At 34.4% G+C, this 121896-nt stretch overlaps 1 protein-coding gene across 6 annotated transcripts; it reads left to right on the top strand.

The window, feature by feature from the left end:
• The first annotated feature begins 3294 nt into the window (after window positions 1–3294).
• Window positions 3295–104501, top strand: LOC6049842 (unconventional myosin-IXAb). Of its 6 annotated transcripts, XM_038252091.1 has the most exons (9): window positions 3295–3505; window positions 9337–9995; window positions 20170–20804; window positions 49934–50135; window positions 81436–81619; window positions 82533–82595; window positions 88515–88825; window positions 93635–93848; window positions 103407–104501. In XM_038252091.1, exons 3-9 carry the CDS (start codon window positions 20368–20370, stop codon window positions 104000–104002), a joined length of 2007 nt encoding a protein of 668 aa, XP_038108019.1. In that variant the 5' UTR covers window positions 3295–3505; window positions 9337–9995; window positions 20170–20367; the 3' UTR covers window positions 104003–104501. The 6 variants fall into 6 exon arrangements, with proteins under 6 accessions (XP_038108019.1, XP_038108020.1, XP_038108015.1 ...); XM_038252092.1 differs by lacking the exon at window positions 93635–93848 and having other exon boundaries at window positions 103407–103560; XM_038252087.1 differs by lacking the exon at window positions 103407–104501 and having other exon boundaries at window positions 93635–94909.
• The last annotated feature ends 17395 nt before the right edge of the window (window positions 104502–121896 follow it).

Raw genomic sequence — 121896 nt, 5'->3', positions numbered from 1 at the left:
TTTGAATTTTGAATTTTGAATTTTGAATTTTGAATTTTGAATTTTTGAATTTTTGAATTTTGAATTTTGAATTTTGAATTTTTGAATTTTTGAATTTTAGAATTTTGAATTTTTGAATTTTTTTTGAATTTTGAATTTTTGAATTTTTGAATTTTGAATTTTAGAATTTTAGAATTTTAGAATTTTAAATTTTAGAATTTTAGAATTTTAAATTTTAGAATTTTAAATTTTAGAATTTTAGAATTTTAAATTTTAAATTTTAAATTTTAGAATTTTAGAATTTTAGAATTTTAAATTTTAAATTTTAGAATTTTAGAATTTTAAATTTTAGAATTTTAAATTTTAAATTTTAAATTTTAAATTTTAAATTTTAGAATTTTAGAATTTTAGAATTTTAAATTTTAAATTTTAGAATTTTAGAATTTTAGAATTTTAGAATTTTAGAATTTTAAATTTTAGAATTTTAAATTTTAGAATTTTAGAATTTTAAATTTTAAATTTTAGAATTTTAGAATTTTAGAATTTTAGAATTTTAGAATTTTAGAATTTTAGAATTTTAGAATTTTAGAATTTTAGAATTTTAGAATTTTAGAATAATTTTAGAATTTTAGAATTTTAGAATTTTAGATTTTTAGAATTTTAGAATTTTGAAGATTATAAGATTTATTTCAGATTTTAATTTTTTTAGAATTTCAATTGTTTGTGACTCAAGAATTTTTTTTTTTGAATTTTCGAACTTTGTGGCTTTATGTTTTAAAAATATAGTACTTATGTATAAAGTTTTAATTTCTTGAATTTTTAAATTTCAGAATTGAGCTGTTCTCTAGAGTTTTGCAAAGTGCCTGCCAGTTATTAAGTTATAATTCTGGAGTTTTTTTTAAAAGGTCCAATAAACTAAATTTTCAGTTTTTGCTTTTTGGCGGTTTCAAAAACACCCAAAAAGCAAAAAAAAAACCCAAATAAAAAAAAACTCTTTCTATAATTTCTATAACTCAAAAACGGTGCATATTATCAAAATTTTACTTTTCGATTTTAAACTAAATTTTATAATTGAAATTATTTTTTTGAATTGTTTGTGTGCATTTCTGATAAAAAATAAAATAACTTGGCAACAACAAAACTTAAAAAATTGTCGCTTTTTGTCTTCTTAACAAATAAAAAAATGAAAAAAAACGAAGGGGGTAAAGTTTCATAAAATCGAGTTTTTGAATAAAAAATGGGTTTAAAAGTGTAACTACAATTTTGCCCAAGACACCAAATCGATCAGAAAATCCCTTCTCGAGATTCAGATTTTCGAATGCTACAGCACTTTCTTTCGACAGCCCCAAATTTGTATAGAGACTTGTATGAAGAAACTAGTGGATAATGTTTCATGCCGAGCTCCCGTGGCCGTGAGGTTGCGGGTTTCGCCTTTAAAGCGGAAGGTGATGGGTTCGATTCCTGGCTGGCTCGGCAAAGTCAGATCCCTCAAAAAAGTAAATCTGGTCACTGGGAATACTTACCGGGTTTCGATTAGCGGCGTGCTGAGTTTCCAATCCAGAGGTCGTGAGTTCGATTCTCGTACCAGGATGATGAAGTTTAGTTACTATTAATTCAATTCCTTCAGAAATAAACGCAATTTTAAAATTAATAGCAAGATTTAAGTTCGGATGCCATTCAATTACCCGAATGTATAGTTTTGATTTGAAATCTTGACAAAGAGACCACAAAGAACTATGGTTTTCAAGGGCATCTTCTCGTTTTCAGTTTTTTGAGCGAATATGGCTGTTACAAATATGTTTTCAAAGTTTATGTCACCCCTTCAAAATCGGTCCGAAAAATCAGGGGGCAAAACAATATTTTTTTTTTCAAAAAACTTCCAAATTTTAATGGAAATTAAAATTAAAAAGCATTTTGGGATCGATCAAAAATATTTGGAATTTTTGTGAAATTCCGTTGCACAGTAATGCAAATAGTTTTTTTGTTGGCTTTAAAATTTTTTATCAATACTTCGATATTTTGAAAACTAACAGCCAAAATCGGTGTTGGGGATTCTCGTCGGTAAATATCGGAATTCCACATGTAAAATGCATTTTAAAACTCTTTTTTCATTAAAATGTTTATACCAAGGCTTGTTATTTTTTTGAATTTTTTTTCGACTTTGGCCAGAGTTGAGGGACATAAACTGCCGTTCTACGCATAATTGTCCCATGTTCAAAAAAGTACAACTGAGAAAAACGCGATTGAAATTTTGCGACCGTTTTTTGTGTTTCTACGCATAATTGTCCCGTGGGTTCACCTATTCACCCCATAAGTTCCTAATCACCCCAGTAAGCAGTTTATCACCTTTATTTGTAATCCTCTTGCTGAACAATAGGTAAACAAGACATAATATTCTGTTGAACTAGTGATTTAACGAAAAAAAAATACTTGGTGGGACAATTATGCGTAGAAGTACAACGATGGGACAAACAGGCTTGGTGTTGTTTTCAAGGTTTTTCCGAACAAAGTACTAGATTTTATTTGTTTTTCGAAAAGTAAACGTCAAACTAAACCTAAAAATGACAAAAAGTCAGAATCGACTAAAAATGACATGGGACAATTATGCGTAGAACGGCAGTAAACTTCGAAAAATATTTGGTACGGCCTTATTTATAAAAGTCCAATGTGAAATAACTTATAAAATCACACGACTCTTAAAAAACCCCTTTTCATCCAAATTTTGAAAAAAAAAAAAAATGCGAAGGAGCCGTTCAAAAGAGCGACTCTTTTTAAAGAGCGAACGAAAATGAGCGGCTTCTAATAAAGAGCGGGTTTGCTCACCTCTAGGTTATGTCACTAAAAAATCATGGTAAACAAACTGTTTTTTGTAATCGCAAAAAAAATAAATAAAAATATAAGAAGCTTTTCAAATCTAAATTTGTGTAGCATTCAACGATTTACCCAACTCTGCAAGCATCGTTGGATAAAATTTATGTAAAATGGAAAATAAATACAACGCGTGTGAAAAATAATAATTTGGTTAGCATTTCAATACATTTAAGTTATGACTATCAAATTATCAATATTACTGTATGTAGATATAATAAAATAAATTGTTTAATAATTATAATATAATGTTATTATTAATTGATTTATACATATTTTTAAATTTTATCCATTTTTATCCATCCAAACACATTTCGCCTAGCATTCAGCACATTCGGCAGCACTCTTTTCTCTCATTTGTACTCTCTTTCTCTCATCGCCGCGTCCATTCATGCGTCTGGCTCACTCGCTCGTTGATTTCCTTCTTCGGGGCCGTTCAGTCTCTCGCTAGCACCAGCCCGAGCTGGTTGGAAGTTTCTCGTCTTGTCGTGGTCGTGTTGGCGCGTGGTACTGTGTGCTTTATGTATGTGTGTGTGTGTGGTGGCATGGCATACTGCACCGTGTAGTCGTCGCGGGTGATGTGATGTTTGAAGGAAGAGGAGAATAAAAGTTTGTGTACCGGAATCGAAAAACGGATAAAATTCTAACGTGTTGAAAGGTTGGTCTACTACGATTACCGTTAGTTTTAAGGTTAGAAAAACGGTACTGCACCAGAACAATAGAAAGGCGGTTCTGAGTCGGGCGTGTGAGTAGGTGTGCTTGCGTACGTGTGTGTATGTGTGTTGATGTGTGCGAGTTGTGTTTTGATCTGGCAAAAGAATCTGTCTAGAAGAAAAAGAAGCCAAATTTTCACGCACTTTTCCCCGCTTCAAACCGGATGTGGACGCGTTGAATGATTCGCCCTGGTGTCGGAAAATTGGGTGGAAAATTTGGTGTCGGAATTTTCATTCTTCTACAGCTAGCAGCAGCAGTGTGTGAAAGCAGCAGGGAGGATGTCCAGATTTTCCTTCGCGAACGCACAAACCGACGACGGTCGAATCAAGAGAACGAAAGCGAGAAAGAGAACGTTGTTTGCTTGTGTGCGTGTGTGTATGAGAGACGAGTAGAACCGTTCGTGGATGAGAATTTGGATTGAAGCCGTCTATAATTTTCAAAGGAAATTTATCATCATTCTAGAATCTCGACTTTTTTAAATTAGGACCTATAAGGCCATTTAAACCATTCAAAAAAAGGACTGTCGCTCTTCCTTAAAAAAGCATAATTTTCTAAGAATATTGATTGGACCGTTTTGGCCTCCGCTACAGTGTGGGACTCACCTGTAATGCTATGCTATGCTATGTTCCTCTCCCTTCAAGAATATCTCAAAAATCAAAAAGTTGTTCAAACCAAAGCAAGTTGACTTTGATGCATCCAAAATGAAACCAAATTAAACCTAATCCTGGTGCAGTCCATCTTTTTGAATAAACCAGGGGTGACCAAAGTATGGCCCGCGGGCCAAATGTGGCCCGCGAGGTGATATTTTGTGGCCCGCGGACCCATTTTGAATGATCATTTAAAATGGCCCGTAGACCACTTGTAAAGTGATTTTATACTTTTTCAAAAATAAGATTTATTTTAAACTTATATTATTTATATTGTGATCCCCACTTTAGGATACAAATAATTTGTTCAAAAAATTTTATAATTAAAACAATTTCACACGTTTCAATGTACGTGGAACTAGTAAATATCGTCAAAATGTTCATCAAACATTTTTGGAAATATTTAAAAAAACGTTCAAGTTTGACTTAGAATTCTGTAATGGTTGCAAAAATATAAGTTTTCTTTATTAATTTGCAAACCATAATGACCCTTTTATGAACTGACCCTCAAATTTACATTGCACTTCAGGATTCGAACGTAGATAACGAATCTGATTCACTACCAACTGATTCAGGCAGACAAACGGACGATCAAGTTTGTTGCAAATATTTTACAAAGCTTTCGGAGCAAAAATATTTTCAAAAATTTTAAAAATTAAACTTAAATGCAATCAGCTGAAATTTATTAAATATGCATTCCTTTGCATTCGAGCATGTTGGGGTTTACTAAAAATAATTTGAATTTTAGTGAATTTTCGATAAAATAAATAAATGTTTTTCGCTAGATTGGTTTATTTTGTCGAATCTTATTTTTTTTAAATGATTGCAGTTTAACTATACGGAAGCTAAAATCATTTTCTTACAATTTTTTTCATTGAAATGTTGAAATTCTGTCTCTCAAAGATTTTTCATTAGCCACACTTTACTTATAGATATAATTACGCCGTTAGAAGAATTGTTCAACATGTAATGTAACCATTTTCGATACATAAAAAGAAAACTTTTTTTTTGAAAATTTCGGCTAAAAACTTTTTTTTCAAATACCTGAAACAATAAAATAAACAATACCGATAGAAAACCGTTATTTTGTGGTTTCTTTTATTTTGAATTGACTTTTTTTAAATAACAGAAATTAAATCTTTTGAATTAAAATAGCGCAATTTATTTTTTTTAAACCTTTTTTGAAAATTTGGCCCGCAAGCTCATTTCAGCTTCAAATTTGGCCCGGCCTCCAAAAACTTTGAGCACCCCTGGAATAAACATAACTCTATTCCATGGCCAGACCTACAGCGTAAAGTTAACCGCACATATGATTTCTTGATTTGGATTATATTTTTTTCAGTATTAAATATTACATTCCCTAGAACGATTGGTTTATCTTTTCGATTTATACATTAAAATAAGAAATTTATTTGAATGTTTTCACAATTTAAATTGATTTTTTTTGCGATCCAGTGTACTTTCGTCTTGTTCAGTGAATGCATTCCAAGCAGTCAACACTCGGAGGGCGTTAAAACCATTGATGGTCAGTATGCAATAAAGCAGGAGTCATACTACAATAAAACAAATTCAGTCCTTAAAAAGGTGAATAATAGCTTTCCGCTTTTTTGTGTTTTTTGCCAGTCCGTTTTGTTCTATGTTCGATATTCTTTAGTTCTCTCTAGCTAAAATCGGTGGCTATAAGGCAAAAGCGGAAACGGTTGGAAAGATATTTTTCGTCCTGCTAAGAAAAAGCTGTCGTTTATTAATGTTTTAAAATTATAATGTTTAACTCGTGTTTTTCTAATCTAAATATCAAATTCATTAAAGTGTTTTCTTAAATTTGCGTTAACGGTCGAATCCCTAAATTGAATAGAATGTTGATTGTGTTTCATTTGTATTTCCTGTAATATTGAGAAACGTCATCATGCCACTTTTGCTGAATTGTTCAAACAAATGTTTTGATTGCGAACGAATGCATATTGTTGGCCTCACAAGTCGCGATCAAAACTATCGGGTTCGCCGCGATAACAGGAGACCAGGAAGAGTGAAAGTTGTAAACAGTTTATTAGTGGCGGTTAGTCCAAACCGCCGATACCACCGATTCTCGACGGGCTTGTTGATGTCTACGAGATGTCGCGTTGGCAAATCTAAAGTAGCCAAAAGTGATTTAAATCTAAGGGAAACTTAAAGAAAAAAATACTATTAACAAAAATTTTCACCAGACGACATTCAAGTCAAGCAGTCGGGAAAGTTGGTAATTCGCCAAAATCAGTATTTTGACTGGGGTGGGTAAAAGACGAGAATTTGTGATGTTTTGAAAATTCGGGTATCCCGAACATAGTTGTTGTTTGAAAAATATTGTCTAACTCTTGAATAATTTTAATTTTTTAGTTTATTCAAATTAATTGCACTCAAATCGTTTATAAAATTTCAGGGTAATTTTATTTTTCAAATCTAAGATTGCGAAGGCTATTTGAAGCCTAACACTTCAAAAGGGCACAAATCTTTTGTAAACAACTTTTTTTCATAAAATTATTTTTATTAGATTTTTTTTCGGTAGAGGGACCTGGTTAGGACCGAGTCGGCTTTTGTAATTACATTGTTCTTAAAGCTAAGAGTAATTACAGAGCATCTTGTGTGTGAATGTTAGTGGGAGGGGAGCCGATTACCCGCGGCCTACTCGTGCCCGGATTATTGTTACAGAAATTTTAGTATCTTAAAAACTACAGGAACTATCGATATAATTTTATATTCATCCCTAAGGCTACCAACTGTACGGATTTTAAGGAGGTATGGATATGGACTACACTGAAAAAATGATAGACGGTTAAAATTTTTTTGGTAGTTTTTAATTTCACTTTTTGTCACTAAAACTTGACTTGCACACAATTTTTTTATTTTCTGATATGTTTTAGGGGACATAATATGCCAACTTTTCAGAAATTTCCAGAATGGGCAAAAAATCTTTTACCGAGTTATAAATTTTTGAATCAATACATTTTTTTCAAAAAATCGAAATATTGGTCGCGTTTTAACTTCATTTCGACGTTAAATAAAATTTGCAATCAAAAAGTACATTAGTGAAATTTTGATAATGTGCACCGTTTTCAAGTTATAGTCACTTTTAGGTAACTTTTTTCAAAATAGTAGCAGTTATTTTTTTTTTTTTTTAATCAGTGACCATTAGTGACCAACCCACCATTTTCTTATGTCGATATCTCAGCAACTAATGGTTCGATTTACAGGGTTAAAATATGAAACATTCGTGAAATTTTCCGATCTTTTCGAAAACAATATTTTCAAAAATTTCAAATCAGGACTAACATTTCAAAAGGGCGTAATATTGAATGTTGAAACAATTGCACTAATTTTTAAAAATGAATAACTTCAACTATTTTGATAAAAGTTACCAAAAAGTGGTTATGACTTGCAAACAGTGCACTTTATCAGAATTTCACTAAAGTACTTTTTGATTGCAAATTTGATTTTACATTGAAAAATGAAGTTGAAAAATTTTTGCGACCAATATTTCGATTTTTTTGAAAAAATCTGCATTGATTAAAAAATCATGATTCGGTCAAAGATTTTTCCCATTCTGGAAATTTCTGAAAAGTTGGCATTTGATGTCCTCTAAATCATATAAAAAAATAGTTTTTTTTTTTGCAAATCAAGGTTTAGTGACAAAAAGTGAAATTAAAAATCACCATTTTGTTTTACCGTGTATCATTTTTTTTTAGTGTAGCCCATATCCATACCTACAACTTTGCCGAAGACACCAAATCGATCAAAAATTCCTTCAAAAGATACAGATTTTTGAATTTTCACACATCATTTTTGTATGGACAGCTGCCAAATTTGTATGGAAAATTATATGAACGAACTAATGATGCAAAATGGCTTCTTTGGGCATACCAAAGGCACATAAAAAGTTTTAGCCGGATTTAAAAAATACAAAAAAAAAAAATCGAATGACCGAAATCTCAGAGTATTGCTCTATTATCAAAAGTTATTTAAAAACTGATATAATAGCAAGACATTTACGAAATTATCTTGGAAATAACCGTTTGGTACGGTATGTCCACGCATCCTACCTCTCTGTTGATCCGTTCACATAATCGTCTCTGCGGTAAACACAACGTAGTAGGACTGGCCGCTTAAATCTTCGGGGAATTTCGGATGTAAGAATGAAAATTCAGAAATTAGGATCTCCTGTACATAACTTTATACAAATCTGATTTGTATCTTTTGTTTGACCATTAGGGTGGTCCGAGTCCGAGATAAATTTGTGTGTGTGGTTCAATTAACCAAAGACTGGACTACCCTAAGAAGACTTCGGATAATGAAGTCTATTTATATTTTATTTATTTTTGAATAACTTTGCTTAGTTTCTGTTTTGTAGTTTTTCATCAGGGTGTCAACTCTACCTCAAATTAAAATCCAACAAGAGAAGTAACAAGTTGTGATCCCACTTTTAATTTTCTCTTTCGCGGGAGACTCCTCTCGCGCTCGTGCGAGAGAATCCTCTAATGTTTTGGGAGGAAAACCCCGTCTGTCGCTCACTCATTTCCCGCTTGCTGCGTTCAAGACCTCATCCACACCACACATATTCTAAATTAGGAAGAATGTAGGTGAAATATTTGAGATTTTCGGCTGCGGCCCCATGCCACGGCTCCCTCCTCCCTCTTTACATCATCCAATGAATTTCAGCTGTGCGTGTATGCGTGCGCCTTCTCCGACTCTCGGGCGCGTTTGCGTTCAACTCCTGAACTCCGGCCCCGACGACGACTGCTGTGTGTGGCGGCTGAGTGTAGTGTGTGGTATTTTTCGGTCAAGAGCTCAAGAGTCCTCGTCGGTTCGTGTGGCAGATTCCATGCCCCGCTGGTTCTGGGATTTCCCGTGGAAGCTTCTTGGTTCGGAGTAGATTCTAGCGCGAGGTGTTGTTCGATTTCGCGGAGTGGTGCCTCCTCAATATGGGACCGATTCGGGGACTTTGAAGCAGGTCATTCCGGGACTGGGATGACCCCCGCCCTAGCCTGAAGAGAGAGAAAAAGTGTGTGTTGTGGAAAATCTTGTGGAAAATTGTGCGTTTTTTTCAGAGTTTGTCAAGGAAAATCTTCTAAAGTATCTTAATTTTCTCAACTTTCAGGTTGTCCAGCGATCCCAGGACTTGACCGGACCTCGGAACAAGTGCCACGGATGATGGAAGAACCTGCCACAAAAGCAGCAACAGCAACAACAACAACAACTCGGTCAGCCCCAGCAGTCGGTCGTTGGCTGGGTGGAGGACGATTTTCCAAAGTGGGAAAATCGACAAGATTGTAGCGACGACGACGGCGACCAGAAATTCGAGAGCGCGAGAAGGCCGGAGCAATCCGGGAGAACGAATCCGCCGAAATTAATGCGATCGAGCGAGTGAAACTGAGGGGCAAAGAGAGCAAGTGTCGATTTGTTTCAGTGTGTGAGAGTGAGCGAGTGTGGGAATAAGAACGGGTGGAAACAAAAGAGGAAAAAGAGTCAACACAAAAATTAGCAGGGTGTGTGTCGAGTGAGGAAATATTTAGAGGAAAACGAAAATCGCCGAAAGAGCAAAAAGAAAGAAAGAAGGATTACAGAAAAGGAAGAAACGAAGATAGAAGAAGGAAAAAAAATCAGCAACAAAACAAGTGCAAAATCGACCGAAAAGGTCAGATTTTTGTGGATTACTTTTCGTGTTTTTCTTTTCAAATCTTCACACTGGTTGGTGTTGTGTTGGTAGATTCCACCGATTACGTACGGGATGCTGCTGGAACGCGAGGTGTAACCGAGGTAAGAACCACTCGCTTTTCGGTGTATTTGTGCGAATTGTTGTTACCCGATTTGTGCAACAAGTCGAACGAAATGAAGCAAAAAAAAAAGTAGTAGGTAATGAAACATCTGCTTCACACACGATTACGACCACGACGACGACGACGGCGAGATTCTTTTCGGAAAAAAGTTTTGCCCTGGTCTGGGCCTGGCTGTCTGGTTTGCATGATTTATGGGTTTGGATGGATGGATGGAATGAGCGAGAGTAGCAGCAATTTTCTGCACAGATGAAAGAATATCGAAATGAGTGTGTTTTTTTTTCTGCTGCTTCAGCGATGCGTGTATGTTTGGAGATTAATCGTAAGTTGGGTCAACAAACAGTCCCCCTGCCCCTCGAGTTATGGTAGTTTAATCACACCGTCGCTTGCAACAAAGAATCGAGATGGAGGAGTCGATGGTTGTTTAGTCTAGTTGGGGGATGGAAAATATATCTAATGGATTGGGTAGGACAAATAAGCTGGACATGTGATAGCTTGCGATCTTCATATCGTGATCGGCAGGCCAGCAACGAATTTATGGATAGTTATTTATTATAAAAAAACGTCACTTAATCCACCTTTAGGTGATTGGTGCCTTCCTCACATTCATAAAGTAAAGACACTACACATTCTCAAAAAAGTGTATAAATAACACTTGTTTTTTTATCAAATTATCTGAGATCCGGCCTCAAAAAAGTGCATCAAAAACACTAATGTACTCATAACTTTTGATAGGGTTGTCAGATCTTCAATCTTTTGGGCTTGTTGGAAAGGTCTTTTGATTACCTATCCAACAATGGGTCGCATGATAGAACCGGACAACTCATCAAAATATTTGAGATCCGGCCAAAAAAAGTATATAAATAACAAGTGCTAATAACTTTTGATGGGGTTGTCAGATTTTCAATCCTTTGAACGCATTGGAAAGGTCTTTCAAATACCTTTTTATCAATATATATCATGACGGGTTTTCTTACAAAAACCACCCTTTTTACAATCTTCCGAAGTTTAGCTAAAATCGTTTTTTTAGCATAACTTTTGAAGTACTTTTCTAAACTTCATAATATTAACTAGGGTCTTGTAGGACCCCAAGACGGATCGAATGAGACCAAAACGGTCCAAATCGGTTCAGCCAGTCTGGAGATAATCGAGTGCATATTTTTCGATGCACGGACTCACATCCAGACACACGCACAGACATTTGTTCAGAATTTGATTCTGAGTCGATAGGTATACGTAAAGGTGGGTCTACGAGGTCAAATAAAGAAGTTCATTTTTTGAGTGATTTTATAGCCTTTCCTCATTGAGGTGAGGAAGGCAAAAATACAATTTGACTAATTTAAAACCCAAAAATGCACACCTTCAGGGTATTTTTCATGGCCAGGTAAAAAAACCCTGACATAAATCTACGACGTATAACTCAAAAATCGTTTATCCAAAACTGAATGAGCATTAAGCAGAAATGTTTTGAAAATTGCATTTTTTTGACATGAGTAAATATGCCTAATTTAGTCAGTCTACTATCTTCGACCAACGGCTAGTTTGTTGTTCTCTTAAAGCTCAAAAAATGGTTTGGTTATCAATTTACCAAAATTTTATAGTTAAGTATAAAACAGTAATTAGAAAAAAAAAATCTATTTTTTTAGCTTTCAAAATTTAACCCTCTATTGACATTTTTTTCGAAAATGGTTATTTTTCCTATGTTCAGGAGGTCATTTTGCGCAACTTTACTCCTCTTGTTTTATGTTTTTCTTGTTTCATTTATAATATTTTAATTTTCATTTATATTATTTAGTTTATGTTTGTTTTTGGTAGTATTTGGCCTATTCTATTACCTATAATTACATTTTGCCTTTCTTGATTTTTCATCTTCTAACTGTCACTTTTTCAAATTTTTGCTTGTTTTCAAGTTTTCTGCTATAGAATGGCATCATTATCATTTAAATTGTAAAAAAAATGTGTAGAAGCATAGTCTGGGACACTACAAAAATTTTGTATACTTTTTAAGTAAAATTTAGCAAATGCTAGTAAAAAACACAGCCAAAGTCGACCCCTAAAAATAAATGTTAAATTTAAATATTTTGAAATATTTTTTAGAGAATTAATCTTTAACATTGAAAATCGGACCAATAGTTTCCGAGATAACGTCAGTTAAAAATTACAGGCTATACTGTAGTTGTTCGGTAACTGGGCTGAGAACGTAGTCACTGAATGTTGTTCGTTAACTGGACTGAACAAAAAATAACGAGGGGACCATCGATGTATAATATTTTCCAGATGAAATATTAATTAAAAGTTACTCAAGTTTATTAACTATGCTTACTTTTCATATTTTTTAATTGTAACTTGAAATTGAACAAAAGTTTGAAAAAAGTTTTTTTTTATTTATTAAATATGATTTTTGCATCCATTAACCCCTCGGTCATTTTGGTTTGTTTTGATTTTTTGACGTTTGTCTGCTTTTTAACTGGGCTAGGGCCCAGTTATCGAGCGCCCAGTTAAAAAGCAGCCCAGTTAAACAATGCCCAGTTACCGAACAACTAGTCAAACCATCCCCATTAACGACCCCCGGGTCTTTTGTGGTCTCTATTGCAAGTTTCTGCTCGAACCTAGGAGTCCGAAGGCTTGAATGGGGAGAACACCCAAACCTCTTTTTACTCCAAGGAACCTTCCACCCCAGTGTTTGAACTGACGACCTTTGGATTGAGAGTCCAACCGCCGCCAGCGATTCCACCGGAGTAGGCTTGGTTTGGTGTGCTGTTTGTACTTATGGCATGGAGACAACTCCTACACCTGGAATGACTTGACGGCCTAACAACCAAGGCCGGGACCGACATTTTACTTCCTCATCCGATGGGAGGTTGCAGCAGATGGGAATCGAACCCAGAATCATCCGCTTACAAAGCGGACAGCGTAACCATTCGGCCACGCACTGCCACTTGTAATTAGAAAACACTTCGAAAAACTCATTTACATCGATTTGAATTGTAGCTGTATTTCAGAAATTGATTGCCCGATTTTCAAAGTTCTACAAAGAAAATCATAAGAAATTTTCTTAGCTTTTAATTTTTTTCCGGATGGGCTTTTCTTTCAAGAAGTAGGTATTGAAAAAAAAACAACAGAAATAAATCGAAAATAAACATCCAAAAGCTTACATCTTAAAAACGATACATTTTACCAAAAATAAAACAAATTATATAAAATTAGAGCGCTTTTCGATTGCAAATTTGATTTTTCTTTCAAAAACGTACTTAATCCACCTTAAGGTGCTTGGTGCCTTCCTCTCATTTAAAGAGTGATTCTAGCCCTCCTAAAGTAGTGTCCACATGATTTACCTTTTTAAGTATTTATTTCACTCCAGTTTCAAAAAATTGTTCAAATCGGTGACTTTTTTTAAGTAAATCAAAAAAGTGGTGTGAGAAAGTATTTTTAAATCCTACGGTAAAATCACATCAAAAACATGCCCATCATCGTTGTCAGAAAAGTAACTAAATATGACACACTAAATGTAAAGTTTTCCTACATACAAAATAAAAAAAAGTTGCAACCTGCGGGAATCAAACCCACCATCAGCAGAGAAAGCTGGCGCCTTAGCCCGCTCGGCTATCAGACCGATGGAGCGGTCTTTTATACGCCGCTGGATTAGGGGAAAGTGGGGCAAATGTAACAAGCTAAGGAAATGCTCATTATAACCTATTAAAAACGTTAAAAAATCTGTCGGATTTTTCAAAATCATCTTATTCCAGGTCTTGACTGAGACTTTGATAAAACAAGTTTTTTTTAAAATCTTGTTTTTTTAATGTAAATAAAAATTTAAATGTAAAAAAATTAAATTTATTTTTTTTTTATTTTCCGTACGTTCTACTCAACTAGTAGGGCAAGACGAACAACCCGTTGGGAGAGGAACAATGCACAGTGGGCGAAATGGAACCCAAAATCGGACTTAATTGAACGCGGCTGATTCCCTGGTATGAAAAATAGTGTTTCTTATGTAAAAAATCCGGGGAATCGATTGGTGATAGTTTCATCCACCGCACAAAACGGCAAAGGGTTCATTTTGCCCAAATACCCCATTTTCTAACATTTTTTTTGAAAATCGGTCTGTATTTAGAGCGGAGGCTTAATGCGGCCATTCAAAGTGCACTTAACTTTTTTGAAAATGACCCAGGAATCCAGTAAAAATAACCGCTTGATCCGCAAAAATCATGTATGGTCCATTTAACCCCAATTTCGCAATAAAGGAATTTTTGGCCATTTACAAATGTTAGGTCAGATTTAAAAAATCTGAAAATATTTTTATCGTAAAGATCAGACAATTTTACATAAGAATGACGATTTGCGCTTGATTGTTTGACACATTTATGTTGATATAGAAATTAAACTAAATAAAAAGATTGAAGAATCAGTTTTGGGCCAATTTTCTCAAACGCAGAATAAACTGCCTTTTACATAATTTTTATTTTGATCAACATAAATATGTTAAACTATGAAGTGCAAATCGTCATTCTTATGTAAAATTGTCTGATCTTTACGATAAAAATATTTTCAGATTTTTTAAATCTGAGCTAACATTTGAAAATGGCCTAAAATGCTTGTATAGCGAAATTGAGGTTAAGTGGACCATAGATGATTTTTGTGGAGCAAGTGGTTATTTTTACTGGATTCCTGGGACATTTTCACATAAGTTAAGTGCATTTTGGATGGCCGCATAAAGCTTCCGCTCTAAATACAGACCGATTTTTAAGAAAAAATGTAAAAAATGTAATTTCGTGCGGTGGATGAAACCATCACCAATCGATTCCCCGGATTTTTTTACATAAGAAACACTATTTTTCATACCAGGGAATCAGCCGCGTTCAATTAAGTCCGATTTTGGGTTCCATTTCGCCCACTGTGCAATGCATGAAACAACATGTTAATTGCTAACAATTGAACTGTTATCACTTAGATACATCATATTTGAATGAAACGTTTCAATTCTTTAATTTTTAGATAAAAAATAATATTTTACCAAAAATTTGATCCTTTCTACGATTTTTTTTTCTTGGATGATGAATAGTAAATTTTCATGATATCACTATATTTTGTATGGACAATTTTTTTTAACATTTGTTTATCAGTTTTTAAGTACTTTCATGTATTTATTTCCCAATAAAATATGTTGTTGCAGCAATTCGTAATTTTTTCCATACTAAAAATCCATATGGTACACTTGCCCCACCTGAACAAGATTTTTTAAAAGCTCTCAACAAAAATAACCAAAAGTTAAATCATACTCTCTAATAGGTGCAATTCATTGGTTGGAACACTACTGATCTAGGAAAAATAGCATTTTGATAAAATGAGTCTTATAACGAACCCTAAGCCTTATTTTGTACTTTCCAAATATTATAAGAAAACAAAGGTTTTGAAAAAACTTCAATAAATCTTATGCCCCGTGGCGTTTACGTCGTTTTGGCGGTTATGTGGTAGTAGATTCAGCTAATTGCATGGCTAGCAACAATTCCTCATACTGGAAATAATCAAAATTGTAAAAATTACGACCGTACGAGCGATTGTTCCTCTTGCCCCGTATGGTCGTCTTGCCCCACCTTCCCCTAGTAAACTTTCATGATATCACTATATTTTGTATGGACATTTTTTGTTAACAATTGTTTATCAGTTTTTAAATTCTTTTAAGTATTTATTTCACAATAAAACATGTTGTTGCAGCAATTCGTAATTTTTTCCATACTAAAAATCCATATGGTACACTTAATTGCCCCACCTGAACATGATTTTTTTAAAGTTCTCAACAAAAATAACCAAAAGTTAAATCATGCTTTATAATAGGTGCAAATCATTAGTAGGGACACTTCTGATCTAGGAAAAATACCAGTTTGATAAAATGAGCCTTAAAACGAACCCAAAGCCTTATGCTGTACATTCCAAATATTATAAGAAAACAAAGGATTTGAAAAAAACTTCATTAAATCTTATGCCCAGTGCCGTATACGTCGTTTTGAAAGTTGTGTGGTAGTAGAATCAGCTAATTGCATTGCTAGCAACAACTCCTCATACTGGAAATAATCAAAACTGTAAAAATTATGGTTGTACGAGCGATTGTTCCTCTTGCCCCATATGGTCGTCTTGCCCCACCCTCCCCTACTACTTTTTTTTTGCTGTACGGTTTGTTCACGCATCCTTCATCCCTTGTAGATTCTGTGAAATGTGATCCGTTTACAGAATCCTCTCTACGGTTAATGCAACGCAGTATGCCTGACCGCATAAATGACGGCAATTCCAGCTCAAATCAGGATTTTTTCTGGTACTTTTGTACCCGACCCTCTCCGATTTCAATGAAACTTTGTAGACATGTTATCCTAGGCCTATATAAGCCATTTTTGTGTATATGGAGCCAACAGTACTCGAAAACAACATTTGAGAAGGGCGTAAGGTATTTAAATATTTTTGTATTTTGTAATTTAAAAATTACTGTATCTCGAAGCCGTTGCGTCGTATCAAAAAGTGGTCAAAGACAAACTTGTACGAAATAGAACGGGCTTTCTGAAAAAAATACACTGGAACAAAAATACACGCCACATTTATGAGATTTTTTGATTTTTAAGTCTAAAACTCAAATTTAAAGGTGATGTCACGATTTTTTTTCGTTCAAAATTTTTGAGGAAGTAGACTAAAATGTTACCAAAAGACTGACGAAACATGCAGGATGGTATGTCTCTCCTAAAAAAAAAAAAAAAAAATCATTTACTAAAACTATTTTTTTGAAAAGTGGTCTGAACGTCAAACATTTTAAAAACCGGTAGAAGGAATCGATTCTCCAGACAATTTTACATAAAAGTCTCTATATTGACCATTGTCCTATGTCCAATCCTTGGGAAGATACAGCGGTTTTAAAAATAAAAATGCTGAAAAAACGGGTTTTTTGGTGGTTTTTGGCAATTTCTATATGACAGACTTGGTTTTTCAGTCTCGTAGATATTTTTACCGGAAAGCTCGTCCAATTTTCCATAAGTTTGCCTTTGACAGCTTTTAGATTTATGTCGTTTTTATATTTACGTAATCAAATTAACTATCCTGGTTTCTACCACACTGAAAAAAATATTCTATTTTCAGTTATAAGCAATGTAATTAGGCTTATATTTGTAAGCCCTTACATCCAATTGAAATGCTGTCAAAGGCAAACTTATGGGAAATTGGACGGGCTTTTCGGTAAAAATATTTACGAGACTGAAACACCAAGTCTGTCATATAGAAATTGCCAAAAACCACCAAAAAATCCGCTTTTTTAACATTTTCATTTTTAAAACCGCTGTATCTTTCCAAGGATTGGACATAGGACAATGCTCAAGATGGAGATTTTATGTAAAATTGTCTGGAAAATCGATTCCTACTACCGGTTTTTAAAAATGTTGACGTTTAGACCACTTTTCAAATAAACAGTTTTGATTTTTGTATTTTATTAGGAGAGACATACCATCCTGCATTTTTTGTCAGTCTTTTGGTTATATTTTAGTCTATTTCCTCAAAAAAAAAATTAACGAAAAAAATCGTGACATCACCTTGAAATTTAACTTTTAGACTTAAAAATCAAAAAAATTCATAGATGTGGCGTGTATTTTTGTTTCAGTGTATTTTTTTCAGAAAGCCTGTCCAATTTCCTACAAGTTTGTCTTTGACCACTTTTTGATACGACGCAACGGCTTCGAGATACAGTAATTTTTAAGTTGCAAAATACAAAAATATTTAAATACCTTACGCCCTTCTCAAATGTTATTTTCGAGTACTATTGGCTCCATATACATAAAAATGGCTTATATAGGCCTAAGATAACATGTCTACAAAGTTTCATTGAAATCGGAGAGGGTCGGGTATAAAAGTACCAGAAAAATTACCGATTTGAGCTGGAATTGCTCTATAACGTCTTGGAGATACTCGAATGTACTACAATAATTAGTGCAGTCCAGAATCGATTATCCGAAGCCTCGATTTTTCCGAAGTTTGATTAGCCGTTTGTTAGAACATTCGAATAGTTGAATCATGAAAAAATGTTTTTTATTTTCTTACTTCTAACATCAAATTCCACCCCGTTTAAGTCAAAATTGATTCGTTTATTTTTCTGAACGTTTAATTACCGAATTAATTTGGTCGCGTCTTAGATTTAAAATTTCCAAATTACTTTAGAGCATTTTCAAGATCATCTTTGAGTTGAACGACTTTTGACAGTTAAGATGTAGAGCTTTGGCAACAAAGTTGTAGAGCAGCAACATTTCCAGCACTTTTCCCAAAGACTCGAAAACACTATCTCTTCATTGAACTGCCGTTTTTAGACCATTACCATATACAGGAGAATTTTCCCTGGGCTTTGTCATAATGAGTGTCATAGGTTTGATGCTTGTTTGGCAAAGAGTATGATTTGATTCGATGTGGAATTAAAATCGAAGTGTTCAGTATATTGCTGAAGCTTCCATTTTTACACATGGACACCACTTCATGCTGCGAGAACCCACTTTGGCGTAGTCTCAGGGCTTAATCGATGGCCGGTAAGCTGTCATCGAGACAAGGAGGTTCTCTGATAGTGGAAATATCACATTTGTACAATGAACCGCTACATATGTGATTTTTCCCTATCTCAATGTGGGTGTCACGTTAGGATGCGGGTTTAAAAAAATAGTGTTTGTAGAATTTAGGATTTTAACTATAAATATCAACTTTTTGTACTTTGCCTTTAGTTATTTAGGGACAAAATTAGTAACAGGGAATTTAGTAATTCTATCAGAATCGGTGATTTTCATTCAAGTAGCATAAAAACCATTCTGATTTGTCAAAAATTCCATAGAGTCTCGATCAATCAATAGTGAAATGATATCGGACTAAATTCGTTGATCTGTTGAACTAACGGTTGTCGGATTATGATTGTATCGACCATTGTTGCGAATCGAGGATCTACTGGAATTCTGACGAACAAATGGTCGTCTCTTTTTCAATTCACGACTTGTAAAATATCAACTGTTATTATTTTTAAAGAAGCCAGACAGGTTTTAAAAGAAACGTTTTTTGGCTATTAATTAAAATGTCGGGGATTTGAGATAAGAGTAGCTTTCGGATAGGTTGCTTTAAATCTTGTATTCAATTCAAGTTAGGTAGTTATCCGCAAATGAATATTTGGACTTATATGAATAATTGAACATTTTGGACTTATGAATAACACACAACTGTGCATTTATTCTAGAGTCAGATCCATACAGCGTCAGTGTTTATTTGGTCGAAGTGTACTAATTCATTGGCAGATCTGATTCTAGTTGTAATGTACGACAAGACTACTGACGGACGTGACAGGACGAGGGCCCAGTTTAGAGGTTTCAACATCAACGATGTGCGGCTGGATCACCCTCCCAAAAAAAAAAAAAAAAAAAAATTACCATATACAGGAGAATTTTCAATAATAACAAAACATTGAACTTTGTCGAAGACACCAAAGCCATTGGAGCTCTTTTGAGGAGAGTTATAGCTAGATTTTCTGATATTTTAGCTTATTTTTGGACAAAACTCTGTTTAACAGGCTTCAAGTATTCTTTTAATATAGTTATGTTTTTGAAACTACTTTTGAGCAAATTAGCTTTTTTTGCGGGTTTTCTTGAAATAATTGATTTGTGTGTAGCCGGAGGGATTGATTTTTTTAAATTTATTGTTTTCATTTAATCACATCATCAAACGTAATAATTATTGCTGGACTTGTCTGCATAAACATGTATAAATTTCTTTGAAGTAAAGATAACCAGAATGTCCGCAACTGAACAGTTGCTTAACCTTAAGTTCCTAGGATATCAAACCGCTCATTCAAAATGTGGTAAGCCAACTCTTCAGCGGGGGACTTTCACTGCACACATTTTATTTCGTAACGCCAATCCATACACGTGGGGTCAAACATATTTAATACGCGGCAGTTCATTGTTCGTAACGCGAATTAAACTCAATGAAATGTTTGCAATCCAAACAGGGCGCTTCAACCCCCCTCCTCACCACCAATAAAAAAATAACATGTCTATTTATTAATACGCTTGTTTCTATTTGTCTTGTCTGTAACCGGAGAAAGCACCACCTTTTAGCTGATTACAATTGAATAAAGCAAATATTTTCGTTTCCTCTATTTGCAGGCCAAACAAAACAAAAGGCAACAGCTGCGCTGCGCGCTGCGGACAACCACACAGAAACAATTGAAACACCTTCCCCAATGAGGTGTTGCTGTCGCAGAAGACGACGAAGAAGAAACTAGACCCGCGCGCGTGGATAACGCGCCCATCGCGATTGAATTAGAATAGTAACGCACACACACGCACACACTCACGCAGAAGATGTCCAGCTGGGCGCAACGGATGCACCGGCGGGCGGCGACCCTCGGCAGCGTGGTCACGTCGTGTGGCCACCCGGGCTCGCCGTACCCGCACCGGCTCGAGAAGGTCAAGTTTGGCGTGCCGCTGGACGAGGTGTGCAAGAACGACATTCCGGGCCCGCTGTTGGTGCTGATCCTGAAGCTCAACAAGGAGGCCCCCTTCCGGAAGGACGTGTTCCGGGCGCCGGGCCACCAGGGCGCCATGAAGAAGCTGATCCACTTTCTGCAGCAGGGCCGGCTCGTCAACGTGGACAACTACTCGGTGTACACGATCGCGTCGGTGCTGAAAAAGTTCCTGCGGAAGATCCCGGGCGGGGTGTTTGGCCGGGACGGCGAGACGGAGCTGTTCCAGATCGTGGACATTGGCGAGGAGGAGGTGCAGCAGGAGAAGATGCACAAGTGAGTAGCTTAAGCTGTACCTCATTGAGAGATAAGCCGAGTCGAGCTTTTATGAATGGGTACGGCGCGTGAAACGTGACGGGACTTACGGCGAGGTTTTTTTTTGGTTGAATTCTGATAATGGCTCGTGCTTTTCGGGAGGGGGCCTGCACGCAAGCAACTGATTAGGTGACCTGAATTTTCGTAACGTTAGTCGTTACGACGGCTACTAAGTGTCTAGCCGTGGCTGCGCTTTCCGCGTAGTAGAACGCGATGTTGTAACACAAACAGAGGACACCTCCTCAAGTTACACAATCAACAGTCGCTTACAAGCAAACTGGTTGTGTTGCTTGTTTGTGCTGCGTCGATGGAGGGAACTTCCCACGTGCACGACGTCCCGACGCGGTCACTTCCGATAATTATCGGAGGTGAAACTAGTTTTTGGGTTACCTTTGACGAGTGTTCCCCCCTCGATTGATGGAACTCTACGCTAGTATCAACACTTAACCCCGTTTTGTTACGAGTGCAGCAGGGGGCTTGCGTGATGGGATGGATGAGTTTTGACGTGAGACATGCAAGCCCGTATGCAGAGGCAACCGTTTTGTTGTTTTTTGATGGAGTGATTTGGTTGATCTTTCTGGGCTGGGTTGTGGTACGAAATCCGAAATTTTCTGAGCTAATACAAATTTAATTTTAGCAGCTCAGGTTTGTCACTAACAAAACACAAACACAAAAGTTACGTTTTTTTGTTTAATGTTCTGGGTCATTCGACAAACTCTCCAAAACCGCTGTGACAATACGATTCTACCAACTTCGATATTATGGTTCATATTCAGTAATGTCCTTGGGACACATCACTATCAATCTTTTGGTACCATTTTTGGGATATTTTAGGTCATCCTAAGTATTCTGGAATAAAGATCATGGAGTCCGATCATCAAAATTATTCTCACTGAGCCATGTCATCATAAGCCAGAGCGTTCGGTTCGGTGTGTCCACGCATTCTTCCTTCCTTGTAGATTCTGTGAAATTTTACCCGTTTGCAGAGTCCTCCTTGCCCCGATAACCTGATTCACAAACGAACGAACGCAACACAAAGTCACTCACACAGTCATTTGGCTCGCACGTTTGACATTCCAGAGCAATTATCTGAGATTTCGGTCATTCGATTTTTTTTTGTATTTTTTAATCCGGCTGAAACTTGTTTGGTGACTTCGGTATGCCCAAAGAAGCCATTTTGCATCAATACAAAAATGATATGTAAAAATTCAAAAATCTGTATCTTTTGAAGGAATTTTTTTATCGATTTGTTGTCTCGGGCAAAGTTGTAGGTATGAATATGGACTACACTGAAAAAAAAAATGATACACGGTAAATTTTTTTTGGTTATTTTTAATTTCACTTTTTGTCACTAACACTTGTTTTGCAAAAAAAATACCATTTTTTTAATTTTTGATTTAGAGGACATCAAATTCCAATTTTTCAGAAATTTCCAGAGTGGGCAAAAAATCTTTGACCGAATTATGATATTTTGAATCCATACAGATTTTTTCAAAAAATTGTGTTTGATCAGATTAGATCAGATTAGATACAGATTAAAAAAAAAATCGAAATATTGGTCGCAAATTTTTTTTCCAATATCTCAGCAACTAAGGGTCGTATCAACAAAGTCCGAATAAGCAAAATATAGATAATTTTCTCAGCTTTTCAAAAATATTTTTGTCAAAAGTGGGCAAACATGGGCACTACTTTTAAAAAATCAATAACCTCATGTTTTAGTGACAAAAAGTGAAATAAAAAATCAAAATTTTTTTTACTGTGTATCATTTTTTTCAGTGTAGTCCATATCCATACCTACAACTTTGGCGATCTGAAAATTCCTTCAAAAGATGCAGAATTTTGGATTTTCATATATCGTTTTTGTATGGCTGCCAAGTTTGTATGGAAAATTATATGAACGAACTAATGATGCAAAATTGCTTCTTTGGGCATACCAAAGGCACCAAAAAAGTTTCAGCAGGATAAAAAAATACAAAAATTAATATTAATGAATAAAATCCATTGAAATTAAAAAATAAAATTATTGAAACAAAAATTCCAGATATACGATTTTTTGCGAAAATCGTTAAAAAACACATTTTTTGGAAAACCAAAAATTTTTCGGATACGACTACCCTAGTTTTCGAACAAAAAAAAAATACAGGTCTTGTATTTTTTGCTAAGGAACTTCCATGGTAAGTTTGAGTCAAATCGAACCACTTTTGATCTAGGCTGGTTTGACGTGGAAACGCTATATTATAAAAATGATTTTTTTTAACAATAAATAAATAAATTGAAGCCGTATTTTGATTTTTTTATTTTTAAAAGGCTTAAAAGGGAAATTTTGAATCACAAAGGAGTTTGGACAATATACACTTTTAAAAACCAGTATTTAATAAAAATATGATTTGATTTTTTTAAGGTCAATTAAAGTTATAATCAAACAGTGTAAACATTTATTTGATTGCAATTCACCATTTGATATACAATATTATTAATTTTTTGAAGCTAAACAAAAGTTTTAATCAAAAAGTTTAATTTTTTATTTGATTTCAATTCACCATTTCAACTTAACGGTGCACATCAACCAGAGCTTTTTCACCAAGATTTTTGTTACAGATATTTTAGTATTTTCTAAGCTATGGGAACTATCGATATAATTTTTTATTCATCCCCTAACGTATTACAACAAAATTTGCCTATTTTTACAACCAGATTGTTGCAGGATTGGGTCCGTAAGTTTGTCAATTTTGGGATAAGAAGACAACAGCTTCCTTGGTTGCTGTGCACCCTCAAAGCCGTTTGAAAGTTTTTTTTGTTAAAATGTATATTTTTGATTTTGTTCATTTCTAAAATATATATATTTTTTCAAACATGTGAGAGTTTTTCTACAATTTTAATTTTTGGAATCATTTAAATAGTTACTAAGAATTGTAAACGAGGAAAATGACATTTTATAAGTGCTGTTTACCAAAAAGCCAATTTTTTCCAACTGACTGACTTTAAAATGAAAGGTTGAATATTACCTCTTTTATGATGTAACTTTACCTCAAATTAGACTGAAAAAGTGACATTACACAAGAAAAGTGGCAAAATAACAAAATTTTAATGGTAAAATTACACATTTTTCTGATGTACCTCTTCTCAGATATAATGTTACCATGATTTTTTTTTACTGTGTAGCTACAATAATTGTGTGCAGACTTGAATGGCCTAACAAATGATGCAGCATGCTTTTTTGTTCATTAGGAAGACCTCGGTTATCGGTTTCTATCGGTCTCAAAAGTTTTGATATTTTTGGTGGATAAACAGTAAAAATACCATGGTAATATTACATCTGGGAAGAGCTACATCTTTTATGTCAGAAAAAATGTAATCTTACCTCTAAAAATCTGCAATATTACCACTTTTCTGGTGTAAAGTAAATTTTTCAGCCTAAATTGAGGTAAAATTACATCACAAAAGAAGTGATATTCAACCTTCTAAAATTACACCTTCCAAATTTTCACCTTTTTTCCGGTGTACCAGACCTATTTCTTATAAGAATACAGAAAAAATCTGCACTAAAGTTGCATGCAAAAACATGTACAAAATCACGTAACTATAATTGAAACAGTTATTATAAAATGTGTATTGAATTTTTATGTTAGTTTCAAACCGTGGGAAAGATTGACATTTCGGGTTAGTAGACTTCACTCATTGATATGGGCTACATATTCATACATGTAAAATTACATGAAAAAGTGCTGAATTTATTCAACATTCAGTATTTTGCACGCAGCTTCATGACTATTTTGTTTACTTTGTATTTACAATCAGTTCCAAAATTTTGCAACAAGTGTACTAGATTTCATGTTTTATGAAAGTCTGTTTTCAAATTACTTTTTCAAAACAAAGAACCTTTTGGAAAAAGTAAACGAGAATTCTTGAAAGTTCTTGCTCCAAATTCAAGAAGTCTGTGTTTATGCTAAAGAGATCATTACCATAATAACACGATCAACAATTTATCAACTCTGCTTTTATCTTGAACCCGTTGAGACTGACTTTCAGTTTAGCTTTCAACAATAGCTCCAACAAAGCGCAGCTGAACGTGCTTTTTCAGCTCCCCAAAACTGAGTTCTGACAAAAGACATACAACCTTTTTCCCACCAACAGCCAACCGAACTCTAGAGTTGTTGTTCTAGGTCAACCAAATCCATCACGTCGCCGTCGTCGACGACGACGTTTGGAGGTCGCGTCTTCGGAAGCTTGAAAGAGAACAATCAACCGTCAACCGTTTCAGACCCCCCGAATCTAACGGTCGTCTAAACACCAACTGTCGACGGCATTCTTGTTCCACGCCGTCGATTAAAAATGCAAATGCGACTCCGTCGTCTTCGTCGTCGGTAACAGTACTGGAAATGGTCGGGGCACACGATCGGAACCTTTTCGTAAGACCGACGGCTTGTAAGGGGAAGAAGACACATGAAAACGGGGTCGTCGATCGCGCTGCAACACGGAGCAAACACAAACACAACAACAACCTACGAAGGGTCTCTCGACTGACTTTGCGCCATAAGTCAAGAACGGACCGACACGGACAGCGAGAGCACGGTGGTGTGAAGAAGCACTCGATCGAATCGACTCCGGGCCTCTGTGGGAAACGGGGTAACTGGGTCGAGGAGGGAGTGGGAACTTTATGGTTGCTCAAGGTATGCGAGACTAAGGGAAGGCTGGTCTCCCCTAAGGGAGGTTCTTTATGTAAACCGTATGAAGAAGACTCGACTGCAATCGCGTAATGCACCCAAGGGATTAGTGGAAGAACTGCCGATGATGGCCCTGCGTAATCAACTGGGCGATGTGCACGAAGAATGTTATGAAGTTACAAACTAATTGAGGTAGACGGTGTGAATTCTTATTTGAAATAACTGTTTTGAATTTTGTACTTTTTATTTGCTTTAATTACGACAATTCGAGAATCCTTCCAGAGTCAATTCAGAGAAGTGATCGCACGTACTCCACACTGTTGCACTGTCTGCTTCCATTCACAATCGCCGTCCCACTCATCCAGTGGCGCAGCAGTAGCAGAAACCTAGAAAAAGTGAAACTTGATCGTTACTCAAGCAGGGGGGCGTTCTCCGACGAGGGGTCTGCCACTGCTAGAGAGTTGCAACTGTGTTTTTCAAGTGAACGAGCGCGCGATACACTCTGGCTACTGCTAGCTATATACGATGGTAGTAGATTCTGAGCCAGCTACATGACTTTCACCTAGCCTCGACGACGTCGATTACGTCGCTTCCGCGCACTGGGTTTAGAAGCGTGTGTTTGTTGGCAGAGAGTTGCTCTCGCTCCAGCTAGGGTAGTTGGGGCTTTATGTAACCTTGAAAAACTGGATTTTTACCGTTTTTTAGTTTACGAGTTGAACATTTGTTAAATTAGGTTTAAAGATTTGAAAACAAAAAACGCGTTCCAACTCTTGTTTTCAGAAAGGATAACTCAAGCGTTTGAAGAAAAAACGAGCTGCAAATTTGCAATTTCATAAAGTAATTATTTAGGAAAGATCGACCGATTTCGACCATTTTAATTTTTTGTATTTTTTGATTTGGCTCAAACTTTGTGGGGGCCTTCCTCATACAATTTAGGCTGTCCATACAAAAATGGTAAGTAAATATTCAAACAGCTGTAACTTTTGAGTGAATTTTTTGACCCATTTTTTTGTCTTCTGCAAAATTGTAGGTATTGCTGAGGACTATTGAGAAAAAATAGGTACACGAACATTTTTTTGCAGATTTTTTAATCAACTTTTTTCACAAAAACTCAATTTCCCAAAATGCGTATTTTTTTTATTTTTGAGATTTTTTGATATGTTTTAGGGGACCCGCAACTTTTGAGCCACAGATGTCAAAAAAATCTATGGACATTTTTAACGTCATAGCATTAGAAAACATCAACCAACCCACCAAAATTATGTTTAAGGATTTCGTAAAAATTACATGCTTTATAGCAGGTCTTCCCAGCCTCCCAAGATTCGGCCCACGACGGCTTTTAAAAATAGTGTGATGTCTGGCCCTTTAGGCTATTCATGATATATTAGAGATCAAGAGACGTTTTTTTTTTTAGAGATCAAAATTTCCCATTTTATAAAAAATGTTGATTAAAAACATTCATTTAATTTTAAAGTTGTGGCAATAACATTTTGCTTATTGAACGTGATTTTTGAATTTTCGTTCCAAATTCATCTACAACATTCTTTCCGTTTGTTTAATCACTTCTCCTTAACCAAGACAACTAACTAACATATATTTTTCAGCATCAATTATAAAATAAAATATTTTTTTAAAATGCATAAAAAACTAAATTATTTCGTTAAAGGAGCAATTCTCTACGAAATCGGTCTTTTTTCTTAAATTTTAATTTTTGTATTTATTAATCCGACTGAAACTTTTTTGGTGCCTTCGGTATGCCCAAAAAAGCCATTTTGCATCATTAGTTTGTCCATATAATTTTCCATACAAATTTGGCAGCTGTCCATACAAAAATGATGTATGAAAATTCAAAAATCTGTATCTTTTGAAGGAATTTTTTGATCGATTTGGTGTCTTCGGCAAAATTGTAGGTATGGATATGGACTACACTGAAAAAAAATGATACACGGTAAAAAAATTTTGGTGATTTTTTATTTGACTTTTTGTCACTAATACTTGATTTGCAAAAAAACACTATTTTAATTTTTTTTATATGTTTTAGAGGACATCAAATGCCAACTTTTTAGAAATTTCCAGGTTGTGCAAAAAATCTTTGAGCTTGTTATGAATTTTTGAAACAATACTTTCAGGAATATTTTCAGGAATATTCCTATCAAAAGGGCCAAACATTCAATATTTCGCTCTTTTAAAATGTTAGTCTTGGTTTAAAAATTTTGAAAATATTTTTTTCGAAAAGATCGGAAAATTTCACGAATGTTTCATATGTTAACATTGAAAATCGGACCATTAGTTGCTGAGATATCGACATTAGAAAATGGTGTGTTGTTTGGGTGCGACTTAGAAAACATCAATTTTCCTGTTTTTAAACCTTTGCATGGCAATATCTCAGCAACTAAGGGTCGTATCAACAAAGTTCAAAAGGGCAAAATATAGAGAATTTTCTCAGCTTTTCAAAAATATTTTTTTTCAAAAGTGGGCAAACATGTGCACTAATTTAAAAAAAAAAGAAAAACTGCGACCATTTTCAAAAAAGTCACCTAAAAATTGATTTAACTTGAAAACGGTGCACTTTATCAAAATTTCACTAATGTATTTTTTGATTACAAATTTGATTTTTCATCGAAAAATAAAGTTGAAAAATTTGTGCGACCAATTTTTCGATTTTTTGAAAAAAATCAGTATTGATTCAAAAATTCATAACTCGCTCAAAGATTTTTTGCACAACCTGGAAATTTCTGAAAAGTTGGCATTTGATGTCCTCTAAAACATATAAAAAAAATTATTTTTTTTTTTTTGCAAATCAAGTTTTAGTGACAAAAATTTAAATAAGAAATCACCAATTTTTTTTTACCGTGTATCATTTTTTTAAGTGTGGTCCATATCCATACCTACAACTTTGCCGAAGACACCAAATCGATGGCAGGCTACCAAATTTGTATGGAAAAAATAATATGGACAAACTAAAGTTGTAAAATGGCTTCTTTGAGCATACCGAAGGCACTAAAAAAGTTTCAGTCAGATTAAAAAATGCAAAAAAAAATCGAATGACCGAAATCTGAGAGAACTGCTCAAAGGTGAATTATAAGAAGAAAAAAAATTGATTGTTGGCTACAAATGTACAGAAAAAAACTGAGCTTTAATTTCAAATAGATTTTTCTGCGTTTACCTCAAATTGCAGTTTATCTTTTTTTTAGAATTTGAATAATGTTGTTATTTGACAAAAAATACGAAATCACGGAGTACTTGTTCGGTAATTGGGCTGTTAACGTAGCTCAGTCACCGAATGCTTCTCGCTGGGCTGAACGAAAAATAATGACGAGACCGATGCATTATATTTTCCTGATGAAATTTAACAATAGTTACTAAAATTTATTTACAATGCTTTCTTTTCATATTTCTTTAATTGTTACTTGATATTAAACAATAGTTTCTTAAAAGTGTCCATGTGGTTTATGGATGGTCTCATTAAAAAAATTCTATGATTAAAATATAACGATTTTGAGCAATTTTATTATTTTGAATAAAAGTTTCTTCAATGATCAAATGTTCAATATAGAGCAATAAAAAAATCGAAAAGCTCAGAAAATTGAAAAAAAAGGAATTTGAAAGGCTGTTTAGATGAGACTTTCAATTTTCTTGCTTTTTTTTCTTTTATTCGCTGTATTTCAACCTCTCTTCAGGCAATTGCCCTTGGCAAATTTATTGGAAATTTTCATCTTTTCATTAAACATATTTTCAGGAATATTCCTATATTCTAGGAATTGGACACTATTATAAAAAATCGAAAAAGTGGCAATTTTTAAGTTATAATTAAACTAGTTTGACTAAAATTTAAACTATTTTTTTTTACAAACAATCATTATTCGGTGGCAAAATTTTTGGCTAAAAAGTTGCGGGGTTTTTTCCTCTCAAATTTACAAATATCAAAAAAATAAAAAAAACGGACTTTTGGAAATTGTATTTTTATGAAAAATAGTTAACTAAAAAATCTGCAAAAAATATTTATACGCATTCCCATTTTTTCTGAATAATCCTCATTAGAGCGTCCAATTTCCCGTCCCGGTAAAAAAAATCCCGGGAATTCCCGGGATTTCCCGGAAATAAATATTTTCCCGGGAAATTTGTGAATTTCCCGGGAATTCCCGAAATTCAAGCGGAAGTATACATTTTCATAACATCTTGACACATTTTTCTTTTCAATTCCCGGGATTTCGCGGAAAAAAATATTTCCCGTTTCCCGGGAAATTTGTAAATTTTCCGGGAATTCCCGAAATTCAAGCGGAAGTATACATTTTCCTAACATCTTTGGCCCCCTTTTTTTTATTCACCAAAAAAATGATAATGAAAAAACTCAATTTTATTTTATTCAGTTCAATTTACTGTTCTTATAACTTATCAGTTCGTCTGAAAATTTCATATCAAGGTATATTTCAGATAATATTAGTTTCTGAAGCTTTCACAACTGGGATCTTGTTTATTCGTAAAGCAACAAAAATTACGATGTTTTGGAATGAAAATTAACTTTTATAATTCTTGGTAGTTTTTTAAACGAAAATTGTTGTTAAATCATCTGAAAATAAGGTACCTCTTTTTGCAAAGATCAAAATTAAGTTTTTTCACGATTATGTTTACCATGGCCAAATTGGATGAAAATAAAAAAAATCCTTTGATGTCTCAAAGAGCAAGAAGAACTCGGTTAATTTGTTTAAGAGCGAGTCCACGAGCAAAGCATACCCATCTCGCATCGACCTCACCAATCTACCTGAAATTTTCAGGGGTTGTTTGTACATATAAAACTAGCATCTGGCCAAAATATGAGCACTCTAGGTCAACGGGAAGTGGGGCAAATCGGGACACAATGTTTGAAGGTTCAAAAACGTAACAAATCTTAAAAAAGCTATAACTTAGGCAAAATTCAATTTAATTTCAAATTTCAAAATGCATCTTAAAGGGCTTCAAAAATGCAACAAAATGCAGGGTAGAGCATCCCAATTGGTTAATTCTAAAGGGAGTTATTGGCATTTTAGTGAAAAAATAGCATAATTTTCAAACTGAAATAAAAAAGTGTTTCATCCAGATATCAACTCGGTTCGACCTGCAGCTTGTAGGAGACATCTGCACGGAGTTTTTTCGGTTTTTGTTGAATATCTCAGGATTGAAATCGAATTTTGGGGATCTGTGAAGGTCAAAAGGTGAGGCATTGTGAGCTGCACAAAATGGCGTTCCTAACTCAATTTGGCCCAAAATGCACGTACGACAAGTTAGCACGATGGCGACGATATCTTACTTCTGCTACTCTTACCCTAGAGCTCCAGTTTCAATCTCTCTCGACCTTATTATATACGTAAACGTGTAATGTTGAACTCTGCCATATTGTTCTCTACCCCCAACAATACTCACAAGCCTACATTTGGAACAACTCCGTAAAGATCATCCAATCGATCGGCAGATCGGCATAAATCGCAAAGCGACGGCTGCTGCTGCTCAAAAGATCGCTTGCCGAAAGGTCATAATTCAACGTGAATCCGAGCGCGCCGCGCTGTTGAGATCCAATCGATGACTGCGGAGCTCGTGAAACCAGGTCAAGCCGCGTGTTGGCCAGAGTTTTCCAGCAGCAGAGATGGCGCCAGGGCCAAGGAGTCCGCTCTCTACATTTCGTTGGTGTTGTGCTGGCTTGTCAGAAAAGTCCTATGAAAATCAAGTGTTGAGATGGAATTTTGTCACACGTCATACAAATTTTTTTGAACCTTTCTCAAAATCTTTGAAATATCCCTAAGCAATAAGAGAGAACGATCCCGGCTGACCACAAACCATGAAAGTGAATAATTTTCCGGTTTTCCGGTCGTCGGTGTTTGCGGTTGATGTCGTCGTCGTCGGAGAGTTCATGTTTACACCACCGTTTATGCTCGCTTTGCATACTTGGAGGCACGCCGTGAAAGGTGGACTGTCGCCCTTTTTGGCACTTACAAAAAGTTTTAAAATAATTTGTTAATTTAAAGTTTAAATTGACTTAGAAAAAATAACAATTAAACTGTTTTTGCTAATATTATTTTTTTTTGTGAAAAACCCAAAATTTTCACTGTTACCCAACGTCAAGCGAGAGATTGTGGCCTGGCGATGCGCCACATGGTGACATTCGACGCTGAAATTGATACCTTTCCCAGCTTCGGTAAAGGGGCATGCAGATTCAGAGTCAGTGAGCATGGCGATCTTCTCCGCCGTTTTGTGAATGCATTCGAAAGTGTCGTCCGCCGCCGATCATTGCCATGTTCTGGTAAACGAATCTCAATGTTAAAAGTTTGAGAAAGTGATCGTCGGGCGGTAAATTGACATTCTCTTTTTTGAATGAAATAAATGTTGTTCGATTGAACTCCATTCCGAGTGTACAATCGTAACCACAAACCTTGTTCTGATTTGAAAGATCATTTCTAACGATTCTCAAATTGAATTAGGAGGTAAAAAATGATTCCAATCTAACCATCATCATCACCGTGCCAACCTCGTCCAATTCGTCCAGTCCGTGCGCAGTCAAGTCGACATAATTTTAATAGCTCTAACTGACCCTCCTCCCCGCGTAGAACCAACGAGCATATAATTGCCAATGCTCGACAGCAAAATTGCTATCCAGACCTCTTCTCGTACGTACTGCTGAAGTAGTTACTACTGTAGCGCGAGCAGATCAGTCCCAGTTAACACCTCCAATTGTGGACTGCTTGTAGTTTGCTACTGTTTGGTAGCTGCGTCGATTCTGACCAACCTCCCCAATAACTAGGCCAAAACCGTACACAAAGTGGTGTAACCCGCGCGCGCTTCTAAACTATGTTATTGCTTGCACAGTGCTTCACGATGATCATCCTCACCACCCACCGCACCGCTTCATAGTGCTTCTTCATGCAGTGTGTAGTAGATACTCAGTGCACTGACCTCCTAAACTTATACTCCGCTATGGCGCGCGCGAAATGTGGCCCCGCTCGGGCTGGTTGAAGTTCTCGGACTCACATCTGATGTCTATGCTCTGCTCAAGAAGGACGGTACTGCTGTTGTGTATAATGCAATAACAAAATTGTATACACCGTGCAACAGTGGCAGGGTGACGGCTTATTTATATTTTTTTCACACTGAAAAGTGAGAAAAAGATTTTTCTCTGTAACTTCAAGTGACAGACTGATTTTGCAGTAAAGTTCAGTGGTTCTTTACTAGACGAATTCACCTGTTGTCGTGCCTTCCTGACGCTATGAACAGGTATTTTTTTGATCGCAAATATTCGGCATACCTTCCAAGCAGAGATGCTATAAAAAGGACGAACAGGCAAGATTCGCCAGTTATGTCTCTGGTGAGTTTTGAATAAGACTTAAAACAAACTAAAAAATGGCTTGACAAACTTCGTAGAAACTTGTCAAATTCAAAAGAGAAAAGAAAAGAAAAAAAAACATACTTGAGCAATCTCCACCAAAACCGGAAATGGGTTTTATTTATATTTTTTTATTTGGTCCTTCTCTATGAACAAAGAAGCCATTTTGTGTCATTAGTTCACCCATACAAGACTCCATACAATTTTGGCAGCTGTCCATGCTAAAATGGTATTAAAAAAATCTGTAACATTTTAAGGAAATATCTGATCAATTCGATGTCTTTGGCATAGTTGTAGGCAGGGTTACCAGGTCTGAACAGAAAAAATCTGGCAAATAATCTGGAAAAAATCTGGCAAGCCACTTTTCTCAAATTAATAAGCAATTTTGTGTTCAAAAACAGTGTGTTTTCACTCTTTATACATTATAGATTCACAAAATAAACAAAATACATCAACAAAACAATGTATGGAAGAAATAGAAAATTTATTTTTTTCAAATTGGCACTCAAAAAATCTGGCAATGCCAGATTTATCTGGCAACCTGGCACCCCTGGTTGTAGGTATTGATGAAGATTATTTAGAAAAAATAGGTGCAGGGGTTTTTTTGCGATTTTTAAAATAATTTCTTTTCACAAAAAATCTATTTCCCAAAATCCTTATTTTTTTAAATTTCAGATTTTTTTTATATGTTTTAGGGGACAAAAATCAACTTTTGAGCCATAAAAGTATGGACATAAATTTTGGGCCAAGATTTTTTTGAAAAAAAAAGTGTTTTTTTTTTAAATATTAATTTCATAAAAAATCAATTGATTTTGGAATCAAGACTAACATTTAAAAAAAAACCGGCTCTGTGGCTTAATGGTTACGGCTTCTGTCTCCCAAGCAGAAGGTTCAGGGATCAATTCCCGGTCGGTACCTTTGAAATTTGGAATCAGGAATTTGAATATGAATAAAAACTAGAATGAATCAGGTGGGATTCGAATTCACACCTTTGGATTGATGGTCTGAGACGCTAAGCAGTCGGCTATCAGAAGGTTTACACTCTAGCAGTGAATTGATCCGTAGTGTTGAAACATGTTATCTCTTCTTCTCATATTATTAAATACGCGCTGATCCCTGATTTGCCTGAGGGGATTGGAAGTCTAAATATAGATCGTGTTTCCTTCAGATGCTTGCTTCTATGTTTAGGCGGGGCCGAACAATGCCCAGCGACCTCGGAATTGGACCGCAAGGAGCTCTGTCATTCTGAAATGGGTCGTTGGAAGCAGCGCGAGGGCTATCACCACCTAATACCCGGGACTGAGATAAGCTGTATCAGCATTCGGCATGTACACAGTCTGATACAAATTATACTTTCTCATAATTTCGCTACCGGTTAGCGGGTATTGGATTGGACCACACACACACACACAAGACTAACATTTTAAAAAGGCCTGACATTCAATATTACGCCCATTTGATATGTTAACCTTGATTCAAAAAATCCAAAATATTGTTTTCGAGAAGATACTAAAATGTTTAAATGTTTGTTTTAAATGTTTCTACGATAATGACATTAGAAAATATGGTGAGACTTAAAAACTTTAATTTTATTATTTATTTTATTCGCTGTTTCTCTAAGGCAATTTTATTGGAATTTTTTTTATACTTTTCGAAAAAAATATTTTCAGGAATAGAATAGAATGGAATTACGGTGCACTCCATCTAATAATCTGTGAAGTACTTTTCCATTGAGCAATTCTCTCAGATTTCGGTCATTCGTTTTTTTTTGTATTTTTTAATCCGACTGAAACTTTTTTGGTGCCTTTGGTATGCCTAAAGAAGCCATTTCACATCATTAGTTTGTCCATATAATTTTCCATACAAATTTGGCAGCTGGCCATACAAAAATGATGTATGAAAATTATAAAATCTGTATCTTTTGAAGCAATTTTTTGATCGATTTGGTGTCTTCGGTAAAGTTGTAGGTATGGATATGGACCACATTGAAAAAAAATGATGCACGGTAAAAAAAAATAGGTGATTTTTTATTTAACTTTTTGTCACTAAAACTTGATTTGCAAAAAAACACTATTTTTAATTTTTTTTTATTTTTTGATATGTTTTAGAGGACATCAAATGCTAACTTTTCAGAAATTTCCAGGTTGTGCAAAAAATCTTTAAGCGAGTTATGAATTTTTAAATCAATACTATTTTTTTCAAAAAATCGAAAAAATTGTCGCAAAAATTTTTTAACTTCATTTTTCGATGTAAAATCAAATTAGCAAACAAAAAGTACTTTAGTAAAATTTTGATAAATTGCACCGTTTTAAAGTTAAACCCATTATAAGGTAACTTTTTTGAAAATAGTCGCAGTTTTTAATTTTTTTTTAAAAAGTGTACATGTTTGCCCACTTTTGAAAAAAATATTTTTGAAAAGCTGAAAAAATTCTCTTTATTTTGCATTTATGAATTTTGTTGATATGATCCTTACTTGCTGAGATATTGCCATGCAAATGTTTAAAAACAGAAAAATTGATGTTTTCTAAGTCCCACTCAAACAACACACCATTTTCTAATGTCGATATCTCAGCAACTAATGGTCCGATTTTCAATGTTAAAATATGAAACAGTCGTGAAATTTTCCGATCTTTTCGAAAAAAATATTTTCAAAATTTTTAAACCAAGACTAACATTTCAAAAGGACCAAATATTCAATATTACGAAAATCGGACCATTAGTTGCTGAGATATCGACATTGGAAAATGGTGTGTTGTTTGGATGGGACTTAGAAAACATCAATTTTTCTGTTTTTAAACCTTTGCATGGCAATATCTCAGCAACTAAGGGTCGTATCAACAAAGTTCAAAAATGCAAAATATAGAGAATTTTCTCATCTTTTCAAAAATATTATTTTTCAAAAGTGTTGCCGCACTAATTTAAAAAAAATGAAAAACTGCGACTATTTTCAAAAAAGTCATCAAAAAATGGAATTAACTTTAAAACGGTTTACTTTATCAAAATTTTACTAGAGTACTTTTTGATTGCAAATTTGATTTTACATCGAAAAATGAGGTTGACAAATTTTTGCGACAAATTTTTCGATTTTTTGAAAAAAATCAGTATTGGTTCAAAAATTCTTAACTCGCTCAAAGATTTTTTGCACAACCTGGAAATTTCTGAAAAGTTGTCATTTGATGTCCTCTAAAACATATATATAAAAAAAAATAGTGTTTTTTTTGCAAATAAAGTTTTAGTGACAAAAAGTTAAATAAAAAAACACCAAATTTTTTTTTACCGTGCGTCATTTTTTTCAGTGTAGTTCATATCCATACCTACAACTTTGCCGAAGACACCAAATCGATAAAAAAATCCTTCAAAAGATACAGATTTTTGAATTTTCACACATCATTTTTGTATGGCCAGCTGCCAAATTTGTATGGAAAATTATATGGACAAACTAATGATGCAAAATGGCTTCTTTGGGCATACCGAAGGCACCAAAAAAGTTTCAGTCGGATTAAAAAATACAAAAATTAAAATTTAAGAAAAAAGACCGATTTCGTAGAGAATTGCTCCATTGCAAAATTGATTTTACATTATAATCTAAAATTTAAAAAAAAATACTGAAATTTCCATTTAGAAAAACACTTTTTTGTTCCCTGAAACATATAAAAAAATGTCAAAAATTATACGGAATACAGATTTGAGGAATTTGATTTTTTGTGAAAAAGGTCAATTTAAAAATCGGCAAAATATGTTTTCTGTGTACCTACTTTTTTTTCTAAATGCTACTCATTCTTATCAATAATCATCAACAACTCTGCCAAATTGGTGTTTTTGATTGATCAGAAAATTCCTCCAAAAGTTACAAATTCTTCGAATAAGTACGTAGCATTTTTGTATGAACAGATTTTTTAAATTTTATGGAGACTTGTATTTGTATGGGTGAAGCAATAACACCAAATGTGGGATGCCCCCCCACAAAGTTTGAGCCTAAGCAAAATACACAAAAATAAAGATGGTCGAAATCGGTCGATTTCGTTGAGAAGTGTTCACACGGAAAAATTAAATACCTGAAATCGTGAATCGTGTTCATGAATTTCGCGAACCACGAAGTAATATATTCACGTTTATAGTGCAAATGCACCATACTAATGAATAGATTATTTCGTGGTTCTTAGATTCATGAACACAATTCACGATTTCGGGAATTTAATTTTTTTATGCACTTGACTTACCACCTTAGGAAAATATTGAATCACAGTTCCATCATGTGTATTATTCATGTTCCTTGCAACTTTATTTTATTCTCTTTAATTTTGATTCATAAAATAAACAGTGTCTGGTTTTTGGTTTTACGTTAACAATTAAAAAAAAATTAAGTGGGTATCAAACGACGGGAATTGTTGTATAGATATTAGGTACAATCAAGTTTTTGGTGAAAACTACTTAAAAATCCCCAAAATCATTAAAGTTTTTAATAAGTTTTTTTCTTAATACTAAAATTAACACAAAATGCTTTTTTCGAAAATACTGAAATAATCATAATTTGCAATATGGGTATCAAATGACGCAATTTTTTTTAGACTTTCACTACATTAATTTTTTTTTTGTGTAAAATACTCAAATTTTCACAAAGTATCGTATTTTTTTAAATACTCCAATTTACATAATTTTCAATACAGGTATCAAACGACGCAAAATTTTGTATCTCGGTTTATTCCAAAATTATAGAAAATATGAGAAAAAACCACGGGGCAGGGAGTTTGCAAATTCCAAATTGAAGGCGTCCACGTGGTTTATGTACGATCTTTTACAGTCCAGATTTGATTAACCAAAGTTTCGATTATCAGGAGTTCGGTTTACTTAATTTCGATGTTTTTTTCTCGTTCCCAATAAGGGACCATCAATAAACCACGTGGACATTTTTCTGGAAATCCCAACACCCTCTTTACTCCCCCCCTCGTAGACAACACAACAAAAATATGTTTTTTATGGATCGTGGGCATTCGCCAAACCCCCTCTCCCCCCTAAAGTGTCCACGTGGTTTATGGATGACCCCTACGTAAATTTGACCGATTAATCCTCTAACAATACTAAGGGGCCATCCATAAAACATGCGGTCACTTTTTTTTAATTCGAAAATACCACGAACGCTTAAGCGGCCAGGCCCACTGCTTTTAGTTTACGGCAGAGATGATTCGTTGAAATGAACAGTTTTGAATCTACAGAGGTGGAAGATGTGCTCCCAGGATTGCTTTTGGGCAGTTATTTGTTGTGTTAGATTGACAATTTGACATTCTTAAAAAATGGGAATTAAAGGATTACAAAGTTTGGCTAGTTTTCAACTAAATTTTCAAACCGAGTAGCTACCCTGTTGCTCTCTTTCCAAGAGTCTAGAAATGTGTGCTCTGTTTAAGACAATGTTTGTAGACATTCTGCTTGTGTATGTGAACGGGCGTGGGGTACCATATGACCATATCAAGAGCGAGAGTGGAAACGTGGAATTAATTTATGGGCCAAACCATCCCAAGCCAGTAGAACAACAACAACGCGAGACCAGGGTTCTGCTGAATACACACCGTAAGCGACGATCTCTGGACAGGTCAGAGGGGAGCGCGACGTTGCACCGTTGAAAATTGAATTATGTGCATTCCTCTTGAGAGTGAATTGAAGGAGGTTTGCCAGAGGGAGGTTGAGAGGGAACTGCAGCTGATGATCTGCTAAACTGGTTATCCACTGATGGGGTCTAACTTCTTTAATTCTTTTTTTTTTATTGAAGAAGAAGTTTAGGAAATCACACATCAATTTAAATTCCGCAAAGGCACGTGACATTTGAGAGACTTTCACACGCGCAGCAATTACGTCACTCCGTCATTATTACAGGTAGCGACTGACCATTATTAATTTAATCGATGAAACATTTCGAAAGTGAACAACCCGAAAACGAATCCGTTTTCCAATCGAAAGTGGAATGATACAGAAGGCGCCAGCCGCCACCACCAAACTACTCGGCCAAGCCAACCAAATGGCGTAAATGAATTTCTTGCAAACAAAGTTTAATGAAGAAAGAAAAAAACTCCTCCAACTCCAACATTGCTGCTGCTGCTGCAGGTGTTCACGGTGTGTTTGCTACAATTATTAAATTTTTCATCTTCATTATTATTTCGCTACACACACATCAGGTTCATGCAACTGACATTTTTCCCGAAATTCCGTCCATTTCTTCACGTCCAACAAACCCACGAAAGATCCATCAGCATCGAAAAAAACTCAACGAGGTATGGCCGCAAGAGCAGCAGCAGCGCCGTATGTTGCGGTAATTTAATAAACCAATCATATCAAAGTCGAGCACCCCTCGGCAGAGGCAGCTGGGCCAGCTCGCGAGACTTGAGCGAAGGATGATTAATTGAATCAACACACCACTGGCTGACCGGCATCGGCGCCATTGGCTTTGGGGCTTCCAATGGCCAAACTATGGCTTGGAGAAGAATTTACGAAATGTTCGAGCTTGACAATTGCGTGTAATCAGCAGATTTTTTTCTTCAAACGTCGACATGCCTTTCGAGCAACGATGGTGTGTAGTGAACTTTATTGCACAAAAATTTGAAAAAGTCATTTGTCAAAACTCAACGCTAACAACCGGTATCCAGTTCCATCTAGTTTACTAGGTGGATATTCACCGTATACAAGACAACTCAAGATCATCGTGAAACCGAGATTGCAACGCATTGCCAACCGAGCAGCACGCCGACGTCCGAAGAGACTTGAAAGCAGCAACTTTTTATCAAAGTTACAGATATTCCGCAATAATGACCTCGAGACGACGTCGACGTTCATCACCGCCGTAATCTTGCCAACTGATTGCAGTCGCGAGATATCTCTCCCCCGGTCATCGCATGAAATGATTCACGGCCGGAGATGGGCCAAAAACCGCCGCCGCCGGAATTCCTTCACGAATATCTCTATGGCGCGAGCCGCTCTGACGCATGCCTTAATCGATTGTCAAGTCCTTACCGGCGGCGGCGTTGCCATATATGAGAGGCGGGGGCAGTTATGGACCGCAAAAGCCACCACACTGATAGAATAATTTGTTGTTGGAATGCCGGAGACGACCGACCGGCGACGACGAAGGCGATTGGGGCGACATTCCATCCCATTACTTTACAGAGCGCAAGATTGCCAAACACGTCAAGTGAACAAATTTGTTCTAAATTGGTTTAGCGCAGCCACGTTTGTAGTTGGCGTGGTGCTCTCTAAAGTGGGACCTCTGCGAGGTCATCGATGGAAGAATTGTGTCATATCTGGGCAGTTGGGAAGAGGACACAGTAAAAAGAATGGTCTGGAAAATATGTAATATTACATCAACAAATGTGTAAATTTACATACTTTTTTATGAAATTGCATTTTCGCAATAAATTGCGGTTAAATCACACCACACTTTTAAAAATCAATTTTTATAAGTGGGTTCTAAGAACGTAGATTTACAAAAAATCAAAAATACAAAAATACAAGAACACAAAAATACAAAAATACAAAAATACCAGCGACTCCACCAGGACAGGACCCAGGGAGACGACTCCTTCACCTGGACTGAGCTAACGACCTAACCGTTTTAGGTTAGTCCGGGGCCAACATTTACTTCCCCGTCCGACGGAAGGCGTGATCAGACAAATCTCGTCTCAAAATTTGCCACCGGGACCTTCTGGGATCGAACCCAGGCCGACTGGGTGAGAGGCAATCACGCTTACCCCTTTTTTTTTTTTTTTTGTTGCCCAATGGGCATTGGGTTAAGTTCACTGCGACCACCTGAGAAGGCTATCTTTTGTGATGTACCCTGGTTACTGTCCATACTACAAATTACTCGTATCCATTGGATCGGAAGACGAGGGGTTATTTTGCAGACATGGTTTATCCCAATCCGGCGCAATACAGTCGATGAACTGTATGACCTTCTTGGGATGGGTGTGGTGCCATACATCGTACGGCGTAAGAAGGTGCGATCCAAAGAACCGCAGCCTTCGAGACACAAGTGCTCCGCAGAAGCAGAGTAAATGTGCCGAGCTTTCCAGCTCAGTTAAACAAAAACGACAGAGGTTGTTAGGCCACCTGCCGATTTTGTGCAGGTGATATCTGGCAGGACAATGTCCTGTTAGAAGCCCTGCGAGTATTCGTAGTTCCCTACGGTTTAAGCCAAGAAGTTTCCTGGCAATTGAAGGACTTGGAGTGATAAAAGTTTTAGCTTGTCTCAATCCTCGCATCTCGCCCCAGATTGAAGCGATTTGCGATTGTCCCCAATTAGTTATTTCTTGCTTCACGGCACTTTTGAGATTCCAAGGAACGGCTCGGGACCCACGAAGATGTTTGATGAGCCTTGTCTGGCAAGTTCATCAGCCATTTCGTTGCCTTCAATGCCGCAGTGCCCTGGGACCCAAAACAGCATCACTCTGTTATGCCGAGAAGCAAGTTCCCTTAGGGAAGCGACGCACTCCCAAACAAGTTTGGATTCGCATTTAGAGGATTTTAATGCCAATAGTGCAGCTTGGCTATCCGAGAAAATACCGATTTTTGCGTGTCTATAATTTCTCATAATACACGTCCTCGCACAGATGTGTATGGCATACACTTCTGCTTGAAAAACGGTAGGCCACTTTTCCATAGATATGGTTTCCCTGGTTCGAGGACCGAAGACTCCAGCTCCAGTAGAAGTGCCCATTTTTGAACCATCCGTAAAGAAACGAATAGTTCCTTCTGGAAGTGTAGGTCCTCCATTACTCCACATTTGGCGATTTGTTTCAATCACCTCATATGGAATGTCCATGTTGGGCCTCACCTCCATGCAGTCCGAGACTGAAGTTGCAAGGGGGGAAATGTCAAAAGCCTTCACGATCCGCGAGTGACCCGTTCCATCTCCTTCCACCCAGTTGTTACACCGTTGTAGTCGTAGAGCGCCAAGCGCTGCCTCCTGCTTCACATGTAAATGTAAAGGCAGAATGCATAGCATGGCTTCCATGGCCGCGGTAGGGGTTGTTTTCATTGCACTCGTTACAGAGAGACATGCCAGTCGTTGGAGCTTGGTCAGCTTCGACTGACATGTCTTCTGTTCAGTCTTTGGCCACCAAACGGTCGACGCATAGGTTACCCTAGGTCGAGCGATGGTGGTGTAAGACCAGAATGCAAGTTTCGGTTTAAGGCCCCAGGTTTTGCCGAGCATTTTGTTGCACGCCCAGATAGCAGTAGTTGCCTTCTTTATCGCATAGTCCAGATGTGCATTCCAGTTCAGCTTTTTGTCAAGGATTACTCCTAAATATTTGACCTCAGAACTGAAGGTCATTTGGGTTCCTTTCAAGGTAGGCGGCCTAAGGTCGTGTTTCCTCCTGTTAGTAAACGGGATTATCACGGTTTTGTTGGGGTTTATTGTCAGCCCTTCCTGCTCACACCACGACATGGTGCAGTTTAGAGCTGACTGTAGACGGTCCGATAACGTTCCGTCGTACTTCCCCCGGATGATTAAGACTACGTCGTCAGCATATCCAATGACTTCGTAGCCGAGTAGTGTAAGTTTTCTTAGAAGACTATCTACCACCAGCAGCCAAAGCAAAGGAGAGTACTCCCCTTGCGGACAGCCTTTGGCTGCTGTTATTGTGATAGATGTGTCTCCTAGCGATGCTGAAATCTCTCTGCTCGTAAGCATAGCATGAATCCAGCTCGCAGTTGTTCCATCGACGTTCCTCGACCGGAGCGCTTCATTGATGGCTGTGTACGAAGTGTTATCGAAGGCACCCTGAATATCAAGAAAAGCACAAAGTGCAGATTCTTTATATTTCAGTGCGTTCTCGATACGTGACACTAGCGTGTGTAGGGCAGTTTCGGTCGATTTGCCCGCTTGGTATGCATATTGGTGTTTATGCAAAGGGAAGTCCTTCAAGAACTCCGCCCGGATGTGGTTATCCGTGATTTTCTCCATAAGCTTGAGCAGCGTCACTGTCAGACTTATGGGTCTGAAGGCTTTGGCATCGTGGGGTCACTTCTGCCGGCCTTAGGTATGAAGATCACCTTAACTTTACGCCAGCTTCGAGGATGTAACCCAGGGTGAAGCTGGCTCGAAGTAAGTTGATCAACTCAGCCATTATGGTGTCGGCTGCTTTTGGAGAAAGATTGGAAGGATGCCGTCGGGTCCTGCAGCCTTCAGTGGTTCAAATGTGCCGAGGGCCCATCTGATTGAAGACTGGTTGAACATTCGACGGGCTAGGTGGACTGACTCTCTTGATGGTCGACACCATACGCCATCTGCAGTCTGGGTACTAGCTGCATCCTCCTCTCTTTCAGTTGATTCTGGAAAGTGCGTACTCATGAGTACTTGCAGTGTTTCCTTGTTTGTGACAGTGAGAGTGCCTTGCTCGTCTCTCACCTGTCCTAGACCGTTGGAATGGTCTTTTGACAACGCCTTTGGAGTCGGGTTGCTTCAGACATCGAGCTTATGTCCTCACAGAAATTAGCCAGGCTAGTTTTTGGCTCTCCTCAACTCCGCGTTATACTTCGTTAGGGCTGCTTTGTAGGCATCCCATTCGGAAGTGAGCTTAGCTCTGTTGAAAAGCCTTCTAGCCTCCTTGCGGAGACTGCTCAGGCTTTCGCTCCACCACGGTACGTCCCGACAGATTTCCCTCACCTTCATAGGGCAGCTTGCCTGGTAGGCTGCCGTGATCCTGCGTTGAAGAGTATTCGCTGCAGTATCCAATTCTTCGGGGGTTCGTATTCGTGAAGGAGCGTCTTGTTTGGACCGGCAAAGGTGACCTCGAAAGGCGTTCCAGTCCGTGTCATTTGGGTCACGAAACGTTTCCCTTTTCAGTTGACTGGCTTCAATGTCAAAGACAATCTGTCTGTGATCAGATAGACTAGCTTTTTCAGAGACATGCCAGTTTTTTATTTTGTCTGCAAAAGCAGCACTACACAGAGTGAGGTCCAAGACCTCCTGTCTTGCGACAGTAACAAAAGTAGGTTCATTGCCCTTATTGCATACATTGACGTTGTTAGACGTCAAGTATTCAAGAAGGCGCTCACCTCTATCGTTAACATCCGTGCTTCCCCATATTGTATGGTGGGCGTTCGCGTCACAACCGATGAGGAACGGTTTATTGACAGCCCTACAGTATCGCACAAGTGCGGCCACTTCTGGCGGTGGAACATCGTCCTGGTCACCAGGAAAGTAAGCAGATGCAACAACCATCTCCTGCTTTCCCTTGGTGGTCGGGACGATCACCATTGCTGCAACGATGTCTCGTTGGACGAATTCCGTGATTGGAGTACACTTGATGTTTCCGCTCAGCAGAATCGCCGTTCTTGGTGTTGCCTGCGTATTGCTGTAGATCAATCTACTGCTTTGACAGGACGCTTACCCCTACACCACGGTCCCAAAAAATACAAAAATACAAAAATGACCAAAATGACTAAAATGACCAAAATGACCAAAATTACCAAAATTACCAAAATGACCAAAATGACCAAAATGATCAAAATGACCAAAATGATCAAAATGACCAAAATGACCAAAATAACCAAACTGACCAAAATGATCAAAATGGCCAAAATGACCGAAATGACCGAAATGGTCCAAATGACCAAAATGACCAAAATGATAAAAAATGACCAAAATGACCAAAATGACCAAAATGACCAAAATGACCAAAATGATCAAAATGACCAAAATGACCAAAATGATCAAAATTACCAAAATTACCAAAATGACCAAAATGACCAAAATGACCAAAATGACCAAAATGACCAAAATTACCAAAATTACCAAAATTACCAAAGTTACAAAAATGACCAAAATGACCAAAATGACCAAAATGACCCAAATGACCAAAATTACCAAAATGACCAAAATTACCAAAATTACCAAAATGACCCAAATGACCAAAATTACCAAAATTACCAAAATTACTAAAATTACCAAAATTACCAAAATTACCAAAATTACCAAAATGACCAAAATGATTTATCATGAATTTGCCGTCGACGTGCCTTGCAAGTTACGGTGCTATGGAGAGGGGCGATTTGATACAACATTACGTAGAACAAGAGAAAAAAATATCAACATCTATTTTTGTTGAAGTTTTGATAAAGTCAATCCACAGCTTCAGCTCAAACACAGCTGATGAGGCAAAATCACACATTCGCAGTAAAGTAATCAAGCAGCAGAGTACATAGCAAAGGGTTGCCAATGTCGTACTCATCGTCCCCAACAAATATTGACCCCATAAAATGAGAGGGGCCGCTTTTACATGACACAATTGGACGTCGTAATACGAGGGAGAAAATCGAGGGGACACTTTATGTGATACACTATATCCAACAAGCCTCGTACAAGTTCAAACATGTAGTAAAGTTAAACTTAATTAAGAGGTTAAATGCGTCTGTTACACGAGAAACTATGAGTCGGAGAGTTCCCCACAATTTGTCCAAAATCCGGAAATCACTTCCACACCTTTCAGATCCTCCTATCGGCGCACCACACGCCGGCGGGGTGCCAACCAAGTGACGAAGTCCGGATTCTTCGACGGTTCACTTGGCAGCATCTTGGCGCACTCACTATTAGCGAACACATATTCTGTTACATGTCATCGTCGACGTCGTCATCACCGCACCGGTATCATCACCAACCGGGCCATGTGTACTTTGTCAAACCCCCAAGAGTCGCGGAATACCAGGGGGAAGAAATTTTGCGGACCTGCCCGGCGGGCGCGGTTCTGTTGATTGACAGCTGCTGACATCTATCCCGCACATCTACTCGAGAATTGGCCGGTTCGGCTGAGACTGGGGCACCGGGCCAGAAGACAAACCAAACCGAACCGGCCGACGGTCGTGTCAACGCGTTGTGACGCCGCACATGGGCGGAAGAGATATTACTTGTTAACCCTTGCCGCCGGCCGTTGTACGACGAAACTTTTGACTAATAGCTTGAACAGTGCTGGCGCTGCTGCCGCGTTTGACGACTTGATGCCGGTGTTGAGATATTTATTTCACGTTGGTCTTTTGCAAGAGACGGTGCGCGACGATTAGTCAAATTGATAGGTAATTTGTGCCAATGAAGCGGAGAAGTTCGGGCAGAGAGAGAGAGAGATGACTGAGACCTTTTATTTGTTTTTATAATGATGAGATATGAATCGAGGATCTAGAACATTTTGACATTTTTTTACAAATGACGAAGCATAGTAAAACATCAGCATGAAATGGAATTCCATCTAAAATTATACAATTCAACTTAGATGGTAGCTGATTTTTGGGTTGCATCGGTTAATGTTTTAGTTCTAGCAGATCCGGATTGCTAATTTTTAACAAAGTTCAAATTAATTCATGGTTTGAAAATGCAAGTTTTTAAAATTTGTTTTTTTTTTTACTTTTATAGCGTTTCTTGAGTTTTAAATATTTGTTATCTAAAAAAATGTCTAACATAAATAAATCGAACCAATAGTTTCCGAGATATCGCTAGGTAAAAATAATGCTTCACAGAAAAAAATCAATTCTCGTAATCGTGAATTAGGTTTACGAATGTGAGAACCACGAAGGAATTTATTCATGAGTATGGTGCATTTGCACTATAAACGTAAATATTCCTTCGTGGTTCTCGCATTCGTGAATTTAATTCACGATTTCGAAAATAGATTTTTTTCCTTGTAATTATGCCGTTGCAAATATTTTTCAAAGTTTATGGCGCCCCCCCTTCAAAATTGGTCTGAAAAATCATGGAGCAAAAAAAAATATTTTTACAAAAACTTCAAAATTTTGATGAAAAAAAAAATGTCTAATCAACTGAAAACAATCTAAAATGCGTTATTAGATAATCATATTTTGCATGTTTTGGCTTGTTTAAAAATGTTTTGAATTTTTAGGAAATTCCGAAAAAGACAATTTTATAAAATTGTCTCAGCTTTTCGAAGGTAGTTTTTGAAGGGTTCCTTTCCTTCATAAATTACTTTTTAGTTGCAAAAAGCTATTTTTTTTCGAAAAATTACACCTTAAGCTTAAGGAGGCATTAGACTATGACAAACAAACTAACAAACTCGCTATTTTGCCAGTTTGACAGTTTCTCTACTTTGTTTGTTTGCAGATACGTCTGGTAGCTTGTTTGGACACTTTTTTGGAAATCTAAAACCCCCCCCCCCTCCACCCTTCGTTGAAAATTTCCATATAAATAAAATCTTTTTTGCATGGAGCGTGGACAATCGACCCTCTCCCTCCCCTAAGGTGTTGGTGTTTTGCGAGTTTGGCAAACTGTCAAACTGACAAATTGTTGTTTGTCATAGTCTAATACCTGCTTTATAATTTGAAAACTAAATCGAAATCTTTGCAAAGTAATTTATAATTGCAAATTTCATTTTACATGTTAAAATTATATTTACATTTTTTGACAATATTTTTGATTTTTACCATAAATTACTTTTCCCAAAGATCATGTGCCAGATTTAGCTCCAAAACTAGCGCAAAAAGGTGTTTTTAGTCCCCTTAATCATTGTATTAATCTACAATTTTTCCTGAGCCTTGCAAAATAAACTCAAATATAGTTTAGATTAAGAATAAACCATTAGCTTTGTCAAAATTGTCAAAATTCAAAATATAATTGTCAAAATTGTCAAAATATCGTAAAAATAATTAAAAGTTCTTTCAAAAATCTAATTAAACATTGCAAAATAAGTTATTTTTTTGTAAAGTGCAACGATTTGTTTTTTTACTCGTGTGTAGTTCTGTAAATAAGGAAAATTTGTAGCTTTTTGTAAAAACTACACTGAATGAAAAATACACACAATCTCTATAAGATTGTTGTCTTCCTCACTGAGGTAAGGCTATAATCCTGCTCTAAAAATGAACTTTGTATAAAAACGTCGTAGACCCACCTTCATGTATACATATCGACTCAGAATCGAAAACTGAGCAAATGTCGGTGTGTATGTGTGTGTGTATGTATGTATGTGACCAACGAACTAGCTCATGTTTCTCGACATGAACCGATTTGACCCAAACCTGTTGCATTCGACTTGGTTTAGGGTCCCATAGATCGAGTTTTATACAGATTGATGTTTCGATAAGTAGTTCAAAAGTTATGTATAAAAATGTGTTTTCGCATATATCCGGATCTCACTTAAATGTATGTAAACTATGTCCGGATCCACCATCCGACCGATCGTTGGTTAGATTTTCAAAAGACCTTTCCAACGAGTCCAAAACATTGAAGATCTGGCAACCCTGTCTCGAGGTATGGCCACTTAAGTGATATTTATGTACTTTTTTATTCCGGATCTAAACAATATATGAAATGTTTGTACAATTTCATCATATCAGCCATTGTTGGTAATAAGTGAGGAAGGCTCCACATAGGTGGATTAAGTTAGTTTTTGTTAAAAAAATTAATGTCGGCAAAATACTTTTGACAAGTTGTCTAGATAGAACTTATCGTCTTACAATAAAGTTTTTGCAATTTTATTTATCTTAAAAATTTTTTTTTTTTAGATTTAACATTGATTGTGAGTATTTTTTGAAGTTTGATAATTAATGCAGCATTTTTTGGATATTTTCGACACCCTTCTTCCTTTGTAGCATTTTCCCATACAAAATCAAACGGTTTTTTTTATGAATCGTCCAGCCTTCTCCTAAAATGCTACGTCATTCGTGGATGGTGCCTAAAGGAACTAGGCATATCATTCCATCGAGCTAATGTTGGCATAAGTGATGTCTTTGATGTTCTATTATAGCTTCTAAAAGTGTTTTTTTTTCAATAGGGAATGAGCGAATAAGTTTTTGTTTGTACTAAGAATTTTGTAAAATAATTTGTTTAAATTGTGAGAAACGGCAAATCGGATGGATTTCAGATCGAAACCTTAACCTACCAAACTTTTGAGAATTTTCCTCCCTGTTCTGGATCAAGTTTGATTTTGAATGAACAGTACTTTTCTAATAATCTCAACAAAACCGCACTTTACCTTTTTGAATACCAAACAACCCATATCCTAACTGCTTGAGCAAAGGTAGTAAATATCATGAATCACCCACTGTCCCTGTTGTTGTTCACTTGTTCAACGTGAACTGGGGACGAGCACCTAAATCATTCAGCCTGAGGTGCATGAATCATGGCCATTCCAGCCAACAAGTTGCTGCTATTCCTAGGATCGCAGTTTGTCCAGTGATTCGTCCGGTAGCCCGGTAGTTGATGCCCAAAAACAGGTTGAGCTTATGAAATTCAAGAATGATTCGCTCGTGGCACAAAACTTTACGTTTTGTTTTGGTTTTGCTCCAAGAGTGCCAATCGAGCAACGCTGTTTTTGTATCTCCACGTTGTAATCTTATCAGTTTCTAGAGATATCTCTTCTTTTTAACGATTCTTTGATGACGACTTGAAGTACACCATAAAAGTCAGACATTTAATTTTAAAACATCAAGACAAAAACGAGCGCGCGCGCTCGTTCACGTTTGACGGAATCACGTTTCTCCGGACACCTTCGCGTGACACTTGAACGTTTGTGTCTGCTTCAGGGGGTTGTGGAAGAAGAAAAGCTCTTGTTTACATTACGATGCACTATTTGTGCATCATTTCGTTTTGTTTTATGCATCATGGGCGAGGGTGGGTGAAAGAGAGGAGAGCAGTTTTTGTTGTGAGTTGCCATTTCCGTGTGTGCAGCAGTTTGTGATGTTTTGTTTACACTAAGCTCATTTAGCACCTCTCGAAAGTTGGCGTCAGACCGGTGATGCCTTCCCCAATTAACTTTGACATCGTGCTTGCTTAGAACACATTAAAATCTAGTTTTTTCACATACTTAAAAAAATGGTGAATGTTTAAGAATTTCAAGTGATGATTTTTCACAGTGTTTTTCGAAAAATGATTTTAATTTTTTATGTTCTTATCACTTTGTTTATTGTTCTCTTGAAAGATTTTTAATTTTGTTCTAGATTTTCTAAATGTATTTTCGTGGATAAATTGCAAGAATTTCTTTTGACTATTTTTCTCAGTGTATTGATCAAACATAACATTTATTTCTTTAAATTTTTCAACCAGTTTTTCAAAATATTTTCTAACTTTTTCTTTGTTTCCTCTCTTGCAGACTACTGATGTCACTGCCAGGCCACACGCAGCGCCTTCTGGTGCTGCTGTTTGGCACCTTCCGGGTGATCGCGAGCAACTCGGAGCGAGCCGCGACCGGGATGACCAGCGAGGCGCTGGGCGTGTCGGTGGCGCCCAGCTTCTTCCAGTCGTGCGTCAGCGATGGCAAGACGGCCCGGATGGAAGACGTGCTGCGGTTTAAGGTAGGTTTTTGAGGGGCGGAAATTTTCTCTTTTTATTTTTGGGAATTATAAAAATACACGCCACTTCTATGACATTTTTGACTTTTAAGTTTAAAAGTAAAATTTTAAGGTTATGTCACGATTTTTTTTCGTTCAAAATTTTTGAGGAAATAGGTTAAGGCTGGTACAAATATTTTTAAAAGTTTTTGTCACCCCCCCCTTCAAAATTGGCCCGAAAAATCAGGGGGCAAAAAAAAATTTTTACAATAAACTTCAAAATTTCAACGAAAATTCAAGTGCAACCAGCTGAAATTAAATTAAAATACATTCTTCTGCGTTTGAAATCATTTTTAGCATGTTTGGGTTTATTAAAAAATCTTAAGATTTTTTGAAAATTTTCGATGCAAAATCTTTTTTTTCGATACAATTTTTGTTTTTGTCAGATCTTAGATTTTTTGAAAACTAATGATTGCAAAACAACTGAACTAGTGTAAAATGCATTTTAAAACACTTTTTTCATTTAAATGTGAAGACTATGGCTTGTTATTTAAATTTTTATATTTTTTTATTTTTTTTGCCCCCCCCCTTGACCTCGGCCAGTGCCGAGGGACAAAAACTTTTTTAAATATTTGCATCGGCCTAAGATGTTACAAAAAGACTGACGAAAAATGCAGCGTGGTATGTCTCTCCTAAACAAATATAAAAAATCATTTACATTTACTACTTCCAATCCTTGGGAAGATACAATGGTTTAAAAAAAATTAAATGTCAAAAATTAGGTTTTTTGGTGGTTTTTGGCAATTTCTATATGACAGACTTGATTTTTACCGGAAAGCTTGTCCAATTTCCCATGAGTTTGCCTCTGACAGATTTTCAATTGGATGTATGGGCAAACAGATATAAGCTTAAATACATTGCTCATAACTGAAAAAATATTTTTTTTTTCAGTGTGAAACCTGATTAGTAAATAAGCTTACGCAAATATTAAAACGCGTCAAATTAAAAAGCTGTCAAAGGCAAACTTATAGGAAGTTGGACGAGCTTTCCGGTAAAAATATTCTTGAGACTGAAAAATCAAGTCTGTCATATAGAAATTGAGATTCTTATTGAAAATTTAATGCTCTACAACTTTGTAGAACATATCAAAGCTATAAAACTTGATCCTGAAAAGTTATTAGCGATTTAAAAAAGTCATTTTTGTATGAAAAATCTTTTTTTCTCCAACTTTAAGCTCGGGTATCAATGGCTTAACCTCATCCAAATCCGCTCAAAATTTACACAGGTGCTTATAATAGCCCAATAAACCGTTTTCAGCTTGTGGAGCAGGGGATCATTTTTTCTGGGCACCCTAATGTGGAACAATAGCAGTTACTCATCAAAAATATAAATTCACACATTTTCGTGGAAATATTTGAATATTTTTTTACCCAAAAGCTGTCTACATTTCTACTGGAATTGATGAAACCATGATTACTTTTACTGCGTACTGAGAAGATATCTTTTTCAAATAAATATCTTGGAAAAGTACATCAGTTATACGAAATCTAAAATTTTCTACAAATTATCTTTAGAAACTACCTAAACCCGCTGAAAAGAAAAAAACATATATTGAATGGTTAAAAATTTGATGGTTGTGAAATTACATTTTTTGATGTTATTTTATCTCGTTTTTTGTAAAGCTTGTAACATTACACATGAAAATATATAAATTTAAGAGGGTTTTACGTAAACTATAGTAATCTTTATGTAAAAATCCTAAAAATTGATTCGTGACAATCTGAACCACTGGAAACCTCGGGAAATATTTTAAATATTTTTGTGTGTAATTTAATAAGTTTTACAAAAAAAAAATACATAGAACATTATCGAAAATGGCAATTTTACATCAATTTCATAGAATTAGCACTCAGTCAAAAAAATCATGTTGTTAGCAGATTTTGTGTGAGAAAAAATATTTACATATTTTTTGTGTAAGTTTACATGTTTCTCACAAATATAGATAAAATTACATAGAAAACAATGTAATTTTGCATCCATCGAATGTTTAACCACCCAACATTATCCTTTTTTACTGTGCAACGAGTTGAGTCCCATCTTCGAAATTTAGTACTGTAAAATTTATTCAAACAAAATGGATTTTACTGAGTTGATTGAATGATTTTGGTTGAGATTACATTAACAAGGCATTTGAAATTAAACTTTTATTCGCACTCTGATTTTAAAAAACCAGAATTGGGCATTATATTTCGAATTTCCGTTCATTCTTTGAATAGCATGTTTAACTTGAAAATTTGGAGTTTTTTTTTTTTGAAAAGGTCCAATAAACCAAATTTCGAGTTTTTGCTTTTTGGGTGTTTTTGAATCCGCCTTGAGCCAGGAGTATAAAAAAAAATTTGGTTTATTGGACCTTTTCAAAAAAACTTCAGAAATATTGTTTCCGTTCTGTTTTAGTTTTAAATGTTTTGATTTACAAAAAAATAAAAAAACCAGGTGAAAAAATACAATATTTTATGTTCGTAAGTTGAACGTTTGGTGACTCTTGCAATTTTTTATGACAAAAAGAGCCTTGGAGGCGATAGACGTTTTATTTGTTATCGTAATCAAACGGGAACTTTTAAAACAATAACAAAGACCACAACTGCAATGCAATATATAATAATGCAATTCGCCGACCGTCAACCGCGCTGACAGCTGATGTGTTACCACTCAAGACTTAACTCGCTCCGAGCAGCAGCTGAATTCGGTCACGCTTTTGCTTTCAATCGCGTGCACTTATCTGTGATTTGTACGTGTGTGTGTACGTCTGCATTTTTTATGTCTATGTGTGATTAATATCTGTACGCTGATGTGCCCCCAAAAACTGCAACAAAAAAAGAGAGAGAGAAGAGAAATAAAATCAGTGCGACCCCGAAAACTTTCGATTTCGTTTCGCCACAGTTAGCATAATTTTGTGTTTGATGATGATTTTTATCAAATCACACACACACACACGCACACACGCACACTTTCGGATTGGTTTTGTTTTCGCTTGTTGTTGTTTTGGTTTGCGGCGCGATCGCTGTCTGTCAGGGGCAATTTTGCTTCTTATTTTCTTTCTTTTTTTACCGATTCGATGTGGTTTAATTTTGGTGAGATTTTTGTTTGCCACGGTCACTCGAAAGTAGAGTGACCTCCCCCTTGATATGTTGGAAATTTAATGATTATGATGATTGTTTTTTTTTCAAATTTAATAAATAATAGTAAATTAAACAAATAAAAACTCAACTTAAATACACATAAAAATTGCACCTGGGCATCATTCCGGTCATTTGAAGTGTGCCGAAGCGAATCCTACTTGATTTCCATGTATTTTTCATCGAAAAAATAGGAAAAATCAGGTGTTCAAAATGAGTTAACCTCTTTTACCCCAACAGTAAAAAAAAGTTCAAATTAAACCAACAACCGATAGTTGCCAATCGGTTTCTGAAGTTGTGCTCGCTGCTCAAATGTGCATAAATTTTCTGCAATTATCGCTTGGAGCTGCTGCTGATAGCTACCCTGTAATTGATAGCCGCGTGCTACACCCCACCCACAGAGAGGAGAGGGAGGTTACTTGTCTAATCAGCTTAAAAAAAAAAACGGAAAGCCAGCAGGTGTGAAATTGGGGGGAATGGTTAAATTTTAATTTTTATGCTGCATTTAGTTCGAGCGATGATAACAATTGCCCATCACTCACTGTTGCCGGGAAATTGCGGAAAATTAACCTGGAAATATGAATTTGATGAAGCTGTGATGGAGTGCGATTTCGTAAACCGCTGACGATTTGTTTCGCTTCAAACGAACTGCGCGCTCGACTCGCAATCCGGAGGTCACCGGTTCGAATTTCGAGGCGGACGCAAAAAAAGTGTAATTATAGGTTGGGTGCCCTCCCATAAGGTCGAATGGACAAAAGGTCGAATGGACAAAAGGTCGAAAGGACAAAAAGTGACTTTTTATTGATATTCTTTAAAAACAACATATTCTTAATCGTCCTAAAAATATTGTGCGATATTCTATTCTTTCAAACATGAAAAGTTCTTTTTTTTTAAGCCATGCATCTAAAATATTGTGAATGATTTTTTTCTTTAAACAACCTGTTCATGACTGTCATAATATTTTTTATTATTATTTTAAAAATAACAGTTCTTAAATAAATCGGACTTCTAAAATATTTTGTGAGTTTTTACAGCCTAAATATCAGCACTTTTGAATACAATAACAGCCCCCTTTCTCCTTTGTTTTGGAGAGTTGGTAAAAAAAAATTTGAAAAATACTGTTCTGGTAAAAACAATAATTGAGCAGTTCTCTGCGAAATCGATCTTTTTTTTGAATTTTAATTTTGGTATTTTTTAATCCGGCTGAAACTTTTTTGGTGCCTTCGGTATGCCCAAAGAAGCCATTTTGCATCATTAGTTTGTCCATATAATTTTCCATACAAATTTGGCAGCTGTCCATACAAAAATGATATATGAAAATTCAAAAATCTGTATCTTTTGAAAGAATTTTTTGATCGATTTGGTGTCTTCGGCAAAAATGTAGGTATGAATAAGGACTACACTGAAAAAAATGATACAAGACAAAAAAAAAATTGTGATTTTTAATTTAACTTTTTGTCACTAAAACTTGATTTGCAAAAAAACTCTATTTTTTTTATATGTTTTAGGGGACATAAAATGCCAACTTTTCAGAAATTTCCAGGTTGTGCAAAAAATCTTTGAACGAGTTATAAATTTTCGAATCATCACTATTTTTTCAAAAAAATCGAAATATTGGTCGCAAAATTTTTTCAACTTCATTTTTCGATGTTAAATCAAATTTGCAATCAAAAAGTACTTCAGGTGAAATTTTCATAAAGTGCACTGTTTTCATGATATAGCCATTTTTAAGATTTAGAAAAAAAAATAGTCGCAGTTTTTCATTTTTTTTAATCAGTGCTCATGTTTGCCCACTTTTGAAAAAAAATATTTTTAAAAAGCTGAAAAAATTCTCTATATTTTGCTTTTTTGAACTTTGTTGATACGACCTATAGTTGCTGAGATATTGCCATGTAAAGGTTTAACAAGCAGGAAAATTTAAGTTTTCTAAGTCTCACCCAAACAACCCACCATTTTCTAACGTCGATATCTCAGCAATTAATGGTCCGATTTTCAATGTTAAAATATGAAACATTCGTGAAATTTTCCGATCTTTCCGAAAACAATACTTTTAAAATTTTCAAATCAAGACTAACATTTCGAAAGGGCCAAACATTCAATATTACGCCTTTTTGAAATGTTAATCTTGATTAAAAAAAAAACAAATGAAAATATTTTTTTCGGAAAGATCGGAAAATTTCACGAATGTTTCATATTTTAACATAGAAAATCGGAAAATTAGTTGCTGAGATATCAACGTTAGAAAATGGTGGGTTGTTTGTGTGAGACTTAGAAAACATAAATTTTCCTGCTTTTTAAGCCTTTGCATGGCAATATCTCAGCAACTAAAGGTCGTATCAACAAAGTTGAGAAAAACAAAATATAGAGAATTTTCTCAGCTTTTCAAAAATATTTTTTTTCAAAAGTGGGCAAACATGTGCACTAATAAAAAAAAAATGGAAAACTGCGACTATTTTCCAAAAAGTTACCTAAAAATGGCTATATTTTGAAAACGGTGCACATTATGAAAATTTCACTGAAGTACTTTTTGATTGCAAATTTGATTTTACATCGAAAAATGAAGTTGAAAAATTTTTGCGACCGATATTTCGATTTTTTTTTTTAATTCAGTATTGATTCAAAAATTCATAACTCGGTCAAAGATTTTGTGCACAACCTGGAAATTTCTGAAAAGTTGGCATTTTATGTCCTCTAAAACATATCAAAATATAAAAAAAAATAAAAATAGTGTTTTTTTTCTGCAAATCAAGTTTTAGTGACAAAAAGTTAAATAAAAAAACACCAAATTTATTTTACCGTGTATCATTTTTTTTTAGTGTTGTCCAAATCCATACCTACAACTTCGCCGAAGACACCAAATCGATCAAAAAGTTCCTTTCACATACAGATACAGATTTTTGAATTTTCATATATCATTTTTGTATGGACGGCTGCCAAATTTGTAAGGAAAATTATATGGACAAACTAATGATGCAAAATGGCTTCTTTGGGCATACCGAAGGCACCAAAAAAGTTTCAGCCGGATTAAAAAAATACAAAAAAAATCGAATGACCGAAATCTCTGAGAATTGCTCTATTGTAAATAAATTAAATGAAAAAAATAATAATTAAAAAAAAATTAAAAAAAACTCTTAAACTAATTTGTAAATACAACCTAAAATACAACATGAATGTGAGGAAGGCACCAACCACCTTAAGGTGGAATAAAAAACGTTTTTATTTTTATTTTTTAAATAAGTGTTTTTTTTTCGAAAAGTTCAACGGGTAAAAGAAAAACAAACAGTAAAATAGAAGTTTTCAAAGTAACACCTTCTAAGCTCCCCAACTTCTAATGTCAATGTCTCAGCATCTAGGTTCCACTTTTGCAATGTTAGAAATGAATATCCTCGAAAAAAATATTTAGAAATGTTGGAATCAAGACTTATGTTTCAAAAGGGCGTAATATTGATTATTTGGACCTTTTGAAATGTTGATCTTCACTCCAAAATATTTAGAATATCTGTTTAAAAAAAAAAACAGGTTATTTCACAAATGTTTCATTTTTAACGCTGAAAATTAGAACACTGACTTGTTGAGATATTGAGAATCGAAATAGGAAGCTATTTGGGTGAGACTTTGATAATTTTTCTGTATTTTTTATCTCAGCAATCTGAAGTCCAATCTTCAAAGTTTTTTATACGGAATGGTAAGAACCAATTATGATTTTTTTTTCACAAACTAACTTATGGACACCATTTAAAAAAATAAACAAAGGAATAAGTTTTGAGTTAAGCCCAAAACAATATTAAAAAGTATTAGTTTTCGATACAAGTGATGAAAAGTTTAACTTTTCAGCACCTATTTGAGTGTTGAAAAGTAGAACATTTCAACCCTTGTAGTATTATTTTTCGATTCTGTTCTTGTTTTTAGTAGAGAAGAGTAGGCCGTTTAATTTATTTTATTATATATAGGGGCCATCCATAAACTACGTAGACACACGTGCCAACTTTTTGACTTCCACAGATTCTTCTAATTTTATGTTCATCCTGAGGTATAAGCTAAAACCCTAAAAAATTGATAAAGAAAATATTACATGCATAACTTTGCAGTTGTAAATTTCACAAATACGATCTTTAAAAATAAAAAAGTTGCCATTTTATCAATTATCTTCACTTGGTAGTCCTTCAATCGTGTTACACGATTAACGCGCTTCCGGAATCGGTTTACCGTGAAGGTCTCGCACGTGCGATTCCTCTGCAGTGTTTTTGCCAATTGTTTGCTTTGGTTTACAATTTGCCAAGTTAACAACTGCAACGCTGTGTGCTTACCAGGATATGCTTGTTTTCATTAATTGAATTGTGTTAATTTGTTTATCTTTTGGTCATACTGAATAAATTATGCAACAATCTCAATTTTCAACCCAAAATCGCCAACCACAACGAGAGGGTGGTTCCCCAAATCTGGTCCATCAGATCAAATCTTCGAATTGTGTGTCTGTAGTGCCACGGCGGCTGCGCTGTGGACCTCCAAAAAACAAACCACCAACAAGTGGCACCGCTCGAACAAGGGTAATAACACGCCATCGTCGCAACCGCACCACAAATCTGTGTGAAATTAGCCATGATTAACCACTTCCGACCACCCCATTAAGTGGATTAATAGCAGTGTGTGTGCGATTGAGTTTTTGTATTGAGAAAATTACCATTGTTGATGCCCATGGCAACTTTTGAGTGTTGATTTGGTAAATTATTTCGTAGGGTTATTGCCACTCGTACTTGACCGGCTGCAAGTCGGCAATGTGAGGTAATACTTGGGCTTATTACGGCGTAATTTTATGCAAATTGTAGATTTCTGGCTGAAGAAGGGGGCCGCCCACAACTGGCCAATTTCCCCTATGGAAACTTGGCAACGGCGCTCAAGGATTGCGCAATGCATTCGAAGCGGACGTTCTTCATGCTCGGTTGAAGACTGCGTTTTTTTAAGTCTTTGCGATACTCCTTGCACAAAGGTTAATAAATTGTTCGTGGCAGCAGCAAATAAAGTGATAAGTTAAGTCAAGACAAGCCAAGGATCAGATATGCAACCCCATCTGGCAAATAAAAATGTAAACAATCCTTTCACTTTTGCACAAACCTAACTAACAAAAAATAATAAAGGAAAATAAAAAAATCAGCGAAAGTAGTCTACGGTATAAATTTTCTTATTACAAAACAGCCCCCGCGCGCAAAACCACATAAATCATAGAGCGCGAAATTTAAACATGGTGCCGGCTCTAAGGGTCCCAGTAAAAACTGTTTATCAAAAGTGCAGTTTGCTTCGGGCTTGTGCATATATTTATGGCCGTGGTAAATAGCAGCCAATAGAAGTCGCGTCGCGTCGTGACTTCCTTCCTTGCTGGGTGCGACCAATGCTTTTTTTGCTGCAACTTTTAGGACAAGCCACTCATGCGCGGCCTAATTTAGTGTCTGGGCGATAAGTGAAAGTTGGGTGAACTGTGGTAAGGTTGTTTTTTTTTTTTTTTTTTTAGTAACGGGTTTGTTACGTTTAACGTGTAGGTCTGATTTAGTGCATTTTCTGCACAATTTCTTATGTAACAGGATGATAATGATCTTGTGTCAAACTTCACATTTTTAACAAAAAAAAAAAAAAAAATAAAAAAATCATAAAATAATAAAAACAGAATTGCAGTTATCCTTCTATGAAAACTCAAACTTGTTGAGGGCCTTCTCTACGACCAAAGAGGCCATTTTGTGTCATTGGTTCACCCATAAAATTTTGGCAGCTGTCCATACAACAATTGTACGTGAATATTCGAAAATCTTTTGAAGAAGTTTTCTGATCGGTTTAGTGTCTTCGGCAATTTTGTAGATGAGGACTATTCAGCAAAAAAATTATACTAGAAAAAAAATGATTTCCTAATTAAGAGCGAGTTTTTCACCAGTGCGAGCAATTTTAAGATTTTTCGGATTTTTCATGTTTTTGGACCTCAAACTTCAATGCCCGTTTTACCCCACTTCCCTTTGTCGTAGAGGGCTCATATTTGGCATGAGTTCATCTCATGTATATACAAACAAACGCCGAAAGTTTCATCCAAATCGAAGCACCTCGATACGACCTCTAGAACAAACCGAGCAAAATCTACAAATACTGCCTCTTAAGTTTTTTTTATACTATATTTTTTATCATTGAATTTTTTTCAAATGTTTTAGGAAACAAAAAACCACAACTTTTGAGACAAAAATTTTGCCGCTGAGTGATGATGTTTTGAAAAAAAGTGTTTTCTGGAAAAAAAATATACTTCAGTTTTTAGTTAAGATCAAGTTTTAATCGAAAAGTACTTAAAATTTTGTTGAATAAGGTGCACTGTTTTCGAGATGAAGCCAATTGAATAATTTTTCGAAAAGTTCAGAAAATTTCCAATAAAATTGCATATAACACATAAGAGAATAAAAAAAAAATGAAAATTTTGCAATCAGGACTAACGTTCAAAAAGGGCCAAACATTCAAATGTTAGTTTTGATACCAAAATTTGAATCGATCACAAAACTTCATAAATGTATTGGCTTTAGAAAATGTGAGAATATTTGGATGTAACTTAAAAAGCTTAAATTTTCTTGTTTATTTTCTTCTATTCGCTTTATTTCAAAAACTAGAGGTCCAATGTCGATTCAGGTCTTTTAGGCAATTTAATTTCTAAATAGCGCGTCCATCCCGGGAAATCCCGGGATTTTTCCAAAACCGGGGATTCCCGAATCCCGGTATTTTGTCCTGGGAATTTCCGAAATTGGAAAAAATATCAAATTTTGGTCTGGAAATTCAAGTTTTGTTTTGGAAATAGATGAACAACGATAACAAAAATTAAGCACATATCTAGGGGTTTTTTTTATAAGGTCCATTAAGTTTTTGTGTTTTTCATATGTTTATAGGACCTATTCAAAAAAATTCTAGACATAAGCATTAATTTGACTTTTGTGAAGAAATTACCGATCCGTAAATTACCTAGAGCTTCAAATATTTTCTATTTCCATTTAAATATTTATGAAAAGACATTGTTTATGTATGATTTTAAATTTTAAAAAATAATACCATTTTAAATATTTTTTTATGAAACATCTTTGGCAAATCAAGACGGATTTATCGAATTAAGACAGCTATTTAAGTCATTTTTTGTATAATCTTTTGATTTTTTGATTGTACACCGATGTCCAATTTAATTGTCTCAAATCTCCTGTAACTATTTAGACTGTAGTTCCGATTTTTCCCAGTAAGCGTTTTTATATAAAACATGAATTTCTAAACTTATTCAAAATGTGAAATTGGCTAGTATATTTTTATTTTCTATCTTTTTATTTGATATTTCAGACATTTACAATGTTTTTTTTAGGCTTTTTTATTCATGTCATATAAAAAATAAAAATATTTGCTTATAAGAGACTTATTTAATTTGAATCACATTGGAATTGAATTAGAAACCAAAGCACAACAAAGAACAACAAAAAAAATCTTTCAAGCTATTTAAAATCTGCTATCCTTGTTCAGATTAAAGCGTAAATTATCACCAATGAATAGTATTGAGCTAATTCTATGATTTCAAGCTTGAAAAACATGACAAATATAATGAAAACATAGATTTTTTTCCAGCTTTAAAAATTTCCCGGGATTCCAGGAATTCCCGGGATTTCAAATATCTTTTTCTCGTTTCCCGAGAAATTCAAAACCCGGGAAAATTTTACGCCCTATTTCTAAACTTTTCTGAAAAAAAAAATATTTTTGAGATGGACTATCGAGGATATTGTTTAAAATTCGAAAAACTGGAATTTTTCAATTAAAATTGACTTTAACTTGACTAAAATGTATTTTTTTTTTGCAAAACATTTCTGGAGTTTTTTTTAAAAGTCCAACAAACCAAATTTCCAGTTTTTTGTTTTTTGGGTGTTTTTGAAACCGCCTTGAGTCAGTGGTATTAAAAATACCAAAAAAGCAAAAACTAAAATTTTGGTTTATTGGACCTTTTTTTAAAAAAAAATCCGGATTTGACCATACCTCTCTATGGCTCAAAAGTTGTGGCTTTTTGCCCCCTGAAACATATAAAAAAAATCAAAAATTAAAAATATGTATTTTGTGAAATTGATTTTTTGTGAAATAAAAAATAATTTAAAAATCGACAAAAATAAATCCCTGTACCTATTTTTATCTGAATAGTCCTCGTAAAAACCTACAACTTTGCCGAAGACAACAAATTGATAGGAAAGTTCCTACAAAAGGTACAGATTTTCGAATATGTATGTTCCATTTTTTATGAACAGCTGCCAAAATTGTATGGGGACTTCTTTGGTGAAGTGAAATGGTCGAAATCGGCCGATTTCGTAGAGAATTGCTCAATTGTAATATATTCTGGTGAAAATGTAGCACGAAAATTAAAGCGGCCAGCCCCACTGCGTTATGTTTAACAAAGAGAGTATTCTATGAACGGTTAGTTTTTTACCGAAACTACACAGGAGGAAGGGTGCAAGGACGTACCTGCAAAATTCTTATTTTAAAAATCTCATCACTCTGTAAATATAAATCAATTTTCTGAATTTTCTGGAATTATTTGAAAATTTCTCCAAAAGACTTCAAATTGTCGATAACAATTCACGATAAAATTGCCCAGCCAATACACTCTATCGCCGAAAGTGGACCAATTTCAGAAAGTAAAAGTGCTAGTTTCGCTGCGCTGCAAAAAACGTCGAACGAGCGAGCATAAATAACCCACATCTGCCCAAATCAGCCTCCCCCTCCCGCTGCGTTACTGCCTCGTGGCCAGCATCAGAGCGCATATTACCTAACCATAAACAACACAATAGCACAGTTTTAATGCACACGCTTGGGTTGGCCTGCATCAGCTAGCTAAGAAACACAGCTAGTATCACCAACCAGTAGATCGAATAAGATATAGAGGAAGACTAGTTTTAACCTTCAGCTGTTAATTTGTTTTATTAAAAGTTTTGTTTTTTTGAGTTGTTACTCACATTTAAATTTGCGATTTTGAATTTTAGGTTTAAATTTTTTGGTTTGGATGAAACTTTGTCTATGGATTCCTCATGTCCAAAAAAGTCTCGACAGCAGCATCGGATTGCTTGCTGCTTGCTTCAAAACCTTATACCATCCCGAAAAACGGTTCAACTCCAAGTGAAACTTACTTGGGGATACCGTGGAGATTTTCCCTTATCCCCTTAAAAAAGTGAAAATCAACTCTTCTCAAATATCTTTCCTTGGAGTGGCTGGCATTTGATGGCTGTCAATGTGGTTCAGGTGGAATTGGTTCCATTTCCAATTATCATTTTCTAGGCAATTTGGGCTTTGACAATGATCACATTACATGACGAAATCCAGTCTACATTCCGCTAAAATCCATTATGTATCTATTTTCAGGAAATTTTTTGCATTTTTTCAATTTCTATTCTTGAACATCTCTGAAAATCGTACCTTTAGAATTTAAATATCACGTCTAACATTTCACAAGGGCTTATTTCGCTTTGGAAATGATATCTTGAGAACAGGTTTCTGACTGGTTTGAATCAAATGGTTTGATGTCTTCGGCCAAGTCGAGAATAATTACATTCTTAAAAAATATCCACTCTTTCATTACACTTTTTCACTCAAAAAATTGAAAAGCCCAAAAAATAATTTTTGTGATTTTTTATTTAAAAAAATGATCAAAAAAAAAAAGAAAAAAAGCTTTGCCTAGTTGGTCCAAAATAAGGACATCTACCCTAGTTTTTTTTTCGATATTTTGTAAAAAATCAATCATCTCACTAAATAAAATCGTCGAGGGTTAACCCCAGCTTGAGTTTGGCATGTTGGCGTTTCAAGCGCACATAAACATATAACTGCGAAAGCTGAACAAATCGCGCTCGCGCGCGCATCTATGCGCTTTAGTTTTAATTATCACCCAACCCAACCCAGTCAGTAGTCGGTGCTGGTACCATAAAGTGAGGCTAATTAGCATAATTTTAGTCGTTTTTGTTTTCCTCTTCACCCGCAGCGTGCAGCTTCTGTTTTGTTTTGCTTTGTTTTGCTCCGAGATTTTGTAACCGGCGAGAAAACGCGGTCAACGCGCGCACGGTATTGTCGATTGCGTTCGCAAGTTTGAGCTGAAGCTGCAACGATTTTTTCGAAAAACCGCAACGGGCGATTTGGTTCGACGATTGACAGAATTGTCCAGTGGAGTGCATCGACATTGACGAACGCTATCGAGTGACACCACTTGGGTTGAATTCTACCTCTTCGAAGAATCAGAACTCGCTTCGCTGACGATTGATGAAGAGTTGGCAATCGAGACAAGTCACGCGCGCGCTGAGCCACGTTGAATGTCCAAAGACCGACCCCTTCTCGCGGCGTATGCACTTATAGGGAAAAGAGCAGCAGATTACATAAGGTCAGGGTGTGACTTTGGCGCTGTGGAGGAGTTCTGTCAGCTGTGACGGGGAATGTTATTGATTTCGCGACGACGAATTAATCCCCGGGCACTGAAGTGTGTGTTTCTGTGTGTGCAACTACTGCACTGAGAATTGACTGACAACATTGAGAGTTGAGTGAGGAACCTTGCGGAATTGTTAATGTTTAAGAGTGCGGAGTTCATGGAATGTCAACGAGGGTACATTTTTACCTTCAAGAAGGAGAAATCGTGAGAGTCTCTACTGTTATCTTGAAGTTCAATTTAAACGTGGAAGGAAGTATTTTAAATTTTTCAGAAATTATATAATCATCGCCACCGGCAAAAAAAATCTTAAGAAGCATTTGTCAAGAATAAAAACATCTTTTGATCAAAACGATACTACACCCAGAACTGGGCATCGGCATACGAGAGGATAAAGAGCACGGTTCGGTAGAAAAATGGTACTGTGTGTGGACGGTGAGGATAAATCACAAAATTACCGAGAGCACTTTACTCATGGGTTCATTTTCCAAAAAAAAGTTCATTTATAAAAAAAAGTACCGGCACCGTGACTCGAACCTAAGACCTTCGGCTTATTGAACCGTGCCTTTGCTGTATGAGCCACGCGAGAAGTCTTTACTCTCGCAAAATAGTACCTTCCTCACGATTTTTTTCGGGAGGACTATCCCCTCGGTTTTTAACTTTGGGTGTAGGGTCGTTCAACAATTTCTAATATTTTCAAAAACTTTCTTGACTCCCAGATGAGATAATGGTTTACTATCTTCAGTATTATTATAATTCAAACCATTAAAACAACTTTGCACAACACACCAAATCTCCTTCTTGTAATCTGTTCATTCTACAACATAAAAAAAAACTAGGGTGCCCATAACATAGTGTTTTTATTGCGTATCTTTTTTGTATTATTTTTTGGCAATTTTGGTTTTTTCGGGAAATATTAAGAACGTAAAAAGCACGATTTTTGCAACGTGGATGAAGTTACAACGTTGTTTTAAAAAGCCTTTTTAAAATGTTTTAGCGGTGCATTTGAGAACTTAAAACTTCTGCTTTAATGTAACTATAAAATTTCAATACACAAGTTTAAACCCAAGTTATAGCTGAGCAATTCTCTACGAAATCGTTTTTTTTTTTAGAATTTTAATTTTTGTATTTTTCAATCCGACTGAAACTTTTTTGGTGCCTTCGATATGCCCAAAGAAGCCGTTTTGCATCATTAGTTTGTCCATATAATTTACCATACAAATTTGGTAGCTGTCCATACAAAAATGATATATGAAAATTCAAAAATCTATATCTTTTGAAGGAATTTTTTGATCGATTTGGTGTCTTCGGCGAAGTTGTAGTTATGGATAAGGACTACATTGAAAAAAAATGATACACGGTAAAAAATGGTGTTTTTTATTTAACTTTTTGTCACTATAACTTGATTTGCAAAAACACACTATTTTTATTTTTTTTTATATTTTGGTATGTTTTAGAGGACATGAAATGTCAACTTTTCAGAAATTTCCAGGTTGTGCAAAAAATCTTTGACCGAGTTATGAATTTTTGAATCAAAACTGATTTTTTTCAAAAAATCGAAATATCGGTCGCAAAAATTTTTCAACTTCATTTTTCGATGTAAAATCAAATTTGCAATCAAGAAGTACTCTAGTGAAATTTTGATTAAGTGCACCGTTTTCAAGTTAAATCAATTTTTAGGTGACTTTTTTGAAAATAGTCGAAGTTTTTCATTTTTTAAATGAGTGCACATGTTTGCCCACTTTTGAAAAGAATATTTTTGAGGAGCTGAGAAAATTCTCTATATTTTGCGATTTTGAACTTTGTTGATACGACCCTTAGTTGCTGAGATTTTGCCATGCAAAGGTTTAAAAACAGGAAAATTGATGTTTTCCAAGTCCCACTCAAACAACACACCATTTTCCATTGTCGATATCTCAGCAACCAATGGTCCGATTTACAATGTCAAAACATGAAACTTGCGTGAAATTTTCCGATCTTTTCGAAAAAAATATTTTCAAAAATTTAAAATCAAGAATAACATTTAAAACGGGCTAAACATTCAACATTACGTCCTTTTGAAATGTTAGTCTTGATTTTAAATATTTAAAAATATTTTTTACGAAAGGATCGGAAAATTTCATGAATGATTCATTGTTTTACATTGTAAATCGGACCATAAGTTGCTGAGAGATATCGACATTAGCAAAAAGTGGGTCGTTTGTGTGAAACTTATAAAACATAAATTTTCCTGTTTTTTAACCTTTGCATTGCAATATCTCAGCAACTAAAGGTCCTGTCAACAAAGTTCGAAAAGCAAAATATAGAGATTTTTTTCAGCTTTTCAAAAATATTTTTTTAGAGGTGGGCAAACATGTGCACTGATTTAAAAAAATGAAAAACTGCGACTATTTTCAGAAAAGTTACCTAAAATGGCCTTAACTTGAAAACGGTGCACTTTATCAAAATTTCACTTAAGTACTTTTTGATTGCAAATTTGATTTTACATTGAAAAAAAAGTTGAAAAATATTTCGATTTTTTACCAATATTTCGATTTTTTTTAAAAATCAATATTGATTCAAAAAATCATAACTCGGTCAAAGATTTTTTGCACAACCTGGAAATTTCTGAAAAGTTGGCATTTTATGTCCTCTAAAACATATCAAAAAATTAAAAAAAATTAAAAATGATGTTTTTTGCAAATCAAGTTTTAGTGACAAAAAGTTAAATAAAAAATCACCAATTTTTTTTACCGTGTATCTTTTTTTTTCAGTGTAGTCCATATCCATACCTAAAACTTCGCCGAAGACACCAAATCGATCAAAAAATTCCTGCCAAATTTGTATGGAAACTTAAATGGACAAACTAATGATGCAAAATGGCTACTTTGGGCATACAGAAGGCACCAAAAAAGTATCAGTCGGATTAAAAATACAAAAAAATCGAATGACCGAAATCTGAGAAAACTGCTCAGCTATGAAAAAATGGTAATTTTTTTTTCTATCAGAAAATTTATGTTAATGTCGTATTAATCAGAATCAACATTTCCCAATTGAGCGAGCGTAAATGTGAACCCGTTTTAATTTATATGGCAACTGAGGTGGTCTTAGCTAAGCTAGGGTGGTTACAATCTTAATTAAAAAATGTATTTTTAATTGTCCTAAAAATCATTTTGAGCAAAATTTAAATATGTTTTGAATGCAATTTGAAATTGGCTTTATATTTTTTGTTTCTTTTTTCGGCGAATAAAAACATGCTTTTTCTTGTGCCTTTTTTTATAGTATGATGTTAAAGAAGCTTTTAAAAACCCTATTCGTATCGTTTGTTTTTAGTTATTGAATGATTGAAAATTTTGCACCCTGTTGTGATATTTCAAAAATAAAAAATACACATTATTACAGCGATTCCACGTCAAAAGTGCTCCGAGTTGGCTCAAATGCGGAATGTAAGTTCCTTGGCCAAAATAATTAGACCATTATTTTTGGTTTGGTGATTATATTTCATATCTTCGGCACAAATACAAATATTAGCTTTTTATTTTTAAGTATACAAATTTTAACTCGCCACTTTTCAAAAGCAAGGTAATTTATTCGAGCAAATTTGCCGCGCTCGCCTCCGTGGATTTTTGGAAGATTTTTTCTTTGCATGCGCAAAAAAAAGTTAGACCAGTTAGTTAGTTTTTGATCGCAAAAATTACAGATTTGATCAAATCGAGTTCTGCAAAGTTCTAAGATCATCTAGATATCCTTACAATTTACTAAAAATAATAATGAATTGTTCCGATTGGTTGAGTTATGCCCGAGAACTAGCGAGCTGAAAATAGTTATTTAAGATGTCGAGAATTGGAATATTAATTATAAAAAAATAAACATAAAATTTGACATTTTAGTTGCTTTTTCTTTGCTAAAAGTTGTCCAAACGGCTTCCTGAATTGAATATGAAAAGAATAAAAACTTTTTTTGTATCTATTTTTTTGTACCTGAATGTTTTGTTTTTTACTGCCTTTTTAATTTTTGTTATCATTTTTTTTTTGTTTTTAGGCCGTTGCAAATATTTTTCAAAGTTTGTGTCACGCATTTTTTTTTCAAAAAACATTTAAATTTAAATGAAAATAGAAATCTAATCAACTGAGAACAATCTAAAATGCCAATCATATTCAGCATGTTTTGGCTCGTTTAAGAATATTTAGGACTTTTTTGAAATTACAATTCTCGCAAAAATATTTTTTTGCAATTCCTCCTTGAAACTGTTTACTCTTCCTGTCATTCTAAAACGACCCTAGTAACATTTTTAAACTTACAGGTTTTATCATGGTTCTGAAAACCCTCATACGGCCTAAACAGGCTTTTATGGCCTACTTAAACCCTAAAATGTTACAAGGGGACGAAACAGCCTACTTTTCTCTTCCAAAAATAACAGATTCGAATAGAAACACTTTTCAAATAAATGCTTTTCAGCACTCAAACGGATGCTGAAAAGTTGAACTTTTCAGCACTTGTTTCGAAAAGTAAAACTTTTCAACATTGTTTTGATTTAAACAGTGGATTGACTAAACACATGGACATTTGACCTACAATTCCATTCAAAGGGTGTTTTTCAGAATCGCAAAAAAAATGTTGTATGGAACTCGTTGCAAAACTTGATTTTTTTCAGCACGCGTCGTGTTTATCCAACTCGGTAAACCGCGTTGAATAAATGTACGCTTTGTGCTGAAAAAATCTTCTTTTTGCAACTTGTTGCATAATAGTAGTTTATGCAAAAAGATGATTTTTTCAGCACGAGTCGTACATTTATCCAACGAGGTTCACCGAGTTGAATAAACACGACGAGTGCTGAAAGTGAAATTTTATGTCAAATTTTCATGTATTTTGTCAATAAATCGTTTAAATCAAAAAAATGTTGAAAAGTGTTACTTTTCGAAACAAGTGCTAAAAAGTTAAACTTTTCAGCACCCATTTGAGTGCTGAAAAGTAGAACTTTTCAGCATTTATTTTGAAAAGTGTTGCTATTCGATTCTGTTAATTTTGGTACAGAAAAGTAGGCTATTTCATCGTTCAAGAATGACAGGAAAAGTAAGTAGTTTCACGACGGAATTGCAAAAACTTCCATTTCGTCATTTACTTAGAAATTTTGGGAATTAATGGTTGCAAAACAACTGGACAGAGACATAAACTTCAAAAAATATTTGCAACGAATTTATTGTTATTTCTATTAATATTATTTTAATTCTCTCCTTAATTATTGTATGTTTTATCATTTTATATTTTGAATGTTTGGTCTGCTTTTATTCGAAGCTTTTGGTTAAATTTGTTGTAGTTTTTCCTTGTATTGTTTGTTTTTGTTTAACTTGTGAGCAATACATTTTTTTAAACAATTATTAATTATTATTTTATTGTTAACTTTTTCTTAAGTAAAAACAATAAGTTTTTGAATGTATTTTTGTTCAATTGCATAGAAAAATAATTGATTTTTAAGGTTTAAAATTTGATTAGTTCTACATTTTACCGAAAAAAAATGTAAAAATATGTACCGTAAAACGGGGTGACTTTGATAGGTTTGCGATTTTTCCGCAAAATGAAGAGTACAATTAAAATACGTAAGGAATGGTTCAGAAACATACTGACCGTGGTAGAGAAGTGTTCAAAGTACCTCATGAAGAACTTTTCATAAATTTTTGAAAAGTTTATAAAGTTAGTTAACTATAGTTAAGAAAATGTTGATGGAAGTCATTGTTTTAAACTTCTCAAAGTGTCATGATTTTATCAATGAACATGATTTTTAATCGGAAAACGGAATGCATTTTCGGATTCTTTGGACAATTTTCCACTAGGAGAAGGTTAAATAAGTTTGTAAATAATAAATAATATGTGTTCTTGAAACACAATTTAAAAAAATCTCCAAATTTATAGACAAATTCAGTTGAACAAATTTCATGTAAAATGTGAAAACTTGTGTTTCGTGCTTCGAATTCAGTATAAAATGCAATATAAATCGATAATTTTATAAACAAAACTATTTTTAACAAATTTCAGGCAAAATTCCGACTTTTTAACAATTTCACCTAAAATTTAAATGTATTTTGTTAAAAAGCTTATAAACTTAGTTAACTTAATATAAACATTGATTTTTTTTCTTACAAACTATATCAGCTACTTTAGTGATGGTACATTTAACGTACAAATAAAGTTTGAACATCTTAAATATGATTTTAACAAGAAAAACTATGACTATCAAAGTCACCCCGGAATTAAAACCAAGATTTTTTAACGTAACTATTTTTCTAAACACTATTGAAAAAACTTTTTTTCCAAAATAGTGCATGGACTTTGTGTGGCCTACACAGAAAAAAAAAATCGGGTAAATTTACATCATTAATGATGTACCAAAAGTGCACGTCATTAATGATGTGAATTTACATCAATTTCATTGTAAATTTAAATGCCATCCAATGTAAGTGTGTAGAACAAAAAAATCTTCCAAAACGTGTAAATTTCCGATGAATTCGACGTAAATTTACCGAACTGAAATTTTTTTTTACCCCGTTGAATCTAGAATTCGATGTAATTTTCAAAAGCATTGTGATTTGTGTTGGTACGCATGCATGATTACATTTCTAAGTGCTTTGATACAACACAAATTGAAGCTTATGAGAATTGCATTGAAATTCTAAATTCAACGAGGTTTGAACTGATTTAATGTTTTTGTTGTTTATGCAATTATCTTTTTTTTGAGCTTATTTGAATTGAATTTAATTTTTTTAAATCATTTACATAAAACCAAGGGGTGCAAAAAAAACTTATTTATTTACTTACGATTTCATTTATAAAGTCATCGGTTGACCAAAGTTGAACTTATTAGGACGACCGTGAAGTTTGTGCCACCGACTTGTGTGCAAAAATGTTGATAGTTTTTATTTGGGTCTTTGGCTAACCGTTCGCGAAAGCTGACCGCATCGTTTTGTAGATCGAACGATGGAGTCGGTGATGGTTCATCCGTCCAGGTTGGACACGTTCCTACCGGCGTAGGTAGCCAAAACTCCTTGATTAGACGGCACTTTTGTGGCCAAATTCATGCCAGCGCCGTGAAATCTCACTGTCCACGATGAACAACGCAACGCAGCAACTTCGTTAAAAACGGGGATGGCCATGGGGATCAATAATCGGCAACGGGACGGTCACTCTTCTTCACTGTTGTTGCTGTTGTTCATGAACCCGCTACGTTCAAGATGTCGAGCACAACGGGATATTCCAAGTGAAGGTCGCTGGGTGCTGGTCAAGGTCGACGATGTTCGGCGGTTTGATGAAGATGTTCAGCTCTTGCGTGGTTGAGGATTCGTCTACGTCCATGAGCTGTTGAAAGGAGGAATGTTTAAAATGTCTGTGTAACGTTTTGTCCAAATCGGCTTACGTAGGATTTTCATTTGACACCGCACTGCTCGACCAACGGCAGAACCCAAAAATACCGGTTTGCTCTATTGGTTTGCGACCGGAACGTTCCAGCATTCGGGGCATTGTCGGAAGACGAGCTCAACATTGCTCGTGTCTGGTGTGCTGAGCATAGCCTTGTTGAACAGCTCAAGCCAAAAGGACCAGAAATCTTGACCACCAAAACTCCCTCACTCACGCAGTTATCATCCGATACGCCACACACAAATGATGCGACAATCGCAGAATGTACACCGAATGAGGTTCCTTGATCAAGACGCTCACGTGCTAAAGAAAAATAAAAATAAATGTTTGCAAATCTTAAATTAGTCACCTCTAGTAATCGGCTTAGAACTCTTCGAATGAAATAAAAAAACGAAAGAAAAATAACACTGACCAGTAAATTCAACCCATTTTTTATCAAGGATTAAAATTCTGCTTTTCCAAAACCCAAAATTTTATCAACGCAAACTTCAAACCAAAAGATTCATGACGTTTATGACCCTGTGGCTGAGCTTGTTATCAGTACAGTGAATTCGAGATCAAGGTACAGCATTGTAAGTGGTTTGAGTCATGGATGGAAATTAGGCCGTTTCTACACTGTAACGGAAATTTACACCTCGGACGAACTGACACTTTTTTGGAATTCTTTAATCATCATAAAAAAATAGAAAAAGTTGTTTACGCAATGTAGTATTTACCATAATCAAGCAACCAAAAAAATTCGGCTCAGATAAAAAAAGGAAAGTGTCAAATGTTAATTCTTGTATCTAAAACATTGTTATCAGGCCAATGTGGATTTGTAAACAATTAGTCTATCCTCCTCATGATGAATTAAACAAAACGATGTAAATGGGCCAAAGTAAGTTTGAAAACAGAGAATGTACCCTACTCACTCCTTAGGGGTTGTTCAAATATTACGTCCAGAGATTTTCGGGGTTTTTACATGGTATCACAACCCCCAGACCCTTCCCTCCCCCTATTCAAGGACATAATTTTTTGAATAAACCCTTATCACATCCACTGACACTCAATGTTTTAAAACTCTCATTGGCCCAATTATACTGCTTTGCTAGAAATTTAAAACTAGTCTGTTAACAAATTCACATTGACCCAATTACGTTGTTTTGCTTGAACTATCAAAGCTATTATATCAAAGAATTCAATTATTTCCCCATACCTCACATTCGTCAAAATTTTCATGTAAGAAAATTCCAGTATACTGGAATCAATCAATCAAAGTTAAATGTTTTGTTAAAACGACAGGTCGAACTAAAAAAATATATGGAAAAGTGAGAAATATGTTTTAATCAACTAAATTTTTGTTTCGAATGCAATTCACAATTCTCTTTGAGCGACCTATTTTTGAATACTTTTCTTGCAGTGTACTTTAAATTGTTTATTCCGAATTTCGCGTGTAAAGTGAGTTAAAAATGGAAAATATTTTCAGCCGAAGGGGTTCGTTCCTGATAGCGAAGGTAAACATGTCAAATAGGCCAAATGCTGCGAAGATAGGAGATTTTTTAATCGGTTTCTAAAAAATACAAATTAGGATGCTGAAGAAATGTGGACAAACAAGGGACTCACCTTGGGCAGCGGCAGCGGAATGAATAATCTTGGCGTATGGAGTCGTGATGTTGCAGAATACCCGCAGCCTAGCTCGCAGCAGCCCCAGCCAGTGACGGATTTGGGTAAACAACCCTAGAGCAGTATCGTTTAGAGTCACGGTTTAACGTATCAGACGGCCAGCTTCCGGACAAAACATGGGTCAACCCGGTGTGAATCGGTGAACAGAAACTTCACAGCAGAACTTCTACACAAGCGCTGGTTTGCAGATCCGGCTCCGGAATCGACACTGATTGGTCTTCAGGCAGGAATATCTCCCGAATCCTTTTTTGAAGAAGGATTCTTTCTCGTGCAGTGTCCAGCCCGTAGATTCTTCCGCGGACAACAAGGATCGACGGAATGTTTACATTAGAATACTGAATGCTACCTTGCGCCGTCCGGTAATGACGTATTTTAGGAGATTTTAGGTATGCGAAACTGGTTCTCTTTCTGCTTCTGTTTTGCGGATCACTAGATGATTTGTTCTCAGACGTTTACAAGAACACCAATCAGAAAGTCTTTCAGACAATTCACCATACGAATAGTAAGGCAATTACGATCTGCAAAGAGCTAACACCTTAAACAATTAGATTTGATAATAATTTTAGTTAGTTTGTACTTACCTCTCTTGTTGCGAACAATTAAGATGTCATTCCCAGTAAGCATCCCACTAAGACATCAGATTTTGAACAATAACAACAAAATTGAGCGTCAAACTCTTGCTTGACTTGCCCCCAAACACGAGCAAACTTGTTTGATTGTTTTGGTTTCAGCTGTCATCCGCAGTTCCAACCTCACGATTGAAATTTACAAGAATTTTAACGTTTTGTTTACGCAAAATTACATTAGATTCATATTTACATGCTTTTCCAGCATTCATTTTTTCCACAAATTGGCGAACAAATTTGCGTTTACATATGATTTGTTCATTACGTGTGTTTAGAATTTACATTATGGTCCTTTAAATGACATTTAACCGTTTACAATGGATTTCAATTTTAAATCAGGCATATTTACGTACGAAACACGGTTTACATGACCGGTAAAATTACACTTTTTTTCTGTGTACCCCAGTACATGTTTTAAAAATAATAATCTTGAGAAAAACCTTACCTGTTGGAAAATATTCTAAAAACAAATTGAAATCCTATTAAAGTCACCCCGGTTTACGGTACCTGATGAAAATGTACCAGAAACGGATGAATATCATCATCATTTTTTTCTGTGTAGTTTAAATTGTTTTGTTTGTATTTGTATTTCCTTATGATTTTAATGTTGTTCTGTCCCCTTAAAAACATTACACCAAGATAAGCTACCATTAATTTTGCCCGCGTTTTCATCGCTCCTGTCACCATGACGGGCTTAAACCTAGTTGCAAACTAGTTGCCATTGTTTGCAAAATCACTTTTTTTTCCTTCCCTGCTACCTTCTCGTTTCGTGGCTACCGTGGTTTTTTTTTCAGCGTCGTCACAATTCTACAAATTAACCTTAATGCCTAAGCAGCTTAGCGCATGACAGATTCGGCTCGTAATCCTGGGCTTTGGTAAAGCGCGGAGGCAAAAACTAAACTAGCCGCGAACATGATCGCTCAGACAGAAAGAACAATGAGTATGAAGAGGAAAAAAAGATGAAAGTGAAGGAAATTTGCGCTGTTTAACCTTCATCGTAACAAGGGATTTTTCGAAAAATGCTCTAAATTGTTGAAACAAAATTAGGTGAAAGTGCCATTCAAGGGTTAAGTGGTCGCCGAAAGCAACAAAAGTTTAATAGTTTGGCAAATGTTTTCCTCACGTCAATGCTTGTGTGTGGCCACGACGTCATCGAACCTTCTTGGTCAAAACTAAACTTAACTCTACATTGTAGTAGTTAGTACACAGCAAATGGGATGCAATTTCGAACCGACACCGCCGCAGCAAACATGACGACGATTAATAATTTCACACTTCATTTGGGAGGAAATTTTCGCCGAGCCGACTTCAACTTTTCCATCAATATCTCGGGCGTTGCGGAAGTTTGCCTTTTGTGTGTTGATGATTAAAAATAGGGAAATTGCAATTTGAGGCGCGATGTTTTCGAGAAGGAAGGTTTATGCCAGTTTCCGAGATTGGTTTTCACTTTCCACGTGTGTGTGTTGGCTTATTTTGTTATGGTTTATAAGCGAGCAATTTGCCGGCAATTTTCATAACATTTATTTTTATTTATTTCTTTTTTTTCATATGCACCCAACTCACTTATCTGCGCGACTAATGCAAAATCCGGCTTCATCGACACCGTCATCACCATCGATTCGGCCGACTTGTGCAAACAAAAATAACCCAACTAAAATTAATCACGCAATCGATACTAACACTACACACTAACAACAAATCGAAACATAAATCCACTGACCCAAAACCATCAGGCGGAAGTAACTGTAAGTTTTGTTTTCTTATTTAACCTCACTCCTAACCTGACATTTAGATTGGAAAATATGCCAACAAAAAAATGGTAACTTCTCGTTCCTTCTGGTCTCCCTCTTTTCCTGTGAACTCAGAATTTTTTATCTCTGCCCTCTCAGTATTTGTCATGTCTATCCACAGTAGATAATTACACAAATTGGAATGATTAGTTTTGTTCAGCATGCATGCCAAAAATGATACAGAAATCATATGGAAAATTGTTGTCAAAAAATCTATTTTAGCCTCTTGTTTTAACTATAGCTTGTTCTTATGTTTTTTTGTTTACTTTATATCTTTTATTTTTTTCTTATTTTTTTATTTCTTTTAATTTTAAAGCATTTCAAACAGTTTAAATACTATTTGAAGTTTGTTGATTTTTTTTAAACATGTAAAGCTAATCTACTAAACTCGATCTAGTAATTAACAATTTCACCGTGAGCTTAGGAGTTCAACTGTACGAAAATTTAAAAACATCCAATAATTAAAATGCATTGAAATAGACAAGATTTTCAAAAATAAATAAAAACGATTTAATATCACCGGAGGTGAAATAGAGCCTTTCTTACAAAATGATGAAACTCCGAGAAATATATTGGTGTAATTAATTTTTCAGAAAAATAATGATACCACTCAGTGAGAATTTTGCCTAAAGCTTCGAATCTTTTTAGGCTAAACCTCAAATGCCATTTTTTTTATTTCTGAGGTACATTATTTGTCGCAAAATATTTAAATTTAATTTAGAAAAACATATTGGATTGAAATTATAAGAAAAAAAAAATAAAGGGTACTCAGTCTTTATTGTTAGTCTATGATTAACTTAAAAAATATGTATCGCTATTGCACTTTGTCGATCTATTATGAGAAGCCAGAAAGAACACTTTCACGCGCAGCGTAAAACGCGCAAGCGTTGAAGTTTCGACTTAACGACTTGTCGAGCTTTCGAGCAAGAACGAGTCGGGACTTCGAATTTGATGTTCAGTATATGATTTTGTATAAATCCAAAAATTTTATAGGAAAAAAAAGGGTTAAAAATAAGACGAAAAACACTAAAATGGCTATATCTCTGGAAATACATTTTGGAAAAGCTTAAAATTTTGGGCCTGCGCTGTTTATGGCGCATGTTTTCGAATGGCTTTTTGTTTGAAACTGAATTCTTTTAATTTGATAGTGTTATCTGTAAAATAGTCCAAAAAATACCTCTAAAAATGGCTTTGACCACATTTGCTGGTCGAAAATTGTGAATCGAAAAAATGTTCGTCTCCGACTCCACGGCTACAGATCTGACTAATAAAATTGGTGGGTTTTACGAGCGGTTTTCCAGTGATGGAAGACACAAATTTTTAAGAGCGGATACAGACATCGCTCATGTATTTCAGAAAAAGAGCTCTCAAAAATCAGACTTTGAGTTCCGGGTTTCGGGCCAAAATTCAATCGAAAGTGCGCATTTAAACCTTCAATTTAGTAATAGGATTTTTTCCTGGGACGAATCCTCGCCGTGCACATTTTTTTTAAAATTTCTGAGAAAGCGTTTTTCCAAAAGCAAACCTTAAAACTTTCTTTTGTAAGAAAGGCAAAACCTTTGGTTTCGTCAAAGATCTCGTCACCTTTTGGCACAAAGTTGAATTGTGATAAAACAGTCCGAATTCGACTATTCGCAGTAGGGGAGTGTGGGGTAATTTGGACACCCTAAGGAAATTGCTCTGCCACGGGCTGTATGGATATTTTAAAGGAATGTGGATGACACCAGAGGATTATAGAGACCATATTCAGAGGTAAAGTGTAATTTATTTCGATAAATTTTGATGAAAACCCCATTTTTATCGCAAAAATTAAAAGGTGTCCAAAATACCCCCACATTTTTGTGTGGGGGTAATATGAACACCCCTATGGGGTAATTTGGACATACCTTGTGGGGTAATATGGACACCTTTTGTGGGGTAATTTGGATACATGTTGAAGAATAAGTTTAACATTTGATTTTTTGAGCATGTTTTTTATACTTCAACCTGGTTTTGTAATTGCTTTATATTTTGTAGTGTTTGTTTTGCTCACAATATTTCATCAAAGGTTTAAATAATGATTTTGTGATAGAACTATAATACAATAGGAAGAATTCTGAAATGATTTAAACATTGATTCTGGATTAGGCACAAGTATATTTTTTAGTGGTTAAGGTATTGTTTAGGTTTATATAAATCAATCTTTATATAGAACTAATTAACCTGAATCTATCCATTTTTTATTTTACGTTCTGTAGCCCTTCACATTTAAATATTATTGTTAACCAGCATAGAAATTAGAAATGTCAAAGAAATTCATTAAAAGCAATCAACATTAGAGTCTAATTCAACGCCAAATGTGCAGTTATCAGATTTTCATCCATTCGAATATTGGAATAAATTTATCTAAATTAAAAAATAGGGGTTTTGTGAAATGGCCTGGCCGTGTGGATCAATCGGACCGCGCACTGGACTCACAATCCAGAGGTCACCGGTTCGAATCCCGCGGCGGGCGCTCTAAAATTCTTTGTGTAAATATGGGTATTCGGCGCCGTCGCTCTGTGCCATACTTTCATACACTTAGGAGCCCAGGGCGGCGAAGTCCTTGTAGTTAAAAGGAAGACACTAGTGGTTGGTACTAGCAATGGTGGCCGACAGCTATAAAGTCAACTTCGTTTTTTTCGGTTTTGTGAAAGTTCTCATTGCTCACATTCCATTTTGAGTGTTTTGACATATAAAATCCCTCTAAATTTATCTAAGTCCCTTTAAAAACTCAACCAACCATGAAAGTTACTTTTTTCTGCCTGACAGGTAGACTTTCAGGTATGTCCAAATTACCCCACAAGCCATGTCCAAATTACCCCCATAGCATGTTCTATCATAAATTGCAATATTTTATGATAAAAATGGATAAAATGCACAATATTTATACGTAAACATCTCAGGCATAGTCCAAGCAACCCCCTTAAACAAGAATTGTCCACTTTTTTGCCATATAACCCCTGCAAAGCCTTATTTCCCAACCCTCAAATATTAGAACTTAAGGCAGTGCCTACCGGCCTTTGGAAACTTTTACATATTATACCAAAACTACTTAACCTATTCCAACTTTTTTGGTTTGTCCATACTCCTAGGCCATTACTAGTACTAGCCTTATCACTTAAATTGCTGTTTTCACTTTATATCCGAAGAAAACGTGATTTTTAAAGGGGTGTTCAAATTACCCCCACTGTCCATATTACCCCAAACTCCCCTATTGGTTTTCCAATGTTTGATTATGTGAAGTTTTCTCAAGAACTTCGGATAATCGAATTATGGCCATTTTTTGTTTAAACTTCATCCTCCCGATACGAGAATCAAACTAACGACCTCTGGATTAGAAACCCAGTACGCCGCAAATCGAAACTCATCCCCTACCGGTCAGTATTCCCAGTGAGCAGATTTACTCTTTGAAGGGACCTGACTTTGCCGAGCCAGACAGGAATTGGAACCCATCACCTTCCGCTCACAAGGCGTAACCCGTAACCTCACGGCCGCGGTAGCTCGGAATTTTTATATATTTTTTCTCGGTTTTAACATCTAATTTGAGTTTTGCGCCCCTAACTGATTTTTTTCATATTTCATTCCCGCCATTTTGGCCACCATCTTGGATTTATTACTTCCGATGTTTTTGATTGCAAGAATTACAGATTTTATCAAATAGAGTTCTGCAAAATCTAGACATCTAAATCATAAAATCATAAAATCATAAAATCATAAAATCATAAAATCATAAAATCATAAAATCATAAAATCATAAAATCATAAAATCATAAAATCATAAAATCATAAAATTATAAAATCATAAAATCATAAAATCATAAAATCATAAAATCATAAAATCATAAAATCATAAAATCATAAAATCATAAAATCATAAAATCATAAAAGCATAAAATCATAAAATCATAAAATCATAAAATCATAAAATCATAAAATCATAAAATTATAAAATCATAAAATCATAAAATCATAAAATCATAAAATCATTAAATCATAAAATCATAAAATCATAAAATCATAAAATCATAAAATCATAAAATCATAAAATCATAAAATCATAAAATCATAAAATCATAAAATCATAAAATCATAAAATCATAAAATCATAAAATCATAAAATCATAAAATCATAAAATCATAAAATCATAAAATCATAAAATCATAAAATCATAAAATCATAAAATCATAAAATCATAAAATCATAAAATCATAAAATTATAAAATCATAAAATCATAAAATCATAAAATCATAAAATCATAAAATCATAAAATCATAATCATAAAATCATAAAATCATAAAATCATAAAATCATAAAATCATAAAATCATAAAATCATAAAATCATAAAATCATAAAATCATAAAATCATAAAATCATAAAATCATAAAATCATAAAATCATAAAATCATAAAATCATAAAATCATAAAATCATTAAATCATTAAATCTTAAAAACATAAAATCATAAAATCATAAAATCATAAAATCATAAAATCATAAAATCATAAAATCATAAAATCATAAAATCATAAAATCATAAAATCATAAAATCATAAAATCATAAAATCATAAAATCATAAAATCATAAAATCATAAAATCATAAAATCATAAAATCATAAAATCATAAAATCATAAAATCATAAAATCATAAAATCATAAAATCATAAAATCATAAAATCATAAAATCATAAAATCATAAAATCATAAAATCATAAAATCATAAAATCATAAAATCATAAAATCATAAAATCATAAAATCATAAAATCATAAAATCATAAAATCATAAAATCATAAAATCATAAAATCATAAAATCATAAAATCATAAAATCATTAAATTATAAAATCATAAAATCATAAAATCATAAAATCATAAAATCATAAAATCATAAAATCATAAAATCATAAAATCATAAAAGCATAAAATCATAAAATCATAAAATCATAAAATCATAAAATCATAAAATCATAAAATCATAAAATCATAAAACCATAAAACCATAAAATCATAAAATCATAAAATCGAAAAACTGTTGTCAACACCATCCTGACTTCCAAAAATTTAATTTTCACTCCGTTTTCGGAAAATCTGTGTATGTCTGTGTCAAATTTCAGAGTTTGTATATGAATCACAAAATGTCTGGACACAACTTCAAAAGTCTGTGAAACACAGATAAATCTGTGTACCTGGCATCCCTGGACCGTAGATAGTAATATCTCAAAATTTCATGATGTTTGATACGTTGGAAGATCGGGTTTCCTCTTTATCCCGGAAGTGTCCCCTAGCGGCCATTTGTATCCGGTTTCGGAATGGCTTGGAAGGGTTTGAGAACAATAGCATGATTTTAGATGGACATATCATTTAATTGTTTAGAGTTTGATCTGCAACGTGATGGGGGTTCGTTGAAAATAGTCAAGTTGGCATTGTGGGAACCGGTTCCTGGATAACCGGAACAGGCCAGTGATACTCTAAAGTGGTTCTGAAAATCGTGTAGTATGTTTTTAGTAAGTTTATTAAATACTTTTTATTGAATATTTATCTTAAAACAAAATAAGCTTTTTGGGTTTTGTTTTTTTATAATAACTTTTAGGCCTTTTTAAGATTTTTGTTTTATTTTCTAAGAAATTTAAAAAAAATTGATTACAGCTATGATTTATTTTTTCAAACAATGCACTTGGATGGCAGTGCCAAGGAACACTCGAAATAAAAAAAACTTAACCGATTGTTCTAGCTTTGTTGGAAACATCAAAATCACACATGCACACATATACAACTATGTTGATATATACATCAAAAGTAGAGAAAAGTATTATTTTTCAATTTTCAATTCCGAGATATAAGTACAACGAAAGATTTCTGACTATATTTGCCTGATTGGTCTGCTCTAGATATCGAAAAAATGTCTGTCAGCTAGAAATCATTTAAAGCTCTATCAGTAATCATCCAGCATTCTTTCCTACCTACGGTCTGTTTGTCCAATTTGCAGCCGATACTCGTACCTATCAGTAATCTCGCTATCGTGATTATTATTATTCAAAAACCTCTGACTCATAGCGTTAACGTTCCGTCACCATCCCTTAGTTAAGTCATCGCATCAAACCGTTCTCCGTGCCCACATCACCCGAACTGATTATCTGATTACGCCCCGAGCCCAATTGAAGCAAGCCCGTCTAACCAAACCTAACTGTTGCTATTGCTTTTTCCTATCGTCCATTGCAGGTCGCCACCAAGATCATGAAGCAGATGATCGAGCAGTTCGCCGCGTACGACCTGTTCGGGCGGGACAACTACGAGTACTACGCCCGCGTGACCGGCCGCGTCCTGCGGGTCCAGGACGAGTGGATCTGCTCGTTCCGGTATCCGCCGCCGCCGCGGGGCAAAACGGCCCAGCAGAACTACGCGTGTAAGTTGTGGTGTGGTGGATTGTTGGCTTTTGGTTATGGGTTTTGCTTTTCGAAAATATTTATCGAGGTATTAGGGTTGAATGACCGGACGACGCTAACTTAGGCAAGAATACCTAAGGTTTATGATGTACAATAAACCTTGCTGGAAGTTTGTCGTCGTTTTTTTTTAGTTTTTGAGAGTGTTGGGTTTTGGTTGTAGTGAGTAATATTTTATCTTATTTTAGATGTTGATTTACTTTTTGTTGGTATTTTTAGCTATTTCTATTTTTGCATGTGTTTTTTAGCTACTAAATTGATCAAATAAATTATTCAAAAAAAAAAACAGTTTTTTCTTACTGAAACTGAAATTTAATCAAATGATCTTCACATTATCCTGAAAATGGAAATTTTTCGAGTAAAAATGATTGAAAATTAATATTTGATAAAATCTGGCTACAATGACATATTTTTTTAGAATAAAAATAACATAGTCGTGACAAAGAGAACAAGATTTTTTTTATTTATTTACATTTTTACTGTTAAAAAAACATTTTTTCTCACAGTGTGCATAATTTATTTTGCCGTTTGCGTTCCGCTTGAGATTATTTTTATCGTAAAAACGACTGGCTTGGTTTAAATTTTGGAAACATTAATATCTTAATCTTAAAATAACTTACTCACACAATCAAAACCCTTCCGAAATGAGAGTTTTAGAATAATTCACTAATGGTATATTAATTATATTGTTTCATTTCTTTTTATTTCTCCTTTATCCATTTTTTTTCTATCTCTTTCTCGTATATCTCATACATATATCTCTGCCACCACCACCTACTCACCACAAAATACCACCACCACAACCACCTTCAATTAATCGCATCGTGTTCGACCTTCGTGTGTGTGGACGACGCCCACCACCCTCTCTTCCTGCAGTAAAACTAGCACTAGAAACCGAGAAAACCTGGCTGCAGTGCGAGTGCGAACGATGGGGACTAAGTACGTTCGAATCCTTTGTTGCTTTACCACCACAACCTAGCGCACCTCCTCCGCCACCAAAATTGTCACCGGTAACACGGTGCCTCAGTGTAGTAGCTTGTAGCGTTTGAGTAGACTTTGTAGTTAACTGTATATTTAGTTTTATTTTGTTAAGTGTGCGAGTATTGTTTTAACTTTAGAGCAATTCTTTAGTTTTTCGCAAATATATCATATTTTTTGTTTGTTTTTAGTTAATCTCTGCTAATGCTTTCCTTAGCTCAAAAAAAAAAAAAAAAAACAAAAAAGCATTTTGTATCATTGGTTTGTTCATACAAGTCTCCAAACAAAATGTGTATCTTAAAAAAAGTTTCTATCCGATTTGATGTCTTCGGTAAAGTTGTAGATTTTGATCGAAACTCCTTTTTCTAAATAATAATGTTTTTTAAACAAAATCATGGACAAAAATTTGCAAATCACCTTCGAACATTTTTGGGTTCCATTGAACTCAACAACTCAAAACAGACAAGAAAGTAAAAATCTCGTGAGTCGATAAAAATGCTCAAAATGTAACAATAGTATTCTATGCAAAAAGTTGCAAAAAAAGTTTTTTTCAGCATGAGTTGGATAAATACAACGAGTGCTGAAAAAATAATGTTTAGCATCGAGTTGCTTACAACATTTTTTGCTACTCCGAAAATGCTTTTTGAGTGGAATTTTGTACAAAACAACAAATATTGAAAAATTTTACTTTTTGATACCAGTGCTGAAAAGATCAACTTTTTCGAACACAAAAAATTAAGATTTTTTAAAACTGTAAATGCTTATTAAAAAAAATAAATCAAAGTTACCTTTTTTTCATTCAGAATCAATTATTGGAAATAAAATTAAAGTTTTATTTTCAGCATGTGGGCATTCCACAGTGGTCCAGACCACAAATATTCGTGGAGTTTATAATATTTGTTTACATAGAAACATAAAATATGATAACAAAGTTAACATTTTGAACATTTAGCTCAATTTGAGTGCAGATTCAGCGGAAAAAATAACATGGATAACATTTTTAGTTTTCGTTTGGGTGGTACCATAAAATTTTACATAAAAAAAATAGTAATTTTCAAATAAAAAATCACAAATTTTAGGAAAAATAACTTTGGGATATTTGAAAATGAGGTGGTTCACGATTATGGTGTCTTTACAGGATTTTTTTTTTGAGATTGTTTTCTCTTATAGAAAGTTGTTGGCCAAGCCAAACAATTTTATTGATGACACCAAAATGTTATCTCACAATCTACGTTTCCTACGACTTATTTTATCAAAAGCATCAGAGAAAACCCCTTAAAAATCAGTGATGTTGAACGTAGCAATTCAGGGTTAGGTTGATGAAGAAATTGATGTTCTGAGCACTTTTTTCTATGTAAATTAAACATGTAAACCCAAAATACGACCAAAAATCGATATTTTGCACTTTGGCTCAATTCTGAGGGCAGATTCAGATTAACCCTCTAACGCCCAGGGCTATTTGCTTATCGTAAAAATAGTAAATGACTAAATTTTGGTACAATAATGCAGGAAATACTTTACTTTGACCCACAAACATCGAATTGGTGCAAAAAAGTTGAATTTGAAGTGGTGCACCAGAGCACCATCAGGAAGATGAGCAACTTTTTTATATGTCACAAAATCTCGTTTTCTTCAAATCTATTGGTTCAGTTGTTTGAAACTGCTTCGAAATGTGTTAAAAACTAGTTATTCTTTGCTTTAAGACCATATTTCTGAAGTATGAATGACAAATTCTAAAATCTCTACATTTTCAGATTTCTTTGATTAGCTCATTCAAATCTCACAAACAACAATTTTCATGAAAAATAAGGAAAATAATAAAACCATCGGTCTAATAACAATGTTTTGTCTTGTTTATGAATAGTCAAAAGGTTTATAAAGTTTTGTTTTGATAAAAATAAGCTTTATCTGTAGTTTAGAAAAAAGTCCTCCAGAATATTTAGTTGCTCATATGCCTGGGTGGTGCTCTGGTGCACCAAATGGAAAAGGTTGAAAAATACTCAAAACCGGTCCAAACTCACAATGTTATCCACAGGGGTCCTTGTCCAAGGTTCAAATGATAGCAAAACATTTTTGGTTTCAAAATTTTTTTTGTTTGGTAATTTTTACGGGCTTTTGAAAACAGGTCTTATTTATTTCCCTAAAATTGGCCCATTTTTGTTTACATTTCGTGCTGTAACTTTGCTTGTGCTTAACCAAATTTGATGGAATTTGGGGAGATGTTAGTATACATTCTACATGAACACCTGCAACTTAAAGCACCATGAAAAGTTGTGTCAGTTTCGAGATATTTGAGTTCAAAGTTTTGGTGCTCTGGAGTAACCATGGGCGGGAGAGGGTTAAGCTAGCATATTAACATAGGAAGTCAAATAGTTGAAAATTTTTAAAGTTTCGTTAGGGTGTTCCATACACTTTTCCCTAGAAAATTAGACATTTTTGAATGAAGATATCTGAAGTTTACTAAAAGTATACCTTACTTTTGAAAGGCACCTGGCTTTCGCTTTTTCGAGATATTATTTATTTATATTCCATCTTGTTTGCATTATAAATGGCTGTTAAATAAGTCCATTATTTGGTACAAATACGTCCAAATGTTGGTTTTCCAGAGCCCTAAAAGACGTAACTAAAAAAATATATAAAAAATTATCGTCGTAGGCATAGATTTCGAGATAAAATGGTGGTGTCTTCGTCAAAGTTGGCATGCCTAGCAACTTTCTAGAAGAAAAAATATCAAAAAACCCTGAAAAGTTTAACTATCTCAAAAACAATAATCGTGAACCACCCTTAAAAAAATCAAGCCTTAACAACTCTTCCCAAGATTTTTAGGAAAATGTAATTTTCACTTAATTTTGCGATTTGGAACAAATTACAAAAGCCGACTCGGTCAGCCGAATTTTAGTGTCTTTGGGAAAGTTGTTGCAAATTAATAAAGGAAATTGTATTCCTACGAACTATGTTGAAATTAGGGTGGTTCACGTTTGTTTGTTTCAGAATCTTGATTTTTTTGACCTCTACAAATTTGTAGTACATGCCAATTCAAGCATTTTTGTCGAAGCCAGCAAAATTTTGTATCGTAGAAATGTACAACAACTTTTAGGTTATGTAATGCGATTATTTGCGATTAATGATTAAATACATTGCAAACACTTGATTGATATGAGAGATTTTTTTTTAAATAAAATAAATAAATTTGAAACTGTTTGAATATAGCATATAGTTTTTTTTATCAATTAGCTTTAAAAAATTCAAATTTAATTTTTCTAAAAGAGCAAATCCAGAGTTTTTTTTTAAAGGGCCAATAAACTATTGTCTTTTATTAGGTCCTATAAACACCTAATAAAAAACTCTAGAAATGTTTGCCTTTAGAAGCTTTAAACTGCACAAATTTTAAACAATATTTTTAATAGATTGCTCTTATGTTTATGGTAAATTTGATCGTAGTAGGCGTAGATTACGTAGTTTTTAACGAAGTAGGCTTATAACTTTTTAAAATTCGAGAATGTACTCAATAATATTCGATTTGAACAACGTGATTGTGGTTTCCTTACTTAAATGTATGGTGAAAATAATTGTTGGTCATGTTTTTTTCGCTAAGGACATTTCAAAAATTTTTAAACATTCTATACAGTCATGCCTCGGTTTTGCACGCCTCGGTTTTGCACTGCCCCGGTTTTGCACCGTTCAGCTGCCTCGGTTAAGCACGGCCCAGTGCTTAACTGAAGCACAGAGCTTATGGGTTTTTGGCTATATGGAAGACATTGGTTTTAATCGTATGAAAAATCAAGCAAACATCAAACAATTATTGTGTTTTGGAATCGGGATGATGTCAGTTATCCATTAAAATTATTATTTCATGAAAATTTTCACAAAAATACGTATTTTTCCTGTATTTTGAAAATGCATTTTTTTCTCTAAAGAATCCAAAAATATATTGTTATTGGAATATGGGTATCAAATGATCATGTTTTTTCATACATTTCGAATATAATAACAAATTTTTTAGAAAATACTCCAAATTTTCACAAAACTACGTTTTTTCGAAAAAAATACTCAAAATTTCAATTTTCACAATATGGGTATCAAACGAACGGGATTTTTTCATACATTTAGAATGTATAACAACATTTTTAGAAAATACTCAATTTTTTAAAAAACTACGTATTTTCGAAAAAAAATACTCAAATTTTCCGTTTTCAAAAGTTATTAAAAAAATAAAAATACGTAAAATTTTCACAAAACTACGTATTTTTGTAAAACTTTTCAAAATTTCGGCTTTTACAATATGTGTATCAAATAATCAAATCAATTTTTTTCAAAAATACGTATTTTTGTGGAAATTTTGAGCATTTTCATTTTTTTAATAACTTTCGAAATGTATGAAAAATCCCGATCGTTTGATAGCCATATTGTAAAAACGGAAATTTTGAGTATTTTTTTTCGGAAATACGTAGTTTTTTGCAAAAATTTGGAGTATTTTCAAAAAATAGTGTTATTACATTCGAAACGTATGAAAAAATCTCGATCGTTTGATAGCCATATTGTAAAAACGGATTTTTTTTGTATTTTTTTTTTGAAAATACGTAGTTTTGTGAAAATTTTGAGTATTTTCAAAAAATATTGTTATTACATTCGAAATATATGAAAAAATCCCGATCGTTCGACACCCACATCGTAAAAACGGAAATTTCGAGTATTTTATTCTAAAATGCGTAGTTTCGTGAAAATTTTGAGTATTTTCTAAAAATGTTGTTATTACACTCGAAATGTATGAAAAATCCCGATCGTTTGATACCCATATTGTAAAAACGGAAATTTTAAGTATTTTTTCGGAAATACGTAGTTTTGTGAAAATTTGGAGTATTTTCAAAAAATATTGTTATTACATTCAAAATGTTTAAAAAAAATCCCGATCGTTCGATGCCCACATTGTAAAAACGGAAATTTTGAGTATTTTATTTGAAAATACGTAGTGTTGTGAAAATTTTGAGTATTTTCTAAAAATGTTGTTATTACATCCAAAATGTATGAAAAAAACCTGATCATGTGATATCCATATTGCAATAACAATATATTTTCGGTTTCTTTAGAAAAAAAAATGCATTTTCGAAATACAGGAAAAATACGTATTTTTGTGAAAACTTTCATGAAATAATAATTTTAATGGATAGCTGACATCATCCCGATTCCAAAACACTATAATTTTTTGATGTTTGCATGATTTTTCGTACGAGTAAAGCCAATGTCTCCCATATAGCCAAAATCCCATAAGCTCTGCGCCTCGGTTACGCACGCCTCGGTTTTGCATCCCCCATATGCGGTGCTAAACCGAGGCATGACTGTAATTCAAAATATTAGATATTTTAGCTTAGAACATCTAATCCATTACATTCAGACTTGAAATGATCGGTCAAATTTGTTCCACTCTACTGTGTACTGGAAAAAGCTTCTCAAGATTCGGAATTTCTAATATTTTTGGAGCACTTTTGTATGAAGACATATATGAGTAAATCAATGATGTAAAATGGCTTCTTTGGACATAAGTAACGGATGGGCCAAGTAACAATTGACTAAAAGACAGCAAAAAAAATGATCTGTGAGAATGTAATGAATTGCTGTTTATTATTTTGTAAATACATGTGTGATATTCGTATAAGCTCAGCACAAACACGATTAGATTCTAGAATTTTAAGGTAGTATTTGTGAGCAATTGTTGCTTTTTGTGTGACAATCGGGACAAATCGCTCTAATCATGATCCTTTCTTTGTCTCCCCCATTTTAAAAATCTTCCAAATCTCTGATCTCTCATTGTCGCCGTCTAACCTCCAATCGCCACCATTCTGTGTGTTGTCCATCATCACCATCTACCTCAACGCAACGCAGTCGCCCAGGAGGAATCGCACTCGACGCCGGCCCTGCTGACGACCGGCGGCCCCAACGTCGGCAACTCGGCCATCTCCCTCGGCATCATTCCAGAGCACTCGCTGCTCGAGTCCTGCGCCCGGCTCTCGGTCTCGCTGGAAGGGCCCGGCATCTTCCAGGGCGTCGGCGGCAAGTCCAGCTGTTCCGGCTCGTCCCACTCGAGCTCGTCGACGACGACGCGGTCCGGTTCGCAGCACCACATGACGCTGGACGAGCTGCGGGCGGTCAACCGGTACGCCGAGAGCACCAAGAGCCTGTCCTACCTACCTCAGGTGAGGGTCATGTACTGAACGACTGAACACGGAGTACCTTCTTTACACTCAAAAACACACACCTAAACAATTTGGGTTACTTTCTCTCTAATACACAATAGAATCATGCCGTTACACGCTAAATTGGGGGAGTTTGTACCACTAAAATCAAACGCTTCAGCTGCTAACCCAAAGTGTTCTTAATTCTTAAATTAATTTGCACCCAAAACGATCAAAAGAAACGAACCAATCACACACACAAACTCACCTTGCTGTGGGGCTTTGCGTATTATTAGTTACGAGCTTGCTAGTTTTATCTCACTTATTTTACTTTTTCTGACACACACACGTGAAAACATACACACCACTTACACAACTTTAGTCTAACTAGCTTGTAGAAGGATCAACCACACGAATTTTATTTCAGCGACTTAGTTTGTAGAACTTAAACCATTCGCACTACTACTGGTAGAATAGTTTTTGTTTCGCGCGTACTCAACTTTGGGAAGAGTATTATTACACACACACACAGAAAAAAAATGCATCATCTCAGGAAGAAGGAAGAAAAATCGTTGGGATATTCGTAAACAATAGAAAAGGATAGTAGAGAAAACAAAATCAAAACACGGGAAAGTATCTCAGCAGCAGTATCTCATTGTAGAATATCGTCAAAATCGGAATTATAACTGTATTTTCAAGCGGTTTTACCACACTAATGCTACTATTTTTTCTGTTCTATTATGTACCAATAAAGGCTTAATCGATGTTGTGAAACATAAACCAAATAATGCCAATTTGTGCACTGTGTTGTATTTTTTTTTGTTACTGTTATCGTCATTTTGGCTTTTAGGATTGACACCGGCTTACCATTTTGTTTTATTAGTGTGTAGTTGAGATTGTTTTGTGGTTGTTAACTTGAATTTCGTAGCGACCGTCAGTGAACGCACAACACGAAGTTGAAACGAACGAAACCAGGCTCGACACTCAGACTGCTCACGTAGACACATTCTCTTTTTATTTCTCTCTCAACCTCTCTCTTGCTTGCTCGTGCGGTTCTGCGCGAATGTATTCCTGGTGAGAGCCAAATGAATGTGTGATTGACTTTTCGATGTGCTCAGTTGTTCGTATGTGAGCGACCGCAAGCAGAATATCAAAGGGCGAACGAAGTGGTCGGGGTCACATTTCGCTTGAAACCTCGAAATATGCCTTACACTCTAAAATTGTCACCTTGCCAATATTTTTTCGTTTTTTTTTAAAATAATTTTTGAATATGTAATTGATGTTCAAAGACAAGACTATTTTAAAAAATTATAAATTTAGAATTTCAAGCCACATTTTTCAAAATTGTTAAGCAAAAACTATCACAAAATGCTTTATACATCACTACATGTATACTGTCTCAAATTTGCAAAATATCAATGAATTTATGAGAATATTTAATTTCTTTCGATCTGTGGTTCCAGAATTCTGAAATTGTAAAAAAATAAAACGGCTTTTTCTGATTAAAATTGTATAATAAACGTTTAGCAAAGTTGACAGTAAATTTTACAAAGTATTCCAACATTAATTTTTTGAAGCTATAATAATTTTTTTGGCCACTATTCATTGAAAATGTTTGGAAGGGGTAGGAGGGCAAAATTTGAAATTAAATTTTAATGTAAGGTAATTAGACTCGATAATCCGCAGATTTGATTATCCTAAGCGATTTTTTTCAAGTCCTTCGGATAATCAAGTCTGGACTGCATAAAAAAACACAAATGAATAATAAAATTGAAATAGTTGAAATACAATTTGTAGTGGCCTATCTGCGCATAGTATTGAAAAAAAAGAAGAAATTATTAAAATAAAAAAACTATAGTTAGGTTAATACTAGATTTCAAAAACTAAACCGTTCTGGAATTTAAAAAAAAAACAAGTTTTTTAATTAAAAAAAATCAAATATTTTATAATTCCATTTTAAAACTGGATTTATGTAAAAAAATCAAAAATTGCTAAATACCCTGATTAAAATTTTTTTGAACTCTGTGACATTGAAAAATTGGAAAAAATTAATCTTAAACTTAAAAAAAATAAATTATTCTATAACCAAAACCAACAAACATAAAAAAATAAATTTAAGTTCAAAAGTTCAGGATTTTTTTAACACAACAAGAATAAATTCAAGAAATTCTTAAATCAAACATTCTGAAAATTTAAAAAATCCTGGAATCAAACTTTAAAGAATCCAAAAATTTCAAAGCTCCTTAACTCTAAAATTCGAATGTTTTATAGTTCAAACTCGGGATTGAAAAGAAACACTGAATCATTCAAATTTAGAGAACTAACATTTTTTAAATTTTGCAATTTTCAATTGAAATTCAATTGAAAATCTAAAAGACATAAAATCTAACAAAAAAAAAAAAAAAACAATTTAAAAGTTCATAAATTTAGAAATTCTTCAGCTAAAACATCCAATATCCATACAACTCTCCAGAGCTTAGAAATTATTTTCATAAAAGATCAATTGAAATAAATAAATTTAACTTATTGTATAAATGTTAAAATATTTCAAAATCAAACAATCAAACTTTTGTATCTTAAACGCATACAATAAAGAAAATATTGAATTCAAAAAATTCAGGAATTTAGCAAATCTTTAGGAATTTACAAATTTGAAATCTCAAAAATTGAACATGCCGAAAAATAGGATTTAAAACTTATAAATTTATAAGTTCTATAATAAATATTGAAGTTCAAACTCTAAATTGAAAAATAAAACCAAAATTCTGAAATCAAAAAATATTGACATCCTGAAATTAAAATTTGAACAAATTAAAAATTGAATTTCTTCTGAATTTTAATACTTAATTAAAAAAAACTTTTCAGAGTTTCAAAATAAGTATTTTTTTGAACAATATTTAAAAAATTGTTTCAATTTATTTTTTTGTAAAAAAAATTGAATCATCAAAATTTTGAAATTTAATTATTTCAGTATCTTGAAAAAATTAAAAAAAAAACAATTTCTTCTGAATTTAGTATTTGAAAAATTGAAACTCTTCAACGCTCCAAAATAATTTGACAAATTATTAAAAAAAAAATATTTCTTAAGTAGTCTCAAATCAGTTCTGATATAAAAATTAAAATAGAATCATCAAAATTCTGAAATTTAATATTTCGAAATGTTGTAGTTCAAATCATGAAAAAATGTCGTGTCTCATTGATGACTACTCTACCCTAACCCGCGAATTCAAATCTGGATATTTTTCAACAACTCTGTAAGGAGGCAACTCTGAGATATAAAACAAAAAAAAAAACTTAAAAAAATTATTTGAAAATAATCCCAAATTTGAAAATCAAATATTTTAAAATCATAACAAATTGAAACTCAAAATTCTTCAGAACTAAGCATTTAAATTTTTTTTTTTTTGCAGATCTCCAAAATAAATTCGTAATTTAAAAAGTAGTAATTTCAATTCTATTCAAGCAAAAAAAAAAATATATGGCAGCAAACATTTTAGATTTTGTTTCTTAAATTTTAAAATTCATCCTTATTTTTAATAAGCTAAAACTAATTTTAGATTCTAATTTTAGATTCTTTGATCTGTTTTTTTTTTATATTTTATAAATTGATTCCAATGAATATTGAAAATTTTAGAAAATTTAAAACTTTCATAATTTTACACATTTTGAAAATTTTTAGTTTTTTTTTAATTATTACAAATTTTTAAAGTGTCAGGAATTTTTGAAATGTTATTATTTTGAATTTTTAAGTTTGAGAAATTCAAAACCAAAAGCTTACGATACTCCATTTTTTTTTAAAGGGAACAGTTAAATTTTCTACCGTATCTCTCCAAATCGACGTCGTCGTGCTGTCTTGTCGCACCCGCCGTTTTGGCGTTCCGAGAAAAACCGCGTTTTAATGTTTGACCTTGAATAAACAAAAACTAGAGCACGCAATGTAAACAATAACAAACACGTTTTGTTTGGCTGACCCATTCTGTGCATTGTCCCGAAGTTTGGTTAAAGTTGGCTGCTGGAGTCTAACTTGTACGTGCGTCAAACGCGTTCAGACCTTAAATCCCTTTGGTCATTTGACGCACTTACATCAATTTTCAGGGAGTGACAAGATGGCACGAAAAGATTGAAACTTCTTTCCTATGAAGAGCGACAACAATGCACGGAGTATTTTCGGTTTTTATTGAATATCTCAGGATTGGAATCGAATTTTGGGGATCTGTGAAGGTCAAAAGGTGAGGCATTGTTAGCTGCACAAAATGGCGTTCTTAACTCAATTTGGCCCAAAATGCACCTGCGATAAGTTAATATTACGGCAACGAAATATGTTTTGCTCGGAGTTGGATGGCTTTTGGAAATTCAAAAGAACTGGGATACGCAAAGCAAGTGTTACGATAATTGAACAGTTTTACAACCACAAAACAATCCAATCAAACTGGACACACTGCAATTCTGAAAATATTCCGAAACCTATTTATAAGTATCGATGGTGTACTAACGAGGGAACTCAAGGGAAAATTGTACAATTTAATTCGATTTTTAGTAACAGTATCATTGGATTGGCCTCCTAACCCATCTAGTTTTAGTAGTGTGTAGCCCTAATCCGAGCCCAGGGACCGTCGGTTTATAATTTGTTCCAGTAGAATAGAATACGGTTCCCCTCAACCACACTCGTAGTTGTAGAGTTGTCCAATCTCAATCACTTCCACCGAGGGTCCGCACACGAATCTCAAACATTTGTCCTCCCGTTTTCTTTTCTCTATCTCTCTGTTTCCCTTCGTGCCCTCTCAAACGAAAAAAAATACACTCGATCCAAAATCCGAACGCACTCTGAAGCAGGTCCACGAGCGGCAAGCGGCCCGGATGCGAACCCGGTCCGAGTGGTTCCTGGGGGCGCGAGGCTCGCTGGAACTGTACAACCCGGGCATGATCACGTCGACGCCCATTCCGGGCAGTCTGCTAGGAGGTCCCGGCGGAGGAGGAGGAGGCGGCGGCGCTGGAGCAGGATCGGGAGGCCACCATGGGCACCACGGCCACCACGGAATTATCGGTACCTATTGCCAGAGCGTTGACGAGCATTTGAATGATATTGTTGTTGTTGATGTTAACCATCTTGCCACTAATCATCATCATCATCTGCGACACCACCATCACCATCATCATCATCACCCACTGCATAACAAGCGCACCACGTTCCGGCAGTCGTCGGCGGCGGCCACGGCGGGGACACCCGGCGACCCGGGCTGGTTCTTCGAACACTGCGACTCGATCGAGATCATCGCGCCGGATCGACCGGACGCAGACGAAGACGATGACGACGAGGGCGTCGTTGACGATCTTCAAGACGACGAAGACGAGCACGACTTTGCCGTCATCCAGGCGCACCACTTTGACCAGCGCGCGGAGAATCGCCGGCGGCGGCGTCGTCGAATGATCCGTCAGCGACGTCACTCGTACGATCAGGTCATGTCCAATGCGTCCATGTCGATCGTCAACTGCAGTCGGCCGGCGGAACCAGTCGCGAAGCCAGTGGTGGTCACGTCCACGTTGACGTCGACGATGACCGTCGGAACGGAACATAACCACCAGAATGCCAAAGCTGACCGTGACGTTGTGACGGCTGCTAGTGATGCCCGCAATGCAAGTGCGGTCGCCACTAGGGCTGCTAGTAACAGCATAAACCAGACGACGTTGAGTCGTAGTCAGTCGAGGAACGCGAGTTCGGTCGGGAACAATACGTCCCGGCAGAGCAATCTGTCAATTTTGGTGTTTACCGTGTTGGATTTTCTGTTCTAGAAGGATAATGGGTTGAGTTTTGAGAGTGTTGAGTTGTTCGTTTGGTGTGGTAAAGGATTTTTCTATTTGTAAATTTGGAAATACCACTTAACGTATTTTTTTCTTTCAGCAGATATTTTAATAGTTTTCAAGTATTAATTAATTGATTTTGTTAATACATTTTTCTAAAATAGTTTCAAATCATTTTTTGAAATTATTCGTAAGGAAACTAAAAGAATAAAAGTAGTATTTTTAATGATAAAGAATGTCGAAGAATGATACAAATTTAGAATAATTTGAATGCATTATAAGGGATAATGTATGACAATACACAATAATCAACTATTTCAAGCAAAACAATGCCAAAGGGCCGTTGTGGGTTTGTAAACAAAGAGTGTGTCCTGCTCATGCTAGAGGATGTTTACATCTGGCATGAAAGGGATACACTCTTTATTTACAAACCCACAACGGCCCTTTGGCATTGTTTTGCTAGATTTGATGAGATTTTTAAAACGAGTTTTAAGGTTGATTTCTAATACAGTCAAGACTCGATTATCAGAAGTTTTGATTGTGTTGGTTTTTGATTTTCTTACTTTTAACATGAAATTCGCTCTCCGAATTTTGAAAGGCTCATTTCCTATAAAATTACCAAATCCTTTTCCCCATTATTTTATCAACGTCATTTTGGCAGCCATCTTGGATTCAATATTCAAACATTTTGATTCACGGGTTAGGGCGGCCCAAAAAAAAGAAAAGTTGTCAAATGTTTGGTGCTCACCCCTAGAATGATAGATTAGGATGTCAGGAATAATGTTTTCATACAACAAAAAATTCCCAAAAATGGTTTACAACCCGCGCGCGGAGCTTGAATGAAAAAAGTGCTTTTTTCGAGTATTTTTCAGAAATGCGCGTACAAATTATACTAAAGTCATTCAAATTTGGTCGCCGTGGGCTTCAAGTTATAGTTTAATGTCCCCTGAACAAATGCCTGTACAAACATGGTCCATAAAAGCTTAAGTTTGAGCATGGCAGGGCGTTTTAGGGAGAAAAATTGTATTTTTCAGCTATTTTTTTTTTTAAATCAATCCCCAAAACGAGCCAAAAAATTTTGCACATTGTTAGAAAATCTCATGTTTTTTCATGAAATGTTATTAACAAATATCATTTTTGAGCTAGCAACATAAAAATATTCAAAATATATGCCTTCTCGTTTGTAATCATAGTAGCCCATGTTTAGTGCTAAAAACGCTTACCTATATACTAAGAATTTTGAAAATTCGTCACTTTTTGTTCACTAAAATGCAAATATCTCGGCTTTGCGTGGACATAAATTGAATGTTAAAAAAGCAAAATGATCTTCGTAAAATTTCCTATAAGCTGAATGCATTAGTTTTGGCTGCAAAATTTTTTGGCTAGTTTTGGGGATTGATTTTTAATTTTTTTTAGCAAATAATTCAATTTTTCTCCCTAAAACGCCCTGCCATGCTCAAACTTAAGCTTTTATGGACCATGTCTGTACATGCATTTGTTCAAGGGACATTAAACTATAACTTGAAGCCCACGGTGACCAAATTTGAATGACTTTAGTATGATTTGTACGCGCATTTCTGAAAAATACTCGAAAAAATCACTTTTTCATTCAAGCTCCGCGCGCGAGTTGTAAACCATTTTTGGGAATTTTTTGTTGTATGAAAACATTATTCCTGACATCCTAATCTATCATTCTAGGGGTGAGCACCAAAGATTTGACAACTTTTCTTTTTTTTGGGACGGCCTATTCACGGGTAGTTTAGGGATCATACCTACTCAGCTCAGCAATCGAAAATTAAACAAAGATTGAGATACTTTTGTTCGTGATTCGATTAAATATCCGAAGTGAAATTTTCCATGACCTTATGATAATTGAGTCTGGACTGGACTGCAATTTTAAAATAAGTAAAATATATTTTTAGGAATGCCTATGTAAGACACCCTAGTAACATTTTAGGTTTTAAGTAGGCCATAAAAGCCCGTTTAGGCCGTATGAGGGTTTTCAGAACCATGATAAAGCCTGTAAGTTTAAAAATGTTACTAGGGCAATGTGCATACAAAATATAGCAAATTTTCTAACAAAATGATAAATTGAAAAAATACACAAAGTGATTTAAAAATATTTTTAATTTTTTTTTGTTTTTACGAAGATTAAAAAAAAGTATTTTCAAAATCTGGATTTATTTAAGATTTGAGTGTTTCGTGCACAAACCAGTTTTTTTTGTTTTTGTTCTTTTAAATTCGAGTATTTTGTACAAAACCTCGTCTGAAAGCCTCATATTGGCGACTCTTAAAATTCATCTTTTAAGCAAAAATTCTCAGTGTTTCCTTAAAAAATGAAAAATTAAATATTGAATGATTTTTTTCTATTTATTTATTCGCCAAACAAACGTAGACTACATTGATAGTTGCTTAATTACTAATTACAGGTGAACATTATGTAAGTTATAAACTATCTTCTTTGGTTATAACACTGTTTTTTCATTGATTGAGTTCAATTTTAAGTATTTTTGAATTTGTTTTTGTGGTTTTTTCAATTTGTATCTTAATGAATTTGCTTAGGTTGGTACAAATATTGGTAAAAGAGCGAAGCATTTTAATGGTTTTGAACTCCTACCAGGGATGGAATAATCGCAAAAAAAATCATTTTGAGGAGGCAAATCACGCAAATGAAAATCGCTCCCGAACTTCTCCAAGAAAATCAATCTGTTGATGATTTTTTGTGAATTTCCTTGTTAGCACCACTTACAATTATTTATTTTGCTTTGTTTACACACATTGCCCATCTACAAAAAGTGACAGGTCATTTTTCGACTTGTGACGTTACATTTGCAAGTGTAGTGGTGAAAAAGATGTTCCGCCGAATAATCAATGATGATGATTTTTTCACATTCCCTTCGGATTTTTTCTCTTGATGAAAGTCAAAAGATTTTCTATTGATGATGATTATTCCATCGCTGATTCCTACATAGTTTAAAAATAATTGTTTTCTCGCATTGAAGAAGAACACACAAAAATATCAGCAAATAACACAATATGTTATTTTGACTTTGATGTTTGGATAAAAAAATCATACAATAAAGGAAATTCTTCAGAGGCGTTTTCGACTATAAAACCTTAATAATAACAAAAAAAAAAATAATAATAATAAAAAAAATCTGTTAGTGCCAAACGAATAACTCAACCCTCACAGAAGTACTCCCAACATTCCATGCATTCCACGCGCGTCGTATTATTTCATTCTGTAACTTTGTAATATTCTCAACTCCTCGTAATATGTGTGCTGGAAGCAGGTCAACCGAGCAAAACCCAATTATGTGTTGGTGGTAGATTTCAGCAAAGCAAACAAACGAAACTGATTTTGCTTCTAACCGTGCACTGATTTACATAGTGATGATCACACTCTCATTTCACAAACACCCTCATTCATAGACCTTATTGTTTACTTAGTGTTGTAAGAGATTTACTGCTTAGATGTGATTTTTTTGTAACCCTGATTTTCGTTTCGTTTCCAAGTGATAAAAAAACAATACGAAGCTTCACAAATAAACACACATATATATTCATTGCTACAAATACAAGCGTATATATAATTGAAAGAGCACAGTTATTGATTTTCTATTAATTTGTAAGGTTTTAGGTTTTTAACACAAATCACACACGATTTTTTTACACGAGTTTCAACCAACACACTATATTTCACCACATGTACACTGTGAGCTAAAATAAAACAACTGAGAAAATGGATATTTTACCTAGTTTTTAACCACATATTTATTATAGTTTCAATATTTTGCCTGTAATAAAACAATAACGCGCCCAATTATACAGAAACAATGTGACAAAAAAAACATCGAATTGGTTATCTGAACATAATAAAGAAGCTAATCTGGCTGAGACTGAAACGCAAGTGTGCTTGATGCGCTTGTGCAAGCATTCGGAGCAAACAAACAAAAAAGAAACTAACTTGTTTTTGTCATATCTCCCTAACATTCGTGTGCAGGGATTGCCGAATATCCTTGCGTCGCCCTCCTACACTGAAATAAAAAATAGTACCAAATTCCTTTATTCTAGGAATTTTGCCTCTTTTCCTTATTTAGTAATCGGGTTTTTTGGATTACTTAATAAGGAAAGGAGCCAAAATTCCTAGAATTTAGGAATTTAGTACTTTAATTTTTTTTCAGTGTAGTGTCTCTTTGTTTGGAATATATCGTTTGAATCAGGCTGAATTTCAGAGTAGAATTTTTTAAATTTATACAATGTTAATAGTTTAAAAATACCATAAAAAATAACAATTTTCACGAAGTTTAATTTGTTTTGACCGGCTTTAGGTTTGATTTTGAAATATTTCATCTGGTTGGCTTTTTAAATGTTATGAAAAATCATAGTAATATTACGTTTGAAAAGTGGTACATCCTTTTTGTCAGAAAAAAGTGTAGATTTGCAGCTGAAAACAAGCTTCCCTGCACCGTGCGGTACACGCGGTACACTTGCACCTCGGGTTTGCTTTGCGCCTGCTTTGTTCGGTTTACACCCGTACCCGACTCACACGAACCGAGGGTATTTTGGTTCATCGTACCAGCGCACCACGACACTCTCGGTTCGCCGCGTCGGTTTTGTGTCTGGCACTCACCCATGGCATGAACCCAGTATATGAGCCAAGGTGCTTCACTCGTTACGAGCCGAGGTACGTGCCGTGGTACGCGCTGGCGGTACAAAACGGGTTCAATACCACGACACGTACCACGGCACGCTGGGTTCATGCCATGGGTGAGTGCCAGACACAAAACCGATGGGGCGAGCCGAGAGTGTCGTGGTGCGCTGGTACGATGTACCAAGATACCAATACACAAATGGGTTCAGGCACGTACCGAAGCTAGAAAATCAAACCCGCGGTGTGCGTTGGCACTGGCGCATGGGAAGCTTGGCTGAAAATCTTAAATTTTACCACTTTTCTGTGCGTAATGCCACTTCTCAGTCTAAATTGAGGTAAAATGTCATCATAAAAGAGGTTATATTCAGCCTTCCAAAATAACACCTTCCGAATTTACACAATTTTTACTGTGAATCGATCGCCATGCACAGCAAAAAATCTGATGGTAAAATCGCATGCAAAAGCATGCACATCACCTTCGTCAAAATAAACATTTAATATTACACACTGCATGTACAATTTTTGCAAACACAAAAAAAGTTGCAACCGACGGGACTCAAACCCAGCACCTACAGTAGAGACTGGCGCTTTAGCCCGCTCGGCCATCAGACCGATGAAAACCCGGTAGGAAAAACGCATATATGAGCTTGACATTTCGGTCAAGTAGGTTTCCCATACTGATGGGCTACATATTTCAGGGTGTAAAATCACATAAAATTGCATAAAATAATGCAATATTTATTTTACACCCAGGCCTTTTACACGCAGCTGGATTACTACTTTTTTAGCTGTGTGGGTTTCCTATGCAGATAAGATCTTTTGAAAAAGTAATTGAGATATGATATTGGTGGAATTTTCGAAACATTTTATCGATCAAATTTGAAATTACCACTAATTTTGGTATGTTGAACTTGTTTCGTTGAATCCGTAGAAGATTTTCTTGAAATAATTCGTTAGCATCGAACTGTCAAAAATCTACCAAATCACACAAAAAACTGTGGTAGAAAAGTATTTATCGTGATAATTTTTAGAAGGTTCGACGCTAACGATTTTTTTTTCAAGAAAATCTATTGCGGTTGAACAAAGTCAGTTTCATAAAACCATGTCGGTAAAAAGTTTGACGGAGATCGAAAATTATTTGCATAAAAGCAGCCTGATAGATATGTTTTTTGTGCGATTTTATTCGATGAAATGTTAAAAAATCATGGCAAAACTGTCAGTCAGTCAGTTGATAAGGGATCGTTCTTTTATTACGTAACGCAAATTTTTTGATTTTTGGACCCCTACCCTCTTGTAACAAAATTTTCACCGACATTTCATACGAAATCTAACCGATGAAATGTTTCAAAAAAATCCATTTTAGTGGATCAGTTTAAAAAAACGGCTCTGGATTTCTTTAAAAGGTTATTGAAACAATTAAAATTTTTATGTTTGCTTTTTTTTGAAATTTTTCATTTGAAACGCATATTGAAATAAATATTTTTGTGATCCTAATGGATATTTCTTCCGTTAAAGCAGCGTAAAAACTGCTGACTTTAAAATTAACTTAAAAATCCAGGGCTGCGGGGTCGGGTCATACTTCATGCGACTCCGACGCCGACTCTGACTTAGGCTTTCTGAGTTAAGCCGACTCCGACTCCGGCTCTAGCTTTCCACAAATTGTTGACTCCGGCTCTGACTCCGACTCCGACACCTAATCTGTATTTTCAATATAAAAAAAACGCATTTTCAGCACAATTTTTCTGAGTAAATTTTAATTTTGTTGTTTGGAAAATTGGAACATTTTATTTAACTACTTTAAATTTATATCATTTTTTTATGTTAATAAGCTACCTACACTATTTTTCAATTGTTTTTTTCAGCAAGTTTTCAATTACTGAAAATTTCAGTAGTGCAGATTTCAGTAATTTTATCTGAGTTCAGTAGTGAGAAATTGGTGTGCAGTTACAATCAAAGGTTGATTGGTGGTTTTGAAATAATCAATTTTCAAAGTAACTATTTTTTAAAGCTTTTTTGAATTTATTTGAGAAGACATTGTGTGATCCAGCCCAGTACACACTTCAAACATACAAATCATGAGAAAATTCTAATATTTGAAAAAATAAATTAAATTATATCAATTATATCACCCCGATTTAAATAGACTTGTTCAACGATATTATTTAAGGATCAACACTTTAAGTATCTGATAAATACCTTGAACCAAAAAATAAATTAAACAAAAAAATGTCAACGCAGTGCGCGCAATTCAATAGATAAATTTAAAATATAAAAAATGGGAATTAACCTGAATTATAACAAATATTGAACAATAAATAAGTTCGTAAATTATATTAATTTTTTGACAACTCCGACTCTAGCTCCGACTCCGGGTCTATCAGAAATTTACGACTCCGACTCCGACTCCAGCTCATACAATTTTGCCGACTCCGCCTCCGACTCCAGCTATTAGAGTTTTGACGACTCCAACTCCGACTCCAGGTCCACAAAAAGAGCCGAAATTAGGGTTCTCTTAGTGCCATAGCGGAAAATTTCAAATAAAATGAAATAAAAAATGTCGATATTTAGATTTTTTTTTGTAAAAAATTCAATTTTAAAATCTGACACTCTTTCCATGTGTCCATTTCTAAATAGTCAATATCTGAAACTTTGCCGAAGACACCAAATCTATCAGTAAGTTCCCTAAAAAATACAGATTAAAAAAAAATACCCTCTTTGTATGCACAGCAAAAGTAGTTATCCAGCTGCGTGTAAAAGACCTGATTGTAAAATAAATTTGACATTTTTTTATTAAATTTTATGTAATATTACACCCTGAAATATGTACACTCAAAGTCAGAAGTATCCCTCAAAAGGGTACTTTCAATCCTCAAAAAGGATACTTTCTATCCTTTTTTAAAGTTCACCCGGCGTCACCCTTTTAAAAGGGTATGTCAAATTCAGTACATTTTCGATACCCTTTTAAAGGGTGACGACGGGTGAACTTGAAAAAAGGATACTTTTTACTTTGAGTGTAGCCCATCAGTATGGGAAACCTGCTTGACCGAAATGTCAAGCTCATATATGCGTTTATCCTTCCCATTCTACATCGGTCTGATTGCCGAGTGGGCTAAGGCGCCAGTCCTTACTGTTGGTGCTGGGTTTGAATCGTATTGGTTGCAACTTTTTTTTGGTGTACAAAAATTTTACATGCGCAGTGTGTAATATTAGGTGTCTTTTTTAATGAAGGTTTGTTTGAAACTGTTAAGATTGGTTTCAAAGAAGAGTTAACAATTTTTTTTAATTATTTCAATTTTCTCGCTATCAAACAGTTTTCTATTTCTTAAAATTCCAATACAGCAGGGGTGACATTGGGAATGATGACGGTATTTAAAAATGGCTTCACTAAAAATTTCTTCTTCCAAAAGCTGCAAAAATATCAGCCGAATCAAACGATATATTCCGCGTACTCCAAGCATTCTGGAATGTGCCTGCCCAAAATGAGTCAATTAACTTTCATTCATAGACAAATAAAGCTGTCAAGCATTGATCTCTGTTTGTCTGTGATACAGTCGCACCATCGTAACTCTTCTAATTTTACATTGCAAATGCGCGCGCCTGTGTAAATAATCCAATTTTAACTTTTTTCTGTTTAACAAGTTCATAAAATTTAATAAATAATGAAAATAAATTTTAAATTTGCGCGTGATTTTTCTTGGTGTTTCTTCTACAACTTGTGTGTTCTTTTTTTCTTTTCTTTTTCTCCCTTTCTTTCCTTCTGTTTTGTGTTTTTATTGTGTGTTCTTGTTCATTGTTGTTTTCGTGTGTGTGTTCTTCGCCAACCCGTCTTGCAGTTATAATTGTAATTATTTTATTACTCGTCATTGTGTTCCACATCGCTGCCCCTTACTGTTTAGTCCTAGTCATTATTGAAATTGTTTGATTTGTTGGCTTTTTCTTTGCAAAATTTATTTGGTTTGTAGAATTCTCATATTGCAAGCGCTTATGTGTCCTTTGTGCCATAATGTTCACAACTTTTAAAAGAGAAATTCGCATTGCAATGTCATGCCCCTAAAACCGATCACCATCTTTTCTCCTCACCGCGCCGCGCGCGCACCCTCTTCCTGCGCCTGCATGGTATACTATCCGGGTAACACTCGCCCCCTCTAGTGGGAAACGTCGGTCTGAGCGCGTCGGCCGAGTCGGTCCACACGTCGGTGAAGCGGCCCAGCCGGCGCGGCGGCTCCCGCCACGGCCACATCCACCGGAGCTCGTCGCGGCGCAACAAGGAGAACGGCTCGTCCCGGTCCAACAGCTTCCGGAGTAAAAACAACAAAGTGGCCGCGGCCGCCGTTGGATCCGGCGGTGCCGTCGTGGCCATCGATCCGGCCAAGGACCACCACCAGCGGATCCGCAAGCAGCGGGCGGTTTCGTTCGAGCAGACGTCGGCCCCGACCGGAACCACGATGACCACGTCCACTTCCGGCGGCGGCGGCGGCTGCCCGGTGGTCACGGTGACGGGCACGAATCCGAAATGGCGCGACTTTACCTCGAAATCGCTGGACGAGAAGAAGCTGCTCAGCAAGCAGAACAACATCGGGATGGTGGACGGCGGCGAGGAGGACGGGGAAGGTGCGGGAGATGCCGGAAGTGGGACCGGAGCGGAAGCGGACAGCGACGGGGACTGGCACATGATGGACCAGAGTGGGGGTTCCGGGGGAGGAGGTGGGTCGCTACTGCACCACTTTAAACCTCCCCGGATATGAATCTTAAGGTGGTGAGGTAGCGCTGCCGGAAGTGGTATTTAGGGTAATTTCGAGTTCATTCTGTGTTTTTCGGTTTTAAACGAGGGCGGGGTCGAGAAAGGGTTTAGTTTTTCACGAGGAAGATGAGGAAAAGCGCGCGCGTTTTGTCGTTTAGTTAGACAATTACGTAAATTTTTTACAATACATATATTATATCTGTAACACGTAACCGTACTGTAGGGTAAGGCGAGAACTGAATACTGAACAAAACAAGAGCACACTAATTTAGAGTGTGGAATCTGTTGAGCAGAGCTGAGGAAAAAAGTAAGTCCTTTGAAGCGGATTTTGGATAGGAATAGGACAGGAATTGATTGTGCTGGGTTATTTTTATTCAAGTTGACTAGGGGAAATATGCCCATTTTAATCACTCTAAGCCGTTCGACCAATTCTCATCACTTTTGCCATTTTCCGCTATTAAATCAACATTTTCAGATGTATCAACAATGAAAAGTTGCTTGCTCACTTTTGTTTGAGCTATTTCATACTTTGGAACAGTCAAAAATACTTTATGAAAGCTGTAATTCATGATCAAAGTGCTGATAGGCCGATAATAGAAATAGGCTGAGAAAGGGTATAGTTCCCCTACTTTGTTATTAAATTATCGTCTGTTTTGCTGAAATACATAGATTTTTTGTAGTATAAATGCAAACACTGGGCACATGTACCTATTTTCGACCTAAGCGTCTCAAACATTTAAGAAAATTGGTCAACGACTTAGGGAGCGTTCTTTTATTACGTAACGCAGTAGGGGGGGAGGGGGGGTCGGGGGCCGTGTTACGCTCCATACAAAATTTTTAAAATTTGTATGGAAATGTTGTTACGAGGGGGGGGAGGGGGTCTAGAAGTCCGATTTTTCGCGTTACGTAATAAAAGAACGCTCCCTTAAACCATTATGTTCTCATTGCAAAGAAAAATAAAATATTTGTTTGGATTTATTTTTGGTTCAATTTTCAAATTTCAAAAGGCCGGGTTATCTACAAATCATGGTGACTTTACTGGGAATCTGGAGAATATGTGTTAAGCTAAGTATGAAGTTCGAAAAAAACGTGATCAGAAAAAATATATAGAAATTTGAGTTCAAGAGTTGAAAAATCCGAAAGTTATTGTTATAGAAATTTTAATGTTCAAAATACAATAAGACCGTTGCAAATAAAAATATTTTTCAAAATTTATGTCGCCCCCCCCCCCCTTCAAAGTTGGCCTGAATAATCAGAGGGCAAAAAAATTTTTTTTTTCGAAAATGTTCAAAATTTTAATGAAAATTAAAGTTTAATCAACTGAAAACCAGTTAAAATACATTTTCCCTCGTTTATAATCATATTCAGCATGTTTAAACTCCTTTGAAAAAGTTTTAAATTTTCATGAAATACCAATGTACAGTCCTACGAAAAGTTTTTTTTGCGAAAAAAAATCCGTCAATACCTCGATATTTTCAAAACTAATGATTGGAAAGCAACTGTACGCCTGAAAAAAAGCATGTTATAACACTTTTTTCATCCAAATGTTGAAATCCAGGCTTCAAAAAAAAAAAAACCCAGGCTTGTAATTTCAATTTTTATATTTTTTTGTTTGAATATTACAATTAATTTTTACATTTTTTATTTTTTTTAAATATAAACTTATCGAATTTATATTTTTTGATTTTTTGAACTAATGATTTTTTTTAAATCCAATACAAATATATTTCAAAGTTTTTGTCCCTCGACTAGACTTTTCACCCTCGGTTTTATTTGTAAGGACAAATGTCCACGAGGGTTCCATGTATGGTTGGTCCTAAATTAAATTTTTGCCAGCCTTATTTTCAAGTTTTTTTTTTCAATTTTGGGTTTGTAACTTTTGTTTTATTTTAAAATTTCGTTGCAAAAAAAAATCATGGAATAAAAAAAATGTAATTTTATTGAATAAAAACTGTTTAAGTAAAATTTAAAATTTTGTGATTTTTTATTGTTTTGCATTTTTTTGTGTTTGTTATTTTTAAAATTTAAAATCTTGAATCTTGATTTTTTGTTAAATAAACTTTTTAAAACTTTTTCCTTTAAAGTTGTTTGAATTTTTTTCAGTGTTTGTATTTTTGGAGCAACAAATTTCTTATTTTTTAAATTTAAAATCTTGCATTTTGTAATTTTTGTCAAAAAACTTTTTTTTACTGTTTTAATTAAAGTTGTTTGAATTTTATTTTTCTTTTGACTTTTCTCAGTGTTTGTATTTTTTGAGTAACAAATTTCTTATGTTTTAAATTTAAAATCTTGAATTTTGACATTTTTGTCAAAAACCTTTTTTAAACTTTTTGTTTAAAGTTGTTCGATTTTTTTTTCAGTGTTAGTATTTTTCGAGTAATGAATTTCTTATGTTTTAAATTTAAAATCTTAAATTTTGCCATTTTTGTCAAATACCTGTTTTAAACTTTTTTTTGTTTAAATTGTTCGATTTTTTTTTGATTTTTTGCAGTTTTTTTTTGAGTAAAGAATTATTTTTAAATTTAAAATCTTGAATTCTGAAATTTTGGTAAAGTTTGTAATTCATATTTTAGTATTTTTTAATTTAAAATTTTATAATTAAAATCTTAAAAAAAATTTTTTTTTCTTATTTCAATTTTTGAATTCTTCTTTTTTAAAATTTCTTAATACCGTCATCAGGGGTGACATTGGGTCTTGGGGTGAGTCTGGGCCATACAAATTTCTGCATTTTTGTATGACCCAATTCCACCCGCCAGACCCAATGTCACCCCTGATGACATTGGGTTTAAATCTTATTTTTTTTATTTTGAATATTCCAGTATTTAACTTTTTGTGTGTGCATTTGAATTTTCAAAATTCAGATTTTTTAAATTTTAAATTAGGCCGTTGCAAATATTTTTTGAAGTTTATGTCCCTAGACTCTGACCAAAGTCAAGGGGGGGGGGAACAATAAAAAAGCATTAAAAATTTAAATTACGATCCATGGTTTCAACATTTTCATGAAAAAGTGGTTTAAAATGCATTATACACCAGTCCAGTTATTTTGCCATCATTAGTTTCCAAAATATGGTGTTGACGAAAATTTTATTCTTTGCGAAAATTTTTTTTGCGCAATCATGCTAAATATGATTATCAATGCAGAAAATGCATTTTAGGTTGTTTTCAGTAGATTAGACTTTTATTTTCATGGAAATTTTGAAGTTTTTTGGAATTTTTTTGTTTTTGCCCCCTGATTTTTCAAACAAATTTTGAAGTGGGGAGGGGGAGGGATGGGCGACATAAACTTTGAAAAATATTTGCAACGGCCTTATTTAAATCTGAAATTTTTAAATCATACAAATATTCTCTGAAAATTTTAAATTAATGTTATGACTGTTCACTTTCTTCATTCTGAGCAATAATTAAATTAATTAAATAATGTAAATTACTAAACTTTTTTTTTTTTCAAAAATCCAAGATTTTTTCAAACATTTATAACTGTCCATATTTTTAAAAGTTATCTCACCATGTTTCTAACTGCGTTGATTAAATTGTAACAAGATAAGATCGTAAACAATGTGTTGTTATTACCAAATCATTTATCAAATAAAGAAAAAAAAAGTTTTATTATTTTTTACTAGATTTTGTTTTAAGAGACCACCTAGGCCTTGATTTGAATGTGGTAGCTGGGAGAATGTTTTAAAAATTTAAACAAATCTGCAACGATTATTTTTTTTGAAACAGAAGATCAACGAGCACAATCGTTAGTCCTATCCTATTCCCACCCAATTAGTGCCGTACTAATCGCATCACACTCCAACCAAAAAAATAAAAAAAGGACAAACAAGGAAACAGACAAAAACTTTCTATCGACTGGAGCAGGAGCCTAAAAACAATTGAGGAAACCCCCGGAAATGAAACATTTTCGTACAAACTCACCAAACTTGAAACCAAGAAAGAAGTGAGAGAATATAATTGCAGAAGAGCTAAGCCAAATTTTAAAACATACACACTCTATCAAGTGAGACTAAGAAGAAAATAAGAATTAGTCATCGTTGTGGGTTTAATCGAAACGTAAAATAGTAATCACGAAAATTAAGCAAACATCACAAGGTTGAGGTTGAGAAGAGTGATTTTTCCGCCCCCCGAATCAACCACAAATAATTGAAAAAACTTAGAGATTATTCTACCAGATTCAGCCGTTTAACTATTGGTGTAGTGAAACTAAGCAGGACGAGAAATCGAAACCACGAAGAAGGAAAGTATTAACTCCATTTTGTTTTAAATTAAATAGTAAAACCAACCGAATTTTAGTCTCATAAACCTTCCCACACGTACTGTTGTGGACCCCAGTGAGTAAGAATCTTTAAACCAAAACTGAAAAAGGTCACCAAAAAAAGTGGGTTCGAAGAGTGTAAATGTTACGTATTTTTTAAGTTTAAATCGAACACATTCCTTAGTTGTAAACACATTGAAAGAGACGGTATGAAAAAAATGCTAGAAGAAACGAGATAGATAGTTGTAAGTCAAGTTGCTCAACTAGTAGAACGACCGAGAAAATAGCCGAAACATCAGAAACAGAAAGCAACTCATTCTCATTTTTAAACGGATTAACGACGAAAAAGAAAGACAACATTACCAAAAGAGAGATCGGTCTAAAGGAGGAGAGAGGGAGAAAGGTCGAGCAAACGGTTCCTAACAACGTTATAGAAAAAAAAATATCGCATCTAATGATTTAGTTGGTTAAATTATACGCATAAATCGATTCTCTCTCTTATACCAAAGATTTCAAACCAATCCAGCAGCATGACCACGTGACCAATAATGAAGCATTTTTCCCACCGCGACGCGTGCATTTTGCGTTCTTAGCGAAGACAACAACCGCTCTATCAGACGATTGGATGGTGGCCAGTGGTGCCAAATGATGGGAATTGTGGAAAGCTTTTTTTTTTAAATTGAAAAGTGGTAATCAAATTTAAACTTTAAATTACTCACATAAATTAGAAAATCCTATGTTATTTTTGTAATCCTAAAATTTTCGGAAGTTCTGAACAAAAATCTGGGTGCAAAAGCTCTGGTTGATGTGCACCGTTAAGGCAAGGTGAATCTTAAAAGCTTAGTGCTCATATACATTGTCATTGATTGTACTTAATTAAAAATTGTTTGAAAATGTTGTTTAAAAAAAGAAAGTTTGTCTCCCAAAAATTTAACAAATCGAAACAACACAAAACAAATAAAAATTCAGATCTAAAAAAATGCCTTAAAACTTGGTGGTTTGATTTGAGCTCAAATTCAGTACATAAATCAACTGTTTTGATTCAATTGGATAATTTTCAATGTTTTTTTTTTGAAAGTTTGGAATTACTCTATATTTTAAACTCATCTTCGCAGAGAGCTCTTTCATGTTTTTTTTGAAAATTGTTTTCTTAGGCTGGTACAAATTTTATTTAAAGTTTTTGTCTTCCCCTCCTTCAATGTTGGCTCGAAAAATCAGGGGGCAAAAGAAATATTTTTTCAAAAAACTTCAAAATTCCAATGGAAGTTCAAGTTCAATCAGCCGAAATGAAATTAAAATGCATTCTTCTGCGTTTAGAATCATTTTTAGCATGTTTGGGTTGATTCAAAAATCTTTTGAATGTTTGAAAATTGTAAATGTTTTTTATCGCAAAATGTATTTTTTTGCTGAAATTTTTGTTTTCGGTAAATCTTACATTTTTTGAAAACTAATGATTGCAAAACAACTGAACTAGTGTAAAATGCATTTTAAAACACTATTTACATGCAAATGTTAAAACTATGTTAACTAAATTGGTTTCTTTAAATAGATTTTTATCTGCAAAGTTGTAGAATTTGATCAGTATTTAAAAAAAAGTTCAACTTTTCAAGGACTGAGAAGGAATCTTACAAAAAGGATTGTGCGAAAAGCTTAGTTGATAAAAAATAAAAAGATGTATTTTTTATTAGAAAATACATTTTTGAATTGTTTCGAAAATAAATTTCGAAACAAAAATTCTCAATGTAAAATTAATTTGCAATGAAAAAAACTTTACTTAATCCACCTTTAGGTGGTTGGTGCCTTCCTCGCATATTTTTATCAAAATATCTGAGATCCGGCCTCAAAAAAAGTTTATTGAAAACATTAAGGAACTTATAATTTTTGATAGGGTTCTCAGATCTTCAATCTTTTGGGGTTGTTGGATTACCTATCCAACGATGGGTCGCATAATTGATTCGGACAACTTTTTCACCAAAATATTTGAGATCCGGCCTCAAAAAGTGTATAAATAACACTTAAGTGCACACAACTTTTGATGGGGTTGTACAAAAACCACCCTTTTTAAAATCTTCGGAAGTTTAGTTAAAATCGTTTTTTAGCATAACTTTTGAAGTACTTTTCTAAACTTCATAATATTAACTAGTGTCTTGTGGGACCCCAAGACGGATCGAATGAGACCAAAACGGTCAAAATCGGTTCAGCCCATCCGGAGATAGTCGTGTGCATATTTTTCGTTGCACGGACTCACATCCAGACACACAAACAGACATTTGTTCAGAATTTGATTCTGAGTCGATAGGTATACGTGAAGGTGGGTCTACGAGGTCAAATAAAGAAGTTCATTTTTCGAGTGATTTTATAGCCTTTCCTCATAGAGGTAAGGAAGGCAAATACTTGATCTAAATCCATAGTTTTTAAGTAAAGTTATATTTTGGTTAAAAGTTTCCTTTAAAAATTTATTTAACATTCTTAAAGTGAAGTGTATTCATGTAGTAGATATCGAAAATTTACTCTGTTAAAATAAATTATTTTTAAAGGAACTTTTTGAATTTTTTGATTTGAGCATTGATTGCTAAATATGTAGCTGTTTAAAAATAAAATTATGAACAGACATTTTTCTCGCACTATCGCCTTGGGGACCTTCTTTTAACCACGTCGACATCTAAGGAGGGGGTTGGCGATTGTCCACGCTCCATACAAAAATATTTTATTTGTATGGAAGTTGTCCACGATGAAGGGTGGGGGGGGGGGGTGTTCAGATTTCCAAAAATCTGTCCACGTGATTTGTGGATGGTCCCTAGACAATATTTAATAAAATATGGAGATTTCACAGTATTTTCAATCTGATTTGATAATGTTTGATTAAAATTCTATGTGCTGAGAATTCTCTGGAAAAGTTGTACAGGAATTTAAATCATTTTTTCTATGACACATTTTTTTCAGTACATATAGTTTTTTTTTCAAAAGGGCGTATGAATCAAATTTTCATTTGTTTTGTTGTTGTTTCGTTATTTTTGAGTACAGCCGGTTTCAAAAACATCCTTACAGCAAAAGAAATAAAAATGAAAATTTGGATTTTGAATCGTTGAAAAAATAAAGTAAATAAAATTAGGGAAATAATTTCAAGAGATTTTTTAAAGGTCCTATAAATTATTGTTTTTTATATGTTCATAGGACCTACTTAAAAAACTCAAGATTTGTTTGATTACTTTTTTTAAGACTGCTCGGATTTTCCTTCAATCTGGCATCACTGTGTCGTCCAAGCGTCTGATGTGGGTGTCTTCGCTACAGTTGACTGCGACATCTAGAATTCACATTCAAAACCATCTTCCATGCTTTTAAAGGTTAAATATGCCACATTTTCTCCAAGCACATGCCGTTGCAAATTTGAAATTGAGAATTTGTTTTATTTAAGCGCAACATTAAATAAAATTGCAATTCACACACAAATGTGTATGTGCTGAAACAAAAAAAAATTAAATAATAACACGCGTCGACAAAACAGCTGGATTATGTTTTAGCACAAAGAAATAGGAAGAAAGAAGCCTACATGAAAGTATTAACTGTCCACCACCATTTTACATTAAACCGGAAGCAAAACCAGAAAATTAGTGAAAATGATAAGGAAATAAAACTGTTACAACGACTACGAATCCGTTTCGCAGACAGCACTCACACACTTCCCTCGCGGAGTTATGGTAAAGAAATAATCCAATACAGAAAGTTAAAAAAAATAAACAAAAAGTAATATTCTTATGATCGTATTAACTTGTAATAAGATGGGAAACCGAATCCAATCTCATCCAAAGGTAAGGCATTTAAGTTTGTCTGCTTTTTCTGTAAGATTATACCACAAATCAAATCAAAAATACAATCATCATGACATTATACTCACGGCAACAAATCATTAATTTAAAAATTAGAAACAAATACAAGCGAATGAGAATCTGTCCACACACAATCGAAACGAGGGTATTTTTTATGTGTAATCAGCGTGTTACCAGCGGAATATCAGACCGAGAGAAGGTGAACATCTGTAAATTAGATTTTTTAAATGTTTTTTTCAAAGGCAAAATTTTTATGTGATTTCACACAAAAACACACACACGCGCGAAAAAATGCAAAACATTTTTGGTGTTTGAGGAAATTCAAACTGAATTACACACACACAAACACATTTATTCGATATCTACTACTTTACTAGGAGGATAACATGCTGTGACAACCAGAAAGAAGAAGAAAAAACACAAACAAAAAATGGGAAAGCAAGGTAACCAATCTATTTGAATGCATTAGAAAAACATCACATTTGAAATATATTCGGTAAATAGAAAGCGAGCAGGCAAAACAGGAATAAAATGAGGCATAACAAAAAATTGAGGAAAAGAACGTTTTGTATTGCATAATAAACATGTGTTCAATGTATTGATTATTAAACTATGAAGGAAGCCCATTTTTTATTATTAAAGAAAAAATATTGAACACTAATGACGATGAAAAAAAAGAAACAACAAGAACAAATATTAAAAATTTATTACTTTACTATCATCATTACAAGAGATTTTTTGTTGATGCATGATGACATTCCTTTGAAAGACAGTGTCAATATTCAGCAATATTTTTGCCTTGAAGAGGCTATAAAATCACTCGAAAAATGAACTTTTAAATTTGACATCCCTCCTTCATTAAATGGAGGGGACCTTTTCATAGAAAAAAAACTGATGTTTGGCTGAACGAATTTCCCCGGATGTGGACCACTCGGTTCATTTAAAGGTCCTACAGCTTGGTATTAAAATTGTACAGTTTCATTCAGTTGTTTGAAATTTACATTGAAAAATAAATTCCCCGACTAGCTTAATGCGTTTAGTTTGAATTTTTAATTTTCGTTATTCATCAAATATAGAAATAACAAATCTGGAGTTTTTATTTTAAAAGGTCCAATAAACCAAATTTTCATTTTTTGCTTTTTGGGTGTTTTTAATATTACTGACTCTAGGCGTTTCAAAAACACCCAAAAAGCACAAACTAGAAATTTGTTTTATTAGACCTTTTAAAAAAAAGCTCTGGAAATGTTTGTAGAAAAGTACAAGTCATTTTATCAGATTATATTTTTATTTTTTTCCAAATAAAAATTCAAAATAGTTTAATTTCTAGTCGAACCAGCAGTTTACAAGATATCGTCAGATGAAAAATAGATGTTACTTTAAACATTTGTACGACCAAATGTTAGACATGCATCAATTTTTTTTATTCCGATATTCATAGCTCCAGTACGACCCCTTGAGACCATCCACAAACCACGTGGACACTTTTTTGGAAATCTCGCCCCCCATCGTGGACAATTTCCATAAAAAATACCTTTTTGTATGGAGCATGGACAATAGGGTGACAAGAAAAATGGGACCATTCATAAACCAAGTGGACACTTTTTTAAGAATCTGTTACCCCCCCCCCCCCTTCGTGGACAATTGTCTATAAAAAAAAATCTTTTTTGTGTGGATCATGGACAATCGCCATACCGCCCCCCCCTAAAGTGTCCACGTGGTTTATGGATGGTCCCAATTGAAAATATCGGAAGATCGCAAGAGATAACCCCTGGATCGATTCTTTAGGCAAAAACAAGTAACTGTGTCAATTTTGAGCCAAATCGGTTATCTCTAAGGGGTCGCTTTTCATCGTTGGGGAAAATCGCAAAAATGTATGGGGGAAAACATCGCTTCAGGATTTTTGCAGCAGGTGGCGCAGGTCTCGCCCAAAATTGTCCAAGTGTGAGATTCTTGTAAGAAATTTAATTACCTACAGCTTTGTAGAAGGGTGCAAGACGATCCGAGTTGATCCTGATGAGTTATTAGCAATGCGATGAAAAGAAATCGGCTCATATATTTGAAAGTATACAAGGGGTATATAGGAAGTATATAAGAAAATATTTTTTTTTTTAGAAAAATCACCAAAAATCAGGATCAACTCGGATCGTTTTGCACCCTTCGACAAAGATGGAGGGAATTAAATTTCTTACAAGAATCTCACACTTGGACAATTTTGGGCGAGACCTGCGCCACCTAGCAGAAAATTACTGAAACGATGTTTTTTTCCCATACATTTTCGTGATTTTCCCCATATAAACTTCAACGATGAAAAGCGACCCCTTAGCCTTAACCGATTTGGCTCAAAATTGGCATAGATACTTATTTTTGCATTAGGAATGGAGTGAGAGGGTATCTCTGATGTCGATTTTTTTTATTGTCACCCTAATGGACAATCGCCAATCGCCCCCTTAAAGTGTCCAAGTGGCTTATAAATGGCCCCTAACGTACACCCAACTGGCAGTCGCATGATTGTGATGCATGGCGGCATGAAAGGTGTTTTGAGGGGTTTTCATTAATTTCAGTATATTTTTGAAAATTTAGAGGTCTTTTGAATAAAAACTTGCCTTTGGATTATTGGAGTCTTTTTGAAAAGAGAGGGGGAGGGGAGGGGGTTTAAAAAATATAAATAAATACGATAATTTTTTTTTATACATGCACAACTATATTTTTGAAGACAGATTTTTCTAAGGATCTAATTTGACCATGATGGATAGGTTGAAAAAGGATAGAATATCTGCAACAATATTTAAGAAGCAAGACATGTGTGAAAAAGTAAAACGTCAAGTCCATTTGCGTAAAAGAGGTTTTGAGTGACACCACACATAACTTTCGGACGCCTAGAAATGAGCAGAAACTTGCAATAGAGACCACAAAAGATCCGGGGGTCGTTAAAGTGGATTTCTTTGCTGTTTTTTACTTTTTCATGTTTTGGAACTGTTTACATTTATATGAACTAAAAAATCACTAATATATTTCAACTTTTATTTTTTTATTAAAAAAATAAAAACTTATATTATATTTTGGAAGAAGTATTATCGCTTATATTTTAAAAATAATTGAAAAATCACAAAAACATTGCGACAAACAAGAATAAGTTGTTTTAAAACATAAAAAAAAACTTTAAAAAAAATTAGAAGTTGAACTTTTTTTTGAAGAGCTGCTCATATTTGGAAAAATGAAAAAAAAACTCATAAAAACATTACGACAGTCACGGAAAGGTTGCTTGATAAAAATAAACTTTAAAAATATTATAGAAGTTGACCTTTATTAAAAATAAATTGCTCATGTTTGAACGGATGAAAAAACTTACCAAAATATCATGCAAATTAAGACTAGGTTGGGTTTTTTAAATAAAAATAAACTTCCAAAATATTTAAGAAGCTGATTTTTTTTTAAAAGAACTGCTCATGTTTGAAAGAATGGAAAAACTCACCAAAATATTACGATAATCAAAAATAGTTTGTTTTTTGTATTTTTTTTGTAGTTGCATTTTTTTTTAAACAAGAAAAAACAAAATATTATTACAAAAACTAATTTTTTTTTGTGGAATGGAAAAGTTCTCAAAAAATGGTTTGTAGTTTATTCTGTTTATTTGAAAAAAAAAAAAGATCTTTGCTTAAAGGATGGAAAAAATCTCAGAAAAAAACGGAATTAATTGTAAGATTTTTTTTCAAAGAATATTTTAGAAGTTAATAATTATTAATATTTAGCTTCACGTTTTTCACGTTCGACCTATTTTCCTTTCGACGTTTTGTCCACTTGCGGCCTTTTGTCCATTCGACTTGCATTCGACCATTTGTTCATTCGACCTTTTGGCATTCGATCTTTTGTCCATTCGACCTTTTATCGCACATCCGTTTCCAAGAATCGCGAGCTGAAAATCGACCCGCGGAGAATTTTGACTCGAGTCGATTTGTTTCGATTCGGATTTTCATAAAATAAAATTTTAAAGAGGCTGTTTCTCAGCAACCAGCAGTCTGATCAACAAAGTAAAAAAAGGAAATTGCAAGATTTTATTTTTAGTTTTTCGAAAATATGACTTTTCTTTAACTTAAAAACGGTGCATTTTATCAAAAAATGCTTAAAGTTATTTTCGATTCCAAATTGGACTTCGCATCTAGATATGTTTTTTGATATTTTGTTCGACAGCGTTTAAATATCACATTTTTTCAAAAGGTCCTATCTCCGGCACCAGATTCTGCACTATCTTTATCCCAAACTCGAAAAATTCGAAATCCGAAAATCAAAAAGTACGAACTTAAAATAAGTTTAAGCAAAAAAACAAGTCAAACAAAAAATCAAAAAGTCATAATCATGCCAACCTTTGGTCGAAGTCAGTAAGACGATCAGAAAACCCCTATAGAAGATACAGATTTTTCAAATATACCCATGCCCAAATTTTATGACAAGCGCGCAAAACTGTATGGAAAAACTAATGATGCAAAATAGTATTCTGTTTGATTGTTTTTTATCCAAATAAAATAAAAAATCAAAAAACTTCAAAAAACTGCGAAATTTTAGAGAATAACATACATTTTTCTTCTTTTTTACCATCCAGATTATTGGTAATCATTAATTTTCAAAAAAAACCTTAGTATTACTTAGTAATCATTTTGAAACTATTATTTTGAATCAACTAGATTTAAGAAAAAGTTCTAATTGAAACAAATTAATGCAGATATTTTTAATCTAGAAAAGAACATTGATCCTTCTTAAGAATTTCTACATCAATTTCGCCCCAGACCATTTTTTCCTCAATGAAAAAGGCATTTCCCGAGACTATAGTGGGCCAACGCGCGTAGTTCGTAAAAATAAAACCTCAATTCAATTATCGGCCCCGGGAGTGTCGGGGATGATACGCCATAAAAAACGACTCAGCCATAAACTTCCCGGTTGATTCTCCGGCTCAGGATCCGGTCTTTCACGTGACCTGCAGCACTGACTGCACTTCACTCCTGCTGCTGGCGGTGGTGGCTATTGTTATTGATTCTAGGACCCCCTCGGGAGAGGCAGAGACTGCGACCATAAAATTGGAAATCACTCGGTTAACGAAAGGAAAGTCGGTGATCCCAGTTTGGGAATTTCCAATTTTGAAGAAGCTCTCAATCTCAATTTAGCTAAGTAGATTAGTGCGGTCGTCGGTTTCGGTGGCAGATGCAAAACATCCGGCCTTTTGTTCCAATCGCTTCGAAATGTGTTTATTTATTTACAATTTGGTACTCACTTCTTTGAGTGAGAGCAAACGATTTCGAACGTTTCATTGAGGTTTACTCACTCGCCAGCTTCTGAATGGTTCAATCAGAATGGCTAGAACAAACACACCATGCTGCTCCATTAATATTTCGCCCGAAATTAGCGTTTGATGGAGACGCATGGTGATTCAGACGGATTTTTAGCATTCCATCGTGATCCATTTGGGAAATTCCCTGAGTTGCGCTTTTTGTTTATCATTCCTCTTCACGTTTATGTTTATATTACTTTTTTGTAATGCATTTCTACTAGAGGCGAAAGAAACGGGGCTGAATCACGCGATAAAATTCATGAATGAAACAATGTGTTTTTTCTGGTTCGTGAATCGTACAATAAAGGAAAAGCTTGTATGTTCAATATTTTTACTTCATTTTCCCCTAAAGCATTTTCGTCACGCGTGACTTGATACATGTGACGTTTTATTGTAGTAGAATTGTAATGAAAAGTTGCAGTGCAGAAAATTACAGTTTAGGTTACGAATAGGTAAATTGTATAATTAAGATTTTAATGATTTATTATGACACATGGTGCATATTAGCTGCAGCTAGACTAACATTTTTAAATAATTTAATCTATTAAAACATTAGATTTTCATTAAATTCTAAGAAAATAAAATTATAAAAAACATACAGTCAAAAATAGAAAAAAAACAGAAAAACAGAAAAAGCATAAGCATAGGTGAGAAAAAAAGAAAAACAGAAAAACAGAAAAACAGAAAAACAGAAAAACAGAAAAACAGAAAAACAGAAAAACAGAAAAACAGAAAAACAGAAAAACAGAAAAACAGAAAAACAGAAAAACAGAAAAACAGAAAAACAGAAAAACAGAAAAACAGAAAAACAGAAAAACAAAAAAAAAAAAAACAAAAAAACAGAAAAACTCTTACAGTTAACACACAGCTTTCAATCAATTAACCGTCCCGTCAGATTGGCAATCTAATCAAAACAACTGTTTTGTAATGATAGCTTGATTGAAAGCTCGTTGCTGAAAATTGGCAAATTTTCCCCCGATCAAATCAAGCTCTAAAACTGCAATTCGTTTACCTTCAATCACAAAACCCATGTCATGCGCTGTTCAATGAGATATTGCAGCGTGACGGGATTTCGCATAATTGAGTCATTTGTTGCAAAAGGATTTAGGCAAACAACAACAATGGAAATGTTCACAATCCTGGTTGATTAGTTTGCTTACCCTCATTCTCATCTATCATGACCATTTATGTCCCTTTTCCCTTCCCCTCTGAAAAGTGGTAGGTGGCATTTACCTGGGCTATTCAGGAAATAACCAGCGCTGGATTTGCATAACTATTCGCTTTTATTAATTTTAATGAATTATTCCAACCCCCCACTTATTTGGATTTGAGACCGCCCTCCCAAGCAGACCTTCTTTCTGGGACAAACGGTTATGAGGGCTCAGGCCAAACCTGGAGCGAGATTTTTTTTCCAAGAAGAAAACACCCACACACTCTAGCTGGTTGATTATTTATGGCCCTGGTTCACCACTAAGCTATCATTAAACGGCAACACACGTCCCCGGTGCGATGGGTTACTTCCGGTGTGGGCGGTTCAGACCAACCGACCGGTTCTTGGGGGGCCGTTCCATACTGCGCTCACTCACGCACCGCACCGTTACCTTATAAATATCTGGTCCGGTGAATAGACTCTAGCTTGTTTTTTTCTTCTGCTAAGAGGAGAGAAAGATCGTCAGGGGTTACTTTATAACTCAAATTTTTATTTATTGAAATTGATTTTATGATAATATGAAAACATATATTATGCAATTAAGTAAATACAAAAACACACAACAATAACACAAACATAACATATTAAAATACAAAAACAATACAAACACAACAAAAACACTCAAAATAAGATAAAAAGATATCATAAAGGCAAAAAAACTCATAACGACACATAAAACACAAAAAAAACAAAAAAACAACTCTAAATACAATACGCAAAACACAAAAGAACAAAAAAAAAAAAAAACAGTACAAAGACAACACAAAGACAATACAAAAACAACACAAAAACGACACAAAACAATGCAAAACACACACAAAAAGGCTAAAAACAAGACAAAAGGAAATCATACATGGTTTGGTTGAGCGTTTTAGCAGAATGAATTACTATGAATACAAAGAGACGAGTTGTTCCTTTGAATTCCGCTATATATAACAACCTTATTACAAAAAACACAAGAAGAAAAAACACACAAAAAACTCTAAAAACAATACTCAAAACACAACAGAACTAAAAAAAACGAACAAACAACATAAAAGAAACACAAAAACAACACTAAAACAGCACAAAAACAACACAAAGATAACAAAAAAAAACCAAAAAAAATGACATAAAAACAACGCACAACAATACAAAAAACAACATAAAAACGACACAAAACAAAGCAAAACATAAAAAAAAACGCTCAGAACAAGAAAAACAAACATAAAAGCATAAAATAAAACACAACCTTATAACAACACAAAAAAACTTCTAAAAACAATACCCAAAACACAACAGAACTAAAAAACCAAACAAACAAAGAAAAACAACACAAAGACAACACAAAAACAACACAAAACAGCACAAAAAGCAACACAAAATTTGACACCACAAAAAAACAATATGAAAACAACGCACAACAATACAAAAACATCATGAAACGACATAAAAATAACGCAAAAGAACACAAAACAAGTAAAAAAATCACAAACGCACAAAAATAACCTGAAAACACAATAAACAAACACTAAAGGCCACAAAAAAACAAATACGCATATAAACACACACATGCATAAAAACACAAAAAAGGAGAAAGCACAAAAAGGCTAAAACCACTTTAAAAAATAATACGCAAAAAGCAAAAGAACTAAAAAACGCAAAACGATAAAATCACACAGAAACACAAAAAAATAAAAAAACACACACAAAAAGCAATAAAAAAACAACACAAAAAATGACATTAAAAAAAGACAAAAAATTCACAAAAAAAAAACAAACCTGAAAACAACACATAAAACACTAATTTTCACAAAAAAAAAAAAACAAAAATCACTGTAAAAAATAATTCGCAAAAAAACAAAAGAACTGAAAAATATGAAAACACAATAATTCGCAAAAAGCAAAAGAACTAAAACACATAGAAAAACACAAAAACAAAACAAACAAAAAAACACTAAAATACTTTTAAAAACACACAAAACAAAAAAATCACACAGAAACACAAATATGAAAAAAAAAACACACAAAAAGCAATAAAAACAACAACCCTAAAAACAACACAAAAACGACATAAAAACAAGACAAAAAAAAAAATCACAAAAAAAAAAACAAACCTGAAAACAACACATAAAACACTAATTTTCACAAAAAAGAAACAAAAATCACTATAAAAAATAATTCGCAAAAAAACAATAAAACTGAAAAGCATGAAAACACAAAAAAAAACTCTGAAAACACACACAAAAAAACCGAAGTAATATTAAACGAACAAAACAAAAAAAAAACACAGAAACACAAAAAAACAAAAAAAATAAAAAAAAAAACAATAAAAACAACACGCAAAACTTTAACTTTAAAATTTAATACAAAAATCCACACGCAAAACACAAAATATAAAAAAACACAAAAAATACCAGAAACACAAAAAACATCATAAAAAAGCAAAAACCTCAAATTGAATACAAGAAACAAGAAACAAGAAACAAGAAACAAGAAACAAGAAACAAGAAACAAGAAACAAGAAACAAGAAACAAGAAACAAGAAACAAGAAACAAGAAACAAGAAACAAGAAACAAGAAACAAGAAACAAGAAACAAGAAACAAGAAACAAGAAACAAGAAACAAGAAACAAGAAACAAGAAACAAGAAACAAGAAACAAGAAACAAGAAACAAGAAACAAGAAACAAGAAACAAGAAACAAGAAACAAGAAACAAGAAACAAGAAACAAGAAACAAGAAACAAGAAACAAGAAACAAGAAACAAGAAACAAGAAACAAGAAACAAGAAACAAGAAACAAGAAACAAGAAACAAGAAACAAGAAACAAGAAACAAGAAACAAGAAACAAGAAACAAGAAACAAGAAACAAGAAACAAGAAACAAGAAACAAGAAACAAGAAACAAGAAACAAGAAACAAGAAACAAGAAACAAGAAACAAGAAACAAGAAACAAGAAACAAGAAACAAACTTTGCTTCAGAAACCCTGGCCCTTGCAAACTACATTCTTCTGCCGGCTTGTTCACATGTTGGTGAAGTCGGGTTTTTACTATTTAATAAATTTTAAATTTCCATCCACGTGAGTTCGTGCCTTGCAAGCTTGCCACGGTACGAAAGGCCACACTCCACTTTTCCACTTTCATGTCGGTCTGGCCTGGCCTGGTTCGGCGAGGTTAGTTTCCAATGTAGGTAAATTAAATTTCTGTTAATAGAATCACCACGTGGGATTAAAAGGCTCCAGGATTAGAATGATGGAAATGTTTTTTTTCAGTTAAATGCACTTTAAATTCTTCTTTCTTAGAAA

The sequence above is a fragment of the Culex quinquefasciatus genome, chromosome 2 (assembly GCF_015732765.1).
Source record: "Culex quinquefasciatus strain JHB chromosome 2, VPISU_Cqui_1.0_pri_paternal, whole genome shotgun sequence".
Taxonomy (NCBI): domain Eukaryota; kingdom Metazoa; phylum Arthropoda; class Insecta; order Diptera; family Culicidae; genus Culex; species Culex quinquefasciatus.
The sequence above is the reverse complement of the archived record's forward strand: the minus strand, read 5'-3'. Positions and strand labels throughout refer to the sequence as shown.

What these genes read in the sequence shown, in the direction of transcription:
- LOC6049842 (XM_038252087.1), top strand. Translation starts at nt 20,368, where the DNA reads ATGTCCAGCTGGGCGCAACGGATGCACCGGCGGGCGGCGACCCTCGGC. An exon ending in CAGCAGGAGAAGATGCACAA is followed by an intron (nt 20,805 to 49,933) that starts GTGAGTAGCTTA and finishes CCTCTCTTGCAG; the next exon opens with ACTACTGATGTCACTGCCAG. An exon ending in GTGCGAACGATGGGGACTAA is followed by an intron (nt 82,596 to 88,514) that starts GTACGTTCGAAT and finishes AACGCAACGCAG; the next exon opens with TCGCCCAGGAGGAATCGCAC.